The 144,179-nt window shown below is 49.0% G+C and overlaps 1 protein-coding gene across 1 annotated transcript in view; it reads right to left on the bottom strand.

Moving 5' to 3' along the window:
- Window positions 1-2,841, bottom strand: part of LOC147087789 (putative G protein-coupled receptor 139) — a 10,982-nt gene extending 8,141 nt beyond the window's left edge. Inside the window, exon 1 of the mRNA XM_085977837.1 lies at window positions 2,740-2,841. Coding sequence (XP_085833963.1) covers window positions 2,740-2,806 — 67 coding nt within the window. The 5' untranslated portion in view covers window positions 2,807-2,841. The remainder of the gene's footprint in view (window positions 1-2,739) is intronic.
- Window positions 2,842-144,179: the final 141,338 nt, after the last annotated feature.

Raw genomic sequence — 144,179 nt, 5'->3', positions numbered from 1 at the left:
CCCTTCCAACTTTTACCACCTTCCTGGCCTTCCTAAATATCATGTACACTTCAATATTCAGGTCCCAATCTACATAACCCTGCAGCCATGTTTCTGTAATGGCTATCAAATCAGATTTATTTATTTCTATTTGCGCTTTCAGTTCATCTGCTTTGTTTCGCATGCTAATTCCGTTCAGATGCAGTGCCTTTAGTTTTGTCTTTATATTACTTTTGTAACCTCTAGCCTTATCTGTTGATTTACTCTTAGCTGTGTACTCTCTATAATTTCTGTCACTGTCTGTTTAACATTTTCCACGTTAATATCTTTTTCTATTGCCTTGTCTCTAATCTTTAAATTACAACATCTTCCCTAATTTGATCCCATGCCCCCAATATTTAGTTTAAAGCCCTCGCTACTACCCTAATTATACGACTCGCCAGAACACTGGTCCAAGCACAGTGCAGGTGATGACCGACCCAAATATAGATATCCTACTTTCCCCACTACTGGTGCCAGTGCCCTAGGAATTGAAACCAATTTCTCCCACACCAGGCTTTCAGCCACGCATTCATCACTCTTATTTTATTTACGCTATGGCAATTTGCTCGTAGCTCGGGTAATAATGCAGATATTGTTACCCTTGATGTTCTGCTTTTTAGCTTAACCCCTAGCTGCTCATACTCTCTCAGCAGAACCTCTTTCCTAGTATTACCTATATCGTTGGCACCTACATTGACCACGACCACTGGCTCCTCCCCCTCACCCTGCAAGTTCCTGTCCAGCCCAGAGCAGATGTCCCGAACCCTGTCACCGGGCAGGCAACACAGCTGTCTGTAATCTCACTCTTGGCCGCAGCGAACTGTTTTTATTCCCTGACTATGCTGTCCCAAATTACTGCTACATTCCTATTAACTACCCCCGCTTGAATGGCTTCCTGTATCTCGGTGCCATGGTCAGTTTGCTCATCCATCCTGCAGCCACCACGTTCATCCATACTTTTCGCAAGAAGCTCAAACCTGTTGGACAATTGCAAAGGCTGAGGCTCCTCCACGTCCTGGATCCCCATACCTGCCTCACTCGCAGTCACATACTCATGCCCTGGACCACTGACCAAATCAGAAGACACTATCCTAAGGGGTGTGACTGCCTCCTGGAATAAAGTGGCCAGGTAACTTTCCCCCTCCCTGATGCATCGCAGTTTCTGCACCTCGGCCTCCAGCTCATCAACTCTGAGCCGAAGCTCCTCGAGCCGCAGACACTTACCGCAGATGTGCTCATCCTGGATCACGCATCCAGTAGCTCCCACGTACTGCAGTCGCCACACATCACCTGCCCTGCATTAATTATAGAGGTTTAATTACTTTATTTTTATTAATTAATAAACGATACTACTTTTAATAAGATTTGTTACTGATACAAATTAGTACTATTGAAACCTTACAATTACTAATAAATGTTCTTGGCTTTAAATGATAAGGGCAGTGAGCAAAATACTCACCAACCAATCCCTTAACCTTTTTCCTGTGATGTCACCTTTTATTTTTATCCAAATGCGGGGAGCGGGAGCGGGGTGGTGCCACTGAGCCGAACGTCCGCTGGTTCTCCGTACCCTCTTGTAAAGCTTTGTAACTCCTGCTCTCCTGGAAGCTGACAAAGATAGAAAAAGAAAGTAACAGCTCCCTCCCCGAACTCCCTCTCTCACCAAACTCGCAGCTCTACACTCTGTTCCGAGCTGCACTTCATAAAACAAATGGAGGGGAGAAATCAGTCACCTAAAATAGTGATTACAAAGTCGAACTGAATTCTTCCACGCCAGTTAGTGATCTACACTCAGTAAAATTCTACAGTGAGAGATACTCCAAGTAATACATATTCACTGGGGTCAGGTGTTCCACTCCGGTTAGTGACCCACACTCAGTAAAAGTCTACAGTGAGAGGTACTCCAAGTAATACATAGTCACTGGGGTCAGGTGTTCCACTCTGGTTAGTGATCCACACTCAGTAAAATTCTACAGTGAGAGATACTCCAAGTAATACATAGTCACTGAGGTCAGGTGTTCCACTCTGGTTAGTGATCCACACTCATTAAAATTCTACAGTGAGAGATACTCCAAGTAATCCATAGTCACTGGGGTCAGGTGTTCCACTCCAGTTAGTGACCCACACTCAGTAAAATTCTACAGTGTGAGATACTCCAAGTAATCCATAGTCACTGGGGTCAGGTGTTCCACTGTGGTTAGTGACCCACACTCAGTAAAATTCTACAGTGAGAGATACTCCAAGTAATCCATAGTCACTGGGGTCAGGTGTTCCACTCTGGTTAGTGACCCACACTCAGTAAAATTCTACAGTGAGAGATACTCCAAGTAATACATAGTCACTGGGGTCAGGTGTTGCACTCTGGTTAGTGACCCACACTTAGTACAATTTTACAGGGACAGACCATTGCACTAACACCTTTTCTCAGAGACATTTCCCGGAATGAGGACTGATTTAACTGTACATCATATTCCACTAACGGCAATAACTTGATCATTCAGAGAGCCTGTGAGCTACAAACAGGTATATTTTCAGTTCAGGAAATGGCATTAAACAGGTTGTGTCAAGACACTAGACTTAACGAAATTACCAAACACTGATCGCACGTCTGTAAAACTATGTCCACTAGACGAGCATGTAACATTATCAGCCAGAGAGCTAAAGCAGAGATCAGCTCACTTACAGATTTACACAACTTCAATGGTTATTATCACTTACCAGGAACTCCAATGACGGCAAGGATCATGTAATATATTTTCTGGACACTCTCAAATGTGTGATACATTTTCTGTGTGAAGCGATGTGTCCGTGCTGCAGGCAATCTCTCTGAATTATACTCTGAGCCGAATCCCACAGCCTTTCATTTATACACTGCGCGATCTCCACGGGGAGATTGAGGTTGCAACATTGTTAAAAGGTTGAACAAACAAGTTACGACAGCCAAGTTAATTCCCTGTTATAATGGAATATATTTAGCGCTGAGTTTTAAATTGAAAACCCCAAAGACTTGAGAATTCTGATCATATTAATTAACCAATGGAAATTGCAAGCTGTGTTCTCCCAGCACTAGGTTTGTTGTTTCAAACACCTTCAGTGCATCTCATATCTCATATTGTTTCTGTGATGTCCTTCATGCTGTTGTGCTCATTCAGTAATCAAACTGCAAATGCTAGAGTGCCCTCTCAGTGCAGCACTCTGGGCTGGGGCTGCGCTCTTAATTTTCCCATGTCCTAAACGACCAGTACCTCTCAAACCAATATATACGCTAAAGCTAATGAATCTATTAAACCAAATAAAAATAAAATATCTAATAAAGCGCATCAAACTAATACAGCCCCTCAAGCTATTACAGCCTCTCAAACTAATACAGTACGCTAATATAATAAAGCACCACAAACTAAGACAGCCTCTGAAACTAATACAGGATCTCAAACTAATATAGACCCTCAAACTAATACAGACCCTCAAACTAATACAGACCCTCAAACTAATACAGCCCCTCAAACTAATAAAGCCCCTCAAAATAATACAGCCCCTCAAACCAATACAGCCCCTCAAACCAATACAGCACCTCAAACTAATACAGCCCCTCAAACTAATAAAACCCCTCAAAATAGTACAGCCCCTCAAACCAATACAGCCCCTCAAACCAATACAGCACCTCAAACTAATACAGCCCCTCAAACTAATACAGCCCCTCAAACTAATACAGCACCTCAAACTAATACAGCCCCTCAAACTAATAAAGTCCCTCAAACTAATACAGCCCCTCAAACTAATAAAGTCCCTCAAACTAATACAGCCCCTCAAACGAATACAGCCCCTCAAACGAATACAGCCCCTCAAACGAATACAGCCCCTCAAACTAATACAGCCCCTCAAACTAATAAAACCCCTCAAAATAATACAGCCCCTCAAACCAATACAGCCCCTCAAACCAATACAGCACCTCAAACTAATACAGCCCCTCAAACTAATACAGCCCCTCAAACTAATACAGCACCTCAAACTAATACAGCCCCTCAAACTAATAAAGTCCCTCAAACTAACACAGCCCCTCAAACTAATAAAGTCGCTCAAACTAATACAGCCCCTCAAACGAATACAGCCCCTCAAACGAATACAGCCCCTCAAACGAATACAGCCCCTCAAACGAATACAGCCCCTCAAACGAATACAGCCGCTCAAACTAATAGAGAACCTCAAACTAATAGAGAACCTCAAACTAATAGAGAACCTCAAACTAATAGAGCAACGGAAGGCAAAGGGCATGATCAAGAGGGGCAAAATAGCTTACGAAAACAAGCTGGCGGAAAATATAAAAACTAACTCCAAAAGCTTTTATAAATATATCAAAAGGAAAAGACTGGTGAAAACCAAAGTTGGTCCATTGCAGTCAGATACGGGGGAATATATAATGGGAAATAAGGAAATGGCAGATCAACTAAATGCATACTTTGGGTCAGTCTTTACGAAGGAAGACACAAAAAACCTCCCTGGGATATCGGGAAAAATAGGGACATTGGCAAAGGAGGAACTGACGCAAATCAATATCTCTAAGGATATGGTGTTAAGGAAGCTAAAGGGATTGAAGGTGGACAAATCCCCAGGGCCTGATAACATGCATCCTAGGGTACTGAAGGAGGTGGCCCTAGAGATAGCGGATGCACTAAGGATGATTTTTCAGAATTCATTAGACTCGGGAACAGTGCCGATGGATTGGAGGGTAGCTAACGTTACCCCACTATTCAAAAAGGGGGGTAGGGAAAAAGCAGGTAATTACAGACCTGTAAGCCTTACATCAGTTGTGGGCAAAATGCTGGAGTCCATCATTAAGGATGAAATAGCGGAGCACTTAGCAAATGGGGACAGGATAGGACAGAGTCAACATGGATTTACAAAGGGTAAATCGTGCTTGACTAATCTATTGGAATTTTTTGAGGGAGTAACTGGTAGAATAGATGGGGGAGAGCCAGTAGATGTGGTGTACCTGGACTTCCAAAAGGCCTTCGATAAGGTCCCACATAAAAGATTAGCATGGAAAATTGAGGCTCATGGGATAAAGGGGAAAGTTTTGGCATGGATAGGGAACTGGCTGTCAGATAGAAAACAGAGAGTTGGAATAAACGGCTCATTTTCTGAATGGCAGGCAGTAACAAGTGGGGTACCACAGGGATCTGTCCTGGGCCCCCAGCTGTTCACAATTTACATTAATGACCTGGATCAGGGAGTCGGATGCAGCATTTCCAAATTTGCAGACGACACTAAACTAGGAGGTGGGGTGGGCTCAGAGGAAGAGACCAGGAAGCTCCAGAGCGATTTGGACAGACTGGGCGATTGGGCGGATAAATGGCAGATGCACTATAATGTGGACAAGTGCGAAGTTATCCACCTTGGGTGCAGGAACGGGAGGGCAAATTATTATTTAAATGGCAATAGATTGGGAGAGGGGGAAGTACAGAGAGACCTGGGTGTTCTTGTACACCAGTCACTGAAGGCGAGCATGCAGGTGCAACAGGCGGTCAAGAAGGCAAACGGTATGCTGGCCTTCATAGCAAAAGGGTTAGAATACAGGAACAGGGATACCTTGCTGCAGCTGTACAGGGCACTGGTGAGACCACACCTCGAGTACTGTGTACAGTTTTGGTCGCCTCATCTGAGGAAGGATGTTCTTGCCATGGAGGGGGTGCAGCGGCGATTCACCAGGCTGATACCAGGAATGGCGGGAATGACCTATGAGGAGAGACTATGTAGTTTAGGGATGTACACACTGGAGTTTAGAAGATTGAGAGGGGACCTCATAGAAGTGTATAAAATTCTGACAGGTCTAGACAGACTGGATGCAGAAGGAATGTTTCCCTTGGCGGGTGAGAACAGAACTAGAGGACATAATTTAAGGATAAGGGCTAAACCATTTAGGACAGAGATGAGGGGGAATTTCTTCACTCAGAGAGTGGTGAACCTGTGGAACTCATTGCCACAGAGGGCAGTGTACGCCAGCTCATTAAATATATTTAAGAGGGAATTAGATATATTTCTACGGGCAAAAGGGGTTAAGGGTTACGGAGAGAAGGCGGGGACGGGATACTGAATTAAAGGATCAGCCATGATCTCATTAAATGGCGGAGCAGGCACGAAGGGCCGAATGGCCTACTCCTGCTCCTATCTTCTATGTATCTATGTATCTATGTAACCTCAAACTAATAGAGAACCTCAAACTAATAGAGAACCTCAAACTAATGGAGAAGCTCAAACTAATGCAGCACCGCAACCCAATGTAGCACATGAAATTAATACAGCACCTCAAACCAATACAGATCAACACCATCCAGTTAAAAGGATCCTGATTGATAAGCATGCAATTCACCACCTTAATCATTCAACGTGGCTGCAATTTGGCTGTGGGGCAATGTAGCTATTGGTTATGATACTGGATTGGTAATCCCGAGGCCTGACTAATGATCCGGAGACATGAGTTCAGATCTCCACCACGGCAGCTGGGGAATTTGAATGAAGTGAATGAATATAAAAAATGCATACTATCTACAAGCTTCACTGCAGCAACTCGTCAAGGCTTCTTCCACTCCATCTCCCAAGCCAAAACCTCTACCACCTTGGCAGACAATGGCAGCAGACGCATGGGAGAACCACCTCCAATTTCCCATCCAAGTCACATAACATCCTGACTTGGAAATATCGCCATTGACTCATTGCCGCTGTGCCAAAATCCTGCTACTCCCTGCCTAACGGCACTGTGGGAGTACACTCACAACACCGATTGCAGCAGTCCAGGATGTTAGCTCACCACCACCTTCTCAAGGGCAATTGAGGAGTGGCAATAAAGGATTGTCTTCCCAGCGACATCCACAACTCATTGAGGTATAGCTTAAATAACTCGATCAATTAAATAAAACTGGCCACTTCACATCAACAAAATTGAACAGAAACTGGCCGCACGAGCAGATTCTAACCAATCACCCTGTAACTGACCAAATGACAACTACCTGATCGTTCACCAATAAACTAAACAAAATAACCACAGTCTGACTGAAATCGTAGAAACTCTCCACAAGAAAACAATCTGACCGATATCCCAGAAACTGTTCAACTGACTAAGATTTGGTCCTGTGTAAAGAGACATGATTAATTAAAAATGTCCTAGTAAAGGACCCCTTGGAATGAGTGACCATAACATGGTTGAATTCCATATTCAAGTAGAGGGTGAGAAGGTTGGATCTCAAACAAGCGTGCTGAGCTTGAATAAAGGAGACTATGAAGGTATGAGAGCGGAACTGATTAGAGTGGACTGGGAAAATAGATTAGAGGGTAAGACGGTACATGATCAGTGGTGTACATTTAAGGAGTTATTTTACAACTTGCAAAAAAAATATATTCCACTGAGGAAAACAGGGTGTAAAAGAAAAGATCGCCATCTGTGGCTAAGTAAAGTAATTAAGGATAGTATCCGACTAAAAACAAGGGCATATAAGGTAGCCAAATCTAGTTGGAGGATAGAAGATTGTGAAGTCTTTAAAAGGCAGCAAAAAATAACTAAAAGATTGATTAAGAAAGGGAAAATAGATTATGAAAGTAAATTAGCAAAAAATATAAAAACAGATAACAAAAGTTTCTATAGTTATATTAAAAGAAACAGTGTGGCTAAAGTAAATTTTGGTCCCTTAGAGGATGAGACCGGGAAATTTATGGTGGGAAACATGGAGATGGCAAAAACGTTGTACAAATATTTTGTATCAGTCTTTACGGTAGAGGATACAAAAAATATCCCAACACTGGACAAACAGGGGGCTCGAGGGGGAGAGGAGCTACATACGATTAAAATCACTAAGGAAGTGGTACTTGCTAAAATAATGGGACTCAAGCCGGAGAAATCCCCTGGACCTGATGGCTTACATCCTAGGGTCTTGATGGAAGTGGCGGTAGGGATTGTGGATGCATTGGTAATAATTTTCCAAAACTCCCTGGACTCAGCAAAGGTCCCGGCAGATCGGAAAACTGCTAATGTAACTCCCTTATTTAAAAAGGGTAGTAGGCAGAAAGCTGGAAACTATAGACCTGTTAGCCTAATATCTGTGGTTGGTAAAATGTTAGAGTCCATTATTAAGGAGACAGTAACGGGACATTTGGATAAACATAATTTAATAGGACAAAATCAGCATGGTTTCAAGAAGGGGAAGTCATGTTTGACAAATTTGCTTGAGTTCTTTGAGGAAGTAACATACAGGGTGGATAAAGAGAACCAGTGGACGAATTTTATTTAGACTTCCAAAAGGAATTTGACAAGGTGCTAAACAAAAGATTATTGCTCAAGATAAAAAATCACGGGATTGGGGGTAATATTCTGGCGTGGGTGGAGGACTGAAAGCAGAGAGTTGGGATAAATGGTTCATTCTCAGACTGGCAATCAGTAACTAGTGGTGTTCCGCAGGGGTCAGTGCTGTGTCCTCAACTCTTTACAATCTATATTAACGATTTGGAGGAGGGGACCGAGTTTAACGTATCAAAGTTTGCAGATGATACAAAGATGGGAGGGAAAGTACTGAGTGAGGAGGACATAAAAAACCTGCAAAGTGACATAGACAGGCTAAGTAAGTGGGCAGAGATTTGGCAGATGGAATACAATACTGGAAAGTGTGAGGTTATGCACTTTGGCAGGAAAAATCATAGAGCAAGTTATTATCTTAATGGCAAGAAACTGGAAAGTACTGTAGTACAAAGGGATCTGGGAGTCCTGGTGCACGAAACTCAAAAAGTTAGTATGCAGGTGCAGCAAGTGATCAAGAAGGCCAATTGAATGTTGGCTTTTATTGCTAGGGGGATAGAATATAAAAACAGGGAGGTATTGCTGCAGTTATACAAGGCATTGGTGAGACCGCACCTGGAATACTGCATACAGTTTTGGTGTCCATACTTAAGATAAGACATACTTCCTCTCGAGTCAGTACAAAGAAGGTTCACTCGGTTAATCCCGGGGATGAGGGGGTGGTCATATGAGGAGAGGTTGAGTAGATTGGGACTCTACTCATTGGAGTTCAGAAGAATGAGAGGCGATCTTATTGAAACATGTAAGATTGTGAAGGGGCTTGATCGGGTGGATGCGGTGAGGATGTTCCCAATGATGGGTGAAACTAGAACTCGGGGGCATAATCTTGGAGTAAGAGGCTGCTCTTTCAAAACTGAGATGAGGAGAAACTTCTTCACTCAGATGGTGGTAGCTTTGTGGAATTTGATGCCCCAGAAAGCTGTGGAAGCTACATCATTAAATAAATTTACAACAGAAATAGATAGTTTCCTAGAAGTAAAGGAAATTAAGGGTTACGGGGAGCGGGCAGGAAATTGGACATGAATCTAGGTTCGGAATGGTCATGGCCCTGTGGAAACTGTACTGCTCACATCCTGACTGATCGCACAGTAACTGACCTACTGCTCACATCCTGACTGAACGCACAGTACCTGACCTATTGCTCACATCCTGATGGCCAAACAGTAACTGACCTACTGCTCACATCCTGACTGAGCGCACAGTAACTGACCTACTGCTCACATCCTGACTGAACGCACAGCACCTGACCTACTGCTCACATCCTGATAACCAAACAGTAACTGACCTATTGCACACAATCTGACTGAGCAGACAGTAACTGAGCTACTGCTCACATCCTGACTGAGCGCACAGGAAAGGACCTAATGCTCACAACCTGACTGAGCACACAGTAAATTACCTACTGCACACATCCTAATTGAGCGCACAGTACCTGACCTACTGCTTACATCCTGATGAGCACACAGTACCTGAACTATTGCTCACATCCTGGCTGAACACACAGAAACTGACCTATTGCTCGCATCCTGACTGAGCACACAATAACTGACCTATTGCATACATCCTGACTGAGCACACAGTAAATGATCTACTGCACACATCCTAACTGAGCGCACAGTACCTGAACTACTGCTCACATCCTGGCTGAACACACAGAAACTGACCTATTGCTCACATCCTGACTGAGCACACAGTAACTGACCTATTGCATACATCCTGACTGAGCACACAGTAAATGATCTACTGCACACATCCTAACTGAACGCACAGTACCTGACCTACTGCTCACATCCTGATAAGCACACAGTAACTGACCTACTGCTCACATCCTGATGAGCACACAGTAACTGACCTACTGCTCACATCCTGATCAGCACACAGTAACTGACCTACTGCTCACATAATGACTGATCGCACAGTAACTGACCCACTGCTCACATCCTGACTGAGCGCACAGTAAATGATCTACTGCTCACATCCTGACTGAGCGCACAGTAAAAGACCTACTGCTCACATCCTGACTGAGTGCGCAGTAACTGACCCACTGCTCACATCCTGACTGAGCGCACAGTAAAAGACCTACTGCTCACATCCTAACTGAGCGCACAGTAACTGACCCACTGCTCACATCCTGACTGAGCGCACAGTAAATGACCTACTGCACACATCTTTACTGAGCACACAGCAACTGACCTACTGCTCACATCCTGAATGAGCGCACAGTAAATGACCTACTGCTCACATCCTGACTGAGCATAAAGTAACTGACCTGCTGCACACATCCTGACTGAGCGCACAGCAAATGACCTACTGCGCACATCCTGACTGAGCACACAGTAAATGAACTACTGCACACATCCTAACTGAGCACACAGTAAGTGACCTTCTGCGCACATCCTAACTGAGTGCAAAGTAAATGACCAACTGTTCACACGCTAACTGAGCGCACAGTAATTGAACGAATGCATGCATCCTGACTAAGCACACAGCAGCTGACCTCCTGCTCACAGCCTGACTGAGCACACAATATCTGACCTACTGCTCACATCTTGATGGAGCACACATTAACTGACCGACTGCACACATTCTAACAGAGCACATAATAACTGACCTAATGCACACATCCTGAATGAGTGCACAGTAATTGGCCTACTGCTCACATTCTGACAGAGCACACGGAAACTGGCATACTGCACAAATCCTGAATGAGAACACCAGAAACTGCACAAATTACCAAAGCATGACCGAAGCCCCAGGAAATGACCACATGAACAAAACCTGACGGAGCACACAGTAACTGAAGTAGAGCTCACATTCTGACTGAGCACACATGAACTGACCTAATGCACACGTCTTGACTAAGCACACAGTAACTGACCTTTTGCACACATCCTGACTGGGCGCATCGTATCTGACCTACTGCTCACATTCTGAGTGAACACACAGTAACTGACCTACAGCACACATCCTGACTGAGCAAACAGTAACTCACCTACTGCACACATCCTTACTGAGCACACAGTAACTGACCGACCGCAATAACCCCAAATCCACATTCCCGCAATAACCCACAACCCATTTTCCCGCACTAAACCCAAATCCACATTTCCTCACTATCCCAAATCCACCTTCCCGCATTATTCCAAAATCCACATTCCCGCACTAACCCCAAATCCAACTTCCTGCACTAAAACCAATTCCAAATTCCAGCACGAACAACAAATCCACCTTCCCGCAATAACCCCAAATCCACCTTCTAGCACGAACCCCAAATCAGCTTTCCCGCACTAAACCCAAATCAAACTTCTCACATTAACCCCAAATCCACCTTCCCGCATTATCCCCAAATCCACCTTCCTGCAGCAACCCCAAATCCACCTTCCCGCACTAACTCCAAATCAACCTTCCTGCTCTAACCCCAAATGCACATTCCTGCTCTACCCCAAATCCACCTTCCCGCACTAACCCCAAATCCACCTTCCTGCTATAACCCAAAATCCACCTTCCCGCACTAACCCCAAATCCACCAACCTGCACTATCCCCAAATCCACCTTCCCGCACTAAACCCCAAATCCACCTTCCCACACTAACACCGAATCCACCTTCCTGCATTAACCCCAAATCCACATTGCCACACTATCCACAAATCAACCTTCCCGCACTAACCCCAAATCCACCTTCCCGCACTAACTGCAAATCCACCTTCACGCATTAACCACAAATCCAACTACCCACAGTAACCACAAATCCACCTTCCCGCACTAACTCCAAATCCACCTTCCCGCACTAAACCAAATCCACCTTCCCGCATTAACCCCAAATCCACCTTCCCGCATTATCTCCAAATCCACCTTCCCACACAAACCCCAAATCCACCTTCCCGCACTATCCCCAAATCCACCTTCCCGCAATAACCCCAAATCCACCTTCCTGCACTAACCCCAAATCCACCTTCATGCGCTTACGCCAATAAACCTTCCGCACTATCCCCAAATCAACCTTCCCACACTCTCCCCAAATCAACCTTCCCACACTATCCCCAAATTAACTATCCCTCACTAACCCCAAATCCACCTTCCGGCACTAACCCCAAATCCACCTTCCCGCACTATCCCCAAATCCACATTCCTGCACTAAACCCAAATCCAACTTCCTGCACTAAAACGAAATCCACCTTCCCGCAATAACCGCAAATCCACCTTCCAGCACGAACCGCAAATCCACCTTCCCGCACTAACCACAAATCCACCTTCCCGCACTAAACCCAAATCCACCTTCCAGCACTAATCCCAAATTCACCTTCCCTCACTAACCCCAAATCAACCTTACCGCACTAACCCCAAATAAAACTTTGCGCACAACCACAAATCCACATTGCCGCAATAATCCCAAATCCACCTTCCCACAGTAACCCAAAATCCACCTTCCCGCCGTAACCCCAAATCCACCTTCCCGCACTAAACCCAAATCCAGCTTCCCACACAAATCACAAACCACCTTCCTGCCCTAACCCCGAATCCACCTTCCCACGCTAACCCAAAATTTAGCTTCACGCATTCATCCCTAATCCACCTTCCTGCAATAACCCCAAATCCACCTTAATGCACTAACCCCAATCGAACTTCCCGCAAAATCCCCAAATCCAACTTCTGGCACTAACCACAAATCCACCTTCCCGCACTAACCACAAATCCGCCGTCCCACACTAATCCCAAATCAAACTTCCCCCATGAACCCAAACTCCACTTTCCTGCAATAACACCAAATCCATTCCAGCACTAACCACAAATCCACCTTCCAGCACTAACGACAAATCCAACTTCCTGCGGTAACAACAAATCCACATTCCAGCAATAACTCTAAATCCACCTTCTCGCTCTAACACCAAATCCACCTTCCCGCACGAACCCCAAATCCACCTTCCAGATCTAACCCCAAATCCTCCTTCCCGCACTAACCACAAATCCACCTTCCCACACTATCCCCAATCAACCTTTGTGCTCTAACCACAAATCCACCTTCCCGCACTAACTTCAAGTCCACCTTCACGCCCTAACCACAAATCCACCTTCCCGCATAAACCCCAAATCCACGTTCCTGCACTAACTCCAAAAAATCGACCTTCCCGAACTTACCCAAAAATCCACCTTCCTGGACTAACCCCAAATCCACCTTCTTGCACTAAAGCCAAACCACCATCTGCACTATCCCCAAATCCATCTTCCCGCATTCTCCCCAAATCCACCTTCCCGCACTATCCCCAAATCCACATTCACACACTAACCCCAAATCCACATTCCTGCCATAACCCGAAATCGATCTTCCCGCACTGAACCCAAATCCACTTTCTCACATTAAACCCAAATCCACATTCCCGCACTAAACCCAAATCCACCTTCTCGCATTATCCCAATATCCACCATACCGCACTATCTACAAATCCACCTTCCCGCACTAACCACAAATCCATCTTCCCGCACTAACCCTAAATCTATCTTCCCGTACTAACCCCAAATGCACCTTCCCGCATTAACCCCAAATATATCTTCACGCACCATTCCCAAATCCACATTACCACACTAACCCAAATCCACCTTCCCGCACTCTCTCCAAATCCACCTTCCCACACTAAGCACAAATCTACCTTCCCGCATCATTCCCAAATCCACATTCCCGCACAAACTCAAATCCACCTCCCCACAGTAACCCCAAATCCACCTTTCCACACTAACTCCAAATCAACATTCCTGCTCTAACCTCAAATCCACCTGCCTGCACTATCCCCAAATCCGCCTTCCTGCTCTAACCCCAGATCCTCCTTCCTGCACTAACCCCAAATCCACAATCCCGCACTAACCCCAAATCCAACTTCCTGCACTATCCCCAAATCCAACTTCCCGCACTAAACCCCAAATCCAACTTCCTGCACTAACTCCGAATCCACCTTCCAGCATTAACCCCAAATCCACCTTACCGCACTATCCACAAATCCACCTTCCCACACTAAACCCAAATCCACCTTCCCGCACTAACCACAAATCCACCTTCCCGCATTAACCACAAATCCACCTTCCCAGAGTAATCCCAAATCCAACTTCCTGCACTAACCCCAAAACCACCTTCATGCACTAAAGTCAATCCACCATCTGCACCATCCCCTAATTCAACTTCCTGCATTCTCCCCAAATCCACCTTCCCGCACTATCCCCAAATCCACTGTCACACACAAACCCCAATCCACCTTCCTGCCATAACCCCAAATCCATCTTCCCATCTTAAACCCAAATCCACTTTCCTGCACTTTACGCAAATCCACATTCCTGCACTATCCCCAACTCTACCTTCTCGCACTATTCCAATAAACCACCATACCACACTATTTTCAAATCAGTGTTCCCGCACTAACCCCAAATCGATCTTCCCGCACTAACCCTAAATCAAACTTCCCGCACTAACCCCAAATCTTCCTTCCCGCATTAACCCCAAATCCACCTTCCCGCACTATTCCCAAATCCACATACCTGCACTAACCCCAAATCCAACTTCCAGCACGAAACCCAAATCCATCTTCCCGCACTAACAACGAATCTACCTTCCAGGACTAAACCCCAAACCACCTTCCCGCATTAACCCCAAATCCACCTTCCAGCACTAGCCCAAATCAACCTTCCCACACTAAACCCAAATCAAACATCTCGCAATAACCCCAAATCCACCTTCCCGCAATAACCTCAAATCCACCTTCCCGCACTAACCCCAAGACCACCTTCCCGCACTAACCCCAAATCCACCTTCCTGCACTATCCCCAAATGCACTTTCCCGCACTAAACCCCAAGTCCACCTTCCCGCACTAACGCCAAATCCACCTTCCTGCACTAACACCAAATCCACCTTCCCGCACTAACCACAAATCCACCTTCCCGCATTAACCACAAATCCACCTTCCCACAGTAAACCCAAATCCACCTTCCCAAACTAATCCCAAATCCACCTTCCCGAACTAACTCCAAATCCACCTTCCCGCACTAACCCCAAATCCACTTTCCCGCACTATCCCCAAATCCAAATTCCCACATTAACCCCTGATCCACCTTCCCGCACTACCCCAAATCCACCTTACTGAGCACACCCCAAATCCACCATCCCGCACTATCCCCAAATCTACCTTCTCGCATTAATACCAAATCCACATTCCCGCACTATCCCCAAATTCACATTCCCACAATAACACTAAATCCACCTTCCCGCACAATCCACCAAATCCACCTTACCGCACTATCCCCAAATCCACCTTCCCGCACTAAACACAAATCCATCTTACCGCAAAATCCCCAGATCCAACTTCCTGCACAAACCCCAAATCCACATTCCCACACTAACCCAAAATCCAACATCCCGCCGTATCCCCAGATCCAGCTTCCCGCACTATCCCCAAATCCACCTTCCTCCACTAACCCCCAATCCACTTTCACACACAAACCCCAAATCTACCTTCCAACACAATCCCCAAACCCACCTTCCCACAATAACCCCAAATCCACCTTCAGGCACTAACCCAAAATCCACCTTCCTGCACTAACCCCAAATGAAGCTTACCACACTAACCCCAAATAAACATTCCCGCACTAACCCCAATCCACATTCCTGCACTAACCCCAAATCCACCTTCCCGCACTAACCCCAAATCCACCTTCCCGCACTAACCCCAAATTCACATTTCTGCACTAACCCAAACCCACCTTCCCGCACTATCCCCAAATGCACCTTCCCGCACAAAGCACAAATCCACCTTCCCGCATTAACCCCAAATGCAGCTTCCCACAATAACCTGAAATCCACATTCCCGCACTAACCCCAAATCACCTTTCCGCATTAAACCCAAATCCACCTTGCCGCACTAAACCCAAATCTACATTCCCGCACCAACCCCAAATCCACCATCCCACACTAACCACAAATCCATCTTCCCGCACTAACCCCAAATCCACATTCCCACACTGACCAAAATCCACCTTTCCACACTAACCCCAAATCCTCCTTCCTGCACTAACCCCAAATCAAGCTTCCTGCACTAACCCCAAATCCACCTTCCTGCACTAACCCCAAATCCACCTTCCTGCACTAACCCCAAATCCACCTTAATGCACTAACCCCAAATCCACCTTCCTGCCATAACCCCAAATCCATCTTCCCGCAATAAACCCAAATCCACTTCCCCGTACTAAACCCAAATCCACCTTCTCGCACTATCCCAAAATCAACCATACAACACTATCCCCAAATCTACCTCCTGGCACGAACACCAAATCCACCTTCCCGCACTAACCGCAAATCTGCCTTCCCGCACTAACCCCAAATCAATCTTCCTGCCCCAACCCAAAATCCACTTTCCTGCAATAACCCCAAATCCACATTCCCGCACTGACCCAAAACCCACCTTCCAGCACTAACACCAAATCCACCTTCCAGCACTAACCCCAAATCCACCTCCCAGCAGTAAACCCAAATCCACCTTCCTGCGCTAACCCCAAATCCACCTTCCAGCAATAACCCAAAATCCACCTTCTCGCACTAACTCCAAATCCACATTCCTGCATTATCGCCAAATCCACCTTCCCGCAGTAACCCCAAATACACCTTCCCACACTAACACCAAATCAACCTTGCTGCTGTAACCCCAAATGCACCTTCCCGCACTATCCCCAAATCCACCTTCCCCCATTAACCCCAAGTTCACCTTACCGCACCAACCCCAAATCCACCTTCCTGCTCTAAGCAAAAATCCACCTTCCCACACTAACACCAAATCCGCATTCCTGCAGTAACCCCAAATCAACCTTCCCGCACTATCCACCAATCCACCTTCCCGCACTAACCCCAGGTCCACCTTCCCGCATTAACCACAAATCCACCTTCACACAATAACCCCAAATCCACTTTCCCGCACTAACTCCAAGTCCACCATCCCACACTAAACCCAAATCCACCTTCTCGCATTAACCCCAAATCCACCTTCCCACACAAACTCCAAATCCACCTTCCCGCACCAACCCCAAATCCACCTTCCTGCACTAACCCCAAATCCACCTTCATGCACTAACGCCAATCCACCATCTGCACTATCCCCAAATCCATCATCCCGCATTCTCCCCAAATCCATCATCCCGCCCTATCCCCAAATCCACTTTCACACTCAAACCGGAAATCCACCATCCTGCCATAACCACAAATCCATCTTCCCGCACTAGATCCAAATCCACTTTCCCGCACTAAACCCAAATCCACATTCCCGCACTAACCCCAAATCCACCTTCCCACACTAACCGCAAATTAACCTTCCCACATTAACCACAAATCCACCTTCCCAAAGTAACCCCAAATCCACCTTCCCGCACTAACTCCAAATCCACCTTCCCGCACTTATCCCAAATCAACCTTCCCGCATTAACCCCAAATCAAACTTCCCGCAATAACCCCAAATCCACGTTCCTGCCCTAACACCGAATCCACTTTCCCGTGTGAACCTCAAATCCAGCTTCACGCACTAACCCCAAATCCACCTTAATGGACTAACACCAATCGTACTTCCCGCACAATCTCCGTATCCAACTTCTCGCACTAACCCCAAATTCACCTTCCCGCACGAACCAAAAATCCGTTTTCCCGCACTAACCCCAAATCAACATTCCCGCCCTAACCAAATATCTACATTCCTGCAATAACCCCATATCCATCTTCCAGCAGTAACCATGAATCCACCTTCCAGCACTAACCCCAAATCCACCTTCCAGCACGAAACCCAAATCCACATCACAGCACTAAACACAAATCCACTTTCCTGCACTAACACCAAATCCACCTTATAGCAATAACTCCAAATCCACCTTCTCGCACTAACCCCAAATCCACCCTCCCAAATTAACCCCAAATCCACCTTCCAGCAATAATCCCAAATGCACATTCCCACGCTATCCCCAAATCCACCTTCCCACACTAACACCAAATCCACCTTCCCGCACTAACCCCAAATCCACCTTCCTGCTCTAACCCCAAATCCACCTTCCCGCACAATCCACAAATCCACCTTCCCGCACTAACCCCAAATCCACCTTCCTGCTCTAAACACAAATCCACCTTCCCGCACTAATACCAAATCCACATTCCTGCAGTAACCCCAAATCAACCTTCCCGCACTACCCACAAATCCACATTCTTGCACTAACCCCAAGTCCACCTTCCCACGTTAACCACAAATTCTCCTTCCCACAGTAACACCAAATCCACTTTCCCGCACTAACTCCAAGTCCACCATCCCGCACTAACCCCAAATCCACCTTCCTGCTCTAACCCCAAATCCACCTTCCCGCACTAAATCCAATTCCACCTTCCCGCACTAACCCCAAATCCACCTTCCTGCACTAACCCAAAATCCACCTTCCCGCACTAAATCCAATTCCACCTTCCTGCTCTAACCCAAAATCCACCTTCACGCACTAAATCCAATTCCACCTTCCCGCACTAACCCCAAATCCACCTTCCTGCACTAACCACAAATCCATCTTCATGCACTAACGCCAATCCACAATCTGCACTATCTCCAGGTCCATCTTACCGCATTCTCCCCAAATCCACCTGCCTGCACTATCCCCAAATCCACTATCACACACTAACCCCAAATCCACCATCATGCCATAACCCAAATCCATCTACCCGCACTAAACCCAAATCAACATTCCCGCACTAAAACCAAATCCACATTCCCGCACTAATCCCAAATCCACCTTTCTGCACTAACCCCAAATCCACCTTCCTGCACTAACCCCAAATCCACCTTCATGCACTAACCCCAAATCCACCTTCCTGCACTAACCCCAAATCCACCTTCATGCACTAACCCCAAATCCACCTTCCTGCCATAACCCCAAATCCATCTTCCCGCACGAAACCCAAATCCACTTTCCCATACTAAACACAAATCCACCTTCTCCCACTATCCCAAAATCAACCATACCACACTATCCCCAAATCTACCTCCTGGCACTAATACCAAATCCACCTTCCTGCACTAACCGCAAATCTGCCTTCCCGCATTAACCCCAAATCAATCTTCCTGCCCCAACCCAAAATCCACTTTCCTGCAATAACCCCAAATCCACATTCCCACACTGACCCCAAACCCCCCTTCCAGCACTAACACCAAATCCACCTTCCAGCACTAACCCCAAATCCACCTCCAGGCAGTAAACCCAAATCCACCTTCCTGCGCTAACCCCAAATCCACCTTCCAGCAATAACCCAAAATCCACATTCTCGCACGAACTCCAAATCCACCTTCCTGCATTATCGCCAAATCCACCTTCCCGCAGTAACCCCAAATCCACCTTCCCAAACTAACACCAGATCAACCTTGCTGCTGTAACCCCAAAAGCAACTTCTCGCACTATCCCCAAATCCACCTTCCCCCATTAACCACCAATCCACCATGCTGCTCTAACACCAGATCCTCCTTCCCGCATTAACCCCATGTCCACCTTACCGCACCAACCACAAATCGAAGTTCCTGCTCTAAGCACAAATCCACCTTCCCACATTAACACCAAATCCACATTCCTGCAGTAACCCCAAATCAACCTTCCCGCACTATCCACCAATCCACCTTCCCGCACTAACCCCAGGTCCACCTTCCTGCATTAACCACAAATCCACCTTCACACAATAACCCCAAATCCACTTTCCCGCACTAACTCCAAGTCCACCATCCCGCACTAAACCCAAATCCACCATCACGCATTAACCCCAAATCCACCTTCCCACACAAACTCCAAATCCACCTTCCCGCACCAACCCCAAATCCACCTTCCTGCACTAACCCCAAATCCACCTTCATGCACTAACGCCAATCCAGCATCTGCACTATCCCCAAATCCATCATCCCGCATTCTCCCCAAATCCACCATCCCGCCCTATCCCCAAATCCACTTTCACACTCTAACCGCAAATCCACCATCCTGCCATAACCACAAATCCATCTTCCCGCACTAGATCCAAATCCACTTTCCCGCACTAAACCCAAATCCACATTCCCGCACTAACCCCAAATCCATCTTTGCGCACTAACCCTAAATCCATCTTCCCGCACTAACCCCAAATCCACCTTTCCGCATTAACCGCAAATCCACCTTCCCACACTATTCCCAAATCCACATTCCCGCATTAAACCCAAATCCAACTTCCTGCATTGAAACCAATTCCACTTTCCAGCACTAAATCCAAATCCACATTACAGCAATAACCCCAAATCCACCTTCCAGCACGAACCGCAAATCAATCTTCCCGCACTTACCCCAAATCCACCTTCCAGCACTAACCCCAAATCAACCTTCCCGCACTAAACCCAAATCAAACTTCTCGCACTAACCCCACATCCACATTCCCGCAATAACCCCAAATCCACCTTCCCGCACTAACCCAAAATGCATCTTCCCTCAGTGTCCCCAAATGCACCTTCCCGCAGTAACCCCAAAACCACCTTCCCAAACAAACCCCAAATCCACATTCCTGCACTATCCCCAAATCCACCTTCCCGCACTAAACCCCAAATCCACCTTCCCGCACTTACTCCGAATCCACCTTCCTGCATTAACCCCAAATCCACCTTCCCGCACTATTCACAAATCCACATTCCCGCACTAACACCAAATCCACCTTCCCGCACCAACCGCAAATCCACCTTCCCGCACTAATCCCAAATCCACCTTCCCGCATTAACCCCAAATCCAACTTCCCGCAATAACCCCAAATCCACGTTCCTGCCCGAACGCCGAATCCACTTTCCCGTGCTAACCTCAAATTCAGCTTAACGCACTAACCCCAAATCCACCTTAATGGACAAACCCCAATCGAACTTCCCGCACAATCTCCATGTCCAACTTTTGGCACTAACCCCAAATTCACCTTCCCGCACGAACCAAAAATCAATTTTCCCGCACTAACTCCAAATCAACCTTCCCGCCCTAACCAAATATCCACTTTCCTGCTATAACCCCATATCCATCTTCCAGCAGTAACCACGAATCCACCTTCCAGCACTAACCCCAAATCCACCATCCAGCATTAAACCCAAATCCACATTACAGCAATAACCCCAAATCTACCTTCCAGCACGAACCGCAAATCAATCTTCCCGCACTTACCCCAAATCCACCTTCCAGCACTAACCCCAAATCAACCTTCCCGCACTAAACCCAAATCAAACTTCTCGCACTAACCCCACATCCACATTCCCGCAATAACCCCAAATCCACCTTCCCACACTAACCCAAAATGCATCTTCCCTCAGTGTCCCCAAATGCACCTTCCCGCAGTAACCCCAAAACCACCTTCCCAAACAAACCCCAAATCCACATTCCTGCACTATCCCCAAATCCACCTTCCCGCACTAAACCCCAAATCCACCTTCCCGCACTTACTCCGAATCCACCTTCCTGCATTAACCCCAAATCCACCTTCCCGCACTATTCACAAATCCACATTCCCGCACTAACACCAAATCCACCTTCCCGCACCAACCGCAAATCCACCTTCCCGCACTAATCCCAAATCCACCTTCCCGCATTAACCCCAAATCCAACTTCCCGCAATAACCCCAATCCACGTTCCTGCCCGAACGCCGAATCCACTTTCCCGTGCTAACCTCAAATTCAGCTTAACGCACTAACCCCAAATCCATCTTAATGGACTAACCCCAATCGAACTTCCCGCACAATCTCCATGTCCAACTTTTGGCACTAACCCCAAATTCACCTTCCCGCACGAACCAAAAATCCATTTTCCCGCACTAACTCCAAATCAACCTTCCCGCCCTAACCAAATATCCACTTTCCTGCTATAACCCCATATCCATCTTCCAGCAGTAACCACGAATCCACCTTCCAGCACTAACCCCAAATCCACCATCCAGCATTAAACCCAAATCCACATCCCAGCACTAAACACAAATCCACCTTCCTGCGCTAACCCCAAATCCACCTTACAGCAATAACTCCAAATCCACCTTCCTGCTCTAACCCCAAATCCACCTTCCCGCAATAACACCAAATCCACATTCCTGCAGGAACACCAAATCAACCTTCCCGCACTATCCACCAATCCACCTTCCCACACTAACCACAAATCCACCTTCCCGCATTAACCACAAATCCACCTTACCACAGTAACCCCAAATCCACTTTCCCGCACTAACTCCAAATCCACCTTCCCGCAGAACTCCAATTCCACCTTCCTGCACTAACCCCAAATCCACCTTCATGCACTAACGCCAATCCACCATCTGCACTATCCCCAAATCCATCTTCCCGCATTCTCCCCAAATCCACCTTCCTGCCCTATCCCGAAATCCACTATCACACACTAACCCCAAATCCACCATCCTGCCATAACCCCAAATCCACCTTCCCGCACTAAATCCAAATCCACTTTCCCGCACTAAACCCAAATCCACCTTCCCCCATTAACCACCAATCCACCATGCTGCTCTAACACCAGATCCTCCTTCCCGCATTAACCCCATGTCCACCTTACCGCACCAACCACAAATCGAAGTTCCTGCTCTAAGCACAAATCCACCTTCCCACATTAACACCAAATCCACATTCCTGCAGTAACCCCAAATCAACCTTCCCGCACTATCCACCAATCCACCTTCCCGCACTAACCCCAGGTCCACCTTCCTGCATTAACCACAAATCCACCTTCACACAATAACCCCAAATCCACTTTCCCGCACTAACTCCAAGTCCACCATCCCGCACTAAACCCAAATCCACCATCACGCATTAACCCCAAATCCACCTTCCCACACAAACTCCAAATCCACCTTCCCGCACCAACCCCAAATCCACCTTCCTGCACTAACCCCAAATCCACCTTCATGCACTAACGCCAATCCAGCATCTGCACTATCCCCAAATCCATCATCCCGCATTCTCCCCAAATCCACCATCCCGCCCTATCCCCAAATCCACTTTCACACTCTAACCGCAAATCCACCATCCTGCCATAACCACAAATCCATCTTCCCGCACTAGATCCAAATCCACTTTCCCGCACTAAACCCAAATCCACATTCCCGCACTAACCCCAAATCCATCTTTGCGCACTAACCCTAAATCCATCTTCCCGCACTAACCCCAAATCCACCTTTCCGCATTAACCGCAAATCCACCTTCCCACACTATTCCCAAATCCACATTCCCGCATTAAACCCAAATCCAACTTCCTGCATTGAAACCAATTCCACTTTCCAGCACTAAATCCAAATCCACATTACAGCAATAACCCCAAATCCACCTTCCAGCACGAACCGCAAATCAATCTTCCCGCACTTACCCCAAATCCACCTTCCAGCACTAACCCCAAATCAACCTTCCCGCACTAAACCCAAATCAAACTTCTCGCACTAACCCCACATCCACATTCCCGCAATAACCCCAAATCCACCTTCCCGCACTAACCCAAAATGCATCTTCCCTCAGTGTCCCCAAATGCACCTTCCCGCAGTAACCCCAAAACCACCTTCCCAAACAAACCCCAAATCCACATTCCTGCACTATCCCCAAATCCACCTTCCCGCACTAAACCCCAAATCCACCTTCCCGCACTTACTCCGAATCCACCTTCCTGCATTAACCCCAAATCCACCTTCCCGCACTATTCACAAATCCACATTCCCGCACTAACACCAAATCCACCTTCCCGCACCAACCGCAAATCCACCTTCCCGCACTAATCCCAAATCCACCTTCCCGCATTAACCCCAAATCCAACTTCCCGCAATAACCCCAAATCCACGTTCCTGCCCGAACGCCGAATCCACTTTCCCGTGCTAACCTCAAATTCAGCTTAACGCACTAACCCCAAATCCACCTTAATGGACAAACCCCAATCGAACTTCCCGCACAATCTCCATGTCCAACTTTTGGCACTAACCCCAAATTCACCTTCCCGCACGAACCAAAAATCAATTTTCCCGCACTAACTCCAAATCAACCTTCCCGCCCTAACCAAATATCCACTTTCCTGCTATAACCCCATATCCATCTTCCAGCAGTAACCACGAATCCACCTTCCAGCACTAACCCCAAATCCACCATCCAGCATTAAACCCAAATCCACATTACAGCAATAACCCCAAATCTACCTTCCAGCATGAACCGCAAATCAATCTTCCCGCACTTACCCCAAATCCACCTTCCAGCACTAACCCCAAATCAACCTTCCCGCACTAAACCCAAATCAAACTTCTCGCACTAACCCCACATCCACATTCCCGCAATAACCCCAAATCCACCTTCCCACACTAACCCAAAATGCATCTTCCCTCAGTGTCCCCAAATGCACCTTCCCGCAGTAACCCCAAAACCACCTTCCCAAACAAACCCCAAATCCACATTCCTGCACTATCCCCAAATCCACCTTCCCGCACTAAACCCCAAATCCACCTTCCCGCACTTACTCCGAATCCACCTTCCTGCATTAACCCCAAATCCACCTTCCCGCACTATTCACAAATCCACATTCCCGCACTAACACCAAATCCACCTTCCTGCACCAACCGCAAATCCACCTTCCCGCACTAATCCCAAATCCACCTTCCCGCATTAACCCCAAATCCAACTTCCCGCAATAACCCCAATCCACGTTCCTGCCCGAACGCCGAATCCACTTTCCCGTGCTAACCTCAAATTCAGCTTAACGCACTAACCCCAAATCCATCTTAATGGACTAACCCCAATCGAACTTCCCGCACAATCTCCATGTCCAACTTTTGGCACTAACCCCAAATTCACCTTCCCGCACGAACCAAAAATCCATTTTCCCGCACTAACTCCAAATCAACCTTCCCGCCCTAACCAAATATCCACTTTCCTGCTATAACCCCATATCCATCTTCCAGCAGTAACCACGAATCCACCTTCCAGCACTAACCCCAAATCCACCATCCAGCATTAAACCCAAATCCACATCCCAGCACTAAACACAAATCCACCTTCCTGCGCTAACCCCAAATCCACCTTACAGCAATAACTCCAAATCCACCTTCCTGCTCTAACCCCAAATCCACCTTCCCGCAATAACACCAAATCCACATTCCTGCAGGAACACCAAATCAACCTTCCCGCACTATCCACCAATCCACCTTCCCACACTAACCACAAATCCACCTTCCCGCATTAACCACAAATCCACCTTACCACAGTAACCCCAAATCCACTTTCCCGCACTAACTCCAAATCCACCTTCCCGCAGAACTCCAATTCCACCTTCCTGCACTAACCCCAAATCCACCTTCATGCACTAACGCCAATCCACCATCTGCACTATCCCCAAATCCATCTTCCCGCATTCTCCCCAAATCCACCTTCCTGCCCTATCCCGAAATCCACTATCACACACTAACCCCAAATCCACCATCCTGCCATAACCCCAAATCCACCTTCCCGCACTAAATCCAAATCCACTTTCCCGCACTAAACCCAAATCCACATTCCTGCAGTAACCCCAAATCAACCTTCCCGCACTATCCACAAATCCACTTTCCCGCACTAACACCAAATCCACCTTCCCGCACTAACCCCAAATCCACCTCCCTGCTCTAACACCAAATCCACCTTCCGCACAATCCAAAAATCCACCTTCCCGCACTAAACCCAAATCCACCTCCCTGCTCTAACACCAAATCCACCTTCCCGCACAATCCAAAAATCCACCTTCCCGCACTAACCCCAAATCCACCTTCCTGCTCTGAACACAAATCCACCTTCCCGCACTAATACCAAATCCACATTCCTGCAGTAAACCCAAATCAACCTTCCCGCACTAACACCAAATCCACTTTCCCGCACTAACACCAAATCCACCTTCCTGCTCTGAACACAAATCCACCTTCCCGCACTAACCCCAAATCCACCTTCCTGCTCTGAACACAAATCCACCTTCCCGCACTAATACCAAATCCACATTCCTGCAGTAACCCCAAATCAACCTTCCCGCATTATCCACAAATCCACATTCCCGCACTAACCCCAAGTCCACCTTCCCACGTTAACCACAAATTCTCCTTCCCACAGTAACACCAAATCCACTTTCCCGCACTAACTCCAAGTCCACCATCCCACACGAACCCCAAATCCACCTTCCTGCTCTAACCCCAAATCCACCTTCACGCACTAAATCCAATTCCACCTTCCCGCACTAACCCCAAATCCACCTTCCCGCACTAACCCCAAATCCACCTTCCCGCTCTAACCACAAATCCACCTTCCCGCACTAACTCCAAGTCCACCATCCCGCACTAACCCCAAATCCACCTTCCTGCTCTAACCCCAAATCCACTTTCCCGCACTAACCCAAAATCCACCTTCCCACACTAACTCCAAGTCCACCTTCCTGCTCTAACCCCAAATCCACCTTCCCGCACTAACCCCAAATCCACCTTCCTGCTCTAACCCCAAATCCACCTTCCCGCACTAACCCAAAATCCACCTTCACGCACTAAATCCAATTCCACCTTCCCGCACTAACCCCAAATCCACCTTCCTGCAATAACCACAAATCCACCTTCATGCACTAACGCCAATCCACCATCTGCACTATCTCCAGGTCCATCTTCCCGCATTCTCCCCAAATCCACCTGCCTGCACTATCCCCAAATCCACTATCACACACTAACCCCAAATCCACCATCATGCCATAACCCCAAATCCATCTAGCCGCACTAAACCCAAATCAACTTTCCCGCACTAAACCCAAATCCACATTCCCGCACTAATCCCAAATCCACCTTCTCGCATTTTCCCAAAATCCACCATACCGCACTATCCACAAATCCACCTTCCCGCACTAACCCCAAATCCATGTTCCCACACTAACCCTAAATCCATCTTCCCGCACTAACTCCAAATCCACCTTCCCGCATGAACCCCAAATCCAACTTTCCACACAATTCCCAATTCCACCTTCCAGCACTTACACCAAATCCACCTTCCTGCAATAACCCCAAATCCACCTTCCAGCACGAACCCCAAATCAATCTTCCCGCATGTGGTGTATGTACCTTTAAGAGCCCCTGTTTACTGTAATGCCGGTAGTGGCCACTTGGGCTATATAAGCCTGTATCGTGCCTTGTATCTTTTACTTCACCTCCAGACTTTGTTCAATAAACACCTGTAAACCAACTCCTGCATTCCATGTCACCATTAACACATGGATACAACAGTGTTGACGAATTGGAAACGGAGTTTCCTGCAATTCGGCAGCACCTCAAGAAGATCGCCTCCTAAGACGAAGGTCGAAGAAAAAAAGCAAAAAAACTTGGTTTCACCAGCTAGCCGGGATGGTGGCAGGTACTGCAATAATCCTTCCTGGGCGGCAGGCTGGGGCTCGATCGGATGGCTCTGCAGCGGGGCCCAGCATTAAGTTGGAAGGCGGAGGCAAACAGAGATGGATGGTGGAGCACTCGGGAGACGGCCGGCGCTGCAAAGCAGATCGGCTTTCGGACCAAGCAGAGGGAGGGAAAAGTCCCAGAGAGTCCGGCGGGAACGAGTCTCCAACTATTAAAAATATCTGTGTAAGTAAACACCGCTGAGAACAGCGTTTTCAACAGCGGCAGCGGCGGCAAAGCGCGGCAGGCGCCATTTTTTCTTGGCAGGGAAGAAAGGAAAGCGCGGGAGGTGCCATTTTTGATTTTCAGGATGCATAAGACTGGCAATATTACTGCTTTCGATAGTGATATATAGGATTTGACCACATATGTGGAAAGAGTGGAGGTATATTGCACATGGAATGAAGTAGAGGATGATAAAAAGGCATTGGTTCTTCTAAATCTGATGGGCGCAAGGACATACGGGCTGTTACGAAACTTAATCACTCCAGCCAAACCGATGGACAAGAATTTTAAGGAGATTGTTGATACCCTACAGGAGCACTTAAACCCAACACCGCTGCTGATAGCGGAACGATTCAAATTCTTCAGGAGGAATCAGCACAAGGATGAAAGTAACGCTGATTACCTCACCGAATTAAGGAAGCTGTGAAACCACTGCCAATTCGGGGCAGGACTGGCAGATTCTCTACGAGACAAATTCGTCTTCTGTCTCCTAAGTGAAGGAACACAAAAAGGCTACTTTCTCAGAAAGGTTTGACACTGGACAAGGCTTTCAGTGTGGCTGTATCATACGAAGCAGCAGCGAGAGGAGCTGCAGAGATACAGCAAAAGCCACAAGATTTCGGCACCCATGAAATGACACGGTGCTTCGAGAGATGTTATCACTGCGGCAGATCCACCCATGACCAGAGGGACTGCTGGTTCAAGGACAAAGAATGCAGGCATTGCGGAAAGATGGGACACATTGAACGTGTATGCCGATGTGGAAACAAAAAATCCACTGACAAAAAAAAAAATCAATAAGGAAAAGTACAGAAAGGTACAAATAATGACGGACAGTAGCTCCGAAGACCAGAAGAGCGATAGCGACTCTGGAAACAAGAGACTAAGCTGTCTCAAATTACATAATGTACCTGCCAATGAAGATTACCAGACCATTTGGGTTACCCTCACGATAGCGGGGTCCCCAGTTAAAATGGAGCAAGATACAGGATCAGCTCTGACCGTCATACGTCGACGGGATTACGAGCGGCTATTTCCACATATACATTTGCAAGACACATCCATTATCTTGAAGAAATATATGGGGCAGAAAGTATACCCCAGAGGGAAAATAAGGGTGCCTGTTGTATACAGCGGCAAGGAAATACAGAAGTTTTATTTATACGTTCTGCAAGATGGTTGTCCATCGCTGTTGGGACGTGAATGGATCAGGAAGATACGTTTAGACTGGCACTCCGTTCAGGCACTGACGGTGACCAGTAAGAAAAAAAATGATGATGACGTCAAACCTAAACGATTGAAAGACATCTTGGCCAACGCCAAAGAAGTGTTTCAACAGGAACTAGGTACCTTAAAAGGCGTCACCGCCTCAATAAAAGTGGAAGATGCGGCAATTTCCAAGTTTTCTAAGGCAAGGCCAGTGCCATACGCAATTCGTCCAGCCGTCGAAGCAGAGCTGGAGAATTTGGAAAAAGCAGGCATGTTATCCAAGATAGATTGGAGCGAATGGGCAACACCCATCATCCCGGTCATGAAGAAAACGTTGAATAATGATAAATCTGAAGAACAGAGAAAAATTCGCATCTGTGGGGACTTCAAGGTGGCTGTAAACCCGGTCCTCCACACGGTACTATATCCTCTTCCGAGGATAGAAGATATTTTCGTCTCACTATCCGGAGGGAATCGTTTCACCAACATTGACTTGGCACAGGCATATCTACAGATGGAGGTTGAGGAGGCCTCTAAAAATTATCTAACGGTAAACACACACAAAGGCCTGTACCAGTACAATCGACTGGTTTTCGGAGTAGCATCAGCTCCAGCTATCTGGCAAAGAGCTATGGAGCAAGTCCTGCAGGGGATTCCGGGGACTCAATGCTACCTAGACGACATACTTGTAACAGGAGAAAACGACAACGAGCACCTTGCCAATTTGGAGCAGGTGCTCACTAGGCTGAGAGAACGGGGCCGACGAGCAAATCGCCCCAAGTGCGAATTTTTCCAAAAACAAATATCATATTGTGGCCATACAATTAACGAAGAAGGGTTGCATAAGTCACCTGAAAAAATTGAAATTGTCATAAAAGCCCCAGCACCTGAAAAAATCTAACAATTAAGGTCGTTCCTGGGATTGTTAAATTACTATCATAAATTTTTACCGAACTTGTCAACTGTTCTGCACCCTCTTAACGCACTGCTACAAACGGGAGTAATTTGGAAATGGAGCGAAGACTGGAAACGTGCCTTCCATAAATGCAAAGGCTTGATCACGTCCAAGGACGTGTTGGCTCATTACAACCCATCACTGCCAATCAGACTGGCATGCAATGCATCCCCTTATGGCGTAGGAGCGGTATTATCGCATAGATTCCCTGATGGCTCGGAGTGGCCGATAGCTTTTGCGTCACGCTCATTAAACTCAGCTGAGCGTAACTATGCCCAGATCGACAGGGAAGCACTCAGCCTGGTATGGGGAGTGAAGAAATTCAACCATTACCTACACGGACAAAAATTTACCTTGTTGACTGACCATCAAACCCTCGTCTCCATCTTCAACCCTAAAAAGGGCGTTTGCATTATGACAGCGCAAAGGCTACAGAGGCGTTCCCTTTTCCTAGTGGCACACCAATATGATATCGAATACAAAGGAACAAAACAGCTTGAGAATGCTGACGGTTTATCGCGCCTACCGTTGCCAACGGTAGAAGAGGCACTGACAGTGGACCAAGTGGAGATGTTCCACTCAACCATAGTGGAATGTCTACCAGTAACAAATTCTACCATTGAAAAGGAAACGAGAAATGACCCGACACTCTCACGAGTCTACGATATAACGGTGAAGGGATGGCCAGCACATGGTGAACCACTGTTGCCAGCTTTCTCGCAAAGAAGAGAACAGCTCTCAGTGTGCCGAGGAACATTGATGTGTGGATCCAGAGTGGTGATTCCACCCAAACTCCAGCATAAAGTGCAAAAGGAGCTTCACGAGGGGCATCTGGGCAGAGTGAAAATGAAGAACCTAGCCAGAGCGTTTGTGTGGTGGCCAGGTATCAATGGAGACATCAAAGAAATGAACAAGAGCTGTCTAGGATGCCGGAAGATAAAAACGCCCCATCACAAGCCCCTCTACATCCATGGGAGTGGCCCTCATCTCCATGGCAAACGGTACACATCGACTTTGCTGGTCCATTTCTGGACTCATTGTACTTAATCGCGGTTGATGCACACTCCAAGTGGCCAGAGGTAATAAAGATGTCCTCCACCACCACGGAAAAAACCATCACAGTATTAAGGACCATATTTGCCAGGAATGGGCTGCCTGAACAGATCTGTTCTGATAATGGACCGAATTTGTGTCCGAAGAATTCAGGAAGTTCTTAAAAAACAATGGGGTTAAGCACTACACGTCCGCCCCATACCATCCTGCCACCAATGGATTAGCTGAAAGGTTTGTCCAGACCTTCAAGATAGCCATAAATGCCATGGGTAATGAAGACATAAATCTACAACATAAGGTACATAACTTCTTGTTTGTATACAGGAATGCAACACATGTGGTTACAAACCAAACTCCTGCCATAATGTTTATCAATAGAAGACTAAGATGCCGGCTGGATTTGATTAAGCCAAACATCAGAAGGGACATAGAGAACCGGCAATTTCAAGGCATGAATGAAAGGCCAACTAGAACCTTCCAGATAGGTCAACAAGTTCTGGCCCGGGACTACCGTACCGAGAAATGGCAGCCTGGAACTATTTGCACACGACTAGGACCGCTGATGTATATCGTGGACATTGGAGAAAGCATAATAAGGTGCCATGCTGACCAGATCATAGTCATCCGAAAAGGGACAACCTACACCACAACTCTATATGCCTAATGATGAAGCAGAGATACCCATAGTATCTACATCTGATCCGGTGATACTGGAACCAGAAGAACCCGACACTGGCATTCAAGACGAATCGACATTGCCAAAAGAACCTACTACACCACCGAAAACTACTGTACCACCGAGGCGTTATCCAGACCGAGTCAGGAAGCCTTCAGAGAGACTTAATTATAATTGATTAACTGCAGCAAATGTGTAGATTATTGTTCTTGTAAACATGTTAATTAATGATGAATTAAAATGTTATGTACTGGTTGTCTAAAAGGGGAGGAATTGTGGTGTATGTAACTTTAAGAGCCCCTGTGTACTGTAATGCCGGTAGTGGCCACTCGGGTTATATAAGCCTGTATAGTGTCTTGTATCTTTTAGTTCACCTCCAGACTTTGTTCAATAAACACCTGTAAACCAACTCCTGCATTCCGTGTCTCCATTAACACACGGATACAACACCGCACTATCCCCAAATCCACCTTCCTGCACTATCCACAAATCAACCTTCCCGCACTATCCCCAAATCCACCTTCCTGCACTATCCACAAATCAACCTTCCCGCACTATCCCCAAATCCACCTTCCTGCACTATCCACAAATCAACCTTCACGCACTATCCCCAAATCCACCTTCCTGCACTATCAACAAATCAACCTTCCCGCACTATCCCCAAATCCACCTTCCTGCACTATCCACAAATCAACCTTCACGCACTATCCCCAAATCCGCCTTCCTGCACTATCCACAAATCCACCTTCCTGCACTATCCACAAATCCACCTTCCTGCACTATCCACAAATCCACCTTCCTGCACTATCCACAAATCCACCTTCCTGCACTATCCACAAATCCACCTTCCTGCACTATCCACAAATCCACCTTCCCCCACAATCCCCAAATCCACCTTCCTGCATTAACCCCAAATCCACCTTCCTGCACTATCCACAAATCCACCTTCCTGCACTATCCACAAATCCACCTTCCCCCACAATCCCCAAATCCACCTTCCCCCACAATCCCCAAATCCACCTTCCTGCACTATCCACAAATCAACCTTCACGCACTATCCCCAAATCCACCTTCCTGCACTATCCACAAACCAACCTTCACGCACTATCCCCAAATCCGCATGCCCACACTAACGCCAAATCCACCTTCCAGCACAAACGCCAAATCCACCTTCTCGCACTAACTCCAAATTTACCTTCCCGTGCTAACCCTAAATCCATCTTCCCGCACTAAACCCAAATCCACCTTCCCGCATTAACCCAAAATCCACCTTCCCCCACTATTCCCAAATCCACATTCCCGCACTAAACCCAAATCCAACTTCATGCACTAAAACCAAATCCACCTTCCAGCACTAACTCCAAATCCACCTTCCAGCATTAACTCCAAATCCACCTTCCCGCAATAACCAGAAATCCACCTTCCAGCACGAACCCCAAATCCATCTTCCCGCACTAACCCCAAATCCAGATTCCAGCACTAACCCACAATCCAACTTCCCACACTAACCCCAAATCAACGTTCCAGCACTAACTCCAAATCAACCTTCCCGCAATAAAATCAAATCAAACTTCTCTCACTAACCCCAAATCCAACTTCCCGCAATAACCCCGAATCCAACTTCCTGCACTAACCCAAAATGCACCTTCCCGCACTATCCCCAAATCCACCTTGCCGCAGTAACCACAAATCAACCTTCCCACACTAACCCCAAATCCAACTTCCCTAACTATCACCAAATCCACCTTCCCGCACTAACCTCAAATCCAACTTCCTGCTCTGAGCCCAGATCCTCCTTCCCGCATTAACCCCAAGTCCACTTTCCCGCACTAACACCAAATCCACCTTCCTGCTCTAACTACAAATCCACATTCCCACACTAACCCCAAATCCCCTTTCCTGCACTATCCCCAAATCCTCCTTCAAGCAATAAACCCCAAATCCACCTTTCCGCACTAACTCCCAATTCACCTTCCTGCATTAACCCCAAATCCACCTTTCCGCACTAACTCCCAATTCACCTTCCTGCATTAACCCCAAATCCACCTTCCCGCACTATTCACAAATACACATTCCCGCACTAATCCCAATCCACCTTCTCACATTAACCGCAAATCCACTTTCCCGCATTAACCACAAATCCACATTTCCACAGTAACACCAAATCCACCTTCCCACACTAACTCCAAATCCACCTTCCCGCACTAACCCCAAATCCACCTTCCCGCATTTACCCCAAATCGAACGTCCCGCACTATCTCCAAATCCACCTTCACTCACTAAACCCAAATCCACCTTCCTGCAATAAACACAAATCCTCCTTCCAGCACGAACCCCAAATCCATCTTCCCGCACTCACCCCAAATCCAGATTCCAGCGCTAACCCACAATCCAAATTCCCACACTAACCCCAAATCAACGTTCCAGCACTAACTCCAAATCAACCTTCCCGCACTCAAACCAAATCAAACTTCTCTCACTAACCCCAAATCCAACTTCCCGCAATAACCCCGAATCCAACTTCCCGCACTAACACAAAATGCACCTTCCCGCACTATCCCCAAATCCACCTTGCTGCAGTAACCACAAATCAACCTTCCCACACTAACCCCAAATCCAACTTCCCTAACTATCACCAAATCCACCTTCCCGCACTAACCTCAAATCCAACTTCCTGCTCTGAGCCCAGATCCTCCTTCCCGCACTAACCCCAAGTCCACTTTCCCGCACTAACACCAAATCCACCTTCCTGCTCTAACTACAAATCCACATTCCCACAGTAACCCCAAATCCACCTTCCTGCACTAACTCCAAATCCACCTTCCGCATTAACCCCAAATCTACCTTCCCGCATAAACCCCAAATCTACCTTCCCGCACTAACTTCAAATCCACCTTCCCGCATTAACCCCAAATCCACCTTCCCGCAGTAACCCAAATCCACCTTCCCGCACTATCCCCAAATCCACCTTCCCGCACTAACCCCAAATCCACTTTCCTGCACTATTCCCAAATCCACCTTCCCGCACTCTCCCCAAATCAACCTTGCCGCACTATCCCCAAATCTACTATCCCACACTAACACCAAATCCACCTTACTGCCATAACCCAAATCCATCTTCCCGCACTAAACACAAATCCACATTCCTGCCCTAAACCCCAATCCACATTCCCGCACTAAACCCAAATCCACCTTCTCGCACTTTCCCAAAATCCACCATACCGCACTATCCACAAATCCACCTTCCCACACTAGCCCCAAATCCATCTTCCCGCACTAACCCTAAATCCATATTACTGCACTAATCCCAAATCAACCTTCCCGCATTAACCCCAAATCCACCTTACCGCACTGTTCCCAAATCCACATGCCCGCACTAACACCAAATCCAACTTCCTGCACTAAAACCAAATCCACCTTCCAGCACTAACACCAAATCCACCTTCCCTCAATTACCCCAAATCCACCTTCCAGCACGAACCACAAATCCATCTTCCCACACTTACCCCCAATCCACCTTCCAGCACTAACCCCAAATCCACTTTCCCGCATTAACCCCAAATCCACCTTCCCGCACTATCCACAAATGAACCTTCCCGCAGTAACCCCAAATCCACCGTTCCAAACTAACCCCAAATCAACCTTCCTGCTTTAACCCCTAATCCACCTTCCCGCACTAACCTCAAATCCAACTTCCTGCTCTGAGCCCAGATCCTCCTTCCCGCAGTAACCCCAAGTCCACTTTCCCGCACTAACACCAAATGCACCTTCCTGCTCTAACTACAAATCCACATTCCCACACTAACCACAAATCCACCTTCCTGCACTATCCCCAAATCCTCCTTCCCGCAATAAACCCCAAATCCACCTTTCCGCACTAACTCCTAATCCAACTTCCTGCATTAACCCCAAATCCACCTTCCCGCAATATTCACAAATCCACATTCCCGCACTAATCCCAATCCAGCTTCTCACACTAACTGCAAATCCACTTTCCCGCATTAACAACAAATCCACATTTCCACAGTAACACCAAATCCACCTTCCCACACTAACTCCAAGTCCACCTTCCCGCACTAACCCCAAATCCACCTTCCCGCATTTACCCCAAATCGAAATTCCCGCACTATCTCCAAAGCCACCTTTACTCACTAAACCCAAATCCACCTTCCCGCACTATCCCCAAATCCCCCTCCTGCACTAACACAAAATCCACCTTCCTGCACTAAACCCAAATCGACATTCATGCACTTACGCCAATCCACCATCTGCACTATCCCCAAATCCAAGTCCCGCACTCTCCCCAAATCAAACTTCACGCATTAACCCCAAATCCACTATCCCACACTAACGCCAAATCCACCTTCCTGCCATAACCCAAATCCATCTTCCCGCACTAAACCCAAATCCACATTACTGCCCTAAACCCCAATCCACATTCCCGCACCAACACCAAATCCACCTTCTTGCACTTTCCCAAAATCCACCATACTGCACTATCCACAAATCCACCTTCCGGCACTAACCACAAATTCATCTTCCTGCACTAAACCTAAATCCATCTTCCCGCACTATCCCCAAATCCAACTTCCCGCACTAACCGCAGATCCATCTTCCCGCATTAACCCCAAATCCACCTTCCCGCATTAACCCCAAATCCACCTTCCCATACTATTCCCAAATCAACATTCCTGCACTAACCCCAAATCCACCTTCTCGCACTATCTCAAAATCCACCAAACCGCACTATCCACAAATCCACCTTATCACAGTAACCCCAAATCCAGCTTCCCACACTAACCCTAAATCCATCTTCCCGCACTAACCACAAATCAACCTTCCCGCATTAACCCCAAATCAACCTTCCCGCACTAAAACCAAATCAAACTTCTCTCACTAACCCCAAATCCAACTTCCCGCAAGAACCCCAAATCCAACTTCCCGCACTAACCCAAAATGCACCTTCCCGCACTATCCCCAAATCCACCTTCCTGCAGTAACCACAAATCAATCTTCCCACACTAACCCCAAATCGAACTTCCCTAACTATCACCAAATCCACCTTCCCGCACTAACCTCAAATCCAACTTCCTGCTCTGAGCCCAGATCCTCCTTCCCGCGCTAACCCCAAGTCCACTTTCCCGCACTAACACCAAATCCACCTTCCTGCTCTAACTACAAATCCACATTCCCACACTAACCCCAAATCCACCTTCCTGCACTATTCCCAAATCCTCCTTCCCGCAATAAACCCCAAATCCACCTTTCCGCACTAACTCCCAATCCACCTTCCTGCATTAACCCCAAATCCACCTTCCCGCACTATTCACAAATACACATTCCCACACTAATCCCAATCCACCTTCTCACACTAACCGCAAATCCACTTTCCCGCATTAACCACAAATCCACATTTCCACAGTAACACCAAATCCACCTTCGCACACGAACTCCAAATCCACCTTCCCGCAGTAACCCCAAATCCACCTTCCCGCATTTACCCCAAATCGAACTTCCCGCACTATCTCCAAATCCACCTTCACTCACTAAACCCAAATCCACCTTCCCGCACTATCCCCAAATCCCCTTCCTGCACTAACCCAAAATCCACCTTCCTGCACTAAACCCAAATCCACATTCATGCACTTACGCCAATCCACCATCTGCACTATCCCCAAATCCAAGTCCCGCACTCTCCCCAAATCAAACTTCACGCACTATCCCCAAATCCACTATCCCACACCAACCCCAAATCCACCTTCCTGCCATAACCCAAATCCATCTTCCCGCACTAAACCCAAATCCACATTCCTGCCCTAAACCCCAATCCACATTCCCGCACCAACACCAAATCCACCTTCTCGCACTATCCCAAAATCTACCATACTGCACTATCCACAAATCCACCTTCCCGCACTAAGCACAAATTCATCTTCCTGCACTAAACCTAAATCCATCTTCCCGCACTATCCCCAAATCCAACTTCCCGCACTAACCCCAGATCCATCTTCCCGCACTAACCCCGAATCCACCTTCCCACGTTAACCCGAAATCCACCTTCTCATATTTTCCCAAATCAACATTCCTGCACTAACCCCAAATCCACCTTCTCGCACTATCCCAAAATCCACCATACCGCACTATCCACAAATCCACCTTCCCGCACTAACCCCAAATCCATCTTCCCGCACTAACCCTAAATCCATCTTCCCGCACTAACGCCAAATCAACCTTGCCGCACTATCCCCAAATCTACTATCCCACACTAACACCAAATCCACCTTACTGCCATAACCCAAATCCATCTTCCCGCACTAAACACAAATCCACATTCCTGCCCGAAACCCCAATCCACATTCCCGCACTAAACCCAAATCCACATTCTCGCACTTTCCCAAAATCCACCATACCGCACTATCCACAAATCCACCTTCCCACACTAGCCCCAAATCCATCTTCCCGCACTAACCCTAAATCCATATTACTGCACTAATCCCAAATCAACCTTCCCGCATTAACCCCAAATCCACCTTCCCGCACTGTTCCCAAATCCACATGCCCGCACTAACACCAAATCCAACTTCCTGCACTAAAACCAAATCCACCTTCCAGCACTAACACCAAATCCACCTTCCCTCAATTACCCCAAATCCACCTTCCAGCACGAACCACAAATCCATCTTCCCACACTTACCCCCAATCCACCTTCCAGCACTAACCCCAAATCCACTTTCCTGCATTAACCCCAAATCCACCTTCCCGCACTATCCACAAATGAACCTTCCCGCAGTAACCCCAAATCCACCGTTCCAAACTAACCCCAAATCAACCTTCCTGCTTTAACCCCTAATCCACCTTCCCGCACTAACCTCAAATCCAACTTCCTGCTCTGAGCCCAGATCCTCCTTCCCGCACTAACCCCAAGTCCACTTTCCCGCACTAACACCAAATCCACCTTCCTGCTCCAACTACAAATCCACATTCCCACACTAACCACAAATCCACCTTCCTGCACTATCCCCAAATCCTCCTTCCCGCAATAAACCCCAAATCCACCTTTCCAAACTAACCCCAAATCAACCTTCCTGCTTTAACCCCAAATCCACCTTCCCGCACTAACCTCAAATCCAACTTCCTGCTCTGAGCCCAGATCCTCCTTCCCGCAGTAACCCCAAGTCCACTTTCCCGCACTAACACCAAATCCACCTTCCTGCTCTAACTACAAATCCACATTCCCACACTAACCAGAAATCCACCTTCCTGCACTATCCCCAAATCCTCCTTCCCGCAATAAACCCCAAATCCACCTTCCCGCACTATTCACAAATCCACATTCCCGCACTAATCCCAATCCAGCTTCTCACACTAACTGCAAATCCACTTTCCCGCATTAACCACAAATCCACATTTCCACAGTAACACCAAATCCACCTTCCCACACTAACTCCAAATCCACCTTCCCGCACTAACCCCAAATCCACCTTCCCGCATTTACCCCAAATCGAAATTCCCGCACTATCTCCAAAGCCACCTTTACTCACTAAACCCAAATCCACCTTCCCGCACTATCCCCAAATCCCCCTCCTGCACTAACACAAAATCCACCTTCCTGCACTAAACCCAAATCCACATTCATGCACTTACGCCAATCCACCATCTGCACTATCCCCAAATCCAAGTCCCGCACTCTCCCCAAATCAAACTTCACGCATTAACCCCAAATCCACTATCCCACACTAACCCCAAATCCACCTTCCTGCCATAACCCAAATCCATCTTCCCGCACTAAACCCCAATCCACATTCCCGCACCAACACCAAATCCACCTTCTTGCACTTTCCCAAAATCCACCATACTGCACTATCCACAAATCCACCTTCCGGCACTAACCACAAATTCATCTTTCTGCACTAAACCTAAATCCATCTTCCCGCACTATCCCCAAAACTAACTTCCCGCACTAACCGCAGATCCATCTTCCCGCATTAACCCCAAATCCACCTTCCCGCATTAACCCCAAATCCACCTTCCCATACTATTCCCAAATCAACATTCCTGCACTAACCCCAAATCCACCTTCTCGCACTATCCCAAAATCCACCAAACCGCACTATCCACAAATCCACCTTATCGCATTAACCCCAAATCCAGCTTCCCACACTAATCCTAAATCCATCTTCCCGCACTAACCACAAATCAACCTTCCCGCATTAACCCCAAATCAACCTTCCCGCACTAAAACCAAATCAAACTTCTCTCACTAACCCCAAATCCAACTTCCCGCAAGAACCCCAAATCCAACTTCCCGCACTAACCCAAAATGCACCTTCCCGCACTATCCCCAAATCCACCTTCCTGCAATAACCACAAATCAACCTTCCCACACTAACCCCAAATCGAACTTCCCTAACTATCGCCAAATCCACCTTCCCGCACTAACCTCAAATCCAACTTCCTGCTCTGAGCCCAGATCCTCCTTCCCGCGCTAACCCCAAGTCCACTTTCCCGCACTAACACCAAATCCACCTTCCTGCTCTAACGACAAATCCACATTCCCACACTAACCCCAAATCCACCTTCCTGCACTATCCCCAAATCCTCCTTCCCGCAATAAACCCCAAATCCACCTTTCCGCACTAACTCCCAATCCACCTTCCTGCATTAACCCCAAATCCACCTTCCCGCACTATTCACAAATACACATTCCCACACTAATCCCAATCCACCTTCTCACACTAACCGCAAATCCACTTTCCCGCTTTAACCACAAATCCACATTTCCACAGTAACACCAAATCCACCTTCGCACACTAACTCCAAATCCACCTTCCCGCAGTAACCCCAAATCCACCTTCCCGCATTTACCCCAAATCGAACTTCCCGCACTATCTCCAAATCCACCTTCACTCACTAAACCCAAATCCACCTTCCCGCACTATCCCCAAATCCCCTTCCTGCACTAACCCAAAATCCACCTTCCTGCACTAAACCCAAATCCACATTCATGCACTTACGCCAATCCACCATCTGCACTATCCCCAAATCCAAGTCCCGCACTCTCCCCAAATCAAACTTCACGCACTATCCCCAAATCCACTATCCCACACCAACCCCAAATCCACCTTCGTGCCATAACCCAAATCCATCTTCCCACACTAAACTCAAATCCACATTCCTGCCCTAAACCCCAATCCACATTCCCGCACCAACACCAAATCCACCTTCTCGCACTATCCCAAAATCTACCATACTGCACTATCCACAAATCCACCTTCCCGCACTAAGCACAAATTCATCTTCCTGCACTAAACCTAAATCCATCTTCCCGCACTATCCCCAAATCCAACTTCCCGCACTAACCCCAGATCCATCTTCCCGCACTAACCCCGAATCCACCTTCCCACGTTAACCCCAAATCCACCTTCCCATATTTTCCCAAATCAACATTCCTGCACTAACCCCAAATCCACCTTCTCGCACTATCCCAAAATCCACCATACCGCACTCTCCACAAATCCACCTTCCCGCACTAACCCCAAATCCATCTTCCCGCACTAACGCCAAATAAACCTTCCTGCATTAACCCCAAATCTACCTTCCCGCACAAACCCCAAATCCATCTTCTCGCACTATCCTAAAATCCACCATACCGCACTATCCACAAATCAACATTCCCACACTCACGTCAAATCCACCTTCCCGCACTAACCCCAAATTTACTTTCCCGCACTCTCCCCAAATCAACCTTCCCGCACTATCCGCAAATCAACCTTCCCGCACTATCCCCAAATCCACCTGCCCGCATTAACGCCAATTCCACCTTTCCGCACTAACCCCAAATCCACCTTCCAGCACAAACCCCAAATCCACCTTCCCGCACTAACCCCAAATCTACCTTCCCGTGCTAACCCTAAATCCATCTTCCTGCACTACCCCGAATCCACATTCCCACATTAACCCCAAATCCACCTAACCGCAAAATTCCCAAATCCACATTCCCGCACTAAACCCAAATCCAACTTCCTGCACTAAAACCTAATCCACCTTCCAGCACTAACTCCAAATCCACCTTCCTGCAATAACCCCAAATCCATCTTCCAGCATGAACCCCAAATCAACCTTCCCGCACTAAAACCAAATCAAACTTCTCGCACTAGCCCCAAAATCACCTTTCGGCAATAACCACAAATCCACCTTCGCGCACTAAACCAAAATGCACCTTCCCGCACTATACCCAAATCCACCTTCCCGCAGTAACCCCAAATCCACCTTCCCACACTAAACCCAAATCCAACTTCCCGAACTATCTCCAAAACGATTTTCCCGCGCTAACCCCAAATCCAACTTCCTGCTCAAAAACCAGATCCTCCTTCCCGCACTAACCCCAAGTCAACTTTCCCGCAATAACCCCAAATCCACCTTCCGGCTCTAACCCTAAATCTACCTTCCCGCAGTAACCCCAAATCCACCTTCCTGCACTAACTCCAAATCCACCTTCCGCATTAACCCCAAATCCACCTTCCCGCATAAACCCCAAATCCACCTTCCCGCACTAACTCCAAATCCACCTTCCCGCATTAACCCCAAATCCACCTTCCCGCAGTAACCCAAATCCACCTTCCCGCACTATCCCCAAATCCACCTTCCCGCACTAACCCCAAATCCACCTTCCTGCACTAACCCCAAATCCACCTTCATGCACTTATGCCAATCCACCATCTGCACTATCCCCAAATCCACCTTCCCGCACTCTCCCCAAATCAACCTTCCGCATTAACCCCAAATCCACCTTCCCGCATAAACCCCAAATCCACTTTCCTGCACTAACTCCAAATCCACCTTCCCGCATTAACCCCAAATCCACATTTCCGCAGTAACCCAAATCCACCTTCCCGCACTATCCCCAAATCCACCTTCCCGCACTAACCCCAAATCCACCTTCCTGCACTATCCCCAAATCCACCTTCCCGCACTCTCCCCAAATCAACCTTGCCGCACTATCCCCAAATCAACTATCCCTCACTAACACCAAATCCAACTTACTGCCATAACCCAAATCCATCTTCCTGCACTAAACACAAATCCACATTCCTGCCCGAAACCCCAATCCACATTCCCGCACTAAACCCAAATCCACCTTCTCGCACTTTCCCAAAATCCACCATACCGCACTATCCACAAATGCACCTTCCCACACTAGCCCCAAATCCATCTTCCCGCACTAACCCTAAATCCATATTACAGCACTAATCCCAAATCAACCTTCCCGCATTAACCCCAAATCCACCTTCCCGCACTGTTCCCAAATCCACATGCCCGCACTAACACCAAATCCAACTTCCTGCACTAAAACCAAATCCACCTTCCAGCACTAACACCAAATCCACCTTCCCTCAATTACCCCAAATCCACCTTCCAGCACGAACCACAAATCCATCTTCCCACACTTACCCCCAATCCACCTTCCAGCACTAACCCCAAATCCACTTTCCCGCATTAACCCCAAATCCTCCTTCCCGCACTATCCACAAATGAACCTTCCCGCAGTAACCCCAAATCCACCTTTCCAAACTAACCCCAAATCAACCTTCCTGCTTTAACCCCAAATCCACCTTCCCGCACTAACCTCAAATCCAACTTCCTGCTCTGAGCCCAGATCCTCCTTCCCGCACTAACCCCAAGTCCACTTTCCCGCACTAACACGAAATCCACCTTCCTGCTCTAACTACAAATCCACATTCCCACACTAACCACAAATCCACCTTCCTTCACTATCCCCAATTCCTCCTTCCCGCAATAAACCCCAAATCCACCTTTCCAAACTAACCCCAAATCAACCTTCCTGCTTTAACCCCAAATCCACCTTCCCGCACTAACCTCAAATCCAACTTCCTGCTCTGAGCCCAGATCCTCCTTCCCGCACTAACCCCAAGTCCACTTTCCCGCACTAACACCAAATCCACCTTCCTGCTCTAACTACAAATCCACATTCCCACACTAACCACAAATCCACCTTCCTGCACTATCCCCAAATCCTCCTTCCCGCAATAAACTCCAAATCCACCTTTCCGCACTATTCACAAATCCACATTCCCGCACTAATCCAAATCCAGCTTCTCACACTAACTGCAAATCCACTTTCCCGCATTAACCACAAATCCACATTTCCACAGTAACACCAAATCCACCTTCCCACATTAACTCCAAATCCACCTTCCCGCACTAACCCCAAATCCACCTTCCCGCATTTACCCCAAATCGAAATTCCCGCACTATCTCCAAAGCCACCTTCACTCACTAAACCCAAATCCACCTTCCCGCACTATCCCCAAATCCCCTTCCTGCACAAACACAAAATCCACCTACCTGCACTAAACCCAAATCCACATTCATGCACTTACGCCAATCCAGCATCTGCTCTATCCCCAAATCCAAGTCCCGCACTCTCCCCAAATCAAACTTCACGCATTATCCCCAAATCCACTTTCCCACACTAAACCCAAATCCACATTCCTGCCCTAAACCCCAATCCACATTCACGCACCAACACCAAATCCACCTTCTTGCACTATCCCAAAATCCACCATACTGCACTATCCACAAATCCACCTTCCAGCACTAACCACAAATTCATCTTCCCGCACTATCCCGAAATCCTCCTTCCCACACTAAAGCCCAAATCCACCTTTCCGCACTAACTCCGAATCCACCTTCCTGCATTAACCCCAAATCCACCTTCCCGCAGGATTCACAAATCCACATTCCCGCACTAACCCCAAATCCATCTTCCCGCACGAACCGCAAATCCACCTTCCCGCATTAACCCCAAATCCACCTTCCCGCATGAACCCCAAATCCACCTTCCCGCACTAACTCCAAATCCACCTTCACTCACTAAACCCAAATCCACCTTCCCGCACTACCCCCAAATCCACCCTCTCACACTAACCCGAAATCCAACTTCCTGCACTAAAACCAAATCCACCTTCATGCACTTACGCCAATCCACCATCTGCACTATCCCCAAATCCAATTCCCGCACTCTCCCCAAATCAACCTTCACGCATTATCCCCAATTTGCACTATCCCACACTAACCTCAAATCCACCTTCCTGCCATAACCCAAATCCATCTTCCCGCACTAAACCCAAATCCACATTCCTGCCCTAAACCCCAATCCACATTCCCGCACTAACCCAAAATCCACCTTCTCGCACTATCACAAAATCCACCATACTGCACTATCCACAAATCCACCTTCCCGCACTAACCACAAATCCATCTTCCTCCACTTACCCGCAATCCATCTTCCCACACTATCCCCAAATCCACCTTCCTTCACTAACCCCAAATCCATCTTCCCGCAGTAACCCCAATTCAACCTTCCTGCATTAAACCCAAATCCACCTTCCAGCACTATTCCCAAATCAACATTCCTGCACTAAACCCAATCCCACCTTCTCGCACTATGCCAAAATCCACCGTACCGCATTATCCACAGAACCACCTTCCCGCACTAACCCCAAATCCATCTTCCCTCATGAACCATAAATCGATCCTCCCTCACTAACCCCAAATCAACCTTCCCGCATTAACCCCAAATCCACCTTCCCGCATCGTTTCTAAAGCCACATTCCCGCACTAGCCCCAAATCCATCTTCTCGCACTATCCCAAAATCCACCATACCGCACTATCCACAAATCAACATTCCTGCACTAACCCCAAATCCACCTTCCCGCACTAACCACTAATTTACCTTCCCGCACTATCCCCAAATCCACCTTACCGCACTATCCACAAATCAACCTTCCAGCACTAACCCCAAATTCACCTTCCATCACTAACCCGCAATCCACCTTCCCAAACTAACCCCAAATCCACCTTCCAGCACTAACCCCAAATCAACCTTCCCGCACTAAAACCAAATCAAACTTCTCACGCTAACCCCAAATCCACCTTCCCGCAATAACCCCAAATCCACCTTCCCGCACTAACCAAAAATGCACCTTCCCGCACTATACCCAAATCCACCTTCCCGCAGTAACACCAAATCCACCTTCCCACACTAACCCCAAATCCAACTTCCCGAACTATCCCCAAATCGACCTTCCCGCATTAACCACAATTCCAACTTTCTGCTCTCACCCCAGATCCTCCTTCCCGCACTAAACCCAAGTCCACTTTCCCGCACTAACCCCAAATCCAACTTCCTGCTCTAACCCCAAATCCACCTTCCCGCACTAACCCCAAATCCACCTTCCCGCACCTACTCCAAATCCACATTCCCGCAGTAACCCCAAAACCACCTTCTCTCATAAACCCCAAATCCACCTTCCCACACTTACTCCAAATCCACATTCCCGCATGATCCCCAAATCCACCTTCCCGCACTAACCCCAAATTCACCTTCCTGAACTAACCACAAAGCCAACCTTCATGCACTTACGCCAATCCACTATCTGCACTATCCCCAAATCCACCTTCCCGCACTCTCCCCAAATCAACCTTTCCGCAGTATCCCCAAATCCACTATCACACACTAACACCAAATCCAACTTCCTGCCATAACCCAAATTCATCTTCCCGCACTAAACTCAAATCCACATTCCTGCCCTAAACCCCAATCCACATTCCCGCACTAACCCCAAATCCACCTTCTCGCACTATCCCAAAATCCACCATACCGCACTATTCACAAATCCACCTTCCCACATTAACCCCAAATCCATCTTCCCGCACTAACCCTAAATCCATCTTACCGCACTAACCACAAATCAACCTTCCCGCATTAACCTCAATTCCACCTTCCCACACTGTTCCCAAATCCACATGCCCACACTAACCCCAAAAGCAACTTCCTGCACCAAAACCAAATCCAACTTCCAGCACTAACACCAAATCCACCTTCCCGCAATAACCCCAAATCCACCTTCCCGCATGAACCCCAAATGCACCTTCCTGCACTATCCCCAATCCACCTTCCCGCAGTAACCCCAAATACATCTTCCCAAACTAACCCCAAATCAACCTTCCTGCTCAAACCCCAAATCCACCTTCCCGCACAATCCCAAATCCAACTTCCGGCACTAACCCCAAATCCTCCTTCCCGCACTAACCCCAAATTCACCTTCCCGCACTAACTCCAAATCCACCTTCCCGCACTAACCACAAATCCACCTTCCCGCACTAACCCCACATCTATCTTTCTGCACTAACACCAAATCCACCTTCATGCTCTTACGCCAATCCAACATCCGCACTATCCTCAAATCAATCTTCCGCACTATGCCCAAATCCACTATCCCAAACTAACCCCAAATCCACATTTCTGCCATAACCCAAATCCATCTTCCAGCACTAAAACCAAATCCACTTTCCCGCAGTAAACCCAAACCCACATTCCCACACTAACCCCAAATCCACCTTCCCGAAATAACCCCAAATCCACCTTCCAGCGCGAACCCCAAATCCATCTACCCGCACTAAACCTGAATCCAACTTCTGGCACTAACCCCAAATCCACCTTCCTGCATTAACCCCATATCCACCTTCCTGCATTAACCACAAATCCATCTTCCCGCACTAACCCTAAATCCATCTTACCGCTCTAACCACAAATCCACCTTCCCGCATTAACCTCAATTCCACCTTCCCACACTGTTCCCAAATCCACATGCCCACACTAACCCCAAAACCAACTTCCTGCACCAAAACCAAATCCAACTTCCAGCACTAACACCAAATCCACCTTCCCGCAATAACCCCAAATCCACCTTCCCGCATGAACCCCAAATGCACCTTCCTGCACTATCCCCAATCCACCTTCCCGCAGTAACCCCAAATCCACCTTCCCAAACTAACCCCAAATCAACCTTCCTGCTCAAACCCCAAATCCACCTTCCCGCACGATCCCAAATCCAACTTCCGGCACTCACCCCAAATCCACCTTCCCGCACTAACCCCAAATTCACCTTCCCGCACTAACTCCAAATCCACCTTCCCGCACTAACCCCAAATCCACCTTCCAACACTATCCCCAAATCCACCTTCCCGCACTAACCCCACATCTATCTTTCTGCACTAACACCAAATCCACCTTCATGCTCGTACGCCAATCCACCATCCGCACTATCCTCAAATCAACCTTCCCGCACTATGCCCAAATCCACTATCCCAAACTAACCCCAAATCCACATTTCTGCCATAACCCAAATCCATCTTCCAGCACTATAACCAAATCCACTTTCCCGCAGTAAACCCAAACCCACATTCCCACACTAACCCCAAATCCACCTTCCCGAAATAACCCCAAATCCACCTTCCAGCGCGAACCCCAAATCCTTCTACCCGCACTAAACCTGAATCCAACTTCTGGCACTAACCCCAAATCCACCTTCCTGCATTAACCCCATATCCACCTTCCCGCATTAACCACAAATCCATCTTCCCGCACTAACCCTAAATCCATCTTACCGCTCTAACCACAAATCCACCTTCCCGCATTAACCTCAATTCCACCTTCCCACACTGTTCCCAAATCCACATGCCCACACTAACCCCAAAACCAACTTCCTGCACCGAAACCAAATCCAACTTCCAGCACTAACACCAAATCCACCTTCCCGCAATAACCCCAAATCCACCTTCCCGCATGAACCCCAAATGCACCTTCCTGCATTATCCCCAATCCACCTTCCCGCAGTAACCCCAAATCCACCTTCCCAAACTAACCCCAAATCAACCTTCCTGCTCAAACCCCAAATCCACCTTCCCGCACGATCCCAAATCCAACTTCCGGCACTCACCCCAAATCCACCTTCCCGCACTAACCCCAAATTCACCTTCCCGCACTCACTCCAAATCCACCTTCCCGCACTAACCCCAAATCCACCTTCCAACACTATCCCCAAATCCACCTTCCCGCACTAACCCCACATCTATCTTTCTGCACTAACACCAAATCCACCTTCATGCTCGTACGCCAATCCACCATCCGCACTATCCTCAAATCAACCTTCCCGCACTATGCCCAAATCCACTATCCCAAACTAACCCCAAATCCACATTTCTGCCATAACCCAAATCCATCTTCCAGCACTAAAACCAAATCCACTTTCCCGCAGTAAACCCAAACCCACATTCCCACACTAACCCCAAATCCACCTTCCCGAAATAACCCCAAATCCACCTTCCAGCGCGAACCCCAAATCCATCTACCCGCACTAAACCTGAATCCAACTTCTGGCACTAACCCCAAATCCACCTTCCTGCATTAACCCCATATCCACCTTCCCGCATTAACCACAAATCCATCTTCCCGCACTAACCCTAAATCCATCTTACCGCTCTAACCACAAATCCACCTTCCCGCATTAACCTCAATTCCACCTTCCCACACTGTTCCCAAATCCACATGCCCACACTAACCCCAAAACCAACTTCCTGCACCGAAACCAAATCCAACTTCCAGCACTAACACCAAATCCACCTTCCCGCAATAACCCCAAATCCACCTTCCCGCATGAACCCCAAATGCACCTTCCTGCACTATCCCCAATCCACCTTCCCGCAGTAACCCCAAATCCACCTTCCCAAACTAACCCCAAATCAACCTTCCTGCTCAAACCCCAAATCCACCTTCCCGCACGATCCCAAATCCAACTTCCGGCACTCACCCCAAATCCACCTTCCCGCACTAACCCCAAATTCACCTTCCCGCACTCACTCCAAATCCACCTTCCCGCACTAACCCCAAATCCACCTTCCTACACTATCCCCAAATCCACCTTCCCGCACTAACGCCACATCTATCTTTCTGCACTAACACCAAATCCACCTTCATGCTCGTACGCCAATCCACCATCCGCACTATCCTCAAATCAACCTTCCCGCACTATGCCCAAATCCACTATCCCAAACTAACCCCAAATCCACATTTCTGCCATAACCCAAATCCATCTTCCAGCACTAAAACCAAATCCACTTTCCCGCAGTAAACCCAAACCCACATTCCCACACTAACCCCAAATCCACCTTCCCGAAATAACCCAAAATCCACCTTCCAGCGCGAACCCCAAATCCACTTTCCTGCGCTAACCCCAAATCCATCTACCCGCACTAAACCTGAATCCAACTTCTGGCACTAACCCCAAATCCACCTTCCTGCATTAACCCCATATCCACCTTCCCGCATTAACCACAAATCCATCTTCCCGCACTAACCCTAAATCCATCTTACCGCACTAACCACAAATCCACCTTCCCGCATTAACCTCAATTCCACCTTCCCACAATGTTCCCAAATCCACATGCCCACACTAACCCCAAAACCAACTTCCTGCACCAAAAACAAATCCAACTTCCAGCACTAACACCAAATCCACCTTCCCGCAATAACCCCAAATCCACCTTCCCGCATGAACCCCAAATGCACCTTCCTGCACTATCCCCAATCCAGCTTCCCGCAGTAACCCCAAATCCACCTTCCCAAACTAACCCCAAATCAACCTTCCTGCTCAAACCCCAAATCCACCTTCCCGCACTATCCCAAATCCAACTTCCGGCACTAACCCCAAATCCACCTTCCCGCACTAACCCCAAATTCACCTTCCCGCACTAACCACAAATCCAACTTCCCGCACTAAACACAAATCCACCTTCCAGCACTAACCCCAAATCCACCTTCCCGCACTAACCCCAAATCAACTTTCCCGCATTAACCCCAAAACAAACTTCCCGCACTAACCACAAATCCACCTTGCTGCAATAATCCCAATTCCACCTTCCCTCAGTAACCCCAAATCCAGCTTCACGCCATAACCCCAAATTATCCTTCCTGCACTAACCCTAAATCCATCTTCCCACACTAACCCTAAATCCATCTTCCCGCACTAACCCCAAAACAACCTTACCGCATTAACCCCAAATCCACCTTCCCGCACTGTTCCCAAATCCACATTCCCGCACTAACCCCAAATCCAACTTCCTGCACTAAAACCAAATCCACCTTCCAGCTCGAACCCCAAATCCACATTCCCGCACTAACCCCAAATCCAACTTCCTGCACTAAAACCAAATCCACCTTCCAGCTCGAACCCCAAATCCATCTTCCCGCACTAATCCCCAATCCACCTTCCAGCACTAACACCCAATCCAGCTTCCCCCACTAACCCCAATTCCAGCTTCCAGCACTAACCCCAAATCAACCTTCCCGCACTAAACCCAAATCAATCTTCTCGCACTAACAACAAATCCACGTTCCCGCAATAACACCAAATCCACCTTCCCGCACTAACCCCAAATGCACCTTCCCGCACTACCCCCAAATCCACCTTCCCGCAGTAACCCCAATTCCACCTTCCCAAACTAACCCCACATCAAGGTAAGAAGGTAAGAGCCCATGTAATCCAGGATGCCTTGGCACATTGGATACAAAACTGGCTTAGTGGCAGAAGGCAGAGTGTGATGTTCGAAGGTTGTTTTTGTGACTGGAAGCCTGTGGCCAGTGGGGTACCACAGGGATCGGTGTTGGGTCCCTTGCTGTTTGTGGTCTACATTAATGACTTGGATATGAATGTAAAGGGTATGATCAGTAAGTTCGCGGATGATACAAAAATTGGTAGGGTGGTAAATAGCGAGGAGGGGAGCCTCAGTCTGCAGGGCGATATAGATGGGTTGGTCAGATGGGCGGAACAGTGGCAAATGGAATGTAACCCGGAAAAGTGCGAGGTGATGCACTTTGGTGGGACTAACAAGGCAAGGGAATACACAATGAATGGAAAGACCCTAGGCAAGATGGAGGGTCAGAGGGATCTGGGTGTGCAAGTACACAGATCCCAGAAGGTGGCGGAACAGGTGGATAAGGTGGTAAAAAAGGCATATGGGATACTTGCCTTCATTAGTCGAGGCATTGAATATAAGAGCAAGGAGGTTATGATGGAGCTGTATAAAACACTGGTTAGGTCACAGCTGGAATACTGTGAGCAGTTCTGATCGCCACACTACAGGAAGGATGTGATCGCGTTAGAGAGGGTGCAGAGGAGGTTCACCAGGATGTTACCAGGGCTGGAGCGCTTCAGCTATGAAGATAGACTGGGCAGATTGGGTTTGTTTTCCTTGGAGCAGAGGAGGCTGAGGGGGGACATGATTGAGGTGTACAAAATTATGAGGGGCATAGATAGGATGGATGCTGAGGAGCTTTTTCCCTTAGTAGAGGGGTCAATAACGAGTGGGCATAGATTCAAGGTAAAGGGCGGGAGGTTTAGAGGGGATTTGAGAAAGAGCTTTTTCACCCAGAGGGTGGTTGGAGTCTGGAACTCACTGCCTGAAAGGGTTGTGGAGGCAGAAACCCTCACAACATTTAAGAAGCATTTGGATGAGCCCTTGAAATGCCATAGCATACAAGGCTACGGGCCAAATGCTGGAATATGGGATTAGATTAGACAGGACTTGATGGCCGGCGTGGACACGATGGGCCGAAGGGCCTCTATCAGTGCTGTATTACTCGATGACTCTATGACTCTATCCACCTTGCTGCAATGACACCAAATGCACCTTCATGCTCTTACGCCAATCCACCTTCCGCACTATTCCCAAATCAACCTTCCCGCACTGTCCCTAAATCCACTATCCCACACTAACCCCAAATCCACCTTCCTGCCATAACCCAAATACATCTTCCCGCACTAAACCCAAATCCACTTTCCCGCAGTAAACCCAAATCCACATTCCCACACTAACCCCAAATCCACCTTCCCACATTAACCCCAAATCCACATACCTGCACTAACCCCAAATCCATCTTCCTGCACTAAACCCAAATCCACCTTCCAGCATTAACACCAAATCCACCTTCCCGCAATAACCCCAAATCCACCTTCCAGCGCGAACCCCAATTCAACCTTCCCGCACTAACAACAAATCCATCTTCCCGCACAAAACCTGAATCCATCCTCTGGCACTAACCCCAAATCCACCTTCCCGATTTAACACCAAATCCACCTTCCCGCACTATCCCCGAATCCACCTTCCCACAGTAACCCCAAATTCACCTTCACGCCATAACCCCAAATCCACATTCTCGCACTAACCACAAATCCACGTTCCAGCACTAAACCCAAATCCACATCCCAGCACTCAACACAAATCCACCTTCCTGCACTAACCCCAAATCCAACTTCCAGCAATAACTCCAAATAGACCTTCTCGCACTAACCCCAAATCCAGCTTCCAGCACTATCCCCAAATCAACAATCCCGCACTAACCCCAAATCCACTTTCCCGCACTAACCCCAATTCCAGCTTCCCGCACTAACCTCATATCCACCTTCCCGCACTATCCACAAATCAACCTTCCCACACTATCCCCAAATGCACCTTCCCACACTAACCCCAAATCCACCTTCCCATACTATCCCCAAATCTGCCTTCCCGCAATAACCCCAAATCCACATTCCCGCACTAACCTCAAATCCACCGTCTCACACTATCCCAAAATCCACCATACCGCACTCACCCGAAATCCATCTTCCCACACTAACCCTGAATCCATCTTCTGGCACTAACCCCAAATCCACCTTCCCGCACTAACCAGAAATCAACCTTCCCACACTAAATCCTAATCCAACTTCCAGCACTAAACCCAAATCCACCTTCCCGCACTAACCCCAAAATCACCTTCCCGCACTAACTCCAAATCCACCTTCCCACACTTTCCCCAAATCCACCTTCCCGCACTAACCCCACATCTACATTTCTGCACTAACACCAAATCCACCTTCATGCTCTTATGCCAATCCACCATCCACACTATCCCCAAATCAACCTTCCCGCACTATCTCCAAATCCACTATCCCAAACTAACCCCAAATCCAGATTTCTGCCATCACCCAAATCCATCTTCCCGCACTAAAACCAAATCCACTTTCCCGCAGTAAACCCAAATCCACATTCCTACACTAACACCAAATCCACCTTCCCGAAATAACCCCAAATCCACCTTCCAGCGCGAACCCAAAATCCACCTTCCCGCGCTAACCCCAAATCCATCTACCCACACTAAACCTGAATCAATCTTCAGTCACTAACCCCAAATCCACCTTCCTGCATTAACCCCATATCCACCTTCCCGCATTAACCCCAAATCAAACTTCCCGCACTAACCACAAATCCACCTTGCAGCAATAATCCCAATTCCACCTTCCCACAGTAACCACAAATCCACCTTCACGCCATAACCCCAAATCCACCTTCCCACACTAACCCCAAATCAACCTTCCTGCACTAACCCCAAATCCATCTTCCCGCACTAAACCTAAATCCATCTTGCTGCACTATCCCCAAAACAACCTTACCGCATTAACCCCAACTCCACCTTCCCGCACTGTTCCCAAATCCACATTCCCGCACTAACACCAAATCCAACTTCCTGCACTAAAACTAAATCCACCTTCCAGCACTAACACCAAATCCACCTTCCAGCAATAACCCCAAATCCACCTTCCAGCTCGAACCCCAAATCCACCTTCCCGCACTATCCCCAATCCAGCTTCCCGCAGTAACCCCAAATCCACCTTCCCAAACTAACCCCAAATCAACCTTCCTGCTCAAACCCCAAATCCACCTTCCCGCACTATCCCAAATCCAACTTCCGGCACTAACCCCAAATCCACCTTCCCGCACTAACCCCAAATTCACCTTCCCGCACTAACTCCAAATCCACCTTCCCGCACTAACCCCAAGTCCACCTTCCAACACTATCCCCAAATCCACCTTCCCGCACTAACCCCACATCTATCGTTCTGCACTAACACCAAATCCACCTTCATGCTCTTACGCCAATCCACCATCCGCACTATCCTCAAATCAACCTTCCAGCACAATGCCCAAATCCACTATCCCAAACTAACCCCAAATCCACATTTCTGCCATAACCCAAATCCATCTTCCAGCACTAAAACCAAATGCACTTTCCCGCAGTAAACCCAAACACACATTCCCACACTAACCCCAAATCCACCTTCCCGAAATAACCCCAGATCCACATTGCAGCGCGAACCCCAAATCCACCTTCCCGCGCTAACCCCAAATCCATCTACCCGCACTAAACCTGAATCCAGCTTCTGGCACTAACCCCAAATCCACCGTCCTGCATTAACCGCATATCCACCTTCCCGCACTATCCCCGAATCCACATACCTGCACTAACCCCAAATCCAACTTCCTGCACTAAACCCAAATCCACCTTCCAGCACTGACACCAAATCCACCTTCCCGCAATAACCCCAAATCTACCTTCCAGCACGAACCCCAAATCCACCTTCCCGCACTAACCACAAATCCAACTTCCCGCACTAAACACAAATCCACCTTCCAGCACTAACCCCAAATCCACCTTCCCGCACTAACCCCAAATCAACTTTCCCGCATTAACCCCAAAACAAACTTCCCGCACTAACCACAAATCCACCTTGCCGCAATAATCCCAATTCCACCTTCCCTCAGTAACCCCAAATCCAGCTTCACGCCATAACCCCAAATTATCCTTCCTGCACTAACCCTAAATCCATCTTCCCACACTAACCCTAAATCCATCTTCCCGCACTAACCCCAAAACAACCTTACCGCATTAACCCCAAATCCACCTTCCCGCACTGTTCCCAAATCCACATTCCCGCACTAACCCCAAATCCAACTTCCTGCACTAAAACCAAATCCACCTTCCAGCTCGAACCCCAAATCCACATTCCCGCACTAACCCCAAATCCAACTTCCTGCACTAAAACCAAATCCACCTTCCAGCTCGAACCCCAAATCCATCTTCCCGCACTAAACCCCAATCCACCTTCCAGCACTAACACCCAATCCAGCTTCCCCCACTAACCCCAATTCCAGCTTCCAGCACTAACCCCAAATCAACCTTCCCGCACTAAACCCAAATCAATCTTCTCGCACTAACAACAAATCCACGTTCCCGCAATAACACCAAATCCACCTTCCCGCACTAACCCCAAATGCACCTTCCCGCACTACCCCCAAATCCACCTTCCCGCAGTAACCCCAATTCCACCTTCCCAAACTAACCCCACATCAAGGTAAGAAGGTAAGAGCCCATGTAATCCAGGATGCCTTGGCACATTGGATACAAAACTGGCTTAGTGGCAGAAGGCAGAGTGTGATGTTCGAAGGTTGTTTTTGTGACTGGAAGCCTGTGGCCAGTGGGGTACCACAGGGATCGGTGTTGGGTCCCTTGCTGTTTGTGGTCTACATTAATGACTTGGATATGAATGTAAAGGGTATGATCAGTAAGTTCGCGGATGATACAAAAATTGGTAGGGTGGTAAATAGCGAGGAGGGGAGCCTCAGTCTGCAGGGCGATATAGATGGGTTGGTCAGATGGGCGGAACAGTGGCAAATGGAATGTAACCCGGAAAAGTGCGAGGTGATGCACTTTGGTGGGACTAACAAGGCAAGGGAATACACAATGAATGGAAAGACCCTAGGCAAGATGGAGGGTCAGAGGGATCTGGGTGTGCAAGTACACAGATCCCAGAAGGTGGCGGAACAGGTGGATAAGGTGGTAAAAAAGGCATATGGGATACTTGCCTTCATTAGTCGAGGCATTGAATATAAGAGCAAGGAGGTTATGATGGAGCTGTATAAAACACTGGTTAGGTCACAGCTGGAATACTGTGAGCAGTTCTGATCGCCACACTACAGGAAGGATGTGATCGCGTTAGAGAGGGTGCAGAGGAGGTTCACCAGGATGTTACCAGGGCTGGAGCGCTTCAGCTATGAAGATAGACTGGGCAGATTGGGTTTGTTTTCCTTGGAGCAGAGGAGGCTGAGGGGGGACATGATTGAGGTGTACAAAATTATGAGGGGCATAGATAGGATGGATGCTGAGGAGCTTTTTCCCTTAGTAGAGGGGTCAATAACGAGTGGGCATAGATTCAAGGTAAAGGGCGGGAGGTTTAGAGGGGATTTGAGAAAGAGCTTTTTCACCCAGAGGGTGGTTGGAGTCTGGAACTCACTGCCTGAAAGGGTTGTGGAGGCAGAAACCCTCACAACATTTAAGAAGCATTTGGATGAGCCCTTGAAATGCCATAGCATACAAGGCTACGGGCCAAATGCTGGAATATGGGATTAGATTAGACAGGACTTGATGGCCGGCGTGGACACGATGGGCCGAAGGGCCTCTATCAGTGCTGTATTACTCGATGACTCTATGACTCTATCCACCTTGCTGCAATGACACCAAATGCACCTTCATGCTCTTACGCCAATCCACCTTCCGCACTATTCCCAAATCAACCTTCCCGCACTGTCCCTAAATCCACTATCCCACACTAACCCCAAATCCACCTTCCTGCCATAACCCAAATACATCTTCCCGCACTAAACCCAAATCCACTTTCCCGCAGTAAACCCAAATCCACATTCCCACACTAACCCCAAATCCACCTTCCCACATTAACCCCAAATCCACATACCTGCACTAACCCCAAATCCATCTTCCTGCACTAAACCCAAATCCACCTTCCAGCATTAACACCAAATCCACCTTCCCGCAATAACCCCAAATCCACCTTCCAGCGCGAACCCCAATTCAACCTTCCCGCACTAACAACAAATCCATCTTCCCGCACAAAACCTGAATCCATCCTCTGGCACTAACCCCAAATCCACCTTCCCGATTTAACACCAAATCCACCTTCCCGCACTATCCCCGAATCCACCTTCCCACAGTAACCCCAAATTCACCTTCACGCCATAACCCCAAATCCACATTCTTGCACTAACCACAAATCCACGTTCCAGCACTAAACCCAAATCCACATCCCAGCACTCAACACAAATCCACCTTCCTGCACTAACCCCAAATCCAACTTCCAGCAATAACTCCAAATAGACCTTCTCGCACTAACCCCAAATCCAGCTTCCAGCACTATCCCCAAATCAACAATCCCGCACTAACCCCAAATCCACTTTCCCGCACTAACCCCAATTCCAGCTTCCCGCACTAACCTCATATCCACCTTCCCGCACTATCCACAAATCAACCTTCCCACACTATCCCCAAATGCACCTTCCCACACTAACCCCAAATCCACCTTCCCGTACTATCCCCAAATCTGCCTTCCCGCAATAACCCCAAATCCACATTCCCGCACTAACCTCAAATCCACCGTCTCACACTATCCCAAAATCCACCATACCGCACTCACCCGAAATCCATCTTCCCACACTAACCCTGAATCCATCTTCTGGCACTAACCCCAAATCCACCTTCCCGCACTAACCAGAAATCAACCTTCCCACACTAAATCCTAATCCAACTTCCAGCACTAAACCCAAATCCACCTTCCCGCACTAACCCCAAAATCACCTTCCCGCACTAACTCCAAATCCACCTTCCCACACTTTCCCCAAATCCACCTTCCCGCACTAACCCCACATCTACATTTCTGCACTAACACCAAATCCACCTTCATGCTCTTATGCCAATCCACCATCCACACTATCCCCAAATCAACCTTCCCGCACTATCTCCAAATCCACTATCCCAAACTAACCCCAAATCCAGATTTCTGCCATCACCCAAATCCATCTTCCCGCACTAAAACCAAATCCACTTTCCCGCAGTAAACCCAAATCCACATTCCTACACTAACACCAAATCCACCTTCCCGAAATAACCCCAAATCCACCTTCCAGCGCGAACCCAAAATCCACCTTCCCGCGCTAACCCCAAATCCATCTACCCACACTAAACCTGAATCCATCTTCAGTCACTAACCCCAAATCCACCTTCCTGCATTAACCCCATATCCACCTTCCCGCATTAACCCCAAATCAAACTTCCCGCACTAACCACAAATCCACCTTGCAGCAATAATCCCAATTCCACCTTCCCACAGTAACCACAAATCCACCTTCACGCCATAACCCCAAATCCACCTTCCCACACTAACCCCAAATCAACCTTCCTGCACTAACCCCAAATCCATCTTCCCGCACTAAACCTAAATCCATCTTGCTGCACTATCCCCAAAACAACCTTACCGCATTAACCCCAACTCCACCTTCCCGCACTGTTCCCAAATCCACATTCCCGCACTAACACCAAATCCAACTTCCTGCACTAAAACTAAATCCACCTTCCAGCACTAACACCAAATCCACCTTCCAGCAATAACCCCAAATCCACCTTCCAGCTCGAACCCCAAATCCACCTTCCCGCACTATCCCCAATCCAGCTTCCCGCAGTAACCCCAAATCCACCTTCCCAAACTAACCCCAAATCAACCTTCCTGCTCAAACCCCAAATCCACCTTCCCGCACTATCCCAAATCCAACTTCCGGCACTAACCCCAAATCCACCTTCCCGCACTAACCCCAAATTCACCTTCCCGCACTAACTCCAAATCCACCTTCCCGCACTAACCCCAAGTCCACCTTCCAACACTATCCCCAAATCCACCTTCCCGCACTAACCCCACATCTATCGTTCTGCACTAACACCAAATCCACCTTCATGCTCTTACGCCAATCCACCATCCGCACTATCCTCAAATCAACCTTCCAGCACAATGCCCAAATCCACTATCCCAAACTAACCCCAAATCCACATTTCTGCCATAACCCAAATCCATCTTCCAGCACTAAAACCAAATGCACTTTCCCGCAGTAAACCCAAACACACATTCCCACACTAACCCCAAATCCACCTTCCCGAAATAACCCCAGATCCACATTGCAGCGCGAACCCCAAATCCACCTTCCCGCGCTAACCCCAAATCCATCTACCCGCACTAAACCTGAATCCAGCTTCTGGCACTAACCCCAAATCCACCGTCCTGCATTAACCCCATATCCACCTTCCCGCACTATCCCCGAATCCACATACCTGCACTAACCCCAAATCCAACTTCCTGCACTAAACCCAAATCCACCTTCCAGCACTGACACCAAATCCACCTTCCCGCAATAACCCCAAATCTACCTTCCAGCACGAACCCCAAATCCACCTTCCCGCACTAACCACAAATCCAACTTCCCGCACTAAACACAAATCCACCTTCCAGCACTAACCCCAAATCCACCTTCCCGCACTAACCCCAAATCAACTTTCCCGCATTAACCCCAAAACAAACTTCCCGCACTAACCACAAATCCACCTTGCCGCAATAATCCCAATTCCACCTTCCCTCAGTAACCCCAAATCCAGCTTCACGCCATAACCCCAAATTATCCTTCCTGCACTAACCCTAAATCCATCTTCCCACACTAACCCTAAATCCATCTTCCCGCACTAACCCCAAAACAACCTTACCGCATTAACCCCAAATCCACCTTCCCGCACTGTTCCCAAATCCACATTCCCGCACTAACCCCAAATCCAACTTCCTGCACTAAAACCAAATCCACCTTCCAGCTCGAACCCCAAATCCACATTCCCGCACTAACCCCAAATCCAACTTCCTGCACTAAAACCAAATCCACCTTCCAGCTCGAACCCCAAATCCATCTTCCCGCACTAAACCCCAATCCACCTTCCAGCACTAACACCCAATCCAGCTTCCCCCACTAACCCCAATTCCAGCTTCCAGCACTAACCCCAAATCAACCTTCCCGCACTAAACCCAAATCAATCTTCTCGCACTAACAACAAATCCACGTTCCCGCAATAACACCAAATCCACCTTCCCGCACTAACCCCAAATGCACCTTCCCGCACTACCCCCAAATCCACCTTCCCGCAGTAACCCCAATTCCACCTTCCCAAACTAACCCCACATCAAGGTAAGAAGGTAAGAGCCCATGTAATCCAGGATGCCTTGGCACATTGGATACAAAACTGGCTTAGTGGCAGAAGGCAGAGTGTGATGTTCGAAGGTTGTTTTTGTGACTGGAAGCCTGTGGCCAGTGGGGTACCACAGGGATCGGTGTTGGGTCCCTTGCTGTTTGTGGTCTACATTAATGACTTGGATATGAATGTAAAGGGTATGATCAGTAAGTTCGCGGATGATACAAAAATTGGTAGGGTGGTAAATAGCGAGGAGGGGAGCCTCAGTCTGCAGGGCGATATAGATGGGTTGGTCAGATGGGCGGAACAGTGGCAAATGGAATGTAACCCGGAAAAGTGCGAGGTGATGCACTTTGGTGGGACTAACAAGGCAAGGGAATACACAATGAATGGAAAGACCCTAGGCAAGATGGAGGGTCAGAGGGATCTGGGTGTGCAAGTACACAGATCCCAGAAGGTGGCGGAACAGGTGGATAAGGTGGTAAAAAAGGCATATGGGATACTTGCCTTCATTAGTCGAGGCATTGAATATAAGAGCAAGGAGGTTATGATGGAGCTGTATAAAACACTGGTTAGGTCACAGCTGGAATACTGTGAGCAGTTCTGATCGCCACACTACAGGAAGGATGTGATCGCGTTAGAGAGGGTGCAGAGGAGGTTCACCAGGATGTTACCAGGGCTGGAGCGCTTCAGCTATGAAGATAGACTGGGCAGATTGGGTTTGTTTTCCTTGGAGCAGAGGAGGCTGAGGGGGGACATGATTGAGGTGTACAAAATTATGAGGGGCATAGATAGGATGGATGCTGAGGAGCTTTTTCCCTTAGTAGAGGGGTCAATAACGAGTGGGCATAGATTCAAGGTAAAGGGCGGGAGGTTTAGAGGGGATTTGAGAAAGAGCTTTTTCACCCAGAGGGTGGTTGGAGTCTGGAACTCACTGCCTGAAAGGGTTGTGGAGGCAGAAACCCTCACAACATTTAAGAAGCATTTGGATGAGCCCTTGAAATGCCATAGCATACAAGGCTACGGGCCAAATGCTGGAATATGGGATTAGATTAGACAGGACTTGATGGCCGGCGTGGACACGATGGGCCGAAGGGCCTCTATCAGTGCTGTATTACTCGATGACTCTATGACTCTATCCACCTTGCTGCAATGACACCAAATGCACCTTCATGCTCTTACGCCAATCCACCTTCCGCACTATTCCCAAATCAACCTTCCCGCACTGTCCCTAAATCCACTATCCCACACTAACCCCAAATCCACCTTCCTGCCATAACCCAAATACATCTTCCCGCACTAAACCCAAATCCACTTTCCCGCAGTAAACCCAAATCCACATTCCCACACTAACCCCAAATCCACCTTCCCACATTAACCCCAAATCCACATACCTGCACTAACACCAAATCCATCTTCCTGCACTAAACCCAAATCCACCTTCCAGCATTAACACCAAATCCACCTTCCCGCAATAACCCCAAATCCACCTTCCAGCGCGAACCCCAATTCAACCTTCCCGCACTAACAACAAATCCATCTTCCCGCACAAAACCTGAATCCATCCTCTGGCACTAACCCCAAATCCACCTTCCCGATTTAACACCAAATCCACCTTCCCGCACTATCCCCGAATCCACCTTCCCACAGTAACCCCAAATTCACCTTCACGCCATAACCCCAAATCCACATTCTCGCACTAACCACAAATCCACGTTCCAGCACTAAACCCAAATCCACATCCCAGCACTCAACACAAATCCACCTTCCTGCACTAACCCCAAATCCAACTTCCAGCAATAACTCCAAATAGACCTTCTCGCACTAACCCCAAATCCAGCTTCCAGCACTATCCCCAAATCAACAATCCCGCACTAACCCCAAATCCACTTTCCCGCACTAACCCCAATTCCAGCTTCCCGCACTAACCTCATATCCACCTTCCCGCACTATCCACAAATCAACCTTCCCACACTATCCCCAAATGCACCTTCCCACACTAACCCCAAATCCACCTTCCCGTACTATCCCCAAATCTGCCTTCCCGCAATAACCCCAAATCCACATTCCCGCACTAACCTCAAATCCACCGTCTCACACTATCCCAAAATCCACCATACCGCACTCACCCGAAATCCATCTTCCCACACTAACCCTGAATCCATCTTCTGGCACTAACCCCAAATCCACCTTCCCGCACTAACCAGAAATCAACCTTCCCACACTAAATCCTAATCCAACTTCCAGCACTAAACCCAAATCCACCTTCCCGCACTAACCCCAAAATCACCTTCCCGCACTAACTCCAAATCCACCTTCCCACACTTTCCCCAAATCCACCTTCCCGCACTAACCCCACATCTACATTTCTGCACTAACACCAAATCCACCTTCATGCTCTTATGCCAATCCACCATCCACACTATCCCCAAATCAACCTTCCCGCACTATCTCCAAATCCACTATCCCAAACTAACCCCAAATCCAGATTTCTGCCATCACCCAAATCCATCTTCCCGCACTAAAACCAAATCCACTTTCCCGCAGTAAACCCAAATCCACATTCCCACACTAACACCAAATCCACCTTCCCTAAATAACCCCAAATCCACCTTCCAGCGCGAACCCAAAATCCACCTTCCCGCGCTAACCCCAAATCCATCTACCCACACTAAACCTGAATCCATCTTCAGTCACTAACCCCAAATCCACCTTCCTGCATTAACCCCATATCCACCTTCCCGCATTAACCCCAAATCAAACTTCCCGCACTAACCACAAATCCACCTTGCAGCAATAATCCCAATTCCACCTTCCCACAGTAACCACAAATCCACCTTCACGCCATAACCCCAAATCCACCTTCCCACACTAACCCCAAATCAACCATCCTGCACTAACCCCAAATCCATCTTCCCGCACTAAACCTAAATCCATCTTGCTGCACTATCCCCAAAACAACCTTACCGCATTAACCCCAACTCCACCTTCCCGCACTGTTCCCAAATCCACATTCCCGCACTAACACCAAATCCAACTTCCTGCACTAAAACTAAATCCACCTTCCAGCACTAACACCAAATCCACCTTCCAGCAATAACCCCAAATCCACCTTCCAGCTCGAACCCCAAATCCATCTTCCCGCACTAAGCCCCAATCCACCTTCCAGCACTAACCCCCAATCCAGCTTCCCACACTAACACCAATTCCAGCTTCCAGCACTAACCCCAAATCAACCTCACCACACTAAACCCAAATCAATCTTCTCGCACTAACAAAAAACCCACGTTCCCGCAATAACCCCAAATCCACCTTCCCGCAGTAACCCCAAATCCACCTTCCCAAACCAACCCCAAATCAACCTTGCTGCAATAACCCCAAATGCACCTTCATCCTCTTATGCCAATCCACCTTCCGCACGATCCCCGAATCAACCTTCCCGCACTATCCCTAAATCCACTATCCCACGCTAACCACAAATCCACCTTCCTGCCATAACCCAAATCCATCTTCCCGCCCTAAACCCAAATCCACTTTTCCGCAGTAAACCCAAATCCACATTCCCACACTAACCCCAAATCCACCTTCCCGCATTAACCCCGAATCCACATACCTGCACTAACCCCAAATCCATCTTCCTGCACTAAACCCAAATCCACCTTCCAGCATTAACACCAAATGAACCTTCCCTGAATAACCCCAAATACACCTTCCAGCGTGAGCCCCAAATCCACCTTCAAGCACGAACCACAAATACATCTTCCCGCACTAAACCTCTATCCATCTTCTGGCACTAACACCAAATCCACCTTCCCGCAGTAACCCCAAATCCACCTTCCCGCACTATCCCCGAATCCACCTTCCCACAGCAACCCCAAATCCACCTTCACGACATAACCTCAAATCCACATTCTCGCACTAACCCCAAATCCACCTTCCAGCACTAAACCCAAATCCACATCCCAGCACTAAACAAAAATCCATCTTCCTGCGCTAACCCCAAATCCAACTTCCAGCAATAACTCCAAATTCACCTTCTCGCACTAACCCCAAATCCAGCTTCCAGCACTATCCCCAAATCCACCTTCCCGCACTAACCCCAAATCCACCTTCCCGCACTAATCCCAAACCCACCTTACTGCACTATCCACAAATGCACCTTCCCGCACAATCCCCTCATCCACTTTCCCGCACTAACTCCAAATCCACCTTCCCGCACTAACCCCAATTCCACTTTCCCGCACTAACCCCAATTCCACCTTCCCGCACTAACCTCAAATCCACCTTACTGCACTCTCCACAAATCAACCTTCCCGCACTATCCCCAAATCCACCTTCCCACACTGACCCCAAATCCACCTTCCTGTACTATCCCAAAATCCACCTTCCCGCACTCTCCCCAAATCAACCTTCCCGCACTATCCCCAAATCCACTATCCCACACTAACCCCAAATCCACCTACCTGCCATAACACAAATCCACCTTCCCGCACTATCCCAAAATCCACCTTCCCGCACTCTCCCCAAATCAACCATCCCGCACTATCCCCAAATCCACTATCCCACACTAACCCCAAATCCACCTACCTGCCATAACACAAATCCACCTTCCTGCACTATCCCAAAATCCACCTTCCCGCACTCTCCCCAAATCAACCTTCCCGCTCTATCCCCAAATCAACTATCCCACACTAACCCCAAATCCACCTGCCTGCCAAAACCCAAATCCATCTTCCCGCACACACACAAATCCACTTTCCCGCACAAAATCCAAATCCACATTCCTGCACTAACCTCAAATCCACCGTCTCACACTATCCCAAAATCCACCATACCGCACTCACCCCAAATCCATCTTCCCACACTAACCCCGAATCCATCTTCTGGCACTTACCCCAAATCCACCATCCCGCAATAAAACCAAACCCACCTTCCAGCATGAACCCCAAATCCACCTTCCCGCACTAACCAGAAATCCACCTTCCCACACTAAATCCAAATCCAACTTCCAGCACTAAAACCAAATCCACCTTCCTGCACTAACTCCAAATCAACCTTCCCGCGCTACCCCCGAATCAAATTTCCCACACTAACCACAAACCCACCTTGCCGCAATAATTCAAACCCACCTTCCCACATTAACCCCAAATCCACCTTCACGCCGTAACCCCAAATCCAACTTCCCGCACTAACCACAAATCCACCTTCCAGCACTAAACCCAAATCCACATCCCAGCAGTAAACACTAATCCACTTTCCTGCACTAACCCCAAATCCAACTTCCAGCAATAACTGCAAATCCACCTTTTCGCACTAACCCCAAATCCACCTTCCAGCACTATCCCCAAATCCAACTTCCCGCAATAACCCCAAATCCACTTTCCCGCACTAACCCCAAATCCAACTTCCAGCACTAACCCCAAATCCACTTTCCCGCACTAATCGCAATTCCACCTTCCCGTACTAACCCCAAATCCATCTTACCGCACTATCCACAAATCAACCTTCCTGCACTAACCCAAATTCAACTTCCCGCACTAACCCCGAATCCACCTTACCGCACTATCCACAAATCAACCTTCCTGCACAAACCCAAATTCAACTTCCCGCACTAACCCCGAATCCACCTTACCGCACTATCCACAAATCAACCTTCCTGCACTAACCCAAATTCAACTTCCCACACTAACCCCGAATCCACCTTCCCGCACTCACCGCATATCCACATACCTGCACAAACCCCAAATCCATCTTCCCGCATTAACTCCAAACCCACATTCCCGCACTAACTCCAAATCCACCTTCCCGCACTTTCACCAAATCCACATTCCCGCACTATCCCCAAATTCACCTTCCCACACTATCTCCAAATCCACCTTCCCGCACTATTCCCAGATCCACCTTCCCGCACTAACCCCAAATCCACCTTCCCGCAATAACGCCAATTCCACCTTTTTGCACTATCCCCAAATCCACCTTCCTGCATTTTATACCTATCAATTCATCCAATGAAATGCGACGAGTTAAGATAGTAACTATAGGTTTTTATTGGTTAAATTACAGAGCTCACCCTCGTGGGTGATCGGGTCCAACAAGGAGGAATACCAGCCAGTCGACCACCTTTATACCTGGGCAAGCAGGCGGAGTCATGGGCGGAATCAGCTGTGGTCAGCCCAGGTATAACAGCGTGACAAGAGGTGACCTTGTGTAGTGATACATCAGTGTAAACAATGATAACCATAGTGTAACGATAGTGAACGATAAAAGTGGTTTACCACATTCACCCCTTGCTTAGATTTGAGTCCGGTGGGGTGAGGTGTACTACCAGTTCAGGTATTTCAGTCTGTCCGGAGGCTTCGTAAGTCTCTCTGATCGGCGCAGCAGCGGCGGCGGTGATGCCGTATCCGATGTTAATGCTGGTGTCTGCGTGGTCGGCGAAGGATCGTGGGGTTCCGGCATGCCGTCTACCTGGGGTGGATTTGGGGGTGTGGTGGGGGGTAACGGTGGTGTCTCAGGGGTGCCCGAGGGTGCAAGGTCTCGTAAGGAGACTGTGTCCTCCCGCACGTCTGGATATGCCACATAGGCCAACTGGGGGTTGGCGTGCAGGAGGTCCACCCTCTCGACCAGGGGGTCCGTTTTATGGGCCCTCACGTGCTTTCGCAGCAAGACGGGCCCCGCAGAAGTCAGCCATGTTGGTAGCGAGGTTCCCGTGGTCGACTTCCTGGGGAAAACAAACATTCGATCATGGGGGGTGGCATTAATGGCCATGCAAAGCAGTGACCGGATGGAATGCAGCGCTGCCGGGAGGACGTCCTGCCAGCGAGAGGTTGGCAGGCCCTTAGACTTTAATGCTAAGAGAACGGCCTTCCAGACAGTCGCGTTCTCTCTTTCCACCTGGCCGTTCCCTCGGGGGTTGTAGCTGGTGGTCCTGCTTGCAGCAGTGCCTCTCGCTAGTAGGAACTGGCGAAGTTCCTCGCTCATGAAGGATGAGCCCCAGTCGCTATGTATATAGTTCGGGAACCCGAACAAGGCAAAGAGGTCGTTCAGGCATTTGATGACCGTGGTACTAGTCATGTCTGGGCAGGGGAAGGCAAAGGGGAAACGGGAGTACTCATCAATGATGTTGAGGAAGTACACATTACGGTCAGAGGACCGGAGGGGCCCCTTAAAATCGATGCTCAAGCGCTCGAAGGGGCGGGTGGCCTTGATCAGGCTTGCTCTGTCCGGCCAAAAGAAATGCGGTTTGCATTCGGCGCAGGTTTGGCAGTTCCTGGTCATGGTCCTGACCTCCTCGATGGAGTAGGGCAGGTTGCGGGCCTTAATGAAGTGGTAAAGTCTGGTGACCCCGGGGTGGCAGAGGTCGTTGTGGAGGGTCTGCAGTCTATCAATTTGCGTGTTGGCGCATGTACTTCATGATAGAGCATCTGGGGGTTCATTCAGTTTACCAGGCCGGTACAAGATATCATAATCATAGGTGGAGAGCTCGATTCTCCACCTCAAGATCTTGTCGTTCTTGATTATGCCCCTCAGCTTGTTATTAAACATAAAAGCGACCGAACGCTGGTCGGTGAGGAGGGTAAATCGTTTGCCTGCCAGGTAATGCCTCCAGCGTCGTACTGCCTCCACGATCGCCTGGGCCTCCTTCTCGACCGAAGAGTGTCGGATCTCAGGGCCCTGGAGGGTCCTTGAGAAGAAGGCCACAGGTCTCCCCGCCTGGTTAAGGGTTGCTGCTAGGGCGAAGTCGGATGCATCGCTCTCCACTTGGAAAGGGATAAACTCATCCACCGCGTGCATCGTGGCCTTAGCAATGGCTCCCTTTATGAGGGAGAAGGCTGCGCACGCTTCTGCCGTCAGGGGGAAGGAGGTGGACTTCATGAGGGGTCTGGTTTTGTCCGCATAATTCAGCACCCATTGGGCATAGTAGGCGAAGAGCCCCAGGGTTCTCTTCAGCGCCTTTGGACAGTGGGGGAGGGGTAGCTCCATGAGGGGGCGCATTCTTTCGGGGTCGGGGCTGATGACCCCGTTCTCTACTACGCAGCCGAGGATGGTGAGACGCGAGGTGTTAAACACACATTTCTCCTTATTGTAAGTGAGGTTCAGTCGTTCGGCCGTACGGAGGAATTTCTCCAGATTAACATCGTGGTCCTGCCGGTTGCGGCTGCAGATGGTGACGTTATCTAGATAAGGGAACGTGGCCTGCAGCCCGTTCTGGTCAACCATCCGTTCCATCTCCCTTTGGAAGACCGAAGCCCCGTTGGTGACGCCGAAGGGAACCCTAAGGAAGTGGTAGAGGCCGCCATTCGCCTCGAAGGCGGTATACTGGCGGTCCTCAGGGCGGATAGGGAGTTGGTGATAGGCCGACTTAAGGTCGATGGTGGAGAATACCCGGTACTGTGCAATCTGATTGACCATATCAGATATGCGGGGAAGTGGGTATGCGTCCAGCTGGGTGTATCGGTTTATGGTATGGCTGTAGTCGATGACCAGGCGGTTTTTATTGCCGGTCTTAACGACTACGACCTGGGCACGCCCGGGGCTGTTGCTCCTCTCAATGATGCCCTCCTTCAGGAGACGCTGCACCTCAGAGCTTAAAAAAGCTCTGTCCCCGGCGTTGTACCGCCTGCTCTTGGTGGCGACGGGTTTACAGTCGCGGGTGAGGTAAGCGAACAGGGCGGGGGGCGGGACCTTGAGCGTGGATAGGCCGCAGGTGGTATGCGGTGGGCGGTTTAAAGGCTGCTGGTTGTCGACTGTGAGTGGGGGGAGGGGTCCACCGTATGCCAAAGTGACACTTTGAAGGTGGGATTGGAAGTCCAGCCCTAGTAGGACGGCAGCGCAGAGCTGGGGCAGGACGAGGAGTTTAAAATTTTTATACTCCGTGCCCCTAACCGACAGGGTCACAACACAGTATCCGCTGATGTCTGTAGAATGGGACCTCGATGCCATCGAGATCCGGTTGCGCGTTGGCCGGACAGTGAGGGAGTAGTGGCTCACCGTGTCTGGATGGATGAAACTCTCCGTGCTTCCGCTGTCGAACAGGCAGGTCGTGGCGTGGCCATTTACTTTGATGTCCATCATGGACTTGGACAGTTGATGCGGGCGAGCTTGGTCCAGTGTGACGGAGGCTAGTGTATGGCTGAGCGAGCTGCTGTAGTGTGTGGGTGAGGCGGTGGTCGGGTCTGGAGACAAGGTGGCGGTCGAGTGTGGTGGACAAAATGGCGGCGCCCACGAGGTTGAATAAAATGGCGGAGGAGATTGCCGCCCCCACAACTCACATGAGGCACTGCTGGCGTCGGTGGCCTTGATCAAAGATGGCTGCCCCCACGACTCACACGAGGGGATACTGGCATCTGTGGCCTTGATGAAAGATGGGCGCCCCCACAACTCGCATGAGGCACTGCTGGCGTCTGTGGCTCTCACCCTGCAGGCCTTAGCGAAGTGGCCTTTCTTGTGGCAATCGGAGCAAGTCGCGTTTCTTGCAGGGCAGCGCGTCCTCGGGTGTTTCGCCTGGCCACAGAAGAAGCAGCCGGCGGCCCGACCGCGGGGCTCTGATGTTGCAGCCGGTACCGGGGGTGGCTGTCCCGATCGGTTCTGGGACGCCGATGCTGTGGTAGGTCCCAGAGGCGGCGGTGCGAGGGGTATTGCGGCCGGGGTCGGGCCGGAGTCCCAGGGTCGCGCAGCACAGTACCTGGAATACGCCTCGAGGTCCCGATGGGCCACTTCCAGAGAGAGAGCGAGGGCTGCAGTTGTATTCAGGTCGAGGTCCTTTGATTCGAGCAGTCTTTGCCGTGAGTAGTCGGACCGAAGGCCTTTCACGAATGCATCGTGGGTATTCACTTCAGTATTTTCTGTAGACGTTACAGTTTTAAAGTCACAGTCCCTGCCGAGTGTTTGTAGCGCCCGTAAAAATTCATCTACAGGCTCTCCTGGCTGTTGCGAGCGGGATCTTAGGAGATGTCTGGCATACATAGAGTTTACCGGGCTCCGGTACTGCTCTTTCAGCAGGTTGAGGGCGTCCTCGTATGTAGTAAGGTCCTGGATGAGTGCAAATACTTTAGGGCTCACTTGGGCGGTCAGAACTCTTAGTTTGGATCCCGGAGGCACGCCGGATTCTCCCAGGTAGGATTCGAAACAGCTCAGCCAGTGTTTGAAGTCGAGGGCTGAGTTCGCTGCCTGTGGGTTTAGATCCAGGTACGGCGGTCGGAGGGCTCGCAGCCAGGCCGGCTGCTGTGGCTGTTGTAGCTGGCCGTTTGGCTGGTCGTTTGGCTGCTCTGATCCACTCATTTCAAAATTTAGCCAATAAAATTGATATACCTATCAATTCATCGAATGAAAAGCGACGAGTTAAGATAGTAACTATAGGTTTTTACTGGCTAAATAACAGCGCCCACCATCGTGGGTGATCGGGTCCAACAAGGAGGAATTCCAGCCAGTCGACCAGCTTTATACCTGGGCAAGCAGGCGGAGTCATGGGCGGAGTCAGCTGTGGTCAGCCCAGGCATAACACCGTGACAAGAGGTGACCTTGTGTAGTGATACAACAGTGTAAACAGTGATAACCATAGTGTAACGATAGTGAACGATAAAAGTGGTTTACCACACTGCCATTACCACAAATCAACCTTCCAGTGCTAAACCCAAATCCAGCTTCCCGCACTCTCCCCAAATCAACCTTCCCGCACTATCCCCAAATCCACTATCCCATACTAACCCCAAATCCACCTTCCTGCCAGAACCCAAATCCATCTTCCCGCACTAAACTCAAATCCACATTCCTGCCCTAAACCCCAATCCACATTCCCGAACTAACCCCAAATCCACCTTCTCGCACTATCCCAAAATCCACCATACCGCACTATCCAGAAATCCACCTTCCCACACTTAGCCCAAATCCATCTTCCCGCACTAACCCTAAATCCATCTTACCGCACTAACCACAAATCAACCTTCCCGCATTAACCTCAAATCCACCTTCCCACACTGTTCCCAAATCCACATGCCCGCACTAACCCCAAAACCAACTTCCCGCACCAAAACCAAATCCAACTTCCAGCACTAACACCAAATCCACCTTCCCGCAGTAACCCCAAATCCATCTTCCCAAACTAACCACAAATCAACCTTCCTGCTCTAACCCCAAATCCACCTTCCCGCACTATCCCCAAATCCAACTTCCAGCACAAACCCCAAATCCACCTTCCCGCAGTATCCCAAAATCCACCTTCCCGCACTCTCCCCAAATCAACCTTCCCGCACTATCCCCAAATCCACTATCCCACACTAACCCCAAAACCACCAACCTGCCATAACCCAAATCCACCTTCCCGCACTATCCCAAAATCCACCTTCCCACACTCTCCCCAAATCAACCTTCCCGCACTATCCCCAAATCCACTATCCCACACTATCCCCAAATCCAACTGCCTGGCAAAACCCAAATCCATCTTCCCGCACACACCCAAATCCACTTTCCCGCACAAAACCTAAATCCACATTCCCGCACTAACCTCAAATCCACCGTCTCACACTATCCCAAAACCCACCATACTGCACTCACCCCAAATCCATCTTCCCACACTAACCCTGAATCCATCTTCTGGCACTAACCCCATATCCATCTACCCGCATTAACCCCAAACCCACCTTCGCGCACAATCCCCGAATCCAAATACCTGCACTAGCCCCAAATCCAACGTCCAGCACTAAACCAAAATCCAACATCCAGCACCAACACCAAATCCACCTTCCAGCACGAACCCCAAATCCACCTTCCGCACTAACCAGAAATCCACCTTCCCACACTAAATCCAAATCCAACATCCAGCACTAAACCCAAATCCACCTTCCTGCACTAACCCCAAATCTACATTCCCGCACTAACCCCGAATCAAACTTCCCGCACTAACCACAAATCCACCTTGCCGCAATAAACCCAAACCCACCTTGCCACAGTAACCCCAAATCCACCTTCACGCCGTAACCCCAAATCCAACTTCCCGCACTAAACACAAATCCACCTTTCAGCACTAAACACAAAACCACATCCCAGCAGCAAACACAAATCCACTTTCCTGCATTAACCCCAAATCCAACTTCCAGCAATAACTCCAAATCCACCTTCTCGCAGTAACCCCAAATCCACCTTCCAGCACTATCCCCAAATCCAACTTCCCACACTAACCCCAAATCCACCTTCCTGCACTAACCCCAAATCCAACTTCCCGCACTAACCCCAAATCCAACATCCCGCACTAACCCCAAATCCACTTTCCCTCACTAAACCCGAACCCACATTCCCGCACTATCCCCATATCCACATACCCGCACAAACCCCAAATCCATCTTTCCGCAGTAACTCCAAACCCACATTCCCGCACTAACTCCAAATCCTCCTTCCCGCATTTTCCCCAAATCCACTTTCCCGCAATATCCCCAAATTCACCTTCCCACACTATCTCCAAATCCACCTTCCTGCACTATTCCCAGATCAACCTTCCCGCTCTAACCCCAAATCCACCTTCCCGTAATAACGCCAAATCCACCTTCCCGCACTATCCCCAAATCCATCTTCCTGCCATTACCACAAATCAACCTTCCAGTGCTAAACCCAAATCCACCTTCCCGCACTCTCACCAAATCAACTTTCCCGCACTTACCCCAAATCCACTGTCCCACACTAACCCCAAATCCACCTTCCTGCCATAACCCAAATCCATCTTCCCGCACTAAATTCAAATCCACATTCCTGCCCTAAACCCCAATCCACATTCCCGCACTAACCCCAAATCCACCTTCTTGCACTATCCCAAAATCCACCATACCGCACTATCCACAAATCCACCTTCCCACACTAACCCCAAATCCATTTACCCGCACTACCCTAAATCCATCTTACTGCACTAACCACAAATCAATCTTCCCGCATTAACCTCAACGACACCTTCCCACACTGTTCCCAAATACACATGCCCGCACTAACCTCAAAACCAACTTCCTGCACCAAAACCAAATCCAACTTCCAGCACTAAAACCAAATCCACCTTCCTGCAATAACCCCAAATCCACCTTCCAGCATGAACCCCAAATCCACCTTCCCAAACTAACCCAGATCAACCTTCCTGCTCTGACCCCAAATCCACCTTCCCGCACTATCCCCAAATCCAACTTCTGGCACTAACCCCAAATCCACCTTCCTGCACTAACCACAAATCCACCTTCCCGCACTAACTCCAAATCCACTTTCCCGCACTAACCCCAAATCCACCTTCCCACACTTTCCACAAATCCACCTTCCCGCACTAACCCCACATCTACCTTTCTGCACTAACACCAAATCCAACTTCATGCTCTTATGCCAATGCACCATCTGCACTTTCCCCAAATCACCCTTCCCGAACTATCCCCAATACCACTATCCCAAACTAACACCAAATCCACATTTCTGCTATCACCAAATCCATCTTCCCGCACTAAACCCAAATCCACATTCCCGCAGTAAACCCAAATCCACATTCCCACACTAACCCCAAATCCACCTTCCCGAAATAACTCCAAATCCACCTTCCAGAGCGAACCCCAAATCCACCTTCCCGCGCTAACCCCAAATCCATCTACCTGCACTAACCCCAAATCCATCTTCCTGCACTAAACCCAAATCCACCTTCCAGCATTAACACCAAATCCACCTTCCCGCAATAACCTCAAATCCACCTTCCAGCGCAAACCCCAAATCCATCTTCCCGCACTAACCACAAATCCATCTTCCCGCACTAAACCTGAAACCACCTTCCTGCATTAACCCCAAATCCACCTTCCCGCACTATCCCCGAATCCACCTTCCCACAGTAACCCCAAATCCACCTTCACGCCATAACCTCAAATCCACCTTCCCGCACTAACCCCAAATCAACCTTCCTGCACTAACCCCAAATCCATCTTCCTGCACTAACCCTAATTCCATCTTACCGCATTAACCCCAAATCTACCTTCCCACACTGTTCCCAAATCCACATTCCCGCACTAACCCCAAATCCAACTTCCTGCACTAAAACCAAATCCACCTTCCAGCACTAACACCAAATCCACCTTCCCACAATAACCACAAATCCACCTTCCAGCTCGAACCCCAAATCCATCTTCCCGCACTAAGCCCCAATCCACCGTCCAGCACTATTCCCAAACCCACCTTCCCGCAGTAACACCAAATCCACCTTCCCAAACTAACCACAAATCAACCATCCTGCTCTAACCCCAAATCCATCTTCCCGCACTATATCCAAATCCAACTTATGGCACTAACCCCAAAACCACCTTCCCGCACTAACCCAATCCACCTTCCCACATTAATTCGAAATCTACCTTCCCACACTAACCCCAAATCCACCTTCCCGCACTATCACCAAAACCATCTTCCCACACTAACCCCAATCCATCTTCCCACATTAACTCCAAATCCACATTCCCACACTAACCCCAAATCCACCTTCCCGCATTAAACCCAAATCCACCTTCCCGCACTACCCCCGAATCCACCTTCCCACAGTAACCCCAAATCCACCTTCACGCCATAACCTCAAATCCACCTTCCCGCACTAACACCAAATCAACCTTCCTGCACTATCCCCAAATCCATCTTCCTGCACTAACCCTAAATCCATCTTCCCGCACTAACCCCAAAACAGCCTTACCGCATTAACCCCAAATCCACATTCCCACACTGTTCCCAAATCCACATTCCCGTACTAACCCCAAATCCAACTTCCTGCACTAAAACCAAATCCACTTTCCAGCACTAACACCAAATCCACCTTCCCAAAATAACCCCAAATCCACCTTCCAGCACTATTCCCAAACCCACCTTCCCGCAGTAACACCAAATCCACCTTCCCAAACTAACCCCAAATCAACCATCCTGCTCTAAACCCAAATCCATCTTCCCGCACTATTTCCAAATCCAACTTATGGCACTAACCCCAAAACCACCTTCCCGCACTAACCCCAATCCATCTTCCCACATTAACTCCAAATCCACCTTCCCACACTAACCCCAAATCCACCTTCCCGCACTTTCACCAAAACCACCTTCCCGCACTAACCCCAATCCACCTTCCCACATTAACTCCAAATCCACCTTCCCACACTAACCCCAAATCCACCTTCCCGCATTAACCCCAAATCCACCTTCCCGCACTATGCCCGAATCCACGTTCCCACAGTAACCCCAATCCACCTTCCCACATTAACTCCAAATCCACCTTCCCACACTAACCCCAAATCCACCTTCACGCCATAACCTCAAATCCACATTCTTGCACTAACCCCAAATCCACCTTCCAGCACTAAACCCAAATCCACATCCCAGCACTAAACAAAAATCCACCTTCCTGCACTAACCCCAAATCCAAATTCCAGCAATAACTCCAAGTCCACCTTCTCGCACTAACCCCAAATCCACCTTCCCGCACTAACCCCAAATCCACCTTACTGCACTATCCCTAAAAACCACATTCCCGCACTAACCCCAATCCACCTTCCCACATTAACTCCAAATCCACATTCCCACACTAACCCCAAATCCACCTTCACACCATAACCTCAAATCCACATTCTTGCACTAACACCAAATCCACCTTCCAGCACTAAACCCAAATCCACATCCCAGCACTAAACAAAAATCCACCTTCCTGCGCTAACCCCATATCCAACTTCCAGCAATAACTCCAAATCCACATTCCTGCACTAACCCCAAATCACCTTCCCGCACTAACCCCGAATCAATCTTCCTGCACTAACCACAAATCCACCTTGCAGCAATAATTCAAACCCACCTTCCCACAGTAACCACAAATCCACCTTCATGCCGTAACCCCAAATCCAACTTCCCGCACTAAATACAAATCCACCTTCCAGCACTAAACACAAAACCACATCCCAGCAGCAAACACAAATCCACTTTCCTGCACTAACCCGAAATCCAACTTCCAGCAATAACTCCAAATCCAGCTTCCCGCACTAACCCCAAATCCACCTTCCCGCACTAACCCCAAATCCACCTTCCAGCACTATCCCCAAATCCAACATCCCACACTAACCCCAAATCCATTTCCTGCTCAACCCCAAATCCAACTTCCCGCACTAACCCCAAATCCAACATCCCGCACTAACCCCAAATCCAACTTCCCGCACTAACCCCAAATCCAACATCCCGCACTAACCCCAAATCCAACATCCCTCACTAACCCCGAATCCACATTCCCGCACTATCCCCATATCAACATACCCGCACAAACCCCAAATCCATCTTTCCGCACTAACTCCAAACCCACATTCCCGCACTATCTCCAAATCCTCCTTCCCGCATTTTCCCCAAATCCACTTTCCCGCACTATCCCCAAATTCACCTTCCCACAATATCTCCAAATCCACCATCCCGCACTATTCCCAGATCAACCTTCCCGCACTAACCCCAAATCCACCTTCCCGTAATAACGCCAAATCCACCTTCCCGCACTATCCCGAAATCCATCTTCCTGCCATTACCACAAATCAACCTTCCAGTGCTAAACCCAAATCCACCTTCCCGCACTCTCCCCAAATCAACTTTCCCGCACTTACCCCAAACCCACTGTCCCACACTAACCCCAAATCCACCTTCCTGCCATAACCCAAATCCATCTTCCCGCACTAAACCCCAATCCACATTCCCACACTAACCCCAAATCCACCTTCTCGCACTATCCCAAAATCCACCATACCGCACTATCCACAAATCCACCTTCCCACACTAACCCCAAATCCATCTTCCCGCACTACCCTAAATCCATCTTACCGCACTAACCACAAATCAATCTTCCCGCATTAACCTCAACTACACCTTCCCACACTGTTCCCAAATACACATGCCCGCACGAACCTCAAAACCAACTTCCTGCACCAAAACCAAATCCAACTTCCAGCACTAACCCCAAATCCACCTTCCCGCAATAACCCCAAATCCACCTTCCAGCATGAACCCCAAATCCACCTTCCCAAACTAACCCCAAATCAACCTTCCTGCTCTGACCCCAAATCCACCTTCCCAAACTAACCCCAAATCAACCTTCCTGCTCGGACCCCAAATCCACTTTCCCGCACTAACCCCAAATCCACCTTCCCACACTTTCCCCAAATCCACCTTCCCACACTAACCCCACATCTACCTTTCTGCACTAACACCAAATCCAACTTCATGCTCTTACGCCAATCCACCATCCGTACTTTCCCCAAATCACCCTTCCCGAACTATCCCCAATACCACTATCCCAAACTAACCCCAAATCCACATTCCTGCCATCACCCAAATCCATCTTCCCGCACTAAAACCAAATCCACATTGCCGCAGTAAACCCAAATCCACCTTCCCACACTAACCCCAAATCCACCTTCCCGAAATAACTCCAAATCCACCTTCCAGAGCGAACCCCAAATCCACCTTCCCGCGCTAACCCCAAATCCATCTACCCGCACTAAACCTGAATCCATCTTCTGGCACTAACCCCAAATCCACCATCCCGCGCTAACCCCAAATCCATCTACCCGCACTAAACCTGAATCCATCTTCTGGCACTAACACCAAATCCACCTTCCTGCATTAACCCCATATCCACCTTCCCGCACTATCCCCGATTCCACATACACGCTCTAACCCCAAATGCAACTTCCTGCACTAAACCCAAATCCACCTTCCAGCACTGACACCAAATCCAGCTTCCCGCAATAACACCAAATCCACCTTCCTGCATTAACCCCATATCCACCTTCCTGCACTATCCCCAAATCCACCTTCCCGCACTAACCACAAATCCAACTTCCCGCAGTAAACACAAATCCACCTTCCAGCACTAACCCCAAATCCACCTTCCTGCACTAACCCCAAATCAACTTCCCCGCATTAACCCCAAATCAAACTTCCCGCACTAACCACAAATCCACCTTGCCGCAATAATCCCAAATCCACCTTCCCAGAGTAACCCCAAATCCACCTTCACGCCATAACCCCAAATCCACATTCCCGCACGAACACCAAATCAACCTTACCACATTAACCCCAAATCCACCTTCCCGCACTGTTCACAAATCCACATTCCCGCACTAACCCCAAATCCAACTTCCTGCACTAAAACCAAATCCACCTTCCAGCTCGAACCACAAATTCATCTTCCCGCTCTAAACCCAAATCAATCTTCTCGCACTAACAACAAATCCACGTTCCCACAATAACCCCAAATCCACCTTCCCGCAGTAACCCCAAATCCACCTTCCCAAACTAACCCCACTCCACCTTCCCTCATTAACTCCAATCCACCTTCCCACACTAACCCCAAATCCACCTTCCCGCATTATCCCCAAATCCACCTTCCCGCAATAACCCCAAATCCACCTTCCAGCGCAAACCCCAAATCCACCTTCACGCACTAACCACAAATCCACCTTCCCGCACTACCCCCGAATCCACCTTCCCACAGTAACCCCAAATCCACCTTCACGCCATAACCTCAAATCCACCTTCCCGCACTAACCCCAAATCAACCTTCCTGCACTATCCCCAAATCCATCTTTCTGCACTAACCCTAAATCCATCTTCCCGCACTAACCCCAAAACAGCCTTACCGCATTAACCCCAAATCCACATTCCCACACTGTTCCCAAATCCACATTCCCGCACTAACCCCAAATCCAACTTCCTGCACTAAAACCAAATCCGCCTTCCAGCACTAACACCAAATCCACCTTCCCACAATAACCCCAAATCCACCTTCCAGCACTATTCCCAAACCCACCTTCCCGCAGTAACACCAAATCCACCTTCCCAAACCAGCCCCAAATCAACCATCCTGCTCTAACCCCAAATCCATCTTCCCGCACTCTATCCAAATCCAACTTATGGCACTAACCCCAAATCCACCTTCCCACACTAACCCCAAATCCACCTTCCCGCACTTTCACCAAAACCACCTTCCCGCAGTAACCCCAATCCACCTTCCCACATTAACTCCAAATCCACCTTCCCACACTAACCCCAAATCCACCTTCCCGCATTAACCTCAAATCCACCTTCCCGCACTATGCCCGAATCCACATTCCCACAGTAACCCCAATCCACCTTCCCACATTAACTCCAAATCCACCTTCCCACACTAACCCCAAATCCACCTTCACGCCATAACCTCAAATCCACATTCTTGCACTAACCCCAAATCCACCTTCCAGCACTAAACCCAAATCCACATCCCAGCACTAAACAAAAATCCACCTTCCTGCGCTAACCCCAAATCCAACTTCCAGCAATAACTCCAAATCCACCTTCTCGCAATAACCCCAAATGTAGCTTCCAGCACTGTCCCCAAATCCACCTTCCCGCACTAACCCCAAATCCACCTTCCCACACTAATCCCAAATCCACCTTACTGCACTATCCCTAAAAACCACCTTCCCGCACGAACCCCAATCCACCTTCCCACACTAAGCCCAAATCCACCTTCGCGCACTAACCCCAAAATCCACCTTACTGCACTATCCACAAATGCACCTTCCCGCACAATCCTCTCATCCACTTTCCCGCAATAACCCCAAATCCTCCTTCCCGCACTAATCCCAAATCCACTTTCCTGTGCTAACCCCAATTCCACTTTCACGCACTAACCTCAAATCCACCTTACCGCACTATCCACAAATCAACCTTCCCGCACTATCCCCAAATCCACCTACCCACACTAACCCCAAATCCACCTTCCCGTACTATCCCCAAATCCGCCTTCCCGCACTAACCACAAATCCACCTTCCCGCACTATCCCAAAATCCACCTTCCCGCACTAACGCCAAATCCACCTTCCCGCACTATCCCCAAACCCACCTTCCTGCCATTACCACAATCAACCTTCCAGTGCTAAACCCAAATCCACCTTCCCGCACTAACCAAAAATCCACCTTCCCACACTAAATCCAAATCCATCTTCCAGCACTAAACCCAAATCCACATTCCTGCACTAACCCCAAAAAGCTTCCCGCACTAACCACGAATCAATCTTCCTGCACTAACCACAAATCCACCTTGCAGCAATAATTCAAACCCACCTTCCCACAGTAACCACAAATCCACCTTCACGCCGTAACCCCAAATCCAACTTCCCGCACTAACCAAAAATCCACCTTCCAGCACTAAACCCAAATCCACATCCCAGCAGTAAACACAAATCCACTTTCCTGCACTAACCCCAAATCCAACATCTAGCAATAACTCCAAATCCACCTTCTCGCACTAACCCCAAATCCACCTTCCAGCTCTATCCCCAAATCCAACTTCCCGCACTAACCCCAAATCCAGCTTCCCGCACTAACCTAAAATCCACCTTCCCGCACGAACCCCAAATCCAAATACCCGCACTAACCCCAAATCCACTTTCCGCACTAACACCAAATCCACCTTCCTGCCATAACCCAAATCCATCTTCCCGCACTAAACTCAAATCCACATTCCTGCCCTAAACCCCAATCCACATTCCCAAACTAACCCCAATTCCACCTTCCCGCACTAACCCCAAATCCACCTTACCACACTATCCACAAATCAACCTTCCTGCACTAACCCAAATTAAACTTCCCGCACTAACCCCGAATCCACATTCCCGCACTATCCCCACATCCACATACCTGCACAAACCCCAAATCCATCTTCCCGCACGAACTCCAAACCCACATTCCCACACTAACTCCAAATCCACCTTTCCGCACTTTCCCCAAATCCACATTCCCGCACTATCCCCAAATTCAACGTCCCACACTATCTCCAAATCCACCTTCCCGCACTTCCCAGATCCACCTTCCCGCACGAACCCCAAATCCACCATCCCGCAATAAAGCCAAATCCACCTTCCCGCACTCTCCGCAAATCCATCTTCCTGCCATTACCACAAATCAACCTTCCAGTGCTAAACCCAAATCCACCTTCCCGCACTATCCCCAAATCCAGTATCCCACACTAAACCCAAATCCACCTTTCTGCCATAACCCAAATCCATCTTCCCGCACTAAACTCAAATCCACATTCCTGCCCTAAACCCCAATCCACATTCCCAAACTAACCCCAAATCCATCTTCTCGCACTCTCCCAAAATCCACCATACCACACAATCCACAAATCCACCTTCCCACACTAACCCCATATCCATCTTCCCGCACTAACCCTAAATCCATCTTACCGCGCTAACCACAAATCAACCTTCCCGCATTAACCTCAAATCCACCTTCCCACACTGTTCCCAAATCCACATGCCCGCACTAACCACAAAACCAATTTCCTGCACCAAATCCAAATCCAACTTCCAGCACTCACACCAAATCCACCTTCCCGGAATAACCCCAAATCTACCATCCAGCACGAACCCCAAATGCACCTTCCCGCACTATCCCTAAATCCACCTTCCCGCAGTAACCCCAAATCCACCTTCCCAAGCTAACCCCAAATCAACCTTCCTGCTCTAACGCCAAATCCACCTTCCCGCACTATCCCCAAATCCAACTTCCAGCACTAACCCCAAATCTACATTCCCGCACTAGCCCCAAATTCACCTTCCCACACTAACTCCAAATCCACTTTCACGCACTAACACCAAATCCACCTTCCCACACTATCCCCAAATCCACCTTCCCGCACTAACCCCACATCTACCTTTCTGCACTAACACCAAATCCACCTTCATGCTCTTATGCCAATCCACCGTCCGCACTATCCCGAAATCAACCTTCCCGCACTATCCCCAAATCCACTATCCCAAACTAACCCCAAATCCACATTTCTGCCATAACCCAAATCCATCTTCCCGCACTAAAACCAAATCCACTTTCCCGCAGTAAGCCCAAATCCACATTCCCACACTAACCCCAAATCCACCTTCCCGAAATAACCCAAAAACCACCTTCCAGTGCGAACCACAAATCCACCTTCCCGCTAACCACAAATCCATCTTCCCGCACTAAAACCAAATCAACTTTCCCGCAGTAAACCCAAATGCACATTCCCACACTAACCACAAATCCACCTTCTCGAAATAACCCCAAATCCACCTTCCCGCGCTAACCCCAAATCCATCTACCCGCACTAAACCTGAATCCATTTTCTGGCACTAACCCCAATTCTACCTTCCTGCATTAACCCCAAATCCAACTTCCTGCACTAAACCCAAATCCACCTTCCAGCACTGACACCAAACCCAGCTTCCCGCAATAACACCAAATGTACCTACCCGCACTAACTCCAAATCAACTTTCCCGCATTAACCCCAAATCAAACTTCCCACACTAACCACAAATCCACCTTGCCGCAATAATCCCAAATCCACCTTCCCACAGTAACTCCAAATCCACCTTCACGAGATAACCCCAAATGCACCTTCCCGCACTAACCCCAAATCAACCTTCCTGCACTAACCCCAAATCGATATCCCCGCACTAACCCTAAATCTTTCTTCCCGCACTAACCCCAAAACAAGCTTATCGCATTCACCCCAAATCCACCTTCCCGCACTTTACCCAAATCCACATTCCCGCACTAACCCCAAATCCAACTTCCTGCACTAAAACCAAATCCACCTTCCAGCACTAACACAAAATTCACCTTCCCGCAATAACCCAAAATCCACCTTCCAGCTCGAACCCCAAATCCATCTTCCCGCACTAAGCCCCAATCCATCTTCCAGCACTAACCCCCAATCCAGCTTCCCCCACTAACCCCAATTCCAGCTTCCAGCACTAACCACAAATCAACCTTCCCGCACTAAACCCAAATCAATCTTCTCGCACTTACCACAAATCCACGTTCCCGCAATAACCCCAAATCCACCTTCCCGCACTAACCACAAATGCACCTTCCCGCACTATCCCCAAATCCACCTTCCCGCAGTAACCCAAAATCAACCTTCCCAAACTAACCCCAAATCAACCTTCCTACTCTAACCCCAAATCCACCTTCCTGCACTATACCCAAATCCAAATTATGGCACCAACCCCAAAACCACCTTCCCGCACTAATTCCAATCCACCTTCCCACATTAAACCCAAATCCACCTTCCCACACGAACCCCAAATCCACCTTCCCGCACTATCCCCAAATCCACCTTCCCTCACTAACCCCACATCCACCATGCTGCAATAACCCCAAATGCACCTTCATGCTCTTACGCCAATCCACCTTCCACACTATCCCCAAATCAACCTTCCCGCACTATCCCTAAGTCCACTATCCCACACTAACCCCAAATCCACCTTCCTGCCATAACCCAAATCCATCTACCCGCACTAAACCCAAATCCACTTTCCCGCAGTAAAGCCAAATCCACATTCCCACACTAACCCCAAATCCACCTTCCCGCATTAACACCGAATCCACATACCCACACTAACCCCAAATCGATCTTCCTGCACTAAACCCAAATCCACCTTCCAGCATTAACACCAAATCCACCTTCCCGCAATAACCCCAAATCCACCTTCCAGCGCGAACCCCAAATGCACGTTCCCGCACTAACCACAAATCCATCTTCCCAAAGTAACCCCAAATCCACCTTCACGCCATGAACCCAAATCCACATTCTCGCACTAACTCCAAATCCACCTTCCAGCACTAACCCCAAATCAAACTTCCAGCAATAACTCCAAATCCACCTTCTCACACTAACCCCAAATCCAGCTTCCAGCAGTATCCCCAAAACAACCATTCCGCACTAACCCCAAATCCATCTTCCTGCACGAACCCCAAATCAACCTTGCTGCACTATCCACAAATGCACCTTCCCGCACAATCCCCTCATCCACTTTCCCACACTAACCCCAAATCCACCTTCCCGCACTAACCCCAAATCCACTTTCCTGCACTAACCTCAAATCCACCTTACCGCACTATCCACAAATCCACCTTCCCACACTAACCCCAAATCCACCTTCCCGTACTATCCCCAAATCCGCCTTCCCGCACGAACCCCAAATCCACCTTCCCGCACTATCCCAAAACCCACCTTCCCGCACTCTCCCCAAATCAACCTTCCCGCATTATCCCCAAATCCACTATGCCACACTAACCCCAAATCCACCTGCCTGCCATAACCCAAATCCATCTTCCCACACACACCCAAATCCACTTTCCCGCACAAAACCCAAATCCACATTCTCGCACTAACCTCAAATCCACCGTCTCGCACTATCCCAAAATCCACCATACCGCACTCACCCCAAATCCATCTTCCCACACTAACTCTGAATCCATTTTCTGGCACTAACCCCAAATCCATCTTCCCGCATTAACCCCAAATCTACCTTCCCACACAATCCCCGAATCCACATAACTGCACTAACACCAAATCCAACGTCCTGCACTAAACACAAATCCACCTTCCAGCACTAACACAAAATCCACCTTCCCGCACTAACCAGAATTCCACCTTCCCACAATAAATCCATATCCAACTTCCAGCACTAAACCCAAATCCACCTTCCTGCACTAACCCCAAATCAACCTTCCCGCACTAACCCCGAATCAAATTTCCCGCCCTACCCACAAATCCACATTGCCGCAATAATCCCTAACCCACCTTCCCACAGTAACCCCAAATCCACCTTCATGCCATAACCCCAAATCCAACTTCCCGCACTAAACACAAATCCACCGTCCCGCACTAACCCCAAATCCACCTTACTGCACTATCCCGAAAACCACCTTCCCGCACTAACCCCAATCCACCTTCCCACATTAACTCCAAATCCACCTTCCCACACTAACCCCAAATCCAACTTCACGCCATAACCTCAAATCCACATTCTTGCACTAAACCCAAATCCACCTTCCAGCACTAAACCCAAATCCACATCCCAGCACTAAACAAAAATCCACCTTCCTGCGCTAACCCCAAATCCAACTTCCAGCAATAACTCCAAATCCACCTTCTCGCACTAACCCCAAATCCACCTTCCAGCACTATCCCCAAATCCACCTTACTGCACTATCCACAAATGCACCTTCCCGCACAATCCCCTCATCCACTTTCCCGCACTAACCCCAAATCCACCTTCCCGCACTAACCCCAAATCCACCTTACTGCACTATCCACAAATGCACCTTCCCGCACAATCCCCTCATCCACTTTCCCGCACTAACCCCAAATCCACCTTCCCGCACTAATCCCAAATCCACTTTCCTGCGCAAACTCCAATTCCACCTTCACTCACTAACCTCAAATCCACCTTACCGCACTATCCACAAATCAACCTTCCCGCACTATCCACAAATCAACCTTCCCGCACTATCCCCAAATCCACCTACCCACACTAACCCCAAATCCACCTTCCCGTACTATCCCCAAAACCGCCTTCCCACACTAACCACAAATCCACCTTACTGCACTATCCCAAAATCCACCTTCCCGCACGAACGCCAAATCCAACTTCCCGCACTATCCCCAAATCCACCTTCCTGCCATTACCACAAATCAACCTTCCAGTGCTAAACCCAAATCCACCTTCCCGCACGAACCAAAAATCCACCTTCCCACATTTAATCCAAATCCATCTTCCAGCACTAAACCCAAATCCACATTCCTGCACTAACCCCAAATCACCTTCCCGCACTAACCCCGAATCAATCTTCCTGCACTAACCACAAATCCACTTTGCAGCAATAATTCAAACCCATCTTCCCACAGTAATCACAAATCCACCTTCACGCCGTAACCCCAAATTCAACTTCCCGCACTAACCACAAATCCACCTTCCAGCACTAAACCCAAATCCACATCCCAGCAGTAAACACAAATCCACTTTCCTGCACTAACCCCAAATCCAACATCTAGCAATAACTCCAAATCCACCTTCTCGCACTAACCCCAAATCCACCTTCCAGCACTATCCCCAAATCCAGCTTCCCGCACTAACCCCAAATCCAGCTTCCCGCACTAACCTAAAATCCACCTTCCCGCACTAACCCCAAATCCAACTACCCGCACTAACCCCAAATCCACTTTCCCACACTAACACCAAATCCACCTTCCCACACCAACCCCAATCCCACCTTCCCGCACTAACCCCAAAACCACCTTACCGCACTATCCACAAATCAACCTTCCTGCAGTAACCCAAATTAAACTTCCCGCACTAACCCCGAATCCACATTCCCGCACTATCCCCATATCCACATACCCACACAAACCCCAATTCCATCTTCCCGCACTAACTCCAAACCCACATTCCCACACTAACTCCAAATCCACCTTTCCGCACTTTCCCCAAATCCACATTCCCGCACTATCCCCAAATTCAACGTCCCACACTATCTCCAAATCCACCTTCCCGCACTATGCCCAGATCCACCTTCCCGCACGAACCCCAAATCCACCATCCCGCAATAACGCCAAATCCACCTTCCCGCACTCTCCCCAAATCCACCTTCCTGCCATTATCACAAATCAACCTTCCAGTGCTAAACCCAAATCCACCTTCCCGCACTCTCCCCAAATCCAGTATCCCACACTAACCCCAAATCCACCTTCCTGCCATAACCCAAATCCATCTTCCCGCACTAAACTCAAATCCACATTCCTGCCCTAAACCCCAATACACATTCCCAAACTAACCCCAAATCCATCTTCTCGCACTCTCACAAAATCCACCATACCGCACTATCCACAAATCCACCTTCCCACACTAACCCCATAACCATCTTCCCGCACTAACCCTAAATCCATCTTACCGCACTAACCACAAATCAACCTTCCCGCATTAACCTCAAATCCACCTTCCCACACTGTTCCCAAATCCACATGCCAGCACCAACCCCAAAACCAACTTCCTGCACCAAATCCAAATACAACTTCCAGCACTAACACCAAATCCACCTTCCCGGAATAACCCCAAATCCACCTTCCAGCACGAACCCCAAATGCACCTTCCCGCACTATCCCCAAATCCAACTTCCCGCAGTAACCCCAAATCCACCTTCCCAAGCTAACCCCAAATCAACCTTCCTGCTCTAACCCCAAATCCACCTTCCCGCACTATCCCCAAATCCAAATTCTGGCACTAACCCCAAATCCACATTCCCACACTAGCCCCAAATTCACCTTCCCACACTAACTCCAAATCTACCTTCCCGCACTAACACCAAATCCACCTTCCCACACTATCCCCAAATCCACCTTCCCGCACAAACCCCACATCTACCTTTCTGCACTAACACCAAATCCACCTTCATGCTCTTATGCCAATCCATCATCCGCACTATCCTGAAATCAACCTTCCCGCACTATCCCCAAATCCACTATCCCAAACTAACCCCAAATCCACATTTCTGCCATCACCCAAATCCATCTTCCCGCACTAAATCCAAATCCACTTTCCCGCAGTAAACCCAAATCCACATTCCCACACTAACCCCAAATCCACCTTCTCGAAATAACCCCAAATCCACCTTCCAGCACGAACACCAAATCCACCTTCCCGCTAACCCCAAATCCATCTACCCGCACTAAACCTGAATCCATTTTCTGGCACTAACCCCAATTCCACCTTCCTGCATTAACCCTAAATCCAACTTCCTGCACTAAACCCAAATCCACCTTCCAGCACTGACACCAAATCCAGCTTCCCGCAATAACACCAAATCTACCTTCCAGCACGAACTCCAAATCAACTTTCCCGCATTAACCACAAATCAAACTTCCCGCACTAACCACAAATCCACCTTGCCGCAATAATCCCAAATCCACCTTCCCACAGTAACTCCAAATCCACCTTCACGCGATAACCCCAAATGCACCTTCCCGCACTAACCCCAAATCAACCTACCTGCACTAACCCCAAATCGATATTCCCGCACTAACCCTAAATCTTTCTTCCCGCACTAACCCCAAAACAAGCTTATCGCATTAACCCCAAATCCACCTTCCCGCACTGTTCCCAAATCCACATTCCCGCAATAACCCGAAATCCAACTTCCTGCACTAAAACCAAATCCACCTTCCAGCACGAACACAAAATCCACCTTCCCGCAATAACCCCAAATCCACCTTCCAGCTCGAACCCCAAATCCATCTTCCCGCACTAAGCCCCAATCGACCTTCCAGCACTAACCCCCAATCCAGCTTCCCCCACTAACCACAATTCCAGCTTCCAGCACTAACCCCAAATCCACCTTCCAGCACTAACCACAAATCAACCTTCCCGCACTAAACCCAAATCAATCTTCTCGCACTAACAACAAATCCACGTTCCCGCAATAACCCCAAATCCACCTTCCCGCACTAACCCCAAATGCACCTTCCCGCAATATCCCCAAATCCAGCTTCCCGCAGTAACCCAAAATCAACCTTCCCAAACTAGCCCCAAATCAACCTTCCTACTCTAACCCCAAATCCACCTTCCCGCACTATACCCAAATCCAACTTATGGCACTAACCCCAAAACCACCTTCCCGCACTAAACCCAATCCACATTCCCACATTAAACCCAAATCCACCTTCCCACACTAACCCCAAATCCACCTTCCCGCACTATCCCCAAATCCACCTTCCCGCACTAACCACACATCCACCTTGCTGCAATAACCCCAAATGCACCTTCATGCTCTTACGCCAATCCACCTTCCGCACTATCCCCAAATCAACCTTCCAGCACTACCCCTAAGTCCACTATCCCACACTAACCCCAAATCCGCCTTCCTGCATTAACCCCGAATCCACATACCCACACTAACCCCAAATCCATCTTCCTGCACTAAACCCAAATCCACCTTCCAGCATTAACACCAAATCCACCTTCCCGCAATAACCCCAAATCCACCTTCCCGCATTAACCCCGAATCCACATACCCACACTAACCCCAAATCCATCTTCCTGCACTAAACCCAAATCCACCTTCCAGCATTAACACCAAATCCACCTTCCCGCAATAACCCCAAATCCACCTTCCAGCGCGAACCCCAAATGCACCTTCCCGCACTAACCACAAATCCATCTTCCCACACTAAACCTGAATCCATCTTCTGGCACTAACCCCAAATCCACCTTCCCGCATTAACCCCAAATCCACCTTCCCGCACTATCCCCGAATCCACCTTCCCAAAGTAACCCCAAATCCACCTTCACGCCATGAACCAAATCCACATTCTCGCACTAACTCCAAATCCACCTTCCAGCACTAACCCCAAATCAAACTTCCAGCAATAACTCCAAATCCACCTTCTCACACTAACCCCAAATCCAGCTTCCAGCACTATCCCCAAATCCACCATCCCGCACTAACCCCAAATCCACCTTCCCACACGAGACCCAAATCCACCTTACTGCGCTATCCACAAATGCACCTTCCCGCACAATCCCCTCATCCACTTTCCCACACTAACCCCAAATCCACCTTCCCGCACTAAATCCAAATCCACTTTCCTGCACTAACCTCAAATCCACCTTACCGCACTATCCACAAATCCACCTTCCCACACTAACCCCAAATCCACCTTCCCGTACTATCCCCAAATCCGCCTTCCCGCACTACCCACAAATCCACCTTCCCGCACTATCCCAAAATCCACCTTCCCGCACTCTCCCCAAATCAACCTTCCCGCATTATCCCCAAATCCACTATCCCACACGAACCCCAAATCAACCTGCCTGCCATAACCCAAATCCATCTTCCCACACACACCCAAATCCACTTTCCCGCACAAAACCCAAATCCACATTCTCGCACTAACCTCAAATCCACCGTCTCGCACTATCCCAAAGTCCACCATACCGCACTCACCCCAAATCCATCTTCCCACACTAACCCTGAATCCATTTTCTGGCACTAACCCCAAATCCATCTTCCCGCATTAACCCCAAATCTACCTTCCCACACAATCCCCGAATCCACATAACTGCACTAACACCAAACCAAAGTCTTGCACTAAACACAAATCCACCTTCCAGCACTAACACCAAATCCACCTTCCTGCACTAACCAGAAATCCACCTTCCCACAATAAATCCATATCCAACTTTCAGCACTAAACCCAAATCCAAATTCCTGCACTAACCCCAAATCAACCTTCCCGCACTAACCCCGAATCAAACTTCCCGCACTAACCACAAATCCACCTTGCCGCAATAATCCCTAACCCACCTTCCCACAGTAACCCCAAATCCAACTTCCCGCACTAAACACAAATCCACCTTCCCGCACTAACCCCAAATCCACCTTCCCACAGTAACCCCAAATCCACCTTCCCGCACTAACCCCAAATCCAACTTCCCGCACTAAACACAAATCCACCTTCCCGCACTAACCCCAAAACCACCTTCCCGCACTAACCCCAATCCACCTTCCCACATTAACTCCAAATGCACCTTCCCACACTAACCCCAAATCCACCTCCACGCCATAACCTCAAATCCACATTCTTGCACTAACCCCAAATCCACCTTCCAGCACTAAACCCAAATCCACATCCCAGCACTAAACAAAAATCCAACTTCCTGCACTAACCCCAAATCCAACTTCCAGCAATAACTCCAAATCCACCTTCTCGCACGAACCCCAAATCCACCTTCCAGCACTATCCCCAAATCCAACTTCCCGCACTCACCCCAAATCCACCTTCCCGCCGAACCCCAAATCCACCTTCCCGCACTAACCCCAATTGCACCATCCCGCACTATCCCCAAATCCACTTTCCCGCACTAACCCCAAATCAACCTTCCCGCACTAACCCCAATTCCACCTTATCGCACTATCCACAAATCAACCTTCCTGCACTAACCCAAATTTTACTTCCCGCACTAACCCCAAATCCAACATCCCGCACAAACCCCAAATCCATCTTTCCGCACTAACTCCAAACCCACATTCCTGCACTAACTCCAAATCCACCTTCCCGCACTTTCCCCAAATCCACATTCCCGCACTATCCCCTAATTCACCTTCCCACACTATCTCCAAATCCACCTTACCGCACTATTCCCAGATCAACCTTCCTGCACTAACCCCAAATCCACCTTCCCGCAATAACGCCAAACCCACCTTCCCGCAATCTCCCCAAATCCACCTTCCGGCCATTACCACAAATCAACCTTCCAGTGCTAAACCCAAATCCACCCTCCCGCACTCTCCCCAAATCAACTTTCCCGCACTATCCCCAAATCCACTATCCCACACTAACCCCAAATCCACATTCCTGCCATAACACAAACCCATCTTCCCGCACTAAAATCAAATCCACATTCCTGCCCTAAACCCCAATCCACATTCCCACACGAACCCCAAATCCACCTTCACGCTCTATCCCAAAATCCACCATACCGCACTATCCACAAATCCACCTTCCCACACTAACCCTAAATCCATCTTCCCGCACTAACCATAAATCCATCTTACCGCACGAACCACAAATCAACCTTCCCGCATTAACCTCAAATCCACCTTACCACACTGTTCCCAAATCCACATGCCCGCACTAACCCTAAAACCAACTTCCTGCACCAAAACCAAAACCAACTTCCAGCACTATCCCCAAATCCACCTTCGTGCACTTACCCCAAATCCACCTTCACGCACTATCCCCAAATCCACCTTCCCGCAGTAACCCCAAATCCACCTTCACGCACTAACCCCAAATCCAACTTCTGGCAGTAACCCCAAATCCACCTTCCCGCAGTAACCCCAAATCATCCTTCATGCACTATCCCCAAATCCAACTTCTGGCACTAACCCCAAATTCACCTTCCCGCACTAACTCCAAATCCAACTTCTGGCACTAACCCCAAATCCACCTTCCCACACTAACTCCAAATCCACCTTCCTGCACTAACCCCAAATCCACCTTCTCGCACTAACTCCAAATCCACCTTCCCGCACTAACCCCAAATCCAACTTCCCACACTTTCCCCAAATCCACCTTCCCGCACTAACCCCACATCTACCTTTCTGCACTAACACCAAATCCACCTTCATGCTCTTATGCCAATCCACCATCCGCACTATCCCCAAATCAACCTTCCCGCACTATCCCCAAATCCACTATCCCAAACTAACCCCAAATCCACATTTCTGCCATCACCCAAATTCATCTTCCCGCACTAAAACCAAATCCACTTTCCCGAAGTAAACTCTAATCCACATTCCCACACTAACCCCAAATCCACCTTCCCGCACTAAATCCAAATCCACTTTCCTGCACTAACCTCAAATCCACCTTACCGCACTATCCACAAATCCACCTTCCCACACTAACCCCAAATCCACCTTCCCGTACTATCCCCAAATCCGCCTTCCCGCACTACCCACAAATCCACCTTCCCGCACTATCCCAAAATCCACCTTCCCGCACTCTCCCCAAATCAACCTTCCCGCATTATCCCCAAATCCACTATCCCACACGAACCCCAAATCAACCTGCCTGCCATAACCCAAATCCATCTTCCCACACACACCCAAATCCACTTTCCCGCACAAAACCCAAATCCACATTCTCGCACTAACCTCAAATCCACCGTCTCGCACTATCCCAAAGTCCACCATACCGCACTCACCCCAAATCCATCTTCCCACACTAACCCTGAATCCATTTTCTGGCACTAACCCCAAATCCATCTTCCCGCATTAACCCCAAATCTACCTTCCCACACAATCCCCGAATCCACATAACTGCACTAACACCAAACCAAAGTCTTGCACTAAACACAAATCCACCTTCCAGCACTAACACCAAATCCACCTTCCTGCACTAACCAGAAATCCACCTTCCCACAATAAATCCATATCCAACTTTCAGCACTAAACCCAAATCCAAATTCCTGCACTAACCCCAAATCAACCTTCCCGCACTAACCCCGAATCAAACTTCCCGCACTAACCACAAATCCACCTTGCCGCAATAATCCCTAACCCACCTTCCCACAGTAACCCCAAATCCAACTTCCCGCACTAAACACAAATCCACCTTCCCGCACTAACCCCAAATCCACCTTCCCACAGTAACCCCAAATCCACCTTCCCGCACTAACCCCAAATCCAACTTCCCGCACTAAACACAAATCCACCTTCCCGCACTAACCCCAAAACCACCTTCCCGCATTAACCCCAATCCACCTTCCCACATTAACTCCAAATGCACCTTCCCACACTAACCCCAAATCCACCTCCACGCCATAACCTCAAATCCACATTCTTGCACTAACCCCAAATCCACCTTCCAGCACTAAACCCAAATCCACATCCCAGCACTAAACAAAAATCCAACTTCCTGCACTAACCCCAAATCCAACTTCCAGCAATAACTCCAAATCCACCTTCTCGCACGAACCCCAAATCCACCTTCCAGCACTATCCCCAAATCCAACTTCCCGCACTCACCCCAAATCCACCTTCCCGCCGAACCCCAAATCCACCTTCCCGCACTAACCCCAATTGCACCATCCCGCACTATCCCCAAATCCACTTTCCCGCACTAACCCCAAATCAACCTTCCCGCACTAACCCCAATTCCACCTTATCGCACTATCCACAAATCAACCTTCCTGCACTAACCCAAATTTTACTTCCCGCACTAACCCCAAATCCAACATCCCGCACAAACCCCAAATCCATCTTTCCGCACTAACTCCAAACCCACATTCCTGCACTAACTCCAAATCCACCTTCCCGCACTTTCCCCAAATCCACATTCCCGCACTATCCCCTAATTCACCTTCCCACACTATCTCCAAATCCACCTTACCGCACTATTCCCAGATCAACCTTCCTGCACTAACCCCAAATCCACCTTCCCGCAATAACGCCAAACCCACCTTCCCGCAATCTCCCCAAATCCACCTTCCGGCCATTACCACAAATCAACCTTCCAGTGCTAAACCCAAATCCACCCTCCCGCACTCTCCCCAAATCAACTTTCCCGCACTATCCCCAAATCCACTATCCCACACTAACCCCAAATCCACATTCCTGCCATAACACAAACCCATCTTCCCGCACTAAAATCAAATCCACATTCCTGCCCTAAACCCCAATCCACATTCCCACACGAACCCCAAATCCACCTTCACGCTCTATCCCAAAATCCACCATACCGCACTATCCACAAATCCACCTTCCCACACTAACCCTAAATCCATCTTCCCGCACTAACCATAAATCCATCTTACCGCACGAACCACAAATCAACCTTCCCGCATTAACCTCAAATCCACCTTACCACACTGTTCCCAAATCCACATGCCCGCACTAACCCTAAAACCAACTTCCTGCACCAAAACCAAAACCAACTTCCAGCACTATCCCCAAATCCACCTTCGTGCACTTACCCCAAATCCACCTTCACGCACTATCCCCAAATCCACCTTCCCGCAGTAACCCCAAATCCACCTTCACGCACTAACCCCAAATCCAACTTCTGGCAGTAACCCCAAATCCACCTTCCCGCAGTAACCCCAAATCATCCTTCATGCACTATCCCCAAATCCAACTTCTGGCACTAACCCCAAATTCACCTTCCCGCACTAACTCCAAATCCAACTTCTGGCACTAACCCCAAATCCACCTTCCCACACTAACTCCAAATCCACCTTCCTGCACTAACCCCAAATCCACCTTCTCGCACTAACTCCAAATCCACCTTCCCGCACTAACCCCAAATCCAACTTCCCACACTTTCCCCAAATCCACCTTCCCGCACTAACCCCACATCTACCTTTCTGCACTAACACCAAATCCACCTTCATGCTCTTATGCCAATCCACCATCCGCACTATCCCCAAATCAACCTTCCCGCACTATCCCCAAATCCACTATCCCAAACTAACCCCAAATCCACATTTCTGCCATCACCCAAATTCATCTTCCCGCACTAAAACCAAATCCACTTTCCCGAAGTAAACTCTAATCCACATTCCCACACTAACCCCAAATCCACCTTCCCGAAATAACCCCAAATCCACCTTCCAGCGCGAACCCCAAATCCACCTTCCCGCGCTAACCCAAAATCCATCTACCCGCACTAAACCTGAATCCATCTTCTGGCACGAACCCCAAATCCACCTTCCTGCATTAACCCCATATCCACCTTCCCGCACTATCCCCGAATCCACATACACGCTCTAACCCCAAATTCAAGTTCCTGCACTAAATCCAAATCCACCTTCCAGCACTGACACCAAATCCACCTTCCCGCAACAACCCCAAATCTACCTTCCAGCACTTATCACAAATCCACCTTCCCGCACTAACCACAAATCCAACTTCCTGCACTAAAGACAAATTCACCTTCCAGCACTAACCCCAAATCCACCTTCCTGCACTAACCCCAAATCAACTTTCCCGCATTAACCCCAAATCAACTTTCCCGCATTAACCCCAAATCCACCTTCACGCCATAACCCCAAATCCACCTTCCCGCACTAACCCCAAATTAACCTTCCTGAATAAACCCCAAATCCATCTTCCCGCACTAACCCTAAATCCATCATCCCGCACTAACCCCAAAACAACCTTACTGCATTAACCCCAAATCCACCTTCCCGCACTGTTCCCAAATCCACATTCCCGCACTAACCCCAAATCCAACTTCCTGCACTAAAACCAAATCCACCTTCCAGCACTAACACCAAATCCACCTTCCCGCAATATCCCCAAATCCACCTTCCAGCTCGAACCCCAAATCCATCTTCCCGCTATAACCCCAAATCCACCTTCCCGCACTAACCCCAAATGCACCTTCCCGCACGATCCCCAAATCCACCTTCCCGCAGTAACCCCAAATCCACCTTCCCACTCAAACCCCAAATCAACCATCCTTCTCTAACCCCAAATCCACCTTCCTGCACTATACCCAAATCCAACTTATGGCACTAACCCCAAAACCACATTCCCGCACTAACCCCAATCCACCTTGCCACATTAACTCCAATCCACCTTCCCACAATAACCCCAAATCCACCTTCCCGCACTATCCCCAAATCCACCTTCCCGCACTAACCCCACATCGACCTTGCTGCAGTAACCCCAAATGCACCTTCATGCTCTTACGCCAATCCACCTTCCGCACTATCCCCAAATCAAACTTCCCGCACTATCCCTAAATCCACCATCCCACACTAACCCCAAATCCACCTTCCTGCCATAACCCAAATCCATCTTCCCGCACTAAACCCAAATCCACTTTCCCGCAGTAAACCCGAATCCACATTCCCACACTAAACCCAAATCCACCTTCCCGCATTAACCCCGAATCCACATACCTGCACTAACCCCAATCCATCTTCCTGCACTAAACCCAAATCCACCTTCCAGCATTAACACCAAATCCACCTTCCCGCACTAACCCCAAATCCATCTTCCTGCACTAAACCCAAATCCACCTTCCAGCATTAACACCAAATCCACCTTCCTACAATAACCTCAAATCCACCTTCCAGCGCAAACCACAAATGCACCTTCCCGCACTAACCACAAATCCATCTTCCCGCACTAAACCTGAATACATCTTCTGGCACTAACCCCAAATCCACCTTCCGGCATTAAGCCCAAATCCACCTTCCCGCACTATCCCCGAATCCACCTTCCCACAGTAACCCCAAATCCACCTTCACGCCATAACTCCAAATCCACATTCTCGCACTAACCCCAAATCCAACTTCCAGCACTAAACCCAAATCCACATCACAGCACTAAACACAAATCCACCTTCCTGCGCTAACCCCAAATCCAACTTCCAGCAATAAACCAAATCCACCTTCTCGCACTAACCCCAAATCCAGCTTCCAGCACTATCCCCAAATCCACCGTCCCGCACTTACCCCATAGCCATCTTCCCGCACTCACCCCAAATCCACCTTACTGCACTATCCACAAATGCATCTTCGCGCACAATCCCCTTATCCACTTTCCCGCACTAACCCCAAATCCACTTTCCCGCACTAACCCCAATTCCACCTTCCCGCACTAACCCCAAATCCACTTTCCCGCACTAACCCCAATTCGACCATCCCGCAATAACCTCAAATCCATCTTACTGCACTATCCACAAATCAACCTTCCCGAACTATCCCCAAATCCACCTTCTCCCACTCTCCCCAAACCAACCTTCCCGCACTATCCCCACATCCACTATCCCACACTAAACCCAAATCCACCTACCTGCCATAACCCATATCCACCTTCCCGCAGTATCCCAAAATCCACCTTCCCGCACTCTCCCCAAATCAACCTTCCCGCACTATCCCCAAATCCACCTACCTGCCATAACCCAAATCCATCTTCCCGCACACACACAAATCCACTTTCACGCACAAAACCCAAATCCACATTCCCGAACTAACCAGAAATGAACCTTCCCACACTAAATCCAAATACAACTTCCAGCACTAAACCCAAATCCAGCTTCCTGCCCTAACCCCAAATCAAACTTCCCGCACTAACCCTGAATCAAAATTTGCGCACAAACCACAAATCCACCTTGCCGCAATAATTCAAACCCAAATTCCCACAGTAACCCCAAATCCAACTTCCCGCACTAACCACAAATCCACCTTCCAGCAATAAACCCAAATCCACATCCCAGCAGTATACACAAATCCACTTTCCTGCACTAACCCCAAATGCAACTTCCAGCAATGACTCCAAATCCACCTTCTCGCACTAACCCCAAATCCACCTGCCAGCACTAACCCCAAATCCACCTTCCCGCACTAACCCCAAATCCAACATCCTGCACTAACACCAAATCCACTTTCTCGCACTAATCCGAAATCCACCTTCCCGCACTAACCCCAAATCCACCTTCCCGCACTAACCCCAATTCCACCTTCCCGCACTAACCCCAAATCCACCTTACCACACTATCCACAAATCAACCTTCCTGCACTAACCCAAATTCAACTTCCCGCACTAACCCCGAATCCACATTCCCGCACTATCCCCATGTCCACATACCTGCGAAAATCCCAAATCCATCTTCCCGCAATAACTCCAAACCCACATTCCCGCACTAACTCCAAATCCACCTTCCCGCACTTTCCCCAAATCCACATTCCCGCACTATTCCCAAATTCACCTTACACATTATCTCCAAATCCACCTTCCCGCACTATTCCCAGATCCACCTTCCCGCACTAACCCCAAATCCACCTTCCTGCCATTAACACAAATCAACCTTCCAGTGCTAAACCCAAATCCACCTTCCCGCACTAATCACAGATCAACCTTCCTGCACTAACCACAAATCCACCTTCCCGCAATAACGCCAAATCCACCTTCCCGCACTCTCCCCAAATCAACTTTCCCACACTAACCCCAAATCCACTGTCCCACACTAACCCCAAATCCACCTACCTGCCATAACCCAAATCCATCTTCCCGCACTAAACTCAAATCCACATTCCTGCCCTAAACCCCAATCCACATTCCTGCACTAACCCCAAATCCACCTTCTCGAACTATCCCAAAAACCACCATACCACACTATCCACAAATCCACCTTCCCACACTAACCACAAATCCATCATCCCGCACTAAACCTGAATCCATCATTTGGCACTAACCCCAAATCCACCTTCCCGCATTAACCCCAAATCCAGCTTCCCGCACTATCCCCGAATCCACTTCCCCACAGTAACCACAAATCCACCTTCACGCCATAGCCCCAAATCCACATTCTCGCACTAACCCCACTTCCACCTTCCAGCACTAAACACAAATCCACACCCCAGCACTAAACACAAATTCACCTTCCTGCGCTAACCCCAAATCCACCTTCCAGCAATAACTCCAAATCCACCTTCTCGCACTAACCCCAAATCTAGCTTCCAGCACTATCCCCAAATCCACCTTCCCGCACTAACCTCAAATCCACCTTCCCGCACTAACCCCAAATCCACCTTACGGCACGATCCCCAAAAGCACCTTCCCGCATAATCCCCTCATCCACTTTCCCGCACTAACCCCAAATCCACCTTCCCGCACTAACCCCAATTCCACTTTCCCGCACTAACCCCAATTACACCTTCCCGCACTAACCTCAAATCCACCTTACCGCACTATCCACAAATCACCCTTCCCGCACTTTCCCCAAATCCACCTTCCCACACTATCCCCAAATCTACCTACCCATACTATCCCCAAATCTGCCTTCCCGCACTAACCCCAAATCCACCTACCTGCCATAACCCAATTCCACCTTCCCGCACTATCCCAAAATCCACCTTCCCGCACTCTCCCCAAATCAACCTTCCCGCACTATCTCCAAATCCACTATCCCACACTAACCCCAAATCCACCTACCTGCTATAACCCAAATCCATCTACCCGCACACACACAAATCCACTTTCCCGCCATAAACCCAAATCCACATTCCCGCACTAACCTCAAATCCACCGTCTTGCACTGTCCCAAAATCAACCACACCGCACTCACCCCAAATCCATCTTCCCACACTAACCCTGAATCCATCTTCTGGCATTAACCCCAAATCCATCTTCCCGCACTATCCCCGAATCCACATACCTGCACTAACCCCAAATCCAACGTCCTGCACTAAACCCAAATCCACCTTCCAGCACAAACACCAAATCCACCTTCCCACAGTAACCCCAAATCCACCTTCACGCCGTAACCCCAAATCCAACTTCCCGCACTAACCACAAATCCACCTTCCAGCACTAAACCCAAATCCACATCCCAGCAGTAAACACAAATCCACTTTCCTGCACTAACCCCAAATCCAACATCCAGCAATAACTCCAAATCCACCTTCCCGCACTAACCCCAAATCCACCTTCCCGCACTAACCCCAAATCCAACATCCCACAGTAACACCAAATCCACTTTCCCGCACTAACCCCAAATCCACCTTCCCGCACTAACCCCAATTCCACCTTCCTGCACTAACCCCAAATCCACCTTACCGCACTATCCACAAATCAACCTTCCGGCACTAACTCAAATTCAACTTCCCGCACTAACCCCGAATCCACATTCCCGCACTATCCCCATATCCACATACCCGCACTATCCCCAAATCCATCTTCCCGCAATAACTCCAAACCCACATTCCCGCACTAACTCCAAACCCACCTTCCCGCACTATCCCCAAATCCACATTCGCGCACTATCCCCAAATTCCCCTTCCCACACAATCTCCAAATCCGCCTTCCCGCACTATTCCCAGATCCTCCTTCCCGCACTAACCCCAAATCCACCTTCCCGCAATAACGCCAAATCCACCTTCCCGCACTATCCCCAAATCCACCTTCCTGCCATTACCACAAATCAACCTTCCAGTGCTAAACCCAAATCCACCTTCCTGCACTAACTCCAAATCCACCTTCCCGCCATAAACCCAAATCCACCTCCCTGCACTAACCCCGAATCCATCTTCCCACACCAACCACAAATCCGCCTTTCCGCATTAACTCCAAATCAAACTTCCCGCACTATCCACAAATCAACCTTCCCGAAATATGCCCCAATCCACCTTCCCGCACTAACGCCAATAAAACCTTCCAGCCCTAATCCCAATTCCACCTTCCCGCACTAACCCGAAATCGACATTCCCGCACAAACACCAAACCCACATTCCCGCACTGAGCCCAAATCCTCAATCCCACCCGAACCCCAAATCCACCTACCCACACTATCCCCAAGCTAACCTTCCTGCCATTATCACAAATCAACCTTCCAGTGCTAAACCCAAATACACCTTCCCGCACAAACCCCAAATACACCTTCCCGCACTGTCCCCAAATCCAACTTCCTGCACTAACTCCAAATCCACGTTCCCGCCATAAACCCAAATCAACCTCCCTGCACTAACCACAAATCCACCTTCCTGCACAAACCCCATATCCACCTTCCCGCATTAACCCCAAATTTACCTTCCGCAGCTTCCCCAAATCAACCTTCACACATTATCCACAAATCAACCTTTCCGCACTATCCCCAAATCCACCTGCCCGCACTAACGCCAAATCCACCTTCCCAAACTAACCCCAAATCCACCTTCCCATACTATCCCCAAATCCGCCTTCCCGCACTAACCCCAAATCCACCTTCCCGCACCATCCCAAAATCCACCTTCTCCCACTCTCCCCAAACCAACCTTCCCGCACTATCCCCAAATCCACTATCCCACACTAAACCCAAATCCAGCTACCTGCCATAACCCAAATCCACCTTCCCCTACTATCCCCAAATCCGCCTTCCCGCACTAACCCCAAATCCACCGTCCCGCACCATCCCAAAATCCACCTTCTCCCACTCTCCCCAAACCAACCTTCCCGCACTATCCCCAAATCCACTATCCCACACTAAACCCAAATCCAGCTACCTGCCATAACCCAAATCCACCTTCCCGCACAATCCCCAAATCAACCTTCCCGCACAATCCCCAAATCCACTATCCCACACTAACCCCAAATCCAACTGCCTGCCATAACCCAAATCCATCTTCCCGCACACATGCAAATCCACTTTCCCGCACAAAACCCAAATCCACATTACCGCACTAATCTCAAATCCACCATCTCACACTATCCCAAAATCCACCATACCGCACTCACCCCAAATCCATCTTCCCACACTAACCCTGAATCCATCTTCTGGCACTAAACCCAAATCCATCATCCCACATTAACCCCAAATCCACCTTACCGCACTATCCACAAATCAACCTTCCTGCACTAACCCAAATTCAGCTTCCTGCACTAACCCCGAATCCATATTCCCGCACTATCCCCATATCCACATACCCCAGCAAACCACAAATCCAGCTTCCCGCACTAACCCCAAATCCCCCTTCATGCAATAACTCCAAACCCACATTCCCGCACTAACTCCAAATTCACCTTTCCACACTATCTCCAAATCCACCTTCCCGCACTTTTCCCAGATCCACCTTCCCGCACTAACCCCATATCCACCTTCCTGCCATTACCACAAATCAACCTTCCAGTGATAAACCCAAATCCACCTTCCCGCACTCTCCCCAAATCAACCTTCCCGCACTATCCCCAAATCCACTATCCCACACTAACCGCAAATGCACCTTCCTGCCATAACCCAAATCCATCTTCCCGCACTAAACTCAAATCCACATTCCTGCCCTAAATCCCAATCCACATTCCCGCACTAACCCCAAATCCACCTTCTCGCACTATCCCAAAATCCACTATACCGCACTATCCACAAATCCACCTTCCCACACTAACCACAAATACATCATCCCGCACTAAACCTGAATCCATCCTCTGGCATTAACCCCAAATCCACCTTCCCGCATTAACCCCAAATCCAGCTTCCCGCACTATCCCCGAATCCACCTTCCCACAGTAACCCCAAATCCACCTTCACGCCATAGCCCCAAATCCACATTCTCGCACTAACCCCAAATCCACCTTCCAGCACTAAACCCAAATCCACACCACAGAACTAAACACAAATCCACCTTGCTGCGCTAAACCCAAATCCACCTTCCAGCAATAACTCCAAATCCACCTTCTCGCACTGACCCATAATCCAGCTTCCAGCACTATCCCCAAGTCCAGCTTCCCGCACTAACCCCAAATCCACCTTCCCGCACTAACCCCAAATCCACCTTATTGCACGATCCCCAAATGTACCTTTCCGCACAATCCCCTCATCCACCTTCCCGCACTAACCCCAAATCCACTTTCCCGCACTAACCCCAATTCCACCTTCCCGCACTAACCTCAAATCCACCTTACCGCACTATCCACAAATCACCCTTCCCGCACTATCCAGAAATCCACCTTCCCACACTAACCCCAAATCCACCTACCCGTACTATCCCCAAATCTGCCTTCCCGCACTAACCCCAAATCAACTATCCCACACTAACCCCAAATCCACCTACCTGCCATAACCCAAATCCACCTTCCCGCACTATTCTAAAATCCACCTTCCCGCACTCTCCCCAAATCAACCTTCCCGCACTATCCCCAAATCCACTATCCCACACTAACCCCAAATCCACCTACCTGCCATAACCCAAATCCATCTTCCCGCACACACACAAATCCACTTTCCCGCACAAAACCCAAATCCACATTCCCGCACTAACCTCAAATCCACCATCTTGCACTGTCCCAAAATCCACCATACCGCACTTACCTCAAATCCATCTTCCCACACTAACCCTGAATCCATCTTCTGGCACTAACTCCAAATCCACCTTCCCGCACTACCCCGAATCCACATACCTGCACTAACCCCAAATCCAACGTCCTGCACTAAACCCAAATCCACCTTCCAGCACTAAAACCAAATCCACCTTCCCGCAATAACACCAAATCCACCTTCCAACACGAACCCCAAATCCAACTACCTGCACGAACCATAAATCCACATTCCCACACTTAATCCAAATCCAACTTCCAGCACTAAACCCAAATCCACCTTCCTGCACTAACCCCAAATCAACCTTCCCGCACTAACCCCGAATCAAACTTCCCACACTAGCCACAAATCCACCTTGACGCAATAATCCCAAACCCACCTTCCCACAGTAACCCCAAATCCACCTTCACGCCGTAACCCCAAATCCAACTTCCCGCACTAACCACAAATCCACCTTCCAGCACTAAACCCAAATCCACATCCCAGCAGTAAACACAAATCCACTTTCCTGCACTAACCTCAAATCCAACTTCCAGCAATAACTCCAAATCCACCTTCCCGCACTAACCCCAAGTCCAACTTCCAGCAATAACTCCAAATCCACCTTCTCGCACTAACCCCAAATCCACCTTCCAGCACTAACCCAAATCCAACTTCCCGGACTAACCCCAAACCCACCTTCTCGCACTAACCCCAAATCCACCTTCCAGCACTAACCCAAATCCAACTTCCCGGACTAACCCCAAATCCACCTTCCCGCACTAACCCCAAATCCACCTTCCCGCACTAACCCCAAATCCAACATCCCGCACTAACCCCAAATCCACTTTCCCGCACTAACCCCAAATCCACCTTCCCGCACTAACCCCAAATCCATCTTCCCGCAATAACTCCAAATCCACCTTCCCGCACTTTCCCCAAATCCACATTCCCGCACTATCCCCAAATTCACCTTCCCACACTATCTCCAAATCCACCTTCCTGCACTATTCCCAGATCCACCTTCCCGCACTAACCCCAAATCCACCTTCCCACAATAACGCCAAATCCACCTTCCCGCACTATCCCCAAATCCACCTTCCCGCACTATCCCCAAATCCACCTTCCTGCCGTTACCACAAATCAACCTTCCAGTGCTAAACACAAATCCTCCTTCCTGCACGAACTCCAAATCCACCTTCCAGCCCTAATCCGAATTCCACCTTCCCGCACTAACCCCAAATCGACATTCCCGCACAAACACCAAACCCACATTCCCGCACTGAGCCCAAATCCTCAATCCCACACTAACCCCAAATCCACCTACCCACACTATCCCCAAATTAACCTTCCTGCCATTACCACAAATCAACCTTCCAGTGCAAACCCCAAATCCACCATCCCGCACAAACCCCAAATCCACCTTCCCGCACTGTCCCCAAATCCACCTTCCTGCACTAACTCCAAATCCACTTTCCCGCCATAAACCCAAATCAACCTCCCTGCACTAACCACAAATCCACCTTCCCGCACAAACCCCATGTTCACCTTCCCGCATTAACCCCAAATCCACCTTCCCGCACTATCCCCAAATCCACCTTCCCGCACTATCCCCAAATCCACCTTCACGCACTATCCACAAATCAACCTTTCCGCACTATCCCCAAATCCACCTGCCCGCACTAACCCCAAATCCACCTGCCCGTACTAACGCCAAATCCACCTTCCCGCACTAACCCCAAATCCACCTTCCAGCACAAACCACAAATCCACCTTCCCGCACTAACCCCATTTCTACCGTCCCGCGCTAACCCCAAATCCACATTCCTGCAGTAACATCAAATCCACCATACCGCACTGTCCCTAAATCCACCTTCCTGCATTAACCACAAATCCACTTTCCCGCACTAACCCCAAATCCAACTTCCCGCACTAACCCCAAATCCACCTTCCCGCACTAAACCCAAATAAACCTTCCCACACTATCCAGAAATCCACCTTCCCGCATTAACTCCCAATCCACCATCCTGCCATAACCACAATCCACTTTCCCACGCTAACCCCAAATCCACCTTCCCACACTCTCCCCAAATCCACCTTCCCGCACTATCCCAAAATCCACCTTCCCACACTAACACCAAATCCACCATCCAGCACTATCCCCAAATCCACCTTTACGCACTAACCCCAAATCCATCTTCCCGCACTAACCCGAAATCCACCTTCATGCACTAACACCAAATCCACCTCCCTTCACTAACCCCAAATGCACCTTCCCGCACTAACGCCAAATCCACCTTCCCATACTATCCCCAAATCCGCCTTCCCGCACTAACCCCAAATCCACCTTCCCGCACCATCCCAAAATCCACCTTCTCCCACTCTCCCCAAACCAACCTTCCCGCACTATCCCCAAATCCACTATCCCACACTAAACCCAAATCCAGCTACCTGCCATAACCCAAATCCACCTTCCCCTACTATCCCCAAATCCGCCTTCCCGCACTAACCCCAAATCCACCGTCCCGCACCATCCCAAAATCCACCTTCTCCCACTCTCCCCAAACCAACCTTCCCGCACTATCCCCAAATCCACTATCCCACACTAAACCCAAATCCAGCTACCTGCCATAACCCAAATCCACCTTCCCGCACTATCCCCAAATCAACCTTCCCGCACAATCCCCAAATCCACTATCCCACACTAACCCCAAATCCAACTGCCTGCCATAACCCAAATCCATCTTCCCGCACACATGCAAATCCACTTTCCCGCACAAAACCCAAATCCACATTACCGCACTAATCTCAAATCCACCATCTCACACTATCCCAAAATCCACCATACCGCACTCACCCCAAATCAATCTTCCCACACTAACCCTGAATCCATCTTCTGGCACTAAACCCAAATCCATCATCCCACATTAACCCCAAATCCACCTTACCGCACTATCCACAAATCAACCTTCCTGCACTAACCCAAATTCAGCTTCCCGCACTAACCCCGAATCCATATTCCCGCACTATCCCCATATCCACATACCCCAGCAAACCACAAATCCAGCTTCCCGCACTAACCCCAAATCCCCCTTCATGCAATAACTCCAAACCCACATTCCCGCACTAACTCCAAATCCACCTTCCCGCACTTTCCCCAAATCCACCTTCCCGCACCATCCCCAAATTCACCTTTCCACACTATCTCCAAATCCACCTTCCCGCACTTTTCCCAGATCCACCTTCCCGCACTAACCCCATATCCACCTTCCTGCCATTACCACAAATCAACCTTCCAGTGATAAACCCAAATCCACCTTCCCGCACTCTCCCCAAATCAACCTTCCCGCACTATCCCCAAATCCACTATCCCACACTAACCGCAAATGCACCTTCCTGCCATAACCCAAATCCATCTTCCCGCACTAAACTCAAATCCACATTCCTGCCCTAAATCCCAATCCACATTCCCGCACTAACCCCAAATTCACCTTCTCGCACTATCCCAAAATCCACCATACCGCACTATCCACAAATCCACCTTCCCACACTAACCACAAATACATCATCCCGCACTAAACCTGAATCCATCCTCTGGCACTAACCCCAAATCCACCTTCCCGCATTAACCCCAAATCCAGCTTCCCGCACTATCCCCGAATCCACCTTCCCACAGTAACCCCAAATCCACCTTCACGCCATAGCCCCAAATCCACATTCTCGCACTAACCCCAAATCCACCTTCCAGCACTAAACCCAAATCCACACCCCAGAACTAAACACAAATCCACCTTGCTGCGCTAAACCCAAATCCACCTTCCAGCAATAACTCCAAATCCACCTTCTCGCACTGACCCATAATCCAGCTTCCAGCACTATCCCCAAGTCCAGCTTCCCGCACTAACCCCAAATCCACCTTCCCGCTCTAACCCCAAATCCACCTTACTGCACGATCCCCAAATGTACCTTTCCGCACAATCCCCTCATCCACCTTCCCGCACTAACCCCAAATCCACTTTCCCGCACTAACCCCAATTCCACCTTCCCGCACTAACCTCAAATCCACCTTACCGCACTATCCACAAATCACCCTTCCCGCACTATCCAGAAATCCACCTTCCCACACTAACCCCAAATCCACCTACCCGTACTATCCCCAAATCTGCCTTCCCGCACTAACCCCAAATCAACTATCCCACACTAACCCCAAATCCACCTACCTGCCATAACCCAAAATCCACCTTCCCGCACTATTCTAAAATCCACCTTCCCGCACTCTCCCCAAATCAACCTTCCCGCACTATCCCCAAATCCACTATCCCACACTAACCCCAAATCCACCTACCTGCCATAACCCAAATCCATCTCCCGCACACACACAAATCCACTTTCCCGCACAAAACCCAAATCCACATTCCCGCACTAACATCAAATCCACCATCTTGCACTGTCCCAAAATCCACCATACCGCACTTACCTCAAATCCATCTTCCCACACTAACCCTGAATCCATCTTCTGGCACTAACCCCAAATCCACCTTCCCGCACTATCCCGAATCCACATACCTGCACTAACCCCAAATCCAACGTCCTGCACTAAACCCAAATCCACCTTCCAGCACTAAAACCAAATCCACCTTCCCGCAATAACACCAAATCCACCTTCCAACACGAACCCCAAATCCAACTTCCCGCACGAACCATAAATCCACATTCCCACACTTAATCCAAATCCAACTTCCAGCACTAAACCCAAATCCACCTTCCTGCACTAACCCCGAATCAAACTTCCCACACTAGCCACAAATCCACCTTGACGCAATAATCCCAAACCCACCTTCCCACAGTAACCCCAAATCCACCTTCACGCCGTAACCCCAAATCCAACTTCCCGCACTAACCACAAATCCACCTTCCAGCACTAAACCCAAATCCACATCCCAGCAGTAAACACAAATCCACTTTCCTGCACTAACCCCAAATCCAACTTCCAGCAATAACTCCAAATCCACCTTCCCGCACTAACCCCAAGTCCAACTTCCAGCAATAACTCCAAATCCACCTTCTCGCACTAACCCCAAATCCACCTTCCAGCACTAACCCAAATCCAACTTCCCGGACTAACCCCAAATCCACCTTCTCGCACTAACCCCAAATCCACCTTCCAGCACTAACCCAAATCCAACTTCCCGGACTAACCCCAAATCCACCTTCCCGCACTAACCCCAAATCCACCTTCCCGCACTAACCCCAAATCCAACATCCCGCACTAACCCCAAATCCACTTTCCCGCACTAACCCCAAATCCACCTTCCCGCACTAACCCCAAATCCATCTTCCCGCAATAACTCCAAATCCACCTTCCCGCACTTTCCCCAAATCCACATTCCCGCACTATCCCCAAATTCACCTTCCCACACTATCTCCAAATCCACCTTCCTGCACTATTCCCAGATCCACCTTCCCGCACTAACCCCAAATCCACCTTCCCACAATAACGCCAAATCCACCTTCCCGCACTATCCCCAAATCCACCTTCCCGCACAATCCCCAAATCCACCTTCCTGCCGTTACCACAAATCAACCTTCCAGTGCTAAACACAAATCCTCCTTCCTGCACGAACTCCAAATCCACCTTCCAGCCCTAATCCGAATTCCACCTTCCCGCACTAACCCCAAATCGACATTCCCGCACAAACACCAAACCCACATTCCCGCACTGAGCCCAAATCCTCAATCCCACACTAACCCCAAATCCACCTACCCACACTATCCCCAAATTAACCTTCCTGCCATTACCACAAATCAACCTTCCAGTGCAAACCCCAAATCCACCGTCCCGCACAAACCCCAAATCCACCTTCCCGCACTGTCCCCAAATCCACCTTCCTGCACTAACTCCAAATCCACTTTCCCGCCATAAACCCAAATCAACCTCCCTGCACTAACCACAAATCCACATTCCCGCAAAAACCCCATGTTCACCTTCCCGCATTAACCCCAAATCCACCTTCCCGCACTATCCCCAAATCCACCTTCCCGCACTATCCCCAAATCCACCTTCACGCACTATCCACAAATCAACCTTTCCGCACTATCCCCAAATCCACCTGCCCGCACTAACCCCAAATCCACCTGCCCGCACTAACCCCAAATCCACCTGCCCGTACTAACGCCAAATCCACCTTCCCGCACTAACCCCAAATCCACCTTCCAGCACAAACCACAAATCCACCTTCCTGCACTAACCGCATTTCTACCGTCCCGCGCTAACCCCAAATCCACATTCCTGCAGTAACATCAAATCCACCATACCGCACTGTCCCTAAATCCACCTTCCTGCATTAACCACAAATCCACTTTCCCGCACTAACCCCAAATCCAACTTCCCGCACTAACCCCAAATCCACCTTCCCGCACTAAACCCAAATAAACCTTCCCACACTATCCAGAAATCCACCTTCCCGCATTAACTCCCAATCCACCATCCTGCCATAACCACAATCCACTTTCCCGCGCTAACCCCAAATCCACCTTCCCACACTCTCCCCAAATCCACCTTCCCGCACTATCCCAAAATCCACCTTCCCACACTAACACCAAATCCACCATCCAGCACTATCCCCAAATCCACCTTTACGCACTAACCCCAAATCCATCTTCCCGCACTAACCCAAAATCCACCTTCATGCACTAACACCAAATCCACCTCCCTTCACTAACCCCAAATGCACCTTCCCGCACTAACCCCAAATCCACCTTCCCGCACTAACCCCAAATCAACCATCACGCAGTAACCACATATCCAGCTTCCCGCACTAACCCCAAATCCACCTCCCTGCACTATCCCCAAATCCACCTCCCTGCACTAACCCCAAATCCACCTACCCGAACTATCCACAAATCCACCTTCCCGCACTAACCCCAAATCCACCTTCCCGCACTAACCCCAAATCCACCTTCCCGCACTAACCCCAAATCCACCTGCCCGAACTATCCACAAATCCACATTCCCGCACTAACCCCAAATCCACCTTCACGCACTAACTCCAAATCCACCTGCCCGAACTATCCACAAATCCACATTCCCGCACTAACTCCAAATCCACCTCCCTGCACTAACCCCAAATCCACCTTCCCGCACTAACTCCAAATCCACCTCCCTGCACTAACCCCAAATCCACATTCCCGCACTAACCCCAAATCCACCTTCCTGCCATAAACCCAAATCCATCTTCCTGCACTAAACCCAAATCAACTTTCCCACACTAAACCCAAATCCACATTACCGCACTAATCCCAAATCCACCTTCTCGCACTATCCCAAAATCCAAATTAACGCACTAACCCTAAATCCATCTTGCCGCACTAACCCCAAATCCACCTTCCTGCATGAACCCCAAATCCAACATTCCGCACTATTCCCAAATCCACATTACCGCACTAACACCAAATCCAACTTCCAGCACTGAAACCAAATCCACCTTCCAGCACTTACACCAAATCCACCTTCCCGCAATAACCCCAAATCCACCTTCCAGCACGAACCCCAAATCCATCTTCCCGCATGTGGTGTATGTACCTTTAAGAGCCCCTGTGTACTGTAATGCCGGTAGTGGCCACTCGGGCTATATAAGCCTGCATACTGTCTTGTATCTTTTAGTTAACCTCCAGACTTTGTTCAATAAACACCTGTAAACCAACTCCTGCATTCCGTGTCTCCATTAACACATGGATACAACAGTGGTGACTAATTGGAAACGGAGTTTCCTGCAATTCGGCAGCACCTCAAGAAGATCGCCTCCTCAGACGAAGGTCGAAGAAAAAAAACAAACAAACTTTGGTTTCACCAGCTAGCCGGGCTGGTGGCAGGTACTGCACTAATCCTTCCTGGGTGGTGGGCTGGGGCTCGATCGGGTGGCTCTGCAGCGGGGCCTAGCAGTAAGTCGGAAGGCGGAGGCAAACAGAGATGGAGGGTGGAGCACTCGGGTGACGGCCGACGCTGCAAAGCAGATCCGCGTTTGGACCAAGTAGAGGGAGGGAAAAGTCCCAGAGAGTCCGGCGGGAACGAGTCTCCAACTATTAAAAATATATGTGTAAATAAAAACCGCGGAGAACAGCGTTGTCAACAGCGGCAGCGGCGGGAAAGCGCGGGAGGCGCCATTTTTTCTTGGCAGGGAAGAAAGAAAAGTGCGGGAGGTGCCATTTTTGATTTTCAGGATGCCTAAGGCTGGCAATATTATTGCTTTTGATAGTGATATGTAGGATTGGACCACATATGTGGAAAGAGTGGAGGTATATTGCACAGCGAATGAAGTAGAGGATGATAAAAAGGCATCGGTACTTCTAAATCTGATGGGCGCAAGGACATACGGGCTGTTACGAAACTTAATCACTCCAGCCAAACTGATGGACAAGAATTTTAAGGAGATTGTTGATACCCTACAGGAGCACTTATACACAATACCGCTGCTGATAGCGGAACGGTTCAAAGTCTTCAGGAGGAATCAGCACAAGGATGAAAGTAACGCTGATTGCCTCACCGAATTAAGGAAGCTGTCAAAGCACTGCCAATTCGGGGCAGGACTGACAGATTCGCTACGAGACAAATTCGTCTGCTGTCTCCTAAGTGAAGGAACACAAAAAAGGCTACTTTCTCAGAAAGGTTTGACACTGGACAAGGCTTTCAGTGTGGCTGTATCATACAAAGCATTAGCGAGAGGAGCTGCAGAGATACAGCAAAAGCCACAAGACTTCGGCACCCATGAAATTACACGGTGTTTCGAGAGATGTTATCACTGCGGCAGCTCCACCCATGACCAGAGGTACTGCTGGTTCCAGGACAAAGAATGCAGGCAATGCAGAAAGATGGGACACATTGCACGTGTATGCCGATGTGGAAACAAAAAATTCACTGACAGAAAAAAAATCAATAAGGGACAGTACAGAAAGGTACAAATGATGACTGACAGTAGCTCCGAATACCAGAAGAGTAATAGCGACTCAGGAAACAAGAGACTAAGCTGTCTCAAATTACATAATGTACTTGCCAAAGAAGATTACCAGACCATTTGGGTTACCCTCACGATAGCGGGGTCCCCAGTTAAAATGGAGCAAGATACAGGATCAGCTCTGACCGTCATACGTCGACGGGATTATGAGCGGCTATTTCCGCATATACATTTGAAAGACACATCCATTATCTTGAAGACATATACGGGGCAGAAAGTATACCCCAGAGGGAAAATAAGGGTGCCTGTTGTATACAGCGGCAAGGAAATACAGGAGTTTTGTTTAAACGTTCTGCAAGATGGTGTTCCACCGCTGTTGGGACATGAATGGATCAGGAAGATACTTTTAGACTGGCACTCCATTCAGGCACTGACGGTGAGCAGTACGTAAAAAAATGATGATGACGTCAAACCTAAACGATTAAAAGACATCTTGGCCAACGCCAAAGAAGTGTTTAACAGGATCTAGGAAACTTGAAAGGTGTCACCGCCTCAATAAAAGTGGAAGATGCGGCAAGTTCCAAGTTTTTTAAGGCAAGGCCGGTGCCATACACAATTCGTCCAGCAGTCGAGGCAGAGTTGGAGAATTTGGAAAAGGCAGGCGTGTTATCCAAGATAGATTGGAGCGAGTGGGCAACACCCATTGTCCCGGTCATGAAGAATACGTTGAATAATGATAAATCTGAAGAACAGAGAAAAATTCGCATCTGTGGGGACTTCAAGGTGACTGTAAACCCGGTCCTTCACACGGTACAATATCCTCTTCCGAGGATAGAAGATATTTTCGCCTCAATATCCAGAGGGAATCGTTTCACCAAAATTGACTTGTCGCAGGCATATCTATAGATGGAGGTTGAGGAGGCCTCTAAAAAGTATCTCACGATAAACACACACAAAGGCCTGTACCAGTACAATCGACTGGTTTTCGGAGTAGTATCAGCTCAAGCTATCTGGCAAAGAGCTATGGAGCAAGCCCTGCAAGGGATTCCGAGGACTCAATGCTACCTAGACGACATCCTTGTAACAGGAGAAAACGACAACGAGCACCTTGCCAATTTGGAGCAGGTTCTCACTAGGCTGAGAGAACGGGGCCGACGAGCAAATCGCCCCAAGTGCGAATATTTCCAGAAACAAATATCAAATTGTGGCCATATAATTAACGAAGAAGGGTTGCATAAATCACCTGAAAAAATTGAAGTGTTCATAAAAGCCCCAGCACCTGAAAATGTGTCACAATTAAGGTCGTTCCTGGGGTTGATAAATTACTATCATAAATTTTTACCGAACTTGTCAACTGTTCTGCACCCTCTTAACGCACTGCTACAAACGGGAGTAATTTGGAAATGGAGCGAAGACTGTAAACGTGCCTTCCATAAATGAAAAGGCTTGATCACGTCCAAGGAAGTGTTGGCTGATTACAACCCATCACTGCCAATCAGACTGGAATGCGATGCATCCCCTTATGGCATAGGAGCGGTATTATCACATAGATTCACTGATGGCTCGGAGCGGCCGATAGCTTTTGCGTCATGCTCATTAAACTCAGCTGAGCGGAACTATGCCCAGATCGACAGGGAAGCACTCAGCCTGGTATGGGGAGTGAAGAAATTCAACCATTACCTACACGGACAAAAATTTACCTTGTTGACTGATCTATCAACCCCTCGTCTCCATATTCAACCCTAAAAAGGGCGTTCCCATTATGACAGTGCAAAGGCTACGGAGGTATTCCCTTTTCCTAGGGGCACACCAATATGACATAGAATACAAAAGATCAAAACAGCCTAGGAATGCTGACGGTTTATCGCGCCTACCGTTGCCAACATTAGAAGAGGCACCTAAAGTGGACCCAGTGGAGATGTTCCACTCAACCATAGTGGAATGTTTACCAGTAACAAATTCTACCATTGAAAAGGAAAAGAGAAATGACCCGGCTCCCTCACGAGTCTACGATTTAACGGTGAAGGGATGGCCAGCACATGGCGAACCACTGTTGCCAGCCATCTCGCAAAGAAGAAAAGAGCTGTCAGTGTGCCGAGGAACCTTGATGTGTGGATCCAGAGTGGTGATTCCACCCAATCTCCAGGATAAAGTGCTAAAGGAGCTTCACGAGGGGCATCTGGACGGAGTGAAAATGAAGAACCTAGACAGAGCATTTGTGTGGTGGCCAGGTATCGATGGAGACATCGAAGAAATGACCAAGAGCTGTCTAGGATGCCAGAAGTTCCAAAACGCCCCACCACAAGCCCCTCTACATCCATGGGAGTAGCCCTCATCTCCATGACAAAGGGTACACATCGACTTTGCTGGTCCATTTATGGCCTCAATGCTCTTAATCGCGGTTGATGCACACTCCAAGTGGCCGGAGGTAATAAAGATGTCCTCCACCACCACGGAAAAAACCATCACAGTATTAAGGACCATATTTGCCAAGAATGGGCTGCCTGAACAGATCTGTTCTGATAATGGACCGCAATATGTGTCCGAAGAATTCAGGAAGTTCTTAAAAATCAATGGGGTTAAGCACTACACGTCCACCCCATACCATCCTGCCACCAATGGATTAGCTGAAAGGTTTGTCCGGACCTTCAAGAAGGCCATAAAGGCCATAGGTAATGAAGACATAAACCTACAACATAAGTTACATAACTTCTTGTTTGCATACAGGAATGCAACACATGTGGTTACAAACCAAACTCCCACCATGATGTTTTTCAATAGAAGCCTAAGGTGCCGGCTGGATTTGATCAAGCCAAACATCAGAAGGGACATAGAGAACAGGCAATTTCAAGGCAGGAATGAAAGGCCAACTAGAACCTTCCAGATAGGTCAACAAGTTTTGACCCGGGACTACCGTACCGAGAAATGGCAGCCTGGGACTATTTGCACACGACTAGGACCGCTGATGTATACAGTGGACATTGGAGAAAGCATAATAAGGCGCCATGCTGACCAGATCATAGAGTCATCCGAAAAGGGACAACCTACACCACAACTCTATACGCCTAATGATGAAGCAGAGATATCCATAGTATCTACATCCGATCCGGTGATACTGGAAACAGATGAACCCGACACTGGCATTCAAGCCGAATCGACCTTGTCAATAGAACCTACGACACCACCGAAAACTACAACACCACCGAGGCATTATCCAAGCCGAGTCAGGAAGCCTCCAGAGAGACTGACTTATAATTGATTAACTGCAGAAAATGTGTAGATTATTGTTCTTGTAAACATGTTAATTAATGATTGCTTAAAATGTTATGTACTTGTTGTCTAAAAGGGGAGGAATTGTGGTGTATGTACCTTTAATAGCCCCTGTGTACTGTAATGCCGGTAGTGGCCACTCGGGCTATATAAGCCTGTATAGTGTCTTGTATCTTTTAGTTCACCTCCAGACTTTGTTCAATAAACCCCCGAGCCATACTTGAACATATTAGCATCGAGAGGGAGGACGTGCTAGCGGTTTTAGCAGGCCAAAAAGTAGATAAATCCCCAGGCCCGGACGAGATGTATCCCAGGCTGCTGTGGGAGGCAAAGGGGGAGAATGCAGGGGCTCTGACACAAATTTTCAGAACCTCTCTGGCCACAGGGGATGTAACAGAGGACTGGAGAACAGCTAATGTAGTACCATTATACAAGAAGGGTAGCAGGGATAAACCAGGGAATTACAGGCCAGTGAGCCTAACCACTGTGGTCGGGAAATTATTGGAAAAAATTCTGAGGGACAAAATTAGTCTCCACTCGGAGAGGCAAGGATTAATCGGGGATAGTCAGCATGGCTTTGTCAAGGGTAAATCACGTCTGACAAATCTGATTGAATTTTTCGAGAGGGTGACTAGGGGGGTGGATGAGGGAAATGCTGTGGATGTGGTTTACATGGACTCCAGTAAAACCTTTGACAAATCCCGCATAGGAGACTGGTCAAGAAGGTAAGAGCCCATGGGATCCAGGGTGCCTTGGCGCGTTGGATCCTAAACTGGCTGAGTGGCAGGAGGCAGAGGGTGATGGTCGAAGGTTGCTTTTGTGACTGGAAGCCTGTGTCCAGTGGGGTACCTCAGGGATTGGTGCTGGGTCCCTTGTTGTTTGTGATGTACATAAATGATTTGGATGAGAATGTAAAAGGTATGATCAGCAAGTTCGCAGATGACACGAAAATTGGTGGGGTGGTAAATTGTGAGGAGGAAAGCCTCAGGCTACAGGAAGATATAAACGAGTTGGTCAGATGGGCGGAAAAGTGGAAAATGGAATTTAACCCTGAAAAGTGCGAGGTGATGCATTTTGGACGGACAAATACGGCAAGGGAATACACAATGAGTGGTAGGACCCTAGGAAGTACAGAGGGTGAGAGGGACCTTGGTGTACATGTACATAGATCCCTGAAGGCAGCGGAACAGGTAGATAAGGTGGTTAAAAAGGCATATGGGATACTTGCCTTCATTAGCCGAGGCATAGAATATAAGAGCAGGGAGGTTATGATGGAGCTGTACAAAACGCTGGTGAGGCCACAGCTGGAGTACTGTGTGCAGTTCTGGTCGCCTCACTATAGGAAGGATGTGATTGCTTTGGAGAGGGTGCAGAGAAGATTCACCAGGATGTTACCTGGGATGGAGCACCTCAGCTATGAAGAAAGACTAAACAGGCTGGGGTTGTTTTCCTTGGAGCAAAGAAGGCTGAGGGGGGACCTGATTGAGGTATACAAAATGATGAGGGGCATAGATAGGGTAGACAAAGAGGAACTTTTCCCCTTAGTAGGGGGGTCAATAACAAGGGGGCATAGATTCAGGGTAAGGGGCAGGAGATTTAGAGGGGATTTGATAAGGAACTTTTTCACCCAGAGGGTGGTTGGAATGTGGAACTCAATGCCCAAAAGGGTGGTAGAGGCAGGAACCCTCACAACATTCAAGAAGCATTTGGATGAGCACTTGGAATGCCAATGCATACAAGGCTATGGACCAAATGCTGGAAAATGGGATTAGACTGGACAGGGATGGATGGGTGGCGCAGACACGACGGGCCGAATGGGCCTCTTTCTGTGCTGTAAAACTCTATGACTCTATGACACCTGTAAACCAACTCCTGCATTCTGTGTCTCCATTAACACACGGATACAACACCGCACTAACCCCAAAACCACCTTCCAGCACTAACCCCAAATCAACCATCCGCACTAAATCCAAATCAAACTTCTCGCACTAACCCCAAATCCACCTTCCCGCAATAACCCCAAATCTACCTTCGTGCATTAACCCCAAATGCACCTCCCGCACTATCCCCAAAATCCACCTTCCCGCAGTAACTCCAAATCCACCTTCCCACACAAACCCCAAATCCACCTTCATGCACTTACACCAATCCTCCATCTGCACTATCCCCAAATCCAATTCCCACACTCTCCCCAAATCAACCTTCATGCACTATCCCCAAATCCACTATCCCACACTAACCCCAAATTCACCTTCCTGCCATAACCCAAATCCATCTTCCCGCACTAAACCCAAATCCACATTCCTGCCCTAAACCCCAAACCACATTCCCGCACTAACCCCAAATCCACCTTCTCGCACTATCCCAAAATCCACCATTCTGCACTATCCACAAATCCACCTTCCCGCACTAACCACAAATCCATCTTCCTTCACTAACCTTAAATCCACCTTCCCGCACTATTCCCAAATCAACATTCCTGCACTAACCCCAAATCCACCTTCTCGCACTATCCCAAAATCCACCATACCACACTATCCACAAATCCAACTTCCCGCACTAACCCTAAATCCATTTACCGCACTAACCCAAAATCAACCTTCCCACACTAACCCCAAATCCACCTTCTGCACTAACCCCAAATTTACCTTCCTGCATTATCCCCAAATCCACCTTCCCGCACTACCCACAAATCAACATTCCCGCACTATTCCCAAATCCTCCTGCCCGCACTAACGCCAAATCCACCTTCCCGCACTAACCCCAAATCCACCTTCCAGCACAAACCCCAAATCCACATTCCCGCACTAACCCCAAATCTACCTTCCCGTGCTAACCCTAAATCCATCTTCCTGCACTTACCCCGAATCCACCTTCCCGCATTAACCCCAAATCCACCTTCCCGCACTAAACCCAAATCCAACTTCCTGCACTAAAACCAAATCCACCTTCCAGCACTAACTCCAAATCCACCTTCCCGCAATAACGCCAAATCCACCTTCCAGCACTAAACCCAAATCCATCTTCCGGCACTAACCCCAAATTCACCTTCCAGCACTAACCCACAATCCACCTTCCCACAGTAACCCGAAATCCGCCTTCCAGCACTAACCACAAATCAATTTTCCCGCACTAAAACCAAATCAAACTTCTCGCACGAAGCCCAAATCCACTTTCCCCCAATAACCCCAAATCCACCTTCCCGCACTAACCCAAAATGCACCTTCCCGCACGATACCCAAAACCACCTTCCCGCAGTAACCCCAAATCCACCTTCCCACACTAACTCCAAATCCAACTTCCCGAACTATGCCCAAATCGACCTTCCCACGTTTACCCCAAATCCAACTTCCTGCTCTAACCCTAAATCCATCTTCCTGCACTAACTCCAAATCCACCTTCCCGCACTAACCCCAAATCCACGTTCCCGCACTAACCCCACATCTACCTTCATGCTCTTATGCCAATCCACCATCCGCACTATCCCCAAATCAATCTTCCCACACTATCCCCAAATCACTATCCCACACTAACCCCAAATCCACCTTCCTGCCATAACTCAAATCCATCTTCCCGCACTAAAACCAAATCCAATTTCCCGCACTATCCCCGAATCCACATACCTGCACTAACCCCAAATCCAACTTCCTGCACTAAACCCAAATCCACCTTCCAGCACTAACACCAAATCCACCTTTCCGCAATAAACCCAAATCCACCTTCCACTGCGAACCCCAAATCCAGCTTCCCGCGCTAACCCCAAACCCATCTACCCACACTAAACCTGAATCCACCTTCTGGCACTAACCCCAAATCCACCTTCCTGCATTAACCCCATATCCACCTTCCCGCACTATCCCCGAATCCACAAACACGCACTAACGCCAAATCCAACTTCACGCACTAACCACAAATCCACCTTGCCGCAATAATCCCAAATCCACCTTCCCACAGTAACCCCAAATCAACCTTCACGCCATAACCCCAAATGCACCTTCCTGCACAAACCCCAACTCAACCTTCCCGCACTAACCCCAAATCCATCTTCCCGCGCTAATCCTAAATCCATCTTCCCGCACTAACCCCAAATCCACCTTCCCACACTTACTCCAAATTCAACTTCCCACACTAACCACAAATCCATCTTCCAACACTATCCCCAAATCCACGTTCCCGCAATAACCACAAATCCGCCTTCCTGCATTAACCCCAAATCCACCTTCCCGCACTAAACCCAAAACCACCTTCTCGCACTATCCCAAAATCCACCATGCCGCTTTTTTTCCCAAATCCACCTTCTGGCATTAACCCCAAATCCACCTTCCCGCACTAACCCCAAATCCACCTCCTCGCACTATCCCAAAATCCACCAAACCGCACTTTCCCCAAATCAACCTTCTGGCACTAACACCAAATCCACCTTCCCGCACTAACCACAAATCGAACTACCCACACTATCCCAAAATCCACCAAACCGCACCTTCCCAAAATCAACCTTCTGGCACGAACCCCAAATCCACCTTCCCGCACTAACCCCAAATCGAACATCCCGCACTAACCCAAAATCCACATTCCTGTACTGACTCCAAATCAACCTTCCCCCACTGACCCGAAATCCACCTTCTGGCAATAACCCCAAATCCACCTTCTCGCACTATCCCCAAATCCATCTTCCCACATTACACCCAAATCAGCTTTCCCACACTAAACCCAAATCCACATTCCCGCACTAACCCCAAATCCACATTCTCATACTATCCCAAAATTCACCATACCGCAATGTCCACAAATCCAACTTCCTGCATTAAACCCAAAGCCACCTTCACGCACGATCCCCAAATCCACATTCCCCCACTAACCCCAAATCCAACTTCCTGCATTATACCCAATTCCACCTTGCAGCACTAACACCAAATCCACGTTCCTGCAATAAACCCAAATCCACCTTCCCGCACTATCCACAAATCCACCTTCCCGCACCAACCCCAAATCCCCCTTCCAGCACTAACCCCAAAATCCACAATCCCGCACTTTCCCCAAATCCAGCTTCGCGCAATAACCCCAAATCAACCTTCCTGCACTAACCCCAAATCCACATGCCCAAAATAACCCCAAACCCAGCTTCCCACACAAAACTCAAATCCATCTTCCCGCACTAACCCCAAATCCACCTTCCCGCACTAACCTCAAATCCACCTTCCCACCTAGCCCTAAATCCACCTTCCCACACTAACCCCAAATCCACCTTCCCGCACTAACGCCAAAACCACCTTCCCGCACTCACCTCAAATCCACAATCCCGCACTTTCCGCAAATCCAACTTCCCGCACTAACCCCAAATCAACCTTCCTGCACTAACCCCAAATCAACCTTCCCTCAATAACCCCAAACCCAACTTCAATCACTCAACCCAAATCCACCTTCCTGCACCAACCCCAAACCTACCTTCCCGCACTCACCCCAAATCCACCTTCCCACATAGCCCCAAATCCACATTCCCGCATTAACCCCAAATTTACCATCCCGCACTAACCCCAAATCCACCTTCCCGCACTAACCCAAAATCCATGTTCCCGCACTAACCCCAAATCCACCTTCCCGCAATAACTCCAAATCCAACTTCCCGCACTGAACCAAAACCAACCTTCCCGCACTAACCCTCAATCCACAGTACCGTGCTAACCCCAAATCCATCTTCCCACAATATCCCCAAATCCACCTTCCCGCACTAACCCCAAATCCACCTTCCCTCCCTAACCCCAAATCCACCTTCTGGCACTAAACTCAAATCCACCTTCCCTCACTAACCCCAAGACCACCTTCCCGCAATAACCACAAATCCACCTTACTGCAATAACCCCAAATCAATCTTCCCACAATAACCACAAATCCAACTTCCCGCACTAAACACAAATCCATATTCCCGCACTATCCCCAAATCCACCTTCCCGCACTAACCCCAAATCAACCATCCCACACTATCCCCGAATCCACCCTCCCGCACTAACCCCAAATCCACCTTCCCGCAATATCCCCAAATCTACCTTCCCGCATTAACCCCAAAACCAACTTCCCACACAAACCCCAAATCCACCTTTCAGCTCTAACTCCAAATACACCTTCCCGCACTATCTCCTAATCCACTTTCCCGCACTATCCCCAAATCCACCTTCCCGCAATAATCCCGAATCCATATTCCCGCATTAACACCAAATCCAAATTCCCGCACTAACACCAAATCCACCTTCCCACCCTACCTCCAAATCCACATTCCGGCACTTCCCCAAATCAACTTTCCCGCACTAACACCAAATCCACCTTCCGGCACTAACCCCAAATCCACCTTCCCGCACTGACCCGAAATCCACCTTCCTGCACTAATCCCAAATCCAGCTTCCCGCAATAACCCCAAATCCATCTTCATGCACTATCCCCAAATCCACCTTACCGCACTAAACACATATCACATTCTCGCACTATCCCCAAATGCACCTTCCTGCACTAACCCAATAACCCACCCTCCTGAACTAACCGCAAATCCACCTTCCTGCACTAACACCAAGTCCACCTTCCCACACAAGCCCCAAATCCACCTTCCCTCCCTAACCCCAAATCCACCTTCTGGCACTAAACTCAAATCCACCTACCCGCACTAACCCCAAGACCACCTTCCCGCAAAATCCCCAAATCAAACTTCCCGCAATAACCCCAAGTCCACCTTCCTGCAATATCCCCAAATCAATCTTCCCGCACTGAACACTAATCCACATTCGTGCACTAACCCCAAATCAACCATCCCGCACTATCCCCGAATCCACCCTCCCGCACTAACCCCAAATCCACCTTCCCGCAATATCACCAAATCTGCCTTCCCGCATTAACCCCAAAACCACCTTCCCGCATGAACCCCAAATCCACCTTGCAGCACTAACTCCAAATACACCTTCCCGCACTATCCCCTAATCCACCTTCCCGCAATAATGCCAAATCCACCTTCCCGCACTAACCTAAATCCTTCTTCCAGCACTAACCCTAAATCCAACTTCCCGCATTAAACACAAATCCACCTTCCCGCACTATCCCCAAATCCACCTTCCGGCATTTTCCCCAAATCAACTTTCCCGCAATAATCGCAAATCCATATTTCCGCATTAACACCAAATCCAAATTCCCGCACGAACACCTAATCCACCTTCCCACCCTAACTCCAAATCCACATTCCGGCACTTTCCCCAAATCAAATTTCCCGCACGAACACAAAATCCACCTTTCGGCACAAACCCCAAATCCACCTTCCCGCACTGACCCCAAATCCACCTTCCTGCCCTAATCCCAAATCCAACTTCCCGCAATAACCCCAAATCCATCTTCCCGCACTATTCCCAAATCCACCTTACCGCACTAACCCCAAATCCACCTTCCCGCACTAACATCAAGTTCACCTTCCCGCACTTACCCCAAGTCCACCTTCCCACACTTACCCCAAATCCACCTTCCCGCAGTAACCCCAAGTCCGCCTTCCCGCAGTATCCCCAAATCCACCTTCCCGCACTAACCCCAAATCCACCTTCCCTCAATAACCCCACTCAAACTGCCCGCAATAACCCCAAATCCACCTTCCCGTTATATGCCCAAATAAACCTCCCCGCACTCTCCCCAAATCCACCTTCCCGCAATATCCCCAAGTCAAACTTCCCGCAATAACCCCAAATCCACCTTCCCCCACTAACCCCAAATCTACCTTCCACACTAGCCCCACATCCAACTTCCTGCAATAACCCCAAATCAACCTTACCGCACTAACCCCAAATCCACCCTCCCGCAATATTCACAAAACCAACTTCCTGCACTAACCCCAAATCCACAGTCCCGCTTTTACCCTAAATACACCGACCCGCACTATCCCCAAATCCACCTTCCCGCACTAACCCCAAATCCACCTTCCCACACTAATCCCAACACCACCTTCCCGCACCAACCTCAAATCCACAATCCCACACTTTCCCCAAATCCAGCTTTCCGCACGAACACCAAATCGACCTTCCTGCACTAATCCCAAATCCATCTTCCCACAATAATCCCAGATCCAATGTCCTGCACTAACCCCAAATCCACCTTCCCGCACTAACTCCGAATCCAACTTCCCGCACTAACCCCAAATCCACCTTCCCGCACAAACCCCAAATCCACCTTCCCGCACTAACCCGAAATCCACCTTTCCCGCACTAACCCCAAATCCAACTTCCCGCACTAATCCCAAATCCAGCTTCCCGCACTAACCCGAAATCCACTTTCATGCACAATCCCCAAATACACCTTCCTGCACGAACCCAAATCCACCTTCCCACATTAATCCCAAAGCCACATTCCCGCACTAACCCTCAATGCATATTCACATGCTAACCCCAAAACAACCTTCCCGCAATATCCCCAAATCCACCTTCCCTCTATAACTCCACTCAAACTGCCCGCAATAACCCCAAATCCACCTTCCCGTTATATGCCCAAATAAACCTCCCCGCACTCTCCCCAAATCCACCTTCCCGCAATTTCCCCAAGTCAAACTTCCCGCAATAACCCCAAATCCACCTTCCCCCACTAACCCCAAATCTACCTTCCCACACTAGCCCCACATCCAACTTCCTGCAATAACCCCAAATCAACCTTACCGCACTAACCCCAAATCCACTCTCCCGCAATATTCACAAAACCAACTTCCTGCACGAACCCCAAATCAACAGTCCCGCTTTTACCCTAAATACACCTACCCGCACTATCCCCAAATCCACATTCCCGCACTAACCCCAAATCCACCTTCCCACACTAATCCCAACACCACCTTCCCGCACCAACCTCAAATCCACAATCCCACACTTTCCCCAAATCCAGCTTTCCGCACGAACACCAAATCGACCTTCCTGCACTAAACCCAAATCCATCTTCCCACAATAATCCCAGATCCAATGTCCTGCACTAACCCCAAATCCACCTTCCCGCACTAATTCCAAATCCAACTTCCCGCACTAAGCCCAAATCCACCTTCCCGCACTAACCCCAAATCCACCTTCCCTCACTAACCCGAGATCCACCTTTCCCGCACTAACCCCAAATCCAACTTCCCGCACTAATCCCAAATCCTGCTTACCGCACTAACCCCAAATCCGCCGTCCCGCGCTAACCCCAAATCCACATTCCTGCACTACCCCAAATCCACCTTCACACACTATACCCAATTCCACCTTCCCGCAGTAACCCCACATCCACCTTCCTGCCCTAACCCCAAATCCAGCTTCCCGCACTATCCCCAAATCCACCTTCACACACTATCCCAAATCCACCTTCCCGCAGTAACCCCACATCCACCTTCCTGCCCAAACCCCAAATCCAGCTTCCCGCACTACCCCCAAATCCACCTTCCCGCAATAACCCCAAATCCACCTTCCTGCACTAACCCCAAATCCACCTTCCCGCACTAACCCTCAATGCACATTCCCATGCTAACCCCAAAACAACCTTCCTGCAATATCCCCAAATCCACCTTCCCGAATTAACACCAAATCCACCTTTCCACCCTAACCCCACATCCACCTTCCTGCCCTAACCCCAAATCCTTCTTCCCGCACTATCCCCAAATCCATCTTGCCACAATAACCTCAAATCCAACTTCCCGCACTAACCCCAAATCCACCTTCCCGCACTAACCCTCAATGCACATTCACATGCTAACCCCAAAACAACCTTCCCGCAATATCCCCAAATCCACCTTCCCGAATTAACACCAAATCCAAATTCCCGCACTAACACCAAATCCACCTTCCCGCCCTAACCCCAAATCCAACTTGCTGCACTAGCCCCAAATCCACCTTCCCGCACTAACCCCAAACCCACCTTCCCGCAGTAATCCCAAATCCACATTCCTGCACTATCCCCGAATCCACATTCCTGCACTAACTCCAAATCCACCTTCCCGCACTATCCCCAAATCCACATTCCCACACAATCCCCAAATCCATTGTCCTGCACTAATCCCAAATCCACCTTCCCGCATTATCCCCAAATCCACATTCCCACACAATCCCCAAATCCATTGTCCTGCATTAATCCCAAATCCACCTTCCCGCACTAACCCCAAATCCGCCGTCCTGCGATAACCCCAAATCCACCTTCCTGCACTATCCCCAAATCCACCTTCACACACTATCCTCAATCCACCTTCCCGCAGTGACCCCACATCCACCTTCCTGCCCGAACCCCAAATCCACCTTCCCGCAATATCCCCAAATCCACCTTCCCGCAATAGCCCCAAATCCACCTTCCTGCACTAACCCCAAATCCACCTTCCCGCACTAGCCCTCAATGCACATTCCCATGGTAACCCCAAAACAAACTTCCTGCAATATCCCCAAATCCACCTTCCCGCACTAACCCCAAATCCACGTTCCCGCACTAACCCCACATCTACCTTCATGCTCTTATGCCAATCCACCATCCGCACTATCCCCAAATCAATCTTCCCACACTATCCCCAAATCACTATCCCACACTAACCCCAAATCCACCTTCCTGCCATAACTCAAATCCATCTTCCCGCACTAAAACCAAATCCAATTTCCCGCACTATCCCCGAATCCACATACCCGCACTAACCCCAAATCCAACTTCCTGCACTAAACCCAAATCCACCTTCCAGCACTAACACCAAATCCACCTTTCCGCAATAAACCCAAATCCACCTTCCACTGCGAACCCCAAATCCAGCTTCCCGCGCTAACCCCAAACCCATCTACCCACACTAAACCTGAATCCACCTTCTGGCACTAACCCCAAATCCACCTTCCTGCATTAACCCCATATCCACCTTCCCGCACTATCCCCGAATCCACAAACACGCACTAACGCCAAATCCAACTTCACGCACTAACCACAAATCCACCTTGCCGCAATAATCCCAAATCCACCTTCCCACAGTAACCCCAAATCAACCTTCACGCCATAACCCCAAATGCACCTTCCTGCACAAACCCCAACTCAACCTTCCCGCACTAACCCCAAATCCATCTTCCCGCGCTAATCCTAAATCCATCTTCCCGCACTAACCCCAAATCCACCTTCCCACACTTACTCCAAATTCAACTTCCCACACTAACCACAAATCCATCTTCCAACACTATCCCCAAATCCACGTTCCCGCAATAACCACAAATCCGCCTTCCTGCATTAACCCCAAATCCACCTTCCCGCACTAAACCCAAAACCACCTTCTCGCACTATCCCAAAATCCACCATGCCGCTTTTTTTCCCAAATCCACCTTCTGGCATTAACCCCAAATCCACCTTCCCGCACTAACCCCAAATCCACCTCCTCGCACTATCCCAAAATCCACCAAACCGCACTTTCCCCAAATCAACCTTCTGGCACTAACACCAAATCCACCTTCCCGCACTAACCACAAATCGAACTACCCACACTATCCCAAAATCCACCAAACCGCACCTTCCCAAAATCAACCTTCTGGCACGAACCCCAAATCCACCTTCCCGCACTAACCCCAAATCGAACATCCCGCACTAACCCAAAATCCACATTCCTGTACTGACTCCAAATCAACCTTCCCCCACTGACCCGAAATCCACCTTCTGGCAATAACCCCAAATCCACCTTCTCGCACTATCCCCAAATCCATCTTCCCACATTACACCCAAATCAACTTTCCCACACTAAACCCAAATCCACATTCCCGCACTAACCCCAAATCCACATTCTCATACTATCCCAAAATTCACCATACTGCAATGTCCACAAATCCAACTTCCTGCATTAAACCCAAAGCCACCTTCACGCACGATCCCCAAATCCACATTCCCCCACTAACCCCAAATCCAACTTCCTGCATTATACCCAATTCCACCTTGCAGCACTAACACCAAATCCACGTTCCTGCAATAAACCCAAATCCACCTTCCCGCACTATCCACAAATCCACCTTCCCGCACCAACCCCAAATCCCCCTTCCAGCACTAACCCCAAAATCCACAATCCCGCACTTTCCCCAAATCCAGCTTCGCGCAATAACCCCAAATCAACCTTCCTGCACTAACCCCAAATCCACATGCCCAAAATAACCCCAAACCCAGCTTCCCACACAAAACTCAAATCCATCTTCCCGCACTAACCCCAAATCCACCTTCCCGCACTAACCTCAAATCCACCTTCCCACCTAGCCCTAAATCCACCTTCCCACACTAACCCCAAATCCACCTTCCCGCACTAACCCCAAAACCACCTTCCCGCACTCACCTCAAATCCACAATCCCGCACTTTCCGCAAATCCAACTTCCCGCACTAACCCCAAATCAACCTTCCTGCACTAACCCCAAATCAACCTTCCCTCAATAACCCCAAACCCAACTTCAATCACTCAACCCAAATCCACCTTCCTGCACCAACCCCAAACCTACCTTCCCGCACTCACCCCAAATCCACCTTCCCACATAGCCCCAAATCCACATTCCCGCATTAACCCCAAATTTACCATCCCGCACTAACCCCAAATCCACCTTCCCGCACTAACCCAAAATCCATGTTCCCGCACTAACCCCAAATCCACCTTCCCGCAATAACTCCAAATCCAACTTCCCGCACTGAACCAAAACCAACCTTCCCGCACTAACCCTCAATCCACAGTACCGTGCTAACCCCAAATCCACCTTCCCACAATATCCCCAAATCCACCTTCCCGCACTAACCCCAAATCCACCTTCCCTCCCTAACCCCAAATCCACCTTCTGGCACTAAACTCAAATCCACCTTCCCTCACTAACCCCAAGACCACCTTCCCGCAATAACCACAAATCCACCTTACTGCAATAACCCCAAATCAATCTTCCCACAATAACCACAAATCCAACTTCCCGCACTAAACACAAATCCATATTCCCGCACTATCCCCAAATCCACCTTCCCGCACTAACCCCAAATCAACCATCCCACACTATCCCCGAATCCACCCTCCCGCACTAACCCCAAATCCACCTTCCCGCAATATCCCCAAATCTACCTTCCCGCATTAACCCCAAAACCAACTTCCCACACAAACCCCAAATCCACCTTTCAGCTCTAACTCCAAATACACCTTCCCGCACTATCTCCTAATCCACTTTCCCGCACTATCCCCAAATCCACCTTCCCGCAATAATCCCGAATCCATATTCCCGCATTAACACCAAATCCAAATTCCCGCACTAACACCAAATCCACCTTCCCACCCTACCTCCAAATCCACATTCCGGCACTTTCCCCAAATCAACTTTCCCGCACTAACACCAAATCCACCTTCCGGCACTAACCCCAAATCCACCTTCCCGCACTGACCCGAAATCCACCTTCCTGCACTAATCCCAAATCCAGCTTCCCGCAATAACCCCAAATCCATCTTCATGCACTATCCCCAAATCCACCTTACCGCACTAAACACATATCACAATCTCGCACTATCCCCAAATGCACCTTCCTGCACTAACCCAATAACCCACCCTCCTGAACTAAACGCAAATCCACCTTCCTGCACTAACACCAAGTCCACCTTCCCACACAAGCCCCAAATCCACCTTCCCTCCCTAACCCCAAATCCACCTTCTGGCACTAAACTCAAATCCACCTACCCGCACTAACCCCAAGACCACCTTCCCGCAAAATCCCCAAATCAAACTTCCCGCAATAACCCCAAGTCCACCTTCCTGCAATATCCCCAAATCAATCTTCCCGCACTGAACACTAATCCACATTCGTGCACTAACCCCAAATCAACCATCCCGCACTATCCCCGAATCCACCCTCCCGCACTAACCCCAAATCCACCTTCCCGCAATATCACCAAATCTGCCTTCCCGCATTAACCCCAAAACCACCTTCCCGCATGAACCCCAAATCCACCTTGCAGCACTAACTCCAAATACACCTTCCCGCACTATCCCCTAATCCACCTTCCCGCAATAATGCCAAATCCACCTTCCCGCACTAACCTAAATCCTTCTTCCAGCACTAACCCTAAATCCAACTTCCCGCATTAAACACAAATCCACCTTCCCGCACTATCCCCAAATCCACCTTCCGGCATTTTCCCCAAATCAACTTTCCCGCAATAATCGCAAATCCATATTTCCGCATTAACACCAAATCCAAATTCCCGCACGAACACCTAATCCACCTTCCCACCCTAACTCCAAATCCACATTCCGGCACTTTCCCCAAATCAACTTTCCCGCACGAACACAAAATCCACCTTTCGGCACAAACCCCAAATCCACCTTCCCGCACTGACCCCAAATCCACCTTCCTGCCCTAATCCCAAATCCAACTTCCCGCAATAACCCCAAATCCATCTTCCCGCACTATTCCCAAATCCACCTTACCGCACTAACCCCAAATCCACCTTCCCGCACTAACATCAAATTCACCTTCCCGCACTTACCCCAAGTCCACCTTCCCACACTTACCCCAAATCCACCTTCCCGCAGTAACCCCAAGTCCGCCTTCCCGCAGTATCCCCAAATCCACCTTCCCGCACTAACCCCAAATCCACCTTCCCTCAATAACCCCACTCAAACTGCCCGCAATAACCCCAAATCCACCTTCCCGTTATATGCCCAAATAAACCTCCCCGCACTCTCCCCAAATCCACCTTCCCGCAATATCCCCAAGTCAAACTTCCCGCAATAAACCCAAATCCACCTTCCCCCACTAACCCCAAATCTACCTTCCACACTAGCCCCACATCCAACTTCCTGCAATAACCCCAAATCAACCTTACCGCACTAACCCCAAATCCACCCTCCCGCAATATTCACATAAACCAACTTCCTGCACTAACCCCAAATCCACAGTCCCGCTTTTACCCTAAATACACCGACCCGCACTATCCCCAAATCCACCTTCCCGCACTAACCCCAAATCCACCTTCCCACACTAATCCCAACACCACCTTCCCGCACCAACCTCAAATCCACAATCCCACACTTTCCCCAAATCCAGCTTTCCGCACGAACACCAAATCGACCTTCCTGCACTAATCCCAAATCCATCTTCCCACAATAATCCCAGATCCAATGTCCTGCACTAACCCCAAATCCACCTTCCCGCACTAACTCCGAATCCAACTTCCCGCACTAACCCCAAATCCACCTTCCCGCACAAACCCCAAATCCACCTTCCCGCACTAACCCGAAATCCACCTTTCCCGCACTAACCCCAAATCCAACTTCCCGCACTAATCCCAAATCCAGCTTCCCGCACTAACCCGAAATCCACTTTCATGCACAATCCCCAAATACACCTTCCTGCACGAACCCAAATCCACCTTCCCACATTAATCCCAAAGCCACATTCCCGCACTAACCCTCAATGCATATTCACATGCTAACCCCAAAACAACCTTCCCGCAATATCCCCAAATCCACCTTCCCTCTATAACTCCACTCAAACTGCCCGCAATAACCCCAAATCCACCTTCCCGTTATATGCCCAAATAAACCTCCCCGCACTCTCCCCAAATCCACCTTCCCGCAATTTCCCCAAGTCAAACTTCCCGCAATAACCCCAAATCCACCTTCCCCCACTAACCCCAAATCTACCTTCCCACACTAGCCCCACATCCAACTTCCTGCAATAACCCCAAATCAACCTTACCGCACTAACCCCAAATCCACTCTCCCGCAATATTCACAAAACCAACTTCCTGCACTAACCCCAAATCAACAGTCCCGCTTTTACCCTAAATACACCTACCCGCACTATCCCCAAATCCACATTCCCGCACTAACCCCAAATCCACCTTCCCACACTAATCCCAACACCACCTTCCCGCACCAACCTCAAATCCACAATCCCACACTTTCCCCAAATCCAGCTTTCCGCACGAACACCAAATCTACCTTCCCGCATTAACCCCAAAACCAACTTCCCACACAAACCCCAAATCCACCTTTCAGCTCTAACTCCAAATACACCTTCCCGCACTATCTCCTAATCCACTTTCCCGCACTATCCCCAAATCCACCTTCCCGCAATAATCCCGAATCCATATTCCCGCATTAACACCAAATCCAAATTCCCGCACTAACACCAAATCCACCTTCCCACCCTACCTCCAAATCCACATTCCGGCACTTTCCCCAAATCAACTTTCCCGCACTAACACCAAATCCACCTTCCGGCACTAACCCCAAATCCACCTTCCCGCACTGACCCGAAATCCACCTTCCTGCACTAATCCCAAATCCAGCTTCCCGCAATAACCCCAAATCCATCTTCATGCACTATCCCCAAATCCACCTTACCGCACTAAACACATATCACAGTCTCGCACTATCCCCAAATGCACCTTCCTGCACTAACCCAATAACCCACCCTCCTGAACTAAACGCAAATCCACCTTCCTGCACTAACACCAAGTCCACCTTCCCACACAAGCCCCAAATCCACCTTCCCTCCCTAACCCCAAATCCACCTTCTGGCACTAAACTCAAATCCACCTACCTGCACTAACCCCAAGACCACCTTCCCGCAAAATCCCCAAATCAAACTTCCCGCAATAACCCCAAGTCCACCTTCCTGCAATATCCCCAAATCAATCTTCCCGCACTGAACACTAATCCACATTCGTGCACTAACCCCAAATCAACCATCCCGCACTATCCCCGAATCCACCCTCCCGCACTAACCCCAAATCCACCTTCCCGCAATATCACCAAATCTGCCTTCCCGCATTAACCCCAAAACCACCTTCCCGCATGAACCCCAAATCCACCTTGCAGCACTAACTCCAAATACACCTTCCCGCACTATCCCCTAATCCACCTTCCCGCAATAATGCCAAATCCACCTTCCCGCACTAACCTAAATCCTTCTTCCAGCACTAACCCTAAATCCAACTTCCCGCATTAAACACAAATCCACCTTCCCGCACTATCCCCAAATCCACCTTCCGGCATTTTCCCCAAATCAACTTTCCCGCAATAATCGCAAATCCATATTTCCGCATTAACACCAAATCCAAATTCCCGCACGAACACCTAATCCACCTTCCCACCCTAACTCCAAATCCACATTCCGGCACTTTCCCCAAATCAACTTTCCCGCACGAACACAAAATCCACCTTTCGGCACAAACCCCAAATCCACCTTCCCGCACTGACCCCAAATCCACCTTCCTGCCCTAATCCCAAATCCAACTTCCCGCAATAACCCCAAATCCATCTTCCCGCACTATTCCCAAATCCACCTTACCGCACTAACCCCAAATCCACCTTCCCGCACTAACATCAAATTCACCTTCCCGCACTTACCCCAAGTCCACCTTCCCACACTTACCCCAAATCCACCTTCCCGCAGTAACCCCAAGTCCGCCTTCCCGCAGTATCCCCAAATCCACCTTCCCGCACTAACCCCAAATCCACCTTCCCTCAATAACCCCACTCAAACTGCCCGCAATAACCCCAAATCCACCTTCCCGTTATATGCCCAAATAAACCTCCCCGCACTCTCCCCAAATCCACCTTCCCGCAATATCCCCAAGTCAAACTTCCCGCAATAACCCCAAATCCACCTTCCCCCACTAACCCCAAATCTACCTTCCACACTAGCCCCACATCCAACTTCCTGCAATAACCCCAAATCAACCTTACCGCACTAACCCCAAATCCACCCTCCCGCAATATTCACAAAACCAACTTCCTGCACTAACCCCAAATCCACAGTCCCGCTTTTACCCTAAATACACCGACCCGCACTATCCCCAAATCCACCTTCCCGCACTAACCCCAAATCCACCTTCCCACACTAATCCCAACACCACCTTCCCGCACCAACCTCAAATCCACAATCCCACACTTTCCCCAAATCCAGCTTTCCGCACGAACACCAAATCGACCTTCCTGCACTAATCCCAAATCCATCTTCCCACAATAATCCCAGATCCAATGTCCTGCACTAACCCCAAATCCACCTTCCCGCACTAACTCCGAATCCAACTTCCCGCACTAACCCCAAATCCACCTTCCCGCACAAACCCCAAATCCACCTTCCCGCACTAACCCGAAATCCACCTTTCCCGCACTAACCCCAAATCCAACTTCCCGCACTAATCCCAAATCCAGCTTCCCGCACTAACCCGAAATCCACTTTCATGCACAATCCCCAAATACACCTTCCTGCACGAACCCAAATCCACCTTCCCACATTAATCCCAAAGCCACATTCCCGCACTAACCCTCAATGCATATTCACATGCTAACCCCAAAACAACCTTCCCGCAATATCCCCAAATCCACCTTCCCTCTATAACTCCACTCAAACTGCCCGCAATAACCCCAAATCCACCTTCCCGTTATATGCCCAAATAAACCTCCCCGCACTCTCCCCAAATCCACCTTCCCGCAATTTCCCCAAGTCAAACTTCCCGCAATAACCCCAAATCCACCTTCCCCCACTAACCCCAAATCTACCTTCCCACACTAGCCCCACATCCAACTTCCTGCAATAACCCCAAATCAACCTTACCGCACTAACCCCAAATCCACTCTCCCGCAATATTCACAAAACCAACTTCCTGCACTAACCCCAAATCAACAGTCCCGCTTTTACCCTAAATACACCTACCCGCACTATCCCCAAATCCACATTCCCGCACTAACCCCAAATCCACCTTCCCACACTAATCCCAACACCACCTTCCCGCACCAACCTCAAATCCACAATCCCACACTTTCCCCAAATCCAGCTTTCCGCACGAACACCAAATCGACCTTCCTGCACTAAACCCAAATCCATCTTCCCACAATAATCCCAGATCCAATGTCCTGCACTAACCCCAAATCCACCTTCCCGCACTAATTCCAAATCCAACTTCCCGCACTAAGCCCAAATCCACCTTCCCGCACTAACCCCAAATCCACCTTCCCTCACTAACCCGAGATCCACCTTTCCCGCACTAACCCCAAATCCAACTTCCCGCACTAATCCCAAATCCTGCTTACCGCACTAACCCCAAATCCGCCGTCCCGCGCTAACCCCAAATCCACATTCCTGCACTACCCCAAATCCACCTTCACACACTATACCCAATTCCACCTTCCCGCAGTAACCCCACATCCACCTTCCTGCCCTAACCCCAAATCCAGCTTCCCGCACTATCCCCAAATCCACCTTCACACACTATCCCAAATCCACCTTCCCGCAGTAACCCCACATCCACCTTCCTGCCCAAACCCCAAATCCAGCTTCCCGCACTACCCCCAAATCCACCTTCCCGCAATAACCCCAAATCCACCTTCCTGCACTAACCCCAAATCCACCTTCCCGCACTAACCCTCAATGCACATTCCCATGCTAACCCCAAAACAACCTTCCTGCAATATCCCCAAATCCACCTTCCCGAATTAACACCAAATCCACCTTTCCACCCTAACCCCACATCCACCTTCCTGCCCTAACCCCAAATCCTTCTTCCCGCACTATCCCCAAATCCATCTTGCCACAATAACCTCAAATCCAACTTCCCGCACTAACCCCAAATCCACCTTCCCGCACTAACCCTCAATGCACATTCACATGCTAACCCCAAAACAACCTTCCCGCAATATCCCCAAATCCACCTTCCCGAATTAACACCAAATCCAAATTCCCGCACTAACACCAAATCCACCTTCCCGCCCTAACCCCAAATCCAACTTGCTGCACTAGCCCCAAATCCACCTTCCCGCACTAACCCCAAACCCACCTTCCCGCAGTAATCCCAAATCCACATTCCTGCACTATCCCCGAATCCACATTCCTGCACTAACTCCAAATCCACCTTCCCGCACTATCCCCAAATCCACATTCCCACACAATCCCCAAATCCATTGTCCTGCACTAATCCCAAATCCACCTTCCCGCATTATCCCCAAATCCACATTCCCACACAATCCCCAAATCCATTGTCCTGCATTAATCCCAAATCCACCTTCCCGCACTAACCCCAAATCCGCCGTCCTGCGATAACCCCAAATCCACCTTCCTGCACTATCCCCAAATCCACCTTCACACACTATCCTCAATCCACCTTCCCGCAGTGACCCCACATCCACCTTCCTGCCCGAACCCCAAATCCACCTTCCCGCAATATCCCCAAATCCACCTTCCCGCAATAGCCCCAAATCCACCTTCCTGCACTAACCCCAAATCCACCTTCCCGCACTAGCCCTCAATGCACATTCCCATGGTAACCCCAAAACAAACTTCCTGCAATATCCCCAAATCCACCTACCCGAATTAACACCAAATCCAAATTCCCGCACTAACACCAAATCCACCTTTCCACCCGAACCCCACATCCACCTTCCTGCCCTAAACCCAAATCCATCTTCCCGCACTATCCCCAAATCCACCTTGCCACAATAACCCCAAATCCAACTTCCCGCACTAACACCAAATCCATCGTCCCGCATTAATCCCAAATCCACCTTCCCGCACTAACCCGAAATCCACTTTCACGCACAATACCCAAATCCACCTTCCCGCACTAACCCCAAACCCACCTTCCCGCAGTAATCCCAAAACCACATTCCTGCACTATCCCCAAATCCACATTCCCACACAATCCCCAAATCCATCGTCCTGCACTAATCCCAAATCCACCTTTCCGCCCTAACCCCAAATCCACCTTCCCGCAGTAACCCCACATCCACCTTCCTGCACTATCCCCAAATCCACCTTCCCGCACTATCCCCAAATCCACATTCCCGCACTAACCCCAATTCCACCTTCCCGCACTATCCCCAAATCCACCTTCCCGCACTATCCCCAAATCCACAATCCCGCACTAACCCCAAATCCAACTTCCTGCCCGAACCCCAAATCCATCTTCCAGCACTATCCCCAAAACCACCTTCCCACACTAACCCCAATTCCACCTTCCCGCACTATCCCCAAATCAACTTTCCTGCAATAACACCAAATCCACCTTCCCGCACTGAACCCAAATCCAAATTCCTCCACTATCCACAAAAGCAGCTTCCCGTACTAACCGCAAATCCACCTTCCTGCACTAACCCCAAATTCACCTTCCCGTCCTAACCACAAACCCACCTTCCCGCAACAACCCCTAATCCACCTTCTCACCCTAACCCCAAATCCACCTTCCCACCCTAACACCAAATCAACCTACCCGCACTAACCCCGAATTCACCTTCCCGCACTTACCCCAAATCAACATTCACGCACTAAACCCAAATCCACCTTCCCACTCTATCCCCAAATCCACATTCCCGCACTAACATAAAATCCATCTTCCTGCACTATCCCCAAATTCACCTTCCCACACTAACCCCAAATTCACATTCACACATTAACCACAAATTGAGCTTCCTGCACTTTCCCCAAATCCAACTTCCTGCACTAAACCCAAATCCACCTTCCTGCACTAACCCCAAATCCACATTCCCACACGAACCCCAAATCCATCTTTCAGCTCTAACTACAAATACACCTTCCTGCACTATCACCTAATTCACTTTCCCGCACTATCCCCAAATCCACCTTCCCGCAATAATCCCGAATCCATATTCCCGCATTAACACCAAATCCAAATTCCCGCACTAACACCAAATCCACCTTCCCACCCTAACTCCAAATCCACATTCCGGCACTTTCCCCAAATCAACTTTCCCGCACTAACACCAAATCCACCTTCCGGCACTAACCCCAAATCCACCTTCCCGCACTGACCACAAATCCACCTTCCTGCCCTAATCCCAAATCCAACTTCCTGCAATAACCCCAAATCCATCTTTCCACACTATCCCCAAATCCACCTTACCACACTAACCCCAAATCCACCTTCCCGCATTTACACCAAATCCACCTTCCCGCACTAACACCAAATCCACCTTCCCGCACTAAACACATATCACATTCCCGCACCATCCGCAAATGCACCTTCCTGCACTAACCCAAAAATCCACCCTCCCGAACTAACCGCAAATCCACCTTCCTGCACTAACACCAAGTCCACCTTCCCGCACAAGCCCCAAATCCACCTTCCCTGCCTAAGCCCAAATCCACCTTCTGGCACTAAACTCAAATGCACCTTCCCGCAGTAACCTCAAGACCACTTTCCCGCAATATCCCCAAATCAAACTTCCCGCAATAACCCCAAGTCCACCTTCCCGCAATATCCCCAAATCAATCTTCCCGCACTAAACACAAATCCACATTCCCGCACTAACCCCAATTCAACCATCCCGCACTATCCCCGAATCCACCCTCCTGCACTAACCCCAAATCCACCTTCCCGCAATATCCCCAAATCTATCTTCCCGCATTAACCCCAAAACCACCTTCCCGCACGAACCCCAAATCCACCTTGCAGCACTAACTCCAAATAAACCTTCCCGCACTATCCCCTAATCCACCTTCCAGCAATAACCCCAAATCCACCTTCCCGCACTAACCCTAAATCCACCTTCCAGCACTAACCCTAAATCCAACTTACCGCATTAAACACAAATCCACCTTCCCGCACTGTCCCCAAATCCACCTTCCGGCACTTTCCCCAAATCAACTTTCCCGCAATAATCACAAATCCATATTCCCGCATTAACACGAAATCCACCTTCCCACCCTAACTCCAAATCCACATTCCGGCACTTTCCCCAAATCAATTTTCCCGCACTAACACCAAATCCACCTTCCGGCACCAACCCCAAATCCACCTTCCCACACTGACCCCAAATCCACCTTCCTGCCCTCATCCCAAATCCAACTTCCCGCAATAACCCCAAATCCATTTTCCCGCACTATCCCCAAATCCACCTTACCGCACTAACCCCAAATCCACCTTCCCGCACTAACATCAAATTCACCTCCCCGCGCTTACCCCAAGCCCACCTTCCCGCACTTACCCCAAATCCACCTTCCCGCAGTAACCCCAAGTCCACCTTCTCGCACTATCCCCAAATCCACCTTCCCACACTAACCCCAAATCCACCTTCCCTCAATAACCCCACTCAAACTGCCCGCAATAACCCCAAATCCACCTTCCCATTATATGCCCAATTAAACCTCGCCGCACTCTCCCCAAATCCACCTTCCCGCAATATCCCCAAGTCAAACTTCCCGCAATAACCCCAAATCCACCTTCCCCCACTAACCCCAATCCACCATCCCACACTAGCCCCACATCCAACTTCCTGCAATAACCCCAAATCAACCTTAACGCACTAACCCCAAATCCAGCCTCTCGCAATATTCACAAATCCAACTTCCTGCACTAACCCCAAATCCATAGTCCCGCTTTTACCCTAAATACACCTACCCGCACTATCCCCAAATCCACCTTCACGCATTAACCCCAAATCCACCTTCCCACACTAACCCCAACACCACCTTCCCGCACCAACCTCAAATCCACAATCCCACACTTTCCCCAAATCCAGCTTTCCGCACGAACACCAAATCGACCTTCCTGCACTAAACCCAAATCCATCTTCCCACAGTAATCCCAGATCCAATGTCCTGCACTAAACCCAAATCCACCATCCCGCAATAACCCCGAATCCAACTTCCTGCACTAACCCCAAATCCATATTCCCGCACTAACCCCAAATGCACCTTCCCTCACTAACCCGAAATCCACCTTTCCTGCACTAACCCCAAATCCAACTTCCCGCACTAATCCCAAATCCAGCTTCCCGCACTAACCCGCAATCCACTTTCACGCACAATCCCCAAATACACCTTCCTGCATGAACCACAAATCCACCTTCCCGCATTAATCCCAAAACCACAATCCCGCACTTTCCCCAAATCCAGCTTCCCGCACTAACCCCAAATCGACCTTCCTGCACGAACCCCAAATCCACCTTGTCACAATAACCCCAAATCCAGCTTCCCGCACTAACCTCAAATCCACCTTCCCGCCTAGCCCCAAATCCACCTTCCCGCAATAACTCCAAATCCACCTTCCTGCACTAACCCCAAATCCACCTTCCCGCACTAATCACAAATCCACCTTCCCGCAATAACCCCAAATCCAACTTCCTGCCCTAAAGCCAAATCCACGTTCCCGCACTAACCCTCAATGCACATTCCCATGCTAACCCCAAAACAACCTTCCCGCAATATCCCCAAATCCACCTTCCTGAATTAACACCAAAACCAAATCCCCGCACTTACACCAAATCCACCTTTCCACCCTAACCCCAAATGCACATTCCGGCATGAGCCGCAACTCAACCTTCCCGCCCTAACCCCAAATCCACCTTTCCACCCTAACCCCAAATCCACATTCCGGCACTATCCGCAACTCAACCTTCCCGCCCTAACCCCAAATCCAACTTCCTGCACTAACCCCAAATCCATCTTCCCGCACTATCCCCAAATCCATCTTCCCGCATTAATCCCAAATCCACCTTCCCGCACTAACCCGAAATACACTTTCACGCACAATACCCAAATCCACCGTCCCGCACTAACCCTAAACCCACATTCCTGCACTAATCCCAAATCCACATTCCCGCACTATCCACGAATCCACATTCCTGCACTAACCCCAAATCCACCTTCCCGCATTATCCCCAAATCCACCTTCCCGCACTAACCCCAAATCCGCCGTCCCGCGCTAACCCCAAATCCACCTTCCTGCACTATCCCCAAATCCACCTTCAGACACTATCCCCAAATCCACTTTCCCGCAGTAACCCCACATCCACCTTCCTGCCCTGACCCCAAATCCACCTTCCCGCACTATCCCCAAATCCACCTTCCCGCAATAACTCCAAATCCACCTTCCCGCAGTAATCCTCAATGCACATTCCCATGCTAACCCCAAAAACAACCTTCCCGCAATATCCCCAAATCCACCTTCCCGAATTAACACCAAATCCAAATTCCCACACTAACACCAAATCCACCTTTCCTCCCTAACCCCAAATCCACATTCCGGCACTATCCACAACTCAACCTTCCCGCCCTAACCCCAAATCCAACTTGCTGCACTAACCCCAAATCTATCTTCCCGCACTATCCCCAAATCCATCTTCCCGCATTAATCCCAAATCCAAATTCCCGCACGAACCCGAAATCCACTTTCACGCACAATACCCAAATCCACCTTCCCGCACTAACCCCAAACCCACCTTCCCGCACTAATCCCAAATCCCAAATCCACATTCCTGCAGTATCCCCAAATCCACATTCCTGCACTAACCCCAAATCAGCCTTCCCGCACTATCCCCAAATCCACATTCCCACACAATCCCCAAATCCATCGTCCTGCACTAATCCCAAATCCACCTTTCCGCCCTAACCCCGAATCCACCTTGCTGCAGTAACCCCACATCCACCTTCCTGCACTATCCCCAAATCCACCTTACCGCTCTATCCCCAAATCCACATTCCCGCACTAACCCCAAATCCAAATTCCTGCCCTAACCCCAAATCCACCTTCCAGCACTATCCCCAAAACCACCTTCCCACACGGACCCCAATTCCACCTTCCCGCATTATCCCCAAATCAACTTTCCTGCAATAGCACCAAATCCACCTTCCCGCACTGATCCCAAATCCAAATTCCTCCACTATCCACAAAAGCAGCTTCCCATACTAACCGCAAATCCACCTTTCTGCACTAACCCCAAATTCACTTTCCCGTCCTAACCACAAATCCACCTTCCCGCAACAACCCCTAATCCACCTTCTCACCCTAACCCCAAATCCACCTTCCCACCCTAACACCAAATGAACCTTCCCGCACTAACCCCAAATCCACCTTCCCGCACTAACCCCAAATCCACATTCCCGCACTAAACCCAAATCCACCTTCCCGCTCTATCCCCAAATCCACATTCCCGCACTAACATAAAATCCATTTTCCTGCACTATCCACAAATTCACCTTCCCACACTAACCCCAAATTCACATTCACACATTAACCACAAATTGAGCTTCCTGCACTAACCCCAAATCCACCTTCCTGCACTAACCCCAAATCCACCTTCCTGCACTATCCCCAAATCCACATTCCCGCACTAACCACAAATCCACATTCCCGCAATAACCTCAAATCCACATTCCCGCACTAGCCCCAAATCCACCTTTCTGCACTAACACCAAATCCACCTTCCCGCACTAATCCCAAATCCACCTTTCCGCATTAACCCCAAATCCAGATTCCCGCACAAACACAAATCCACCTTCCCGCACTAAACCCAAATCCACCTTCCACACTAACCACACTCCACCTTCCCGCACTAGCCCCTAATCCACCTTCCTGCACTAACCCCAAATCCACCTTCCCGCATTAACCCCAAATCCATCTTCCTGCAATAACCACAAACCTACCTTCCAACACTATCCCAAAATCCACATTCCCGCAATAACCACAAATCCACCTTCCCGCATTAACCCCAAATGCACCTTCTGGCACAAAGCCCAAATCCACCTTCCCGCACTAATCCCAAATCGAACTTCCCGCACTAAACACAAATCAACCTTCCAACATTTTCTCCAAATCCACATTCACGCAATAGCAACAAATCCACCTTCCCTCACTAAACCCATATCAACCTTCCTGCACTGACACATAATCAACCTTCCCGCACAGACCCCAAATCCACCTTCCAGCATTAACCCCGAATCCACCTTTTCGCAATAATCCCAAATCCATCTTCCTGCACTAAACCAAAATCCACTTTCCCGCACTAAACCCAAATCCACATTCCCACACTAACACCAAATCCACATTCGCGCACTATCCCAAAAGTCAACATACCACACAATCCACAAATCCACCTTCCTGCACTAACCTAAATCCATCTTCCCGCACTATCCCCAAATCCACATTCCCGCACTAACCCCAAATCCAACTTCCTGCACTAAACCCAATTCCACCTTCCAGCACTAACACTAAAGCCACGTCCCTGCAATAACCCAAATCCACCATCCAGCACGAATCACAAATCCACCATCCCGCACCAATCACAAATCCCCCTTCCAACACTAACCCCAAATCCTCCTTCCCACACTAACCCCAAATCCACCTTCCCCTACTGACCCCAAATCAAATTCCCGTGCAGTTCCCAAATCCCCCTTCCAGCGCTATCCCCAAATCCCCCTTCCCACACTAACCACAAATCCACCATGCCACAATAACCCCAAATCCAACTTCACGTACTGACCCCAAATCAAACTTCCCGCGCAATGCCCAAATCCAACTACCCGCACTAACCACCAATCCACCATCCTGCAGTAACCCCAAATCCACCTTCCTGCATTAACCCCAAATCCACCTTCATGCACTAACCCCAAGTCCACCTTCCAACACTATCCCCAAATCCACCTTCCCACAATTAACCCAAATCCAGCTACCCACACCAAACCAAAATCCACCTTCATGCACTAACCCCAAATGTAGCTTACCGCACTAACCCCGAACCCACATTCCCGCACTAAACCCAAATCCACATTCCTGCACTAAACCCAAATCCACCTTCCCGCAGTATCCCAAAATCTACCATACCACACTTTCCCCAAATCCACCTTTTGGCACTAACCCCAAATCCACCTTCCCACAATAACCACAATCCACCTTCCCGCACTAACATGAAATCCACCTTCCCGCACTAACCCCAATCCACCTTCCCGCACTAACCCCAAATCCACCTTCCCGCAATAACACCAAATCCAACTTCCCACAATAAACCTAAATCCACCTTCCAGCACTAACCCTCAATGCACATTCCCATGCTAACCACAAAACCACCTTCCCGCAATATCCCCAAATCCCCCTTCCCACACTAACCCCAAATCCACCATGCCACAATAATCCCAAATCCACCTTCCCGTACTGACCCCAAATCAAACATCCCGCGCAATCCCCAAACCCACCTACCCGCACTAACCACCAACCCACCATCCCGCAGTAATCCCAAATCCACCTTCCTGCACTGACACCTAATGAACCTTCCCACACTGACCCCAAATCCACCTTCCAGCAATAACCCCGAATCCACCTTTTCTCAATAACCCCAAATCCATC

Source organism: Somniosus microcephalus, unplaced genomic scaffold (assembly GCF_052327205.1).
Source record: "Somniosus microcephalus isolate GS21.2 unplaced genomic scaffold, FLI_Smic_1.0 unresolved_chr5, whole genome shotgun sequence".
NCBI classification, from domain to species: Eukaryota; Metazoa; Chordata; class Chondrichthyes; order Squaliformes; family Somniosidae; genus Somniosus; species Somniosus microcephalus.
Note: the sequence above shows the minus strand (reverse complement) of the source record. Positions and strands in the feature narration are given on the sequence as shown.